Source organism: Lytechinus variegatus, chromosome 4 (assembly GCF_018143015.1).
Source record: "Lytechinus variegatus isolate NC3 chromosome 4, Lvar_3.0, whole genome shotgun sequence".
In the NCBI taxonomy this organism is placed as follows: Eukaryota; Metazoa; Echinodermata; class Echinoidea; order Temnopleuroida; family Toxopneustidae; genus Lytechinus; species Lytechinus variegatus.
This window is the reverse complement of record NC_054743.1, coordinates 9347866-9492044: the sequence shown is the minus strand read 5'-3', so window position 1 is coordinate 9492044 and position 144179 is coordinate 9347866. Positions and strand designations below refer to the sequence as shown.

Sequence of the window (144179 nt, the reverse complement as noted above, 5' to 3'; positions counted from 1 at the left end):
TCACCTATCCCATCATGCACTAATTGAGATAAGGTGGATCTGAGGGCAAGGGTCGGCTCACTGAACTCAAAGCTGTTATTCATCAGGGGGAGCTGTGAGGTCCATGTGTCAAAGATAGGCTTGCTCTCCATACTGCGTCTGCTGATGACAGTATCATGGCAATAAATTATAACTCTTGACTACTGAAATTTCAATTCCCATAGACAATACATGTAATTAGGTGATGGTTTAAATCTCAGGGATGCTGCAAGAAATTTTTTATCAACTGATTGCAATTTACTGAGACAAATGTACAACTTATATATCAATTGTAACTGAAGTCATGAAGAAAATTTATATTTACTGCTTGTTTCAAGGAGACCAGCGACCAAGTGCATATTTATCATTATTTGCCAGACTTATGACTGATTTATCACCTGAAATTTACTTGCAATTAATTGCTATTGAGTTTAAGTTTCTTGTAGCACCTGAATAGTCGGGTTTACTTCAATTGAACAATAAAATGCTGATTAATGGATATCATAGAATGTTGGCAAATTAAGATTACTTTGGGTAACTATTTAATACATTCTACTTGATTCCCATCTTATGAAGACAAGAATTTTAACTTTACCTTGCAGCAATTGCCCTTACCCCTCCCCCTTCTACTCTGGTTGAGTCAATACATCATTTCAATTCATCAGACCCTTCACAAGAGTTAACAATGCTGCCCAACTTTGGCAAAAGGAAGCAAGTGACACATCAGTCAAATTTGAGTTATTGTTCTTGCTGAAACACCCTTTGCATGTTGCATGTTCAGGCAAAATTTGGGGAAGAAATCATCGTTCTACGGAAAGATATTGAAGAAAATATGCTGTTAAATTGCATTGATGCCTATGTAAATGACGAACACACATTGCTCATTTTCAACAAATGATACTTTTGTTTTTGTATCTTGCTTCTTTTTGCCAAAGTACGGCAGAATAGTTCCAAGCTGTTTCTTTTAACCAAGAATTAAAATCTTTAAAGGACAAGTCCACCCCAACAAAAAGCTGCTTTGGATAGAAAGAGAAAAATCAGACAAGCATAATGCTGAAAATTTCATCAAAATCCAATTTAAAATAAGAAAGTAATGATATTTTTAAGTTTTGTTGAATTTCAGAAATACAGTCACTCACTCACTATTTCTTTTGTATTTTATTATGTGAAATATGAAATACTTTAATTTTCTCCTTATTGCCATGTGAAAAAAAATCATTCCTCCATGAACATGTGGGATTTCATTGTTTTAACATTTTGTGGTTTAAACAAGAGGGTCCTATTTGTCAAATTTGTAAAAATATTCTATAATTTAAACAATAAAAAAAAAAAAATAGTGACTCTCATTTTCATATCACTGAATTGTGCATATAACTGTTTTGTGAAAAATAAGCAAAACTTTAAAAATGTCATAACTTTCTTATTTTGCATCCGATTTTGATAAGTTTTCAGCATTATTCTTGTTTGATTTTTCTCTATTTATTCAAATAAACTTTTTCTAGAGTGGACTTGACCGTAAAACAAGATTCCTTAAATCTTACTTGAGTATGAATGGAGCTGCAACACTGATCTCCTGTAGTCCCCTGAGACTAGTCATGAGAGGGTATATTCTCTGAACACTCTCCAGACTGACATGGGCTAGAAGATGGGTCAATCCTGTCATGGCTCTCTCTATGGCTGACTGGTAGGAGGATTGGTCCTTAGACTTGAGACTACACAGTGCCCTGAACACATTCTCATGGTAGCCAAATGAACCTTTAACAGAGCTGTAAAAAAATTTAGGATTTGTATAAAACATTTGTGTAATAAAGGATGACTGCTCTGTGATGTTTAACTGCAATAAGTTATGATGACATCCAGGTGGGTGTTTCATAAAGCTATTCGTAAGTTACGAGCGAATTGTGACCATTTCTTCAAAACTAAATCAATGCCAAAGGAAATATGGTGTGTATCATTTACCACCAGAAAGGATCAGCACTCATTCGTAAAATCACTTTACAGCTATAATAAAGCTTCATGAAACGCTCAACTGGGGAGCATTTCATGAAAGGACTTGTCGGACGTTTTATCCGACAAGTCCAGTTTTATCCGACAGTTACCATAGTTACAGTGCTTCTCAGCCAATCAAAATCAAGGAAAGATGTGAGATCTGACATCTTGTCGGACAAAAATGTTGATGAAACGCCCCCCTGGAAGCCAAATAACACGTCTACACAGTTCCTCTGCACACACCAGGTACAGGATACTTGTACAAACCACACATTTGGTTGATGACAGATGATTAAGCACCAGCATTACATGTTCAATAACATAAAATCTGGTGCACTACACTTGATGATCTTTTGTGGATCTAGAACTACTGAAGTATACACCTTGGCTCTATAATGTTAGCATACATTACCATATATTCCCTTTATAATTCCTTTCCCATTCTCTCCCTCTCCCCCCCCTCCCATGGTCAAACATACCTCTCTTCTAGATCCAGGTCCCACAATCCATTCCTCCAAGCTGCTTCATACTGGTATTCCAGTAGACCCTGGTCACCCTCACACTGATGACCTTGGGCCTTCTGTCCAGCTAAGTAGGTCTGGAGGATTCCTGATAGACCAAAGTTCTGCATAGCCTGTTTTTAAAATACATGACAAAATAAATCAAATATTTTCTTGATCTTCCTCTGCACTTTGCCTATTTTCATTAACTCCCCAGCTGGTTTATTAATTTCTTATTATCTTCTGAAATTTTCTTAGTATTATTTTATTTATACTTTTATTTCATTTATTCATTTATTTGTATTATTTTGTTTTCGGAGGGGCTTTTATATTCCCCGTTCCCATTTCAGTTCCATTTTTTAGTATGTACACTGAGATTGACATTTTAAAAGTTTATCTTGATGGCATCTCTTTCTATATCTGAAACTATTCTTTGCTGATATTTCTAACTAGTCCTTATTCTCCCTCACAAAGTATATAGAATGATTGGTATATTTGTGGAAACATTTTCTCCATTAAGTACACTTTGAGAGACATAACATTTAAAACAACAACCATAAAATCAAATGGATATTTTAAATTTCTTTCAAAGATGTAATCAACCAATAAATTGATCTAGATGATATCTTTTAATGACAAGATTTCATCAAGATACCTGTAGAAGACCGAGTTGTGTTGCTCCAGATGTAGAGGACTGCATCTGAAGATCATAGGCAGCTAGAGCCTTACCCCATTCACCTTCATGCTCATATGTATGGATTCTGTCTCAAGAAACCAAAGTCCAAATATTTATCTTGGTTACCTTGGAAGAACACTGAAATCAAACATTCACACTGACCTTGAAATAAAAAATTGACAATCATTGATGTTTGATAAACAAAATGTAAAGCAACTGGCAGAAACATAAATAGATACATGCAAACTCTCGTCTAAACTACACACCAATGACCATCATCTGTTTATGAGCAAATTGTAATTACAAATGTTTTTTGTCTAAATCTGAAGGGTATCACAATAGATGGGCCTATGAATACAAAATTGCACACTTAACCTTTCGTGACTCAAACATTTTTAATTACAGGTACTACATTCCCTGAAAAGAGGAAAATAAGAAGAATCAAAGAGAATGAAACTGCTACCTTGCACTTGTATCCACCAGCCTGCCTGCTCCACACCCATACACACTATCAGGTTCTCCTATGCTTCCAAACGCATCCATTAGAAGAGATTGGAGGTTGATGCCAGTTTCCATGGAGATGGATGCTAGTGAGATGGATTCCTGGGAATCCTGGGTGAAGGTTTCTATAGGTCCTCCGCTCCGTGTCGGTGGATTGGCCATCCTATAACAAAAAACAAATATTAGAAATTCTATATATCTCAAAAATTGACAAGGCCATGTATAATAAGAAATACAGAAGACATGTTTCTCTATTAAACAAATGAAATATTAGAATTTCAATGGCTTATAACATCAACTTTAATGGCTTATAACATCAGCTTTAATGACTTATAACATCAGCTTTTTTAAACTTGGAATAAAATCTTATTCAGACCTGTCAGGACAAAATTCTGCAACATTTTTGCGCAAGATGACATTAAGCTGTTGTTCAATCAGATTCCCAATAACAGTAAGAAGAAAATAAACTTAATCAAAAGTATAATGAATTTGATGGCATCATAATTAGCTCCTCATAACCTCAAATAACATGACTTATCACTGATGTCATAAGTTTCTCTCCCCTATTTTTTTTTTTTTTTGGGGGGGGATTTCTAATGCACCGTGATTAGAATACATGAGGTAACTTAAACAGATTGTGTTCCTTGTATCATACCTCAATGGATTGTGTATTGAATCTTAAAATACTTGACTATTGTCTAGAGCGTACCTTTGATGATTGCACCATATCTCAGAGTAGAGCAAACATGTAAAGTGAGCTTCACACATCTGAGCAGCCTGAGCCATCTGAAGATAATCTACATCCAACCAGAAATTATTATCCCATGGAGTCAATCGAGATGTCCTATAATTCATTTATTTAAAAATCAAGATAACGATAATAATGGATATAAAATCAATAAATTTCTTTAACCGAGACAGATAGTCATAGCCTATTAGAGAAAGATAGAGAAGCAGTAATACAACATTAGATATTAATGTGAATGAGATAGTGGTACAATAATGTCATTCCTACCATACACTAAGTAAGAAGGGGGTGTTTCACAAAGATTTAAGTATGGCCTAGAGTCGCACTTAAACACCTAGTTATGTGCAGTATAATAGACATGACCACACTGGTCAGATCATGCAAATATAAGTAAGTAAAGAACTTTTAACTTCTGAAGGTTTCCATGGCAAAGAAGAATAGTGTAGTAGGTTTCACGGTACACCATGTATCTTTCTTGGGCAAATGACGACAAGAACACTCTTGTCGAAACATCAAAATTGGGTGGTCCTTTTCAGGACCAACATTTGCCCAAGAAAGATACATGGTGTACCGTGAAACCTACTACACTAAAGAACTTTTGATCTTACCTACTAGATCTTCCTTGTGTCCTAAGATAGTGGATTGTATCAAGGAGCGTCTTGATTGACCTTTGACCTAAACCTTGGTTTCTCTGATCTACAATAATGAAATAAAAATGCAATGACATTATCAACCTGAATTAAGTTAGAAATTAAAAATGACAGTAAATCATACACTTTCTTATTATCACAGAAGATTCAGGCAACAATGCAACTGAAGCAGATCTGGGTCCCATATGGTAACTTTGCCATTATGTCAACTACCATGGAAACATTGATTTTGATTAGCTGATGAGCCTGTTACAATGGTAGTTACCATAATGGCAAAGTTATCATAATTGCAAGGTTTTTGTAAGAAACATGCTGCCTCCTTAGAAGGAATTTGATGAATGCCCAAAGACCCCACAACAAAAAGTCACTGAAGCATTATCTCGGCTCAGAAGTCAAGCATCCACCTCATGAACGGGAGATTTGTGGTTCAATCCCAGGCCAAGCCATATCAAAGACCTATAAGCCTTCTTGGCACTAAGCATTTAGACTGGATAAGGGTAATGATAACATAGTATGGCATGCAGACAGAGAAGTTTCATAAATAACCGACCAATAACTATCCAATGTAAAATCAAAGTATAACAATTATCATTATCTTCATCAAATGAACAAGATAATCACCTAGTGATCCCGGCATAGGGGTAGGAGCACGACTGTTGATGACCGACTCTGTGAATGTATTAAACACTCCTTTGATCTGCTCCGAGAGTGTCTGTCTATAGAGGGTGTTATCAGCAGTCAGAATATCATGGATCAGGTAGGGGAATACCCTCTCAGCAAACTCAACCTGAACGAAAAGATGGAAATGATAAATGACTCATTCTCCAAAACTAAATCATCTAGAACATGAGATCTCTTTAAGGCTGTCCATTGTTGGGTCATATACTATTATATCAAAGTCTAAAACAGCTTGGAACAATGCTTGAATTTTTATGGTCTCATTAAATTTTGAACAAGACAATAGTAAAACACTTATGAATGAGAATTTATCCCATGTCATAAGTGTCATTAAATTCTTGCGCAGTTAAATTTTTATAATATAACTTGCAACAACTTGTGTTGGCTAGTTTTCAGGATGTTTTTCTATTCTTTTGTTGCAATCATGTATAAGTGTTTGCGGAACAAGCTTGCAGTCTGTGGCTATTGAATTAGAGACAATGGCCACAAGAAGGGTTAACCCATTGACCACAGCAATGTTTACATCCTACACTTAGTACAGGCATCATCAGGTTCTGGTTTCAATTGGTTAATCAAATCAAGTGTTGCCTTCAAATTTTACACATGATTACAACTTTCCATCTTACCTTAGCCAGACAAACTGGTTCTAGCAGCCTTAGGATCTCATCTCTCACTCCACCACTCTTGATCAAAGCCATCGTCAGGTCCTTCAACCATTTATCATGACTCCCTCTCACTGGTTGCCATAGCGACTCATCACCAACATGCCTTACGAAGGCTTCATCAGTGGTGTCAATAGCAGGTAGTTTTATCATCTAGTGATATTAACAAAATAAAAAGAAAAGTGGAATATGTTAATGATAACAGAGCTTTTCAGCAAATCCTGAAAGAAATATCTATGATGGAAGAAACAACAAACCAAATAAGGTACTTTTGAATCATGTATTCTTGTCAACAAGATTGTACATGTACATCTTTGAGTCTATTAAAGATTACTTGCCATCAAATGTACAGTAAATATCTCTCTTTAAGGTAACTTCACTTTACATGTCATCCAAGTTATCCTACTGGCGGAGATCATTTCCCCTTTTCCACAGCAAGCCGAGATTCTAGTTTCAATAAAACTATAGTGAATATATTCATTTCATCTTTAAGAGAGCTGAATCAACTAACTTTTGCAACAAACATCAGAATATATCTGAATACATACCTTATTCTTGGATGATTTGAATGGATACAGATAGGCCAGGAGTGTGTCAATGTTCTGAGCTTTGTACTCCTCATAGAATATCTGTCCACTCCTTGTACCTAGTAACATCTTCAGACACTTGGCAGAGGCTGCGACTACATCAACACTGTCAAAGATAAAGAATAAATAAACTTTTTTACATTACACAGAGTGCAATGAATAACAAGTGGAATGCCTCTGGCCGTCTCACCTGCATCATGCGGTTCAACATAGCAGCAGTGCTGACTTTGAAAACTACTCTAACTCGCACAAGATGTTCAGTGATACATGGTTACTCTTATGTCCACTTTTTATGAACTAGACCAATAAACTTACAGAGATATGATGGTTATTCAACATGGCCAAAGTTCATTGACCTTACATGACCTTTGACCTTGATCATGTGACCTGAAACTTGAACAGGATGTTCAGTGATACTTGATTACTCTTATGTACAAGTTTCATGAATCAGATCCATAAACTTTCAAAGTTATGATGGTAATTCAACAGATACACCCAATTCGGCCAAAGTTCATTGACCTTTGACCTTGGTCATGTGACCTGAAATGCGCACAGGATGTTCAGTGATACTTGATTACTCTAATGTCCAAGTTTAATGAACTAGACCAATAAACTTTCAAAGTTATAATGGTAATTCAACAGATACCCCCGATTCGGCCAAAGTTCATTGACCCTAAATGACCTTTGACCTTAATCATGAGACCTGAAACTTGCACAAAATTTTCAGTGATGCTTGATTACTATTATGTCCAAGTTTCATGAATCAGGTCCATAAACTTTCAAAGTTATGATGGGAATTCAACAGATATCCCCAATTCGGCCAAAGTTCATTGACCCTAAATGACCTTTGACCTTGGTCATGTGACATGAAACTCTAATAGGATGTTCAGTAATACTTGATTAACCTTATGGCCAAGTTTTATTAACTAGGTCCATATACTTTCTAAGTTATGACGTCATTTCAAAAACTTAACCTCAGGTTAAGATTTGATGTTGACGCCGCCGCCGTCGGAAAAGCGGCGCCTATAGTCTCACTCTGCTTCGCAGGTGAGACAAAAACAGTCCCACAATGAAGGTGGGAAAGAATAATGATTGATCTTTGATAATGAATAGGTTACTATATTAACTGTTGAACGTTTAGACCAGATGACATTTCTTAATGTTAAATTTAAATAACATCAAGCAGAAAATATTCTCCAACTTGACATATGGCTTGCTGAATAAATCGAATACCCCTTTCTTACTGACATTTGTAGTTTTCAACATTTTTCCAATTATACAAGGATTAGTTTCTTCCTCAAAATAGACAAGAACAGAATCAGGTAATGACTTTACCTACAGAAATCAATGAACTGTCAGATCATTAATATCACAATTTTCTAAGACAATTCTGACAAACCTTCTTTTAACATAAATGAATTTCATGAAGAAATACTATAATTTCAAATGCAAATATCAAGCATTTGTCTTTGATATAATAATAATAATATGGATCTTTCATGTAGTACAGTTACTAGATGCATATACCCTACTATGTTTGAAACTTGGTGTAATTACAATCATAATGATTTTAGTTTTTAAATTGTGTTTATGTAATATGCATCAGAGAGAACAATAATACTCAATAATTTAAGCAAATTACATTAAATTTAATCATACCAGGGATCAGTAAGGTACTCCTTGAGTAGATGAAGTATAACTGAATTCCTACAGCTGATAGGATCATTGTTGTCACTGAATCTCTTCACAGCCGTTGAGTAGCTGGCTCCATGATCTCCTCCACCCCATTTCTTGAGAGCGATAACAGAGAGATCAGGAGATCCAATCTCACCTAGGCATTGACCTAGTATGAAATGTAAGATCATACGGAAGAGTTATATTAAAGGTAAATGCTAGTTTTGGTAACGATATCAAAATGAGTTCGTACAGAATCCAATGAAATGACCATCAAAGTGTCTGTTTGTATAAATAAAATGCATGTGCCAAAGGATTCTGGAAGAAATTGTGTAATTGCTGAGAAATCAGCAAATAAGCACAGGATTCGGGTAGAGCGTCGGGCCCGACGCTCTAAGCAATAATTATACATTGTCCCATGTGTGCTTATATGTGTTGGGGATCTTCGGTGTGAACATATTTCAGCGTAGATTTCAAGATTTCACAAAGTTCAGTTAATTTAACTGTACCAGATCTAGATCCTGGATGATATACTGACAATTAATCCTTGTTTTACAGACTTTCTCATGAAATAAGTGTTTACTGCAATTACTGGAATTTCTCTTTAATGAGTGGAATGTCTCTGACAGTCTTGCCTGTATTAAAGGTAAGTGTCAGTTTTGGTAACGATATCAAAATGAGTTCGTACAGAATCCAATGAAATGACCACCAAAGTGTCTGTTTGTTTAAATAAGAAATATGTGCCAAAGGATTCTGGAAAAAATTGTGTAATTGCTGAGAAATTAGCAAATAAGCACAGGATTCAGGTCAAGCGTCGGGCACGACATTCAAAACAATAATAACAGACTGTCCCAAATGCGCTTATCTGTGTTGGTAATCTTCAGTGTGAACATCTTTCAGCGTAGATTTCAAGATTTCACACAGTTCAGTTTATGTAACTGTATCATATCTGGCTCCTCGATGATATACTGACAATTGGGCCTGGTTTTACAGACTTTCTCATGAATTCAGTGTTTACTGCAACTACTGGCATTTCTCTTAAAGTGATTCAATATAGCAAATTTTGAAAATAACAATTGAAAAATCATTCACAAAAAACACATTCATATGATGATAAAATACTATTTTCATTGACCCTTTTAAAAAGATTCATGAGCAAGTAATTGTTGGTAGACTGACGTTTAAAAGAACCAGAGTAATTGTTTGTTCCATTCTCAGAAGGTCATCACCCTCAATATCTGTGGTAAAAAAATTAATACCTCTATCTTTGCAGTGTACTGTAACTAAATTAGCAAGAGTCCATCTTAATGCTTAAATGCTATCAGTAAACAATTGAGTAAAAAAAATATTTTTCAGCTAAAACAAATTAACCTGGTGAGGTATGATTGCCCTGATTCCCTTACAGACTTAAAGCAACAAGGAGTTTACAATGTTTTGATGAAATCTTTATGAAATGATTTTCATTGTATCTCTGCATCTCTTTACCTGCTGCTTTCTGTAAAGCAGAAGCTTGGCCATCTTGGTTGCTATGGTTACTATCACACAATGATACCAACTCACAGATGAGTTGCGGAAGAACACTCTCTGCAGCATTTTCTATTTAAAAAAAGTAGAAAGAAAAAGTCTATGAACACCAAAGATTAATACAACAAAGAAGAATAAAAGAACCAAGTGTTCGGGAAAATAATTTCCAAAATGTACTGTTCTTCACCATTAATCTATAAATTTTCTGAAAAAAAAGTGATACCAAACTAACCCACACTGTATATTGTCTTTCACTGACTGTGTTGACATTATAAAAGCTAGTCCTGTAAATATGATTTGAGATTACTATAAACAATATAGTGTATACATATACTTCTGTATGACTAGACTATAATTATATTTACAGGGGAAAGTACTTATTTTGCTACTTTGTAACATTTCATAATGTGGTATGAATTAACCGAGGAGCGAATAAGTATGTTGTCATTTAACCGAGCATGTCATAAGACTACACTTCTCATAACGTTGCATTGTGGGTAAGGAACGGGGCCAGATTGAGAAGGTTACTACATGTACTTGAGGTGGTGCTATAGAAAGCTGTGGGTTTGTATTGGCTTTAAAATTGAAATGAAATGCAATCATGGAGCATAACTGACCTGCACACATAGAGACAAGCAAAGCGAGCTCGGCCTTCCTGGATGCAAGCTCATGATGCAAACTATTCAGCCCCTCCAAAGTATGATTCTTGCTATGCTGACCACCCCTCATTAGAAAATGGTTGATCTCCTGTAAATAATGGAAGCAATCGACATTGACAACATGATCAACAATTTGAAAGATTTGTATACCTTAGAAAGTATTAACTGGGAAGTCACAGAACTTGAAATCTTGCAATGGTCAAACAGGTAATGTGATTCCACTCAATTCAACTCATTACTCTTAAAGTCTTTGCTTCATGGACACTTCATGGACAACTTCTTTAAAACAACCCTCTGTGGTTCTATAACAATTTACCTACACAGATAAAACATTCTTAATCAATTAACAAAAATAGCATTTCTTCTATCATTTTAAAGAGCTAAATAGTTGCTCATTTTTCATCCATTTTCTAGCTCGATTGTATATTTCCCAATATATTAACTCCATAGTGTAGTAAATGACAGAAACAACAATTCTATGTCAAATTTATTCTTGCCAAAGCACACAGCCTGATGTGAGTAGCTTTTATCATCACTTTAAAACCTACATATTTTATGAAACAACACACTAATACTTACAGACAAAAGATTTTTATCTTCCTGTCTGCTTTTGATCTGTTCCAGGACCTTCCTAGCTTTCTTGAGTTCAGTCTTGTCTGGAAGAGGGTTGGTGTCCAGGAGTGCTGCCTCAAGCTTGTCATGGTTCTCAACCACCAGAAAGTCTACAAGAGATAATGCTTGCTTGCTGACATCACCAGGTCTTTTGCCAACTAAAGGGACGACTGCACCTAGGATCACCTCTATATGCTTGCTGAACTCCTAGATAAACAACAAAGAACAAATTATTGCAATGAACATAATAGTCATCTAGTGACACCAAAATCAATGCAGATAGACATGTATGTTATAACATAAAAATCATGCAAACATTGACCAAGTTTACAGTTGGTTCCTTAAAACTTGTGTTACATGTAGTTATTGCAAAAACAAGATATTTTCAGCTTTATGATGACCTGAGACCTTTGATAAAAAAATCCAAAATCTAATCAGATCGTCCCTTCAATATACATACATGAACCATATTTGAAATTGATCCGTGAAGTGGCTCTCCAGTTAACCCGATGATGACACATCTAATAAACTCCATGATCTTTGACAGTTGACACTGAAATCCTCCAAGCTAATCAGATCATCTGCACTCCTATATGCATACTTGGGACAAGTTTGAAGATGATCTGTGAAACAGTTCTGTAGTTTATACCCTGAGATCTAAACAAGGATGGACAAATGAATGACCCCCTGAAAATGCCAATGGAACCATCTACTGTATCATCATGGTCAAAGGCATCCCATGTCATGCATTCTTACCTCTGAACACTTATCCACAGCCTTCTCACTGATATGCCTCAACAGATCAAGACAAGGTAGAGCCAATGATGATGATCCCTCCATGACTGATGACCCGCCCTCCCCTGCCCGATGGATGGTATGGACCAGTGTATAGATCAAGTCCTGTAGGACGTGGACCCAGGATGCTCCTACCTTGGTATCGAGATCCTTGATCAAGAGAAGACCAAAGAGACGATACGCCAGCAGGAGACGGCGTCTCTCGTTGGGTTGCTGACATCGCCACATCCGCAGGTGAAGCTCGAGGAGAACTTTTTGGATACTATCCTAGAGACGGAGGAGAGTACGAGGTATAGTTTGAGGATGGGAGATGCACTGAATCATGCTAAAGCGGAGGGAGGGGTAATATTGCGTCGAATGTGAAAACCAGAGTGAAAACTGGATATAAAACTTCGGAATCTTGACTGATTAACTCTCACAATTATCACATTTTAGAGCTGAAAAAGGAATCAAAATCTTTTCTTTACATACAAATCACATATATTCTTGTATTGAGAACTAGATCCAAGAACATCTTTGTATAAATTCCAGTTGGGCTACACCCATTTCGTCTAATACCCATTTGGTTTTATACCACTAGGCGTATTAGATTACATGAAATGTTTATGAATGGAATAGTCATTTCCAAGAGTGCAAAATGACTATTACATGAGGTCTAAATTGGACAATCTGGGCATTAGACTAAATGAGAATATTGTCGCACGCACCACGAACCTTCCTCTCTGCGCACTTCGATGCGAAAGTTATTTTGGCAGAAAACGCGTTTAAAGAAAAACTTTTCTAAAACCAGCAATAAGTGCACCTACAAGAAGAGCAATTTACCGGCTTCCTCGTTCGATAGTTCAGATTCCAAAGTTTCATCCTGTATCTTTATATTTTCTTGATGTGAATTATTTACGTTACAGTGGGCATCGTAACAGAGCGGACGGTTCTTGGTGAAATCGCGAGGCACAATAGCACACTGTGTCTATCTCGCAGAGAGGACGGTTCGTGGTGCATGCGACGATAGGATTAAATGGGTAACTTAACTTCAACTCAGGTTTAAAGTTGTGGTGTAAGTATGGGAAGCCAAAGTATAAAAAAAAATTCAAGTTGTACATTTCTTATGTTTACTGTGCTCTTTTCCTGATTCATCGATGGTGAAGACAATAATCTATATATACTTCCTAGACAATTATGAATGATTTCAGAGCCAAATGAGCTGAAATATGATATCTCTACCATTGGTGATTGATGTAACAATTGGCTTCCCATACTTAAACCACAACTTTAAACCTGAGTTTAAGTTAAACCTGACTTCAGAATACAGGCCTATGGGTTTAGCTCACTTGGTATTAGACTATCTGAGAAACAGACCAATAGCTTGTAGACCAAAATGAATATAAACCTACTATTGACTATACTACTTACATGTGTCTTTGCCAGGACTGAGATGAGAGTGAGAGAACTACCCCCGGCATGACAGGTTGTCAGGTGATCTAAGGTGGCCTTGATCATGTATGATGTGAAGAAGGGTGGGTCAGGTTCAGGGTCACTTGGGGTCATGAACTTTGAACTCTGGCTAGTCTCTGTCCAAGGCTCATACAACATGGTGAGAAGCTCAACGACAATCAGGTCCAAATGGGACTGGATCCAGGCATTCAGGGTCTGATAAAGTAAAGAGTGAGAAAAATGGTAACTGTCTTGAAATGAAGAACTTCCACATACCTTACAAGTAATGTACATGAATTTCAAGGCATGTTGAAGACAAAATGAAAATGATTTAGTTGTAAAATAATAGAACAGATCAAAACAGTCAAATACATAGAGACAGACAGAAACTCTCACTTCCCGCTTGCTAACATGAATAATTACATTGACTGCAAATATTTATTTATTGTTATGGAATATAAAATCATTATTACAAATATAAACCCTCCTTCATATCTTAATATCCAGTCTTTCTGTTTTCCACTTTTTTCAACTATCACAATTTCTTACAAAACACAAATAAAACTTTTGGATGCAGTACAGGTACAGTGAAACCAGTGGCAAATAACTCAAGTACCTCACAAAACCAAAGTGAGTTAAATTGAATTTGCATGAAGTGTCGCCCTTCCCTTCTGCTGGGGTCCACAGCCAGGTTTCCAGCAATTGCTGGAGAAACGGCATCCCTGATGCAACACTTACCTCTTGTCCTATAGTCTTCTGTAGTTCCTCCAGACATTGTACCGCCCACGCTGCCCTCTCCTTCTCTTCTTCAGCCTTCTCACTATGCTCTGTAGACTGAGCCAGGAGAGGTAGAAGACTAGCTATGGTCCGAGGGAAGGAAGATTTCAAGAGTTCCTTCCAGTCTTGCTTCAGCTCTCCTGCGATTGATTTCACCATATCTATCTTCTTCAGTGTGACTAGGTGAGGTATGATGGTCGTATGGTGCTTGCTTCAAGAGATGGATTAATAACAAGCTAAATTAATTTAGCAATTCAAGAAAACATATTTTATTTTACATCATAAACTACCTCAGCCATGATGATTTGAGAGTATTACACATTAAGGAGGTCAGGGGCCCATTGCAGAAAGAGTTGCATTCAAACGCAACTCCAAAAATCTTGCGCAACTTGATTTTCAGCCAATGAAGCACCCGTATTCGGGACTTGCGCTTGATATTTTGACTTGCGTTTAAACGCAACTCTTTCTGCAACAGGCCCCAGATGTTGATATTTTATGGAATATAGCCCACGGACATGAAACTGCAATCATCAATTGTTATGTTGATGCAACATGCATCATCTTGGGTTCACATGAAGTACCATGGACATCGCTTATACTAGTAATATATGTAAAAACAAGCCAGAGCTAGTGCTAACACAGTTGCTCTATTTAAAAAAGACACATAGCAACTTGAGTTCTCTGCAGAGGCAATACGAGCATTTGATAAGCCGTTGAATTATATCTGATTGATATAGCTGTATAACATATATTTTTAAATACACACAAATGACCATGCCATACCTCAGGAACTCTTGAGAAGATGAGCATCCCAGAACCCCATAGGGGAATTCCCTAATGTCATAGCTCTCCTGAAGCCATTGATGAACCAAGAAACCAAGGTGTAATGCAGCTAGATCTTCTCCACTGCTACAGTGAGTGATACCCTCAGCGATGCAGCTCAATACCTACAACACAGGATACACAAGTCACAATTCTTTTGGCATTAGATTAGTGGATATGAGTAAATTAAGGTGAAAAATACAGCTAGATCTTGTCTACTACTACAGTGAGACATATCTCAGCTATACACCTCATCACCTGTAACAACACAGGATATGCTATGCAAAATATATTCTATTGTCATTAGATTTATGGATATTATTTAGGCAAAGGTGTCAAATTATCTGATGCAACTGTACCAATTCATTTCAGAACATGGAGATCATAAAAGCAATTAAGGATTTCTCATGATAGGCTATAGTAATTACAAAACTCAACAGTTGATCGTACATGTAGATGCAAAGTCAATCATAAAATCATTTATCTGATCCATCAATAAACATCACATTACAGGACATTTCCAACGCCAACTCAACTTTACTTGAAAGAAGTCTGACAAGAGATTGAAAATTATAATTTTCCCAGTCAATTTATCATACCATACAATTTAATAAATATGATGAATTTGTATAGCTATACACTACTAGTATATGGATATATACTACTGCGCTTTGGTACTCATATTTCTTATTCTAGACACTTCAAATTTAAAAATTTCCCTACACATACAGTTGTCCTCAAAATTATTCATAACCCTTGTGGAAAAACATTCTTTGGTACATTCTTTACATGTAAAAGCTATTATGATGTAACTTTCTTTGTATCTTTTGTCTGCTTGTTGCTATGCATGATTTGACATATGAGCTGGCAAGTCTTCATTAGCATAATAATAGATAGGGTCGAAAGTTATTTTTTGCACTTGTTCAGAATTATTCATACCCTTGCCAATACCTCAACAAAAATGTCCTTTTATGAAAATGCACATTATTTTCACTGTCTGGGAATGTGCTATTCTTTGTTCTATATTTATTTCAAGATGTTCCAATGAATTAAATACCCTCTTTGTTAAACAAGCCATTAAACAATGATGGAAAATAGCATCTTTCTAAAAGGGTATAAATAGAGGAAAGCATTCTGGTAATTCTCAGTCTCTGATAATCATGGCCAAGAAGAAGGAGCTCAGTGAGGACCTACGGCAACGTCTTGTGAATGCCCACATTGAGGGAAAAGGTTACAAGGCCATTTCAAAGCAGTATGACATCCCTGTGGCAACAGTCCAGAGCATAATCAAGAAGCACAAGAGGTACAACACTGTGAAGAACCTTAGTGGGCGTGGCAGGAGGTGCAAGGTGTCTCCTAAACTTGCCAGGAAAATCTGCAGAGAGGTCAACAACAACCCCCGGACCACAACCAAGGCCCTACTTGAAACGCTTGACCGGTCAGGGACAAAGGTGTCCCTGTCCACCATCGAGCGAGTCTTGCACAAAGGAGGTCTCCATGGACGCAGGCCTCGGAAGACACCGTTGCTCAGGAAGAAACACCTGAAGGCTCGACTGGCCTTTGCTAGAGGTCATCTGAAGCAAAATCCAAGCTTTTGGTCAACCATCCTGTGGTCTGATGAGACGAAGTTGGAGTTATTTGGCCATATGGATGTTGAATACGTCTGGAGGAAGAAAGGGGAAGCATACAATCCAAAGAACACTGTGCCAACCGTCAAGCATGGTGGTGGGCACATAATGCTATGGGGATGTTTCTCTTCCAGTGGCACAGGGAACCTCGTTAGAGTCAAAGGAATCATGAAAAAGGAGGATTACATCCAGATCCTTGATGAGAACTTGAAGGAATCTGCCGAAAACTCCAACTTGGCCCCAACTGGAAGTACCAACAAGACAATGACCCAAAGCATACCGCCAAGCTGGTGAAGAAATGGTTCAAGGACCATGATTTCAACGTCCTAGAATGGCCAAGTCAGAGTCCTGACCTGAATCCGATCGAGAACTTGTGGCGAGACCTGAAAGTCAGAGTGATGGCTAGGAACCCGACCAACCTGACCCAGCTTGAGGCCTACGCCAACGAAGAATGGGCTAACATCCCGCAGGAGACGTGCAGGAAGCTTGTGGACACTTACAGGAATCGTCTAGAAGCAGTCGTAAAGAACAAAGGCTATGCTATTGACTATTAATGAAAGACATTGGACTCAGAAAACCTAGGGTATGAATAATTTTGAACATGACATTGTTTGAATATCTATGAATAAAATACCCCTGAAAAGAGAAATTTCTTGAATTGTGCATTGTTGTTATTCTTTCACTAGTAGGTCACACATAGAGAAGCTTGATAAAATGCATTCATTTCATCACAAACATGAAAAATCACAAATATCAACAAGGGTATGAATAATTTTGAGGACGACTGTATGTGTATTCAATAAATAATAATGGATCCTATTCTCTGAAAAAAAAATGATTTAAATGCCAACAATCACAAATGAAATACTATAATCAAACCTTTTTCATAACCGATGATGGAATCTTGTTGATCTTTGCTGTGAGTAGTAAGGCAAAAATTGTCTTCTTTTCACAGACATAACTGCTGAGGGCGACATTTGCTAGGGTGAGCAGAAGACTGGCTGTCCGATTCCTGCTTTCCTCTTTCGACTCCGTCTCTCCAAAGTCGTCCTGATAAATCAAAATACAAGTAAATTAGCTCAAGCCAAAACTTTTGGAAGCAGAGAAAACTGACCAATTTGGGGAAAATATGGCTTGAAATTTGACTTTTGATGTAATTTGAAAAATGATAAACAAATTTAGGTAGGTTTGTTTAATTTAAAGAAGCAATATGAAACATGTTTACATAAATAAATGCCATAGGCCAATGATGAGTAATGTTAATATAAATAAATGGAGTTGCAATAAACACTAATTTTATGAGATATTATTTATACATAGTTACAAACAGGGTGATCATTTTATTGGATTCTGTATGATCTCATTTTTCCAAATCATTATGGGAACTGGCATATGATGATTTGGTTTTGACTTTCTGAGGTAAACGAACATCATTTGCCAAAGAAAGTCAAAACCAAATAAATGCAATGTTAATGTTAGAACATAAAAAGTACATTGGATAATGAATGGTTGACTTACTGATACTTGCATAGCCTCCTCAACAGTCTGATATACCAGATCAAAAGCTTGGTTCTGTGTCTCTGTCTTGTAAGGCTGGGCACCAGATGACTTGAATAAGCTGTAAACATGAATCATGGACATCAGTGGGTATTGTAGACAGTAATTAACAAGTGATAATAAAAAGGATGATCATAATAATGACAGAAATATGAACAATAATCATAACCCCCTCCTCCCAGGGTAGCCACTTCATAGTTTATTGTTTGTTCGTTAGAAGGAAGCTGTCACCTTATCACTGGGAACCAAAAAGGAATTCACAAATAAGTCTTTGTGGTCACAAAGATTACCAGTCATCAGAGCTACCTTATCTCTACATACAAAAAATAAAATATTTCAGAAGTTTCCAAATGCATAATGCACACTCCGAAGCTATACCAAAACTGAACTGTTAAACATGTATCACCAGAAAATATGGGGAAAAACAAAGAGGATACTCTTACCAGCCAACTGCTGTGGCCATATGCATCCTAATTTCATGGGCATTATCCTGAAGGAGATTGGGAAACAAGGTCACAACCTCTGGCCTATCGTTGGTATCACCATGACCTCTCTCACGACCTTTGGATTTGATCATTGTCCATTGGCTGTCTGGGTCAATTTTAATGAGAGATTCCATGCATAGCGCTATCTGGTGTCTGACAGGAGTAGAGTAGGTTGACTGCAGCTGCCTGCATAGTAAAGGTACAATAGGAAGTGTTTCTAAAATTTGAACAAGAGTAAGACCTTCTATTAGTGGAACAAAGTAAAAAAACACAGATAAATAGATATGAAATGAATGAGCATATTAAACACATATATCAAAGATACAAGTCACACATTAATCAAGAATTAACATCTTATCAATAATTGTAATTCTCTTCAGAAAATAAACTTGAAATGAATCAATGCAATGTTATCAATAAAGTCTAAACAATGAAAATTGATTGACTGGTGGTGATTTTTTACCTGATTGCTAAGAAAGCATGAATGATTGTAAGCAAGCAAACAGAGGACCAACGGATTAAAGTCCTCTCCGAAGGACCTGGTACTGAGGATTAATGCCTTACCAAAGGGCACTAGCGCACCAAGTGGGAATCGAACCCGGTTCATTGGAATACGAATCCCCCGCTCTACCGACTGAGCTATCGCGCCTCCTCAATAAATACATTAAAAATTGAACAAATTTTTGGTATTTGAATAATGAATTCTTAATGTTACCTACCAGAAAGCAGCGAGGAGTAGAAGAGCAACATCTCTGGATTCTTTGACATCAGATGATACCATCCCATCATCACTTTGTGTTGCTAGGTGAGGAGTTATAGTCCTCAGGAAAGTCAATGCTTCTACGCACACCTCTTGAACCTTACGATTCACTGACACCAGCTCTCTGTAAAACATATTTCATGAAAAATATAAACATTACTATGTTTTGCATGGTTGTACAGCAATGTATAGATTAAAGATAACCATGTGATTAGTCGCGAAAAGGACTGACAGGATGATGGAATGAACAGAAGTTTATGAGAAATTATAATCAAAGAGAATAGAGTGGGAATTGAAAAAATAAATACAGACATATGAGAGAGAAGAGGTTTCAATAATATCAACTTATCTTGTGAAAATTGGAAGGAAGGATAGGCAACAAAAAACTAGAATCATAATGCCTACGGCAACCACCTACAGTGGGAACAGGCCTAAATAAGAATAATTATACTAACCTCCAAACCAGTAGAATTGAATTGAGCTCATCATCTGGAATCTGACAAGATTTCTCTCTTAAGCTGAAAGCTACAGCAAAGAACTAAGGTAGTTATAAAGAAAAAATACAAAAGGGGAAAAAAGAAAATATTATGATGGGTATTACAGAAAGCAGGTACATCTGACCCTCTATATGCACGATCATCCTTAAATGATTCAACTCCTTATTGTGCTTGAAATGAACAGGTGTAATGCTTTGTAATTATTATTGCTTGACTAGTCCATAAAATGAAGTAAAAAGAAAAATTGGTTAGGTTCTGCAGATGATAGGAAGTAGCTAAACATGTTGACTACTGAATAGTGGAATACCCACAGGGTTTGTACAGGGATCAATACCAATCGATACCAATAACAAAAAGTTAACAAACTTACCAATTGTACATAATAAGGACTAGTCATATCCACATTCTGCAAGAATAGACAAGAAAGCATATAACCACATAAACAAATAAATTGTACATGATCAACACATAAAAGCATGAATACATATATAGTTTTGCATGTATATCAGATACCAAATTTCATCATAAAGAATTTTATTCAATTAAAAACAATAATTAATTTCAGCTAGACCATATACCCATAAGTGGATAGGACTTGTGTAGTGACCAGAGAATAGGAAGGAGTATAATATATGTTTTCACTAATAGAACCCAGACCGAGTTACCACAAGCGCAGGGTCCAAAAAGTTAATCTTACCTCTTCATCATCAAACAGCTTAAGCAATCTCTGTGTGACTGTATTCCTATTGACTCTGAGATCACCAGTCACCTGATCACTGGTGTCACATGACCAGCACCATGATGATAGGATCCTAGCACAGGAGATGGCTAGTTGTTCATCATGAGGAAGAGAGTCATTGGACAGCATGCTATGTGTTCCTGAAAGTTCAAAGTAAGAATTGATGGATAACCCTTGTTTAAAGGTCACCGCACACCTTACGACCCAACTGGTCGCCGACTGGCTTGAAACTGGGTGAGGGGAGAAGAGTCGCAAGGCAGTCATAAGCCTCGACACCGCACACCTTGCGACCCGATCTGCGACTCACGCATGCGCTTTTTGCTTTTTGGCATAGCATCTGAGAAATTGCGCTTACTACTGCGTATGCGCATTGTTTATCATAATACGCGTTATGCAACTCTGCTGTCTGATTGGCTGGAGGTTGGATTGAGCTTGCGATCCAGTCATAAGGATTCAACATGTCAAATCCTTCCGATTTTCCTTGCGACTTGTCTCTGACCGGTCTGCGACTCTGAAGCTGACAAGCGCTGTGACGTCACATCTCCCCTCACCCAGTCGCAAGCCAGTCGGCGACCGGTCGGGTTGTAAGGTGTGCGGTGGCCTTAAAGGAGAAATGTATTGATTATGAATGTGGTCTTATTATATATCAATGGAAAGGTAATGATGTGGGGATCATCAGTGTGTCATTCAAAAATACCGAAAATAATACAAAAGGTGAAAATCGCCGATTACAAAACGCTAAAATTCCTCTCCGAAATATGCCTCGCATCGGTCTCTGAATTGACTGGAATTTGATGACGTTACTGTCTGTACGAGAGGCGTGATTGGCTCTCCCACGTGAAGCTCCACTTGCATGCAAAACCTGTTGCGTGTGTACGTTTTCTCCACACTGTCACTGAATACTTCGATCACGAAATGAAAGAAAACCCAGAATTTTATCTAGATTTGGATTTTCAAATTGATGATTTTAAAGATGAAGAGAATGATGATGAAGTGAACAGCAAAGTGACGTAGTTGGAGGTAAATTGGGGGAACTACGCCGATGATGATGATGATGAAAATTCAACTTGCATGACGATCACAAGTCATGTACATGCGGATTCGCTACCAACTCATGCAGCTGCTGCTACAAGTGCTAGCTTCACCGCACGGGCCAAATTAAATCCATGAAAATGAATAACCACATCCAGACAGAGTCTATAAGAAGAAAAATAATATAACTGTACTTACAAACAAGTGAATAATCCGAACCTGAAGGCAAATCAACTCAACGAATAGCAGCAGACGATATGGCATATGCACCGACGATAAACTTCATGTGGCTGGGATATATTGTCACTTGTTCTGTTAGATGTAATTTTTATCTCATTAATTTGACAAAATTACGAAACTCGGGGAATTATTTATCTATATAAAAATATAGTAACATCTCTTATTATTTTTTGAATTACGAAAAAAACCTTTTTTAAGGAAAACGTTGAGGTAAACTAAAATTACATGTAAAAGATCATCCCCCAACATGCGTAGCTTGTATGTCATTGCAAACAAACCATCTCAAACATGCACGTACCGGTATTCCTTCCTTGCTCGCCTTGCTGACTGAGAGCTGTGCAACACGTGCATAGATCTATTCTCTCAGTCAAGGCGAGCAAACAATACGGCATGTGTTGTTGTGATGGTTTGTTTACGATCACATATGCTACGCATAATGGGGATGATCTTTTACATCTAATTTTAATTTACCTCAACGTTTTCCTTCAAAAAAGGTTTTATCGTAATTCAAAAAATGATAAGAGATGTTACTATATTTTTATATAGATAAATAATTCCTGAGTTTCGTAATTTTGTCAAATTAATGAGATAAAAGTTACATCTAACAGAACGAGTGACAATCTATCCCAGCCACATGAAGTTTATCGTCGGTGCATATGCCATATCGTCTGCTGTTATTCGTTGAGTTGATTTGCCTTCAGGTTCGGATTATTCACTTGTTTGTAAGTACAGTTATATCATTATTTTCCTTCTTATGATAGACTCTGTCTGGATGTGGTTATTCATTTTCATGAATTCAATTTGGCCCGCGCTGTGTAGCTAGCACTTCCAGCTGCATGAATTGGTAGCGAATCGGCATGTACATGAATTTTCATCATCATCATCGGCGTCATTCCCCCAATTTACCTCCAACTACGTCACTGTGTTGTTCACTTCATCATCATTCTCTTCATCTCAAAATCATCAGTTTGAAAATCCAAATCAAGATAAAATTCTGGGTTTTCTTTCATTTCGGGATCGAAGTATTCAGTGACAATGTGGAGAAAACGTACCCTCGGCTTGCATGTAAGTGGAGCTTCATGTGGGAGAGCCAATCACGCCTCTCGTACAGACAGTGACGTCATCAAAAATCCCCAATTTCGCGGACGTAATTCTGCGTGTTTGAAGCATTCAGAGAGAGAACTTTAAACTATCAATTAACTGAGTTTCATCGGTCTCCATGATAAATGATGTAAACCATCGTGTTCTCCTTATTTTCTCCTTTATTTTGATATATGATTCTCCATTTTTACGATTTTCAATATATTTCTACTTTAAGACAGAAACCCCTCATTTTAAGACTGAACCCTGGGGAGCATAAAGGACTTGTCAGACATTTTATCGGACAAGTCCTGTTTTGAATTGCCCAAATTCGTGCAATTCAAAATGTATTTCAGCCAGAAAAAACATTTATAGACGAGAGATAAAACGCAAAAGAGACATGGTCGTTTTTCTGACTGTGCGATGAGATGGTAAACAATGCCCTTTGTGGAACATGTTACTAAATGCCTTTGAAAATATGTTATGTTAATGGAATTCGTAACACGTTTCTAACTGAAAAGTTGGTGAACAACAGCCATAGTCTCACCTATCATGGAATCTTCTCTTGACTTGTGTCTCTTCTTCTCTGACCTGCTACTACTGCTAACATGAGATGAGATAGTAGTCACTTCACCAAAGTCATCATCTAGTTCACTCTGGGTCTGTGTGCTGGGGAACTCATCGTCAGACCCTAGCTCCATGAAATCACCAAAGGGGTCGTGACCGTTGACCTTTGATTCATGCTTCTGACTTGACCCCTTCGAGTGAAATAATGAGAAAACAAGGATTGAACATTATACCTGCAGACCTGCCTGGTTTTATGACCAGAGAAAGGGTCACATGAAGAAGAACTCAATGAAGTACTCATACATGTAAATCATTCACCAAGGAGATATGTTTAATTTCTTTATTTATTATAATAAACTTCAACTAGTAATTTCTAAATGTCACATTTTGATACATGCTGACCACCATTGCAACCAGAAAGCTTCAGGGTAACCATTCTGCAATGAAAATTATTTATTTGACCATACATTGTTTACATAACTATACTAACATGTTTGGGTTCAAATGATTAACTTGCTACTGGGATTTTAAAAACCCCACAAAAGTATTTATACACTCTATCTGAAATTGATGTTCGGAAATTGATGTAAGTGAAACTTGTTTTTGTTCCTGATAGTCTAACAGAACAGTACAATTCATAAAAGACATGAAAGGAAAGATATTTTACCCTTTTGTGAAGGATGTCCAAAAGGGTGTCAAGTAACTCAGGAGGTGTGCTTGATCTGACAAGGTTTGCCATGAATTGACCTGCCTCCCCCTGCTGTCCAGATGGGCTAGTATAGAGGGGTAACAGCACCGAGCAGAGAGACATGAGGGAGTGTGCTCTGCTGATAGAACTGTCTGGTGTGAGATCTGACTGGATGGCTAGCTCCTTGAACCCAGCTGTGAATCTCCTCAGAAGAATCTAGAATATATATTTAGTTTAAGACAAATATCTCATTTATTTAACAAAAAAATAAAGAAAGAACTCATAAAGCACTTTATGAAATTGGGACATCCTCGAAAAGCCATTTCAAAAGAGGAAAATATCATTATACAAAGTGTAATATGCAGATCTGCCAACAATTAGAAAAGAATATTCTTACTTCCAAATTAGGCATTTTTTCATCCAAATTTGCATTATATCAATTCTATATTTTTAAAAATCATAATTCATTTACATTTCTCATGCGACGCAAATGCACACCTGTTCTGGTGTACAAACTACAGTATGGTCTACTTCTATGACTATGCTAGATTCCACATAGTTTCAGTGCTTGTATGCATGTTAACATACAATATTATGTGAATTCATAAGATAGTAGCTCTTATTATTTTCCTCTTGTCAGCCCTAAATTTGTACTTTCATATTCCTGTCATATTTTTATAATAGTAATTTTCTTTTTTTCCACAAATGTTTAGCTCTATACGAGTAGCATTTTTAGAAGAATATAATAAATAATAATACATAAGATTTATATAGCGCACTTTCCATATTGATTAGATGCTTAAGGCAGTTCAGAGCAGAAAAACAAAAACTATTTACATATAATACATGTATGAACAATAAGTCAATGTCTATCAAAAAACACTTCTTAGGTTGAACTGTACCTTGATATGTTTCTTGATGGGTCCTTCCATTGCCTCTCTCACTGTTTTCTCACAGTATGCGATAGTTCTTTCCATGACTCTAGACAATGTACAAGCTAGCTGTCCTAACATCTCACAGTGATCCACCTAAACAACAAATAAAACAAAAGAACAGAAATCGCACCAATAGGGTTGATGACATAGTAGCAACTAATTTGCGAATGAATTTATGCGCATTGTTTCAATTAAACATTAGAAGGACTGATCAGCAGCAGCAGCATCAGCGTTTGGACTGTTTTACCACTTTGTCGGGTTGGACAGTTCATTACCTTGATGGCTCTCTTCCATACTGTCTTGCCATTTAGGTCCAAGTGGGTAGTGTATGACACTTATCTGTCATATTTGATACCCCCCTAGTTTGTGAGGTCTCCCACTGATGACCTGAACCATACTTTCAGGGAAATAACTGTTCAGGTAATATGAAATGTCAATATGTTTTTCTATTGCAAACCTGCAACCTCCAAGTTATCAGGCCATTGTCTCACAAATGCACCAACAGAGCATGTACCATTAAACTTGTAGAAAAATAGCATATATGTGTCTTGAATATCAATGAACTTTCATGTCATTCTTCATTTACATTAATACACTGTGAAAACAAAAATTTCTTCTCCATACCTCAGTCTATGATAAAAAAATAAGATCAAACCGCACTGTACTTTCTTCCTACTCACCTCCTTGCATTGTGAGTCAGTTGCGAGTTTCACCACATGTCCCAACCTCTCCAGAACACTCTGGACAACCATCATGATCACCACTCCCTCCGTTGGGGGCGCTCTTGATGTTTCGTGCCTGAGAGCATTTGCCTGACAGTCCTTTGTAAGTGGAATGTGGAAGGAAGCTCTGAGGTACAGTTCCTCTATGAAGGCCAATCGAGAGGTTCGGCTCGCAGTGCTTGGCGGAGCAGGAAGCAAAGTGTTACACTGCCCTCTGCAGTTCTTTGTGAATAAGACTGTCAGGAGACTGGCCAGTATGTCCCTTGGAACACTGTTCATGAAGGCAGATGAAAAAAATCCATATTTTATTGATTAAAATAGAAATCAGAAATAGAAATACTCTGAAAATTCATTTTGTGCAATTGATCATGGGCTTGGCAGCGCCAGATCAATGCTCTATCTACTTGTTAAACGCCAACAGGGTAGCAGCAACTCCTATCTTTTAATTCCTTTTGGTCTGACATGCCTGGGGCTTGAACTCCTGGCCTACCAATGGAACCAACACAGCGGTTTAGATATACTGGACAGTAATTACAAATAAACATTGCTAAATAATATGAATGTATCCCCTTGCACTGTCTGTCATCCCTCTCCCCCCTTCCAAATCACCCCTCCTACACCCCCTACCATTTCATCTTCTTCCTTCATCTTCTTCGTCATCACAGTCAACACTTGGAGCAAAGTCACTACACAATTCATGAAGTTGGGTTGTTGCTTGATTCATAAAGTTAAAATAATCAAATTCCGAATGACCTTGTACAAAATTGTTTGATGAAGCTGATTCTAGTCACCTACATATAAATTTTTAATCAATTTTTGATGACATAGAGTAACTAAATGCATTACCTTTTCAATATTTGTGGTGTGATGGCTAGTCTTTCTCCAGCATCTTCTACTTCTTCAGCAGGCAAGATCCAATTGAGTAGCTGGTGTCTGAGTGGATACTGACCCTTCTGAAAACCTGTCAAAGAGGCTAGCAAACCAACTTGGCAGACATGGTTCTCAGGAATAGGGTAAGATGTCATCAAGGTCAACAAGAAGGTTACGGAACACCTACAAAAAATAGATAGTCGAAACAAAGATTCTTTGAAGAATATCACTGGTAATCCAACAGAATTTGGCATTTATTTGATGTTACTAGTAATGGTTCTGGATCTTGGAAAAAATAATGTGGCAGAAGGTGTAGAAAATCTATTAAAAAATCGAACATAATATGCTCCATCACACAGAATATTGGGATAAACTGCTACATAGTGATTGGATCACCAATTAAAATCATTGTTGCATGCATTTTTTCATTACTGACCAGGGGGCCATTTCATAAAGCTGTTCGTAAGTTAGGAGCGACTTTAAGAACGACTGGTGATCCTTTCTTGTGGTAAATGGTGTATTCATTGGGGATGGTTTGGCACGTAAGAAAGGTTCACCATTCGTTCTTAAAGTCGCTCCTAACTTACGAACATCTTTATGAAACACCCACCAGGATTTGTTATTCATAGCCAACCTCATCATAACATAGTACTGACTGATATTGAGAGGGATCTATTTAGGTAAAATACAAAAACTATTATTGTGAAGACTTTTTTATAGAATGAAGCAAATTTTGACAATGATCGCAGGCTTACTCACTTTGAAGGCTGTATAACATCAGGTAGAAAGAGCTTCCATACTTCCTTATCTGGTTTCACAATCCCATGATGCACCAGACAGGTCAAAAGGTCAAATCCTTCATCCTCAGCAGAGTGCAGGCAAATAGTTCTATTAAATGAAAAAAAAAAATATATGTGTGCACTTCAGTGTACTCTGTTCGTATCTACACAACTCTTATACTATACTTTGAGATCAAACACAAACTTAGAAGTCAAATTTATTCTTAAACATGCAACTAATATGATAGGGTCTAATACGGGCCTTAAAATCAACAAATGGGAAAGTTCGGTAATCTAGTCTAATAACAGAGCCTTAACTCGTAAATGGTTGAGCAATTCCACAAAGTATGTATGTCCAACTGCCTATATGTGGGACCTCCTGAAATTATTTTTCTAGTTTACATGAAAGTTTGTCATCCTCTCAAATGGCTTGAGCAGTTCATGAAGTTTTGTAAGAATGAAGAATATGAGGTCAAAGAGGTTTTAATTTTATAGAATTGCCTGAGATGAATTATAACAGAGACTAAAAATACATGTTAAACTAATAACATAATACATACCTGATAGTTGCACTCCAAACTTTGCCCCATTCTCTGCTAAGCTGATCTTTGGTATGTTGTAGGAACTCTTGCCTTGGCACCTGACTAGCTGCTATACACTGAAGACATCTCAATACATGACTCTGTAACTGCATCCTAGCACACAAAAAATGAAGAAGAAAAAATCTGCAATCTTCAGAGAAAAAACAATATAAAATTTGATGTCAAAGACCGAGACCATTTTTTTTCTTCTTCTAGTGTGATGTACAAAATTTAAAATCAATTGTGAATATTAATTGTATCTTCTCATGTTACTTAGCCTACAGATAAATCTATCAATGAATGGTGATAACCCTTAGCTTGCTTGTCATTCTTTTCTTTTTTTCATTAAGGAAAATGCTGCATTAATTGAGAATAACCCCCAATTTTTATTTTTATTTTTATTTTTTTGGGGGGGGTAATTTTTTTACAGTTCCCCTCCCATTTCTTTGTAAATCCTGGATCCATCCTTGCGTTAGCTGTGAACAAACTTCTCAATTTGAGTAAGAAAATAATAACATTATTATACATACCTCTTGCTGTGAGCCTGGAGGTTGTGCAGGGTGGAGACATAGAGGGCATACTCTTCTTCAGGAAGATCTTTGGGATACTTTGTAAGTAAAGCTGCAAGTAACTGTAACCTGAAAAAGGATTCAAAATGACACTGTCAATTGTTTCGTTATAATAATAATATCCATAGCACCTTAAGAAGTTAGATGTAGATGATAATGAAATGTGTGCTATACAAGTGCAGGATGCTGTTGCCATCACCATCACCATAAACAGCACCACCATCACTATCATCACCATTACCATCATCACCATCATCATCATCAGTATCATCATCACCATCACCATCATCATCACCACCATCACCATCATCATCATCATCAGTATCATCATCACCATCACCATCATCATCACCACCATCATCATCAGTATCATCATCACCATCATCATCATCACCATCACCATCATCATCATCATCAGTATCATCATCACCATCACTATCATCACCACCATCATCATCATCAGTATCCTCATCACCATCACCATCATCACCACCATCATCATCATCATCACCACCACCACCACCATCATCATCATCATTATCATCACCACCACCACCACCATCATTATCATCATTATCATCATCACCACCACCACCACCACCACTATCATCATCATCATCATATCATCACCATCATCATCAATGTTGTGCTAATTACGGTTCAAGAGTGATTATTGAATGAGTGTTTACCATGGAATGATGGAAGCATGCTGAAGAGGTTGAGAGATGTACTCCCTGAGGAGTTCCCATCCAGACTCAAGTCGTCTTCTCTTGGATGGTGTAGTCACCTGACTGGTTAACCTACCAGTCACCTGACTGAGTCTGCTGGTAGAGGTCACCTGACTGCTCTGTAGGTTCACCTCATATGACACTGCACCTGCTTTGAATATCTGTTCAGGTGATGGAGGTGAATATGAATTAGTCACTGCCTAGTGGAACCGGGTTGCCCTTGTACTAAGCCGATGACGATTACAGATTTCAGTATTTAACACTTTACAATCCTATAACACGTAATTCATAATTATCTGATAATTCCCAAGGTCAACACAAATTGATCATTAAAAATATGAATGATGTTTTCAGAAAACATTATTCTACTGACAAAAGTGCAACACATTAACCAATTTGGTGGTAAACAATCATTTGTAAATTTCAGCTGGTATATTCATTCCTGGTATATCTCCTGGTGGGTGTTTCATAAAGCTGTTCGTAAGTTAAGAGCGACTTAAAGAATGACTGGTGATCCTTTCTTACGCACTCAATAATCACCAACATATAATGGTGAAAGTCATTTACCACACAAGAAAGGATCACCAGTCGTTCTTTAAGTCGCTCTTAACTTACGAACAGCATTATGAAACGGGCCCCTGTGCTTCTAGATAAGTCTGATAAATTGATACTATAATAATATTACCTATAAGCTAAGTTCAAAATAAAATAAACTGATATGTTCCCTATCAACCAATCAGAGACTGGTTGGCACTCATTTTCCCGAGACATCTGGGCCCCATTTTACATAGAGTTACGATTGATCCGATCAATCCCAAATCTATGGAAATCCATCAATGTCATAATTTTTTCTTTTGGAAATTTGCTCAATGTCTTTTAAAAACAAAGAGAAGCATAATGAATTGTCAAGAAAACAGTAAATGTATGAATACAAGACTCATTTCTAAAAAATATTTTGAACAAACATGTAATTTAGATGTTGACATTGCTGGCTTTCCATAGTTGCGATTGATCAGATCAATCACAACTCTTTGTAAGACGGGCCCCAGATATTATATATGCAGTCATCTAAACTAAACATACAACAATATGAATAAATATACGAAACATACGACAATGAATAAATAGTACTATGTAAGCTACTTTATGGAATATGACAATAATTACCTGATGACAAACATCAGCGGCAAGGTCAACCAGGTCCTGTTTGAAGCTAACATCTCGCTTTCTGTTAATAAATACACAAGAAACATGCCTTAGAATTGGTATTATAATCTGAATGACATTTAAAAATGTTAAGTTTGTCAACATTAAAGCTAAACAATGATTTCATGAGTCTTCATGCTTCAGGTCAAAGGTTACCATATCATCATGATAGGGTTCCCAGCTTTTAAAGAAAACAAAATTCCCTGATTTTTTCCCTGACAAAGTTTAAAATTTCCCTCTTAATTATTTAATCCCATTACAAGTTTTCCTTTTTTTCTAAGTTGTTGCAGTGAATTACATGTATTTTCAGCATAAAGACAATAATGTAAAACTAATAAGTACCACCATAACCAGTCATTCAATGGATGTTGTTTTGATATGCAACAAAATTTAAAAGAGTCTGACTGACTACCGTGCTTTAGACTTTTGAGCTGATCAAAATCCTCAGATTTTTCCCTCATTTGAGACATTTTTCTCTGATTTGAGGTATTTTTTATCAGATTCCCTGATTTTCCCTGACTGGAAAAAAGTAAAATAATTTTCCCTGATGGACAGGGAACCCTCTAGATCTATATCTGGCTCACATTTAGCTGATGAACAATGACACTGAAGATCACCAACACAGATAAGCACATGTGGGTCAAGGTATGTTACTGTTACATGACATTCCAGGCCCTCAAACTGGAATGTCATGCTTATTTTGTGGATTTCTAAGCAATTATACGTTATCTAACACAATCATTAGACACATATTTTTCATTTGTACATACAAACACTTTGGTGGTAGTATTATTGGATTTTGTTCCAACTCATTTTTGGAGTGTTACCACAAATTACATTATATTTAAATCCCTCTCAATATCATCCTCCATCTTTCTTTACAGGAAACCTTTAAAGGACAAGTCCACCCCAACAAAAACTTGATTTGAATAAAAGGAGAAAATTTCAACAAGCATATAACACTGAAAATTTCATCAAAATCGGATGTAAAATAAGAAAGTTATAGCATATTTAAGTTTCGCTTATCTTCAACAAAATAGTTATATGAACGAGCCAGTTACATCCAAATGAGAGAGTTGATGACATCACTCACTCACTATTTCTTTTGTATTTTATTATATGAAATATGAAATATTTTTATTTTCTCGTTGTCATGTGAAATGAAGTTTCATTCCTCCCCTGAACACGTGGAATTCCATTATTTTAACATTTTGTGCTTCAGGCAAGGAGGTCCTAATCGTGAAATTCGTAAAAATTGAAATATTGTATAATTCAAACAATAAAAAACAAAAGAAATAGTGAGTGAGTGACATCATCGACTCTCTCATTTGGATGTAACTGGCTCGTTCGTATAACTATTTTGTTGAAAATAAGCGAAACTTTGAAATGTCATAACTTTCTTATTTTACATCCGATTTTGATGAAATTTTCAGCATTGTGCTTGTCTGATTTTTCTCTATTGATTCAAATCAACATTTTTCTGAGGTGGACTTGACCTTTAAACATACAATGTATATATCATTCTAATTTCAATTTTATACATAGACTAGCAACTCTATCAACATATGGTAACATTTAACCAAAGTCCATCCAACCTACAGTAAAAGTTGTAGGAGCTGAGCATGACTTACCCTGCACCTTTGAGCTTGAGTTTAGAACCTTCTTGTTTCCATTCTCTAACCAGCTCTTCATATAGACTAATTAATTGACCCTTGTAAGAAACCTAACAGTGGGTGGTTTCAAACCGCCTCGATCACAAGAATCCCCGTTAAATTACGAGAACTTATTTAGGCTACAAAATACCGTTAATTATTCCTGCATTCACACCGCCCCGAAACACATCCTTCAGGATAAGTTCCCAAAGTTACGAGCATGCGCAGTATGGTCTGATAAGCAGGCAAGGCGCGAGATTCAAAATCACTAGCCCAGCAGCCACCCACGCCACCACGCCCAACGACACGCTGGGCTAAAACTTCCCGTAATTTGCTTTCACATCGCCAAAATACCTGCGACCTTGGAAAAATCCCCACGAAAGTTCTCGTAATTTCGCCAAGTACCTACTATTTTGCGGGTATTTTCTTTCGGGGAAATTACGCGTATTTTGCTTTCACATTACCAAAATACCTGGTATTTTCTGATCAGGGTAAATTTCCCGATCAGAGAATACCTGGAACTGGCGAACTTCAAGGCGGTCTGAAACCACCTAGTAAGAACAGAGTTAAATTGGTTCCCACAGTCACATGGAATCGAGCAAAAGCATATTAAACCTATGCAGAGAGGCAGTGATTGTATAGCAGCATGGACATCATTCAGTCACTAAAACATATGGAAAACCATCAAAGTAATGGTTTATGGAACAACCTCATTTAACTGTACCAGGGTAATTCAACAAAGTATACGTGTATGTCTTCCACACAATTCCCCTACATGTGTGGCCTTTTAAAATTCATACAAAAAACTGTAGTACACTTAATGATAATGACTTGAGCAGTTGTGAAGTCAAGTAAAAGTGAGGGGAATATTTGTTAAGGCCACCGCAAACCTTACGACTGTTTGCGATCCGATTTTTGGAACAAATTGCATTTTGCTCATTTCCTGAAAATGTGAATGGAACATATTATTTTATTTGAGGTTAAAATTAATTGAAAGTATACTAATATCACCATTTTGAAAGATTGCAAGCCTTTATTTTGGAGTAAAGGCCAAATTAGTTTAAATCGTAGCCAATCGTACAACTGCTATGACGTCATTACGACTAGATATTAAATTCGCATTCATTCTAAGAAGGATGATAGCATAGGCACAGATTTGAAGATGGGTATTCGTACGATGATTTAGAACATTACAAAGAGAGATATTCCAAGTGTCAATATTAGCATCAAATTCTACTACATTTTATTCTGAAATCGGGTCGCAGACAAGTCGTATGGTGTGCGGTCGCCTTTAGAAACATGCAAAAGGTCAGAGAACTCACTTTCCATTGGTCAAAGTCTGTAGCATAGGCTCCCTCTTCCTCCGTCATGACACCATGTGGATGATGGGCACTCATCTGAAGGCTTAGGAAGGTTACCAACTCATCCTGCAAGGAAGAAAATTATAGCCCTTTGACCACTCTACAGAATATACATGAACATTTTGTAAGCCGTTTTATTACCATTATTATCTAACCCATTGGAGAATAAGAACAACATCATCTGGGGCATTGGTTAAGAGAAAATCCATGCTCTTATAAAAAGTGTGTATTGAGCATCTTATATGTTGCATTATCATTACTATCTAACCTATTGGAGACTAAACTTGCGATCGATTGCAAGTCTATTTTTGGTCCCTACATCAATCATATGTCTTGCAATTAATTGCTAATTTTTGAATGATTGCTAATCTGCTCCTTGAAACAAGAATTTTAATCTGATTCACTATGACTAACGTTGATCTATCAATTGTAAAATTGCAACAGAATATTTACAATTGATCGCAAATATTTTCTTGCAACACCCCCTAAGAACGACATTATCCTGGGCGGTGGTCAATGGAAAATACATAATAAAATCAATCATTACCAATGGTTTAACAGATCAGTTTGATATACTTGTACTGATCTGCTTTGATAAGAAGAGGTAGGGAGAGCATTGTTGATTTTAGTTTACAAAGATGATGACTCATATAGGGAGCAACTTGGACAAGTATATGAAACTAGTTCTAATGATACTTTTCACACAAAATATTCTGATAAACTGGGTAAATGCAACAGCTGAAATGTTATCTCTGTCAACCAGTCAACTTCTGATACCATCTCTCCTTCACTAATTTAATGGGGGGCATCGTGGTCTAGTGGTTAAGACTTTTGTCTTTCAATCTGAAGGACGTGGGTTTGATTCCAAGCCATGGCATGTTTTCCTTCAGCAAGAAATTTACCCACGTTGTGCTGCACTCATCCTAGGTGAGGTAAATGGGTATTGGCAGGAAGTAATTCCTCAAAAAGCTGTGTGCACAGGAATCGGTACTCTAGCTTAGCCGGGGTAATATAGGAGTGCCTTGAGCGCCTAGCAAGGTAGATATGTGCGCCATACAAATCCTATATTATTTATTTATTATTGAAATAAGATTAACCTTCCAATGTTTTTACTTTTCGAAATTTTGCCTTTTGTGCCCCACTGAAAGTGCAGTCTACCCTGGGTGACATGCCCCCTATGTCTTCCAATGCCTTGCTGCCAATATGACCTACTTCTAGGAGTCCTATCCAAGCTTTTTCATGCGTGTAGATAATGCCCTACGGAGTAACCTGAATATATGGCACATTCTATAACACACCCTTATAGTCTGAGCCGAGTTGTTTCTCCATGCTGATATGAGGTACGTGAAGGAGTCTTCTCTTAGCTTGCATAGATAATGCCCTCTGGAGCAATCTAAAACCGAATCTGATCTATTCTATCACTCACCCTATAAGTCTGAGCAGAGTTGTTTCTCCATGCTGATATGAGGTACGTGAAGGAGTCTTCTCTTAGCTTGCATAGATAATGCCCTCTGGAGCAATCTAAAACCGAATCTGATCTATTCTATCACTCACCCTATAAGTCTGAGCAGAGTTGTTTCTCCATGCTGATATGAGGTACGTGAAGGAGTCTTCTCTTAGCTTGCATAGATAATGCCCTCTGGAGCAATCTAAAACCGAATCTGATCTATTCTATCACTCACCCTATAAGTCTGAGCAGAGTTGTTTTTCCATGCTGATATGAGGTACGTGAAGGAGTCTTCTCTTAGCTTGCATAGATAATGCCCTCTGGAGCAATCTAAAACCGAATCTGATCTATTCTATCACTCACCCTATAAGTCTGAGCAGAGTTGTTTTTCCATGCTGATATGAGGTACGTGAAGGAGTCTTCTCTTAGCTTGCATAGATAATGCCCTCTGGAGCAATCTAAAACCGAATCTGATCTATTCTATCACTCACCCTATAAGTCTGAGCAGAGTTGTTTCTCCATGCTGATATGAGGTACGTGAAGGAGTCTTCTCTTAGCTTGCATAGATAATGCCCTCTGGAGCAATCTAAAACCGAATCTGATCTATTCTATCACTCACCCTATAAGTCTGAGCAGAGTTGTTTTTCCATGCTGATATGAGGTACGTGAAGGAGTCTTCTCTTAGCTTGCATAGATAATGCCCTCTGGAGCAATCTAAAACCGAATCTGATCTATTCTATCACTCACCCTATAAGTCTGAGCAGAGTTGTTTTTCCATGCTGATATGAGGTACGTGAAGGAGTCTTCTCTTAGCTTGCATAGATAATGCCCTCTGGAGCAATCTAAAACCGAATCTGATCTATTCTATCACTCACCCTATAAGTCTGAGCAGAGTTGTTTCTCCATGCTGATATGAGGTAAGTGAAGGAGTCTTCTCCCAGCTTGCATAGATGATGTCTTCTGGAGCAACCTCTGTCTTCTGGAGCAACCAAAACTGAATATGTAACACACTATAACTCACCCTAATAGTCTGAGCAGAGTTGTTTTTCCATGTTGCTATGAGGTAAGTGAAGGAGTCTTCTCCCAGCTTATTTGTTTCTGGTAACTCCCGTAGGAACTCGGCAGGACAGCATTTTTTGCTGGTAAACGCCAAGCTGGTATATAACCAAATACCTTGGAAACATTTTACGTCTAGGTTAATCAGTCATAGTGGCTGACGTAATAGCATATATCACTCTTGGGCCTTTTTATCAAAGTGGAGACAATGGCAGAGTTGGGATTCAAACTCACAACCTTGCGATTATGAGTCCAATGCTCTAAACACTGGACCACACGACCCGTACATAGACAATGCCCTCTGGAGCAAGCTAAAACCATATATGATCTATTCTATAACTCACCCTAATAGTCTGAGCAGAGTTCTTTCTCCATGCTGATATGAGGTAAGTGAAGGAGTCTTCTCCCAGCTTGCATAGATGATGTCTTCTATCAGGAGCTACATGAAGACTGAAGGTGTTCAGGGCTGACAGGGTACAGGAGATCACTGTTGTACTCCTTTCAGTTCTAGATAGTAAAACAAAAATCATTGCACTGGCTTATATAGCACTTAACACTTACATGTACTTTATCAGAAGTCTCTAAGCGCTCTACAGTAATGCAGCATAATTACCCTGGCAGCTGTCACGCACACTACATTTCATGGAATAAATTGCAAAATTATAAAACAGCAAAATGTGAGGTACTGATCTAAAATCCCAGCTTCCAGTTTGACATAGCAGAGCAATCTATTTGTGTATCTTTGATAAATCATTTCAGTCTCAATATACAAAATTCCATAGAATAGAATAGAAAATTATAAATTTGATACAGAACAATGACATAAATGAAATTGATTCAAGAAAAATGGAATAAACTAGATGGATTCTCGATTGAACTCGGTTTGAATTTATGCCACAGCCATTGCCGGACTAAGAATATATCACACATCTCACTTCTAAAAACATTACAATAATGACCCCTGTGAACTTTGACCCCATGATCCCAAAATCTATTCAGATCATTGTCTCTCTAATATGTAGGGACAGTGATTTTCTGCGATCGCGGAAAACAGACGGAATTCACGGAAAAGGCCTTTTGAAACGGAAAGTGGCATTTCAAACGAAAAATCACGGAAAACGTATTTTCCCTCAAAATACACAGAATAGCAACAGAAATTACTCCAAAATAACAACGAAATGAGAATATTGAATGGCCACAAAACCCCAGAAAACACGATCTCACTTCGCTACAATCATGACAATTCACACATCGTGACTGCTCTTGACATCAGCACACTCGATAGTACCCCGCGCCCGTACCCGGCCGGCCGGGTTGAGCTTCACATCGCTTCATAATCGCTCAACTGCACGTGTGTTGCTGCCCTCTACGTTTGAAGATGTAACAGCACGATATCGTGGTCTTAAAATCCAAGATGGCGGATTGGCGAAAGTCGTTGACTGATGATAACGATGTCCAAAAAAACCCAAAATTATCGATGAAATTTGATTTCACCGTAAAATAATGCTAATAATGTGAAAGGTGAGGATGTATGCATGCTAAATGTCTTTGAAAAATTATTAAATGCACCTGCATAGATCCGATTAGAATGGATTCTATTGTGGTGTTGGTACAGAAGCAGATACAAATTTTGGCCAGTGCGAGTGTATGCGCTGTGATTTTGCTATTTAATGTGTAAACGGAATTGTCACTTTTCCGTGTGTACAAAGTCTATGGGGAAACGGAATTTCCGTTTTCTGACATGCTGAAACGGAATTTGAGATTTTCTGAAACGGAAAAGGCCATTTTTTGAAAAGGAAAATCACTGTCCCTAAATATGCACACATGAACTAAGTTTGAAGTTGAACCATCAAATGGTTCTTTTAGTTTCAAGAAAAAACAAAACAGGACAGACATACAACCAGACATACAAACGACCAGAAAACATAATTTCTTTGGCAACCATCAGAAACAAGCATCGTCGCTAAAATAGCTTATAACTTTATACTCTGTTGACCCCAAATTATAAACCTACATCAGGAAATTTACCTGATTCTTTTGAGCATGCTCCTAAAGAAACTAAATAGATGGCTTGCTGGAAGTGCTCCTTGAATGGTTGCCCCGGCAACCAGTGACTGAACAGCTCTGGCCTGTGGGTCAAGACTCACACCTTGGTCAGTCTTATGGAGTGCCATAGTGACCGTCTCAATCAGATCTGGAAGAATAATGAGTTTTAAAATGATTATAGTTTACATAAATTTTCACTAAAAATAACATGTGATTTTTTTTGAAATAGAGAGTGGAAGCTGGTTCTAAGGCAACCCTAAAGTGCCTATTCATGTCACTAATAATGATGGTGATGGTGATAATGATGATGATGGTGTGGTAATAATAATGATTATGATGATGGTGATGATGATGATGATGATGATGATGATGATGATAATGATGATAATGATGATGATGTAGTGATGATGATGATGATGATAATGATGATGATGATGTAGTGATGATGATGATGATGACGATGATGATGATGGTAATGACGATGGTGATGACGATGATGGTGATAATGATGGTGGTGGTGATGATGGTGATGATGATGGTGACAGTAACGGTGATGATGGTGACGAAGGTAATGATGATGATGATGATGAAAATGGTCCCAATAATGACAATGATGAAGACGGCAGGATGATCAGGATGTGAAATGAGAAATCATAGCTCCAATGAACATACTCTATCCTAAAAATTTGAGTGAATACTGACCAATCCAGGTGCGTTGATCCAATTCATGCCAATACTTCTGACATCCCAAGACATCCCTGGTTATGATGGAACAACAATCAGCACCAAACTCAGGACCGGTGAAATCATCCTTCAGCAAGGAAATCAGCTTTTTAACCAGCTTCACAACAGAGAGCTGTGGCCCACCTAGACAGGTGATAATGATTAGAACAATAATAATGAGATAATGTGATGTCTTATTTATTCATAATTCATGACAATAAAAAAATAATAACATAAGTAAAGACACATATATGTTTGAGACAAGACACTCAAGAGGCACTGTTTGTTTGTTTAAGGGGAGTTCACCCTGAAGAAAAGTTTGTTGTAAAAGTAGCAGAAAATATTGGTGAAGGTTTGAGGAAAATCCATGAAGAATTTAAAGAGTTATTAGAATTTTAAGTTTCGGATTTGTGACTCATAAATGAGCAGCTGCCCCATATGATATGTAATATAAAATGCATGAATTTCTTTTTTTTAATGTTCCACGACTTATTTTTGTTTTCGTTTTTAGGAACCGGTGTGAAATGATTTGTGTATTGATATCCTGAAGGTACAGTAAAAACCATTTTCAATTTTCTGAGAAAATGACATTTCATGTAGGAAAGTTGCTCGCATGTACAAATTTGAATAACTTTTGTATTTTTTATGGATTTTCTAAACCTTCAGCAATATTTCAAAATTTGCTATAGGGTCTAGTAAATACTGTCTCATGACGTAAAAACTACAAATTTAGGGAATCACATTTAAAATAAGACAGGGTCTCCAGTAATAATTAAAGTCATGCACAAAGTCATACGTAATTGACAGACCTTTTTTATGAAATGGCTCAAGGTTAATCAGCATGAAACAAATAATGAGTCTTTTAGCACAAGTTTTTTTTAAATTCAAATTGAATTTAGAATGGAGGTAAGAGAACTCTATCAATGCTTTACTAGATAAAGACGTCAGCTTTTCTAAACATAATAGAATCACTTGTTACTTACGTCCATTTGCTACGCCAACGATCCATCTCAATGTCGACCTCACTTCTCTCTTCCTCGTCAGATTTGTGGCGGTTGTACGAGAACCTGGAAAAAAAAATCCACAGGTGAAAAACATCACTTCTTGTACAACACCATTTGCACTGAGCTATATTTCTCAGAAAACTACACCAACAAAGGGAAGCATAATTATCTTAACAAAGGAATGTTTTGAGTGTTATGGCCTTATGGGAGCAACATGGGTCTACTGGTCTTGACTATCTCCTAGCACCATGGGTTGAAATCCAACAGCAATTTCCTTCAGCAATGAACTCATCCACATTGCGTTACACTCAACCCACGTGAGGCACCGGCAAGAAGAAATTTCTCAAAAAAAGCTGTGAGCACGAAATTTTATCTTAGCACGAAAAATTATCTTAGTTTGGCCGTTGTGATGGAGAATGACATAGAATGCCTAACATAGTGGATGTGTGCACAATATCTAATGGTTTTATATAACTGTTAGGATAGTTCTCATATAGTATTCTGGACGTCAGACAGAACTCGAACAAAAACACATCCTGTGAATGGAATAACTGAACAAATCCTTGAATTTCACTGACATTAACACACTTTTCATCAAACTATTTGTCTGAAACTTTCCTTGATTTTGATTGGCTGAGAAGCAACATATCTGTGGTATCTGCCAGATTAAAAAGAATTTGTTGGATAAAACTTCCAACAAGTCCTTTCACGAAATGCTTAGGTATCCCTGAGAAAAATTAGTGTATGGGAATAAGATAATTCAGTAGTTGATGGGTTCACGAAAAAGTGCTTTAAACAATATATATATATATATATATATATATATATATATATATATATATAAGCCTGGAACTGCCATTAAAAACCATCTTGAAATTATTAAGACATGACAAAGATTGATCTTTCGTGAATTTTCTTCTTTTTTTCAAATGATTGTAATAGTAGACCGGCCAAACCTCAAAAAGTGCTCTAGATAAGGATTCAACGGCAAAATTTGTTAATGCTTGGCATCCCAGCTAATAGTCTTGCAAAAATACCCAGGAATAGCGTACGGCCGGATGCCAAGCGCAATTTTGCGTGAAAGTGTCATTTTTAGCGTAAAATCTGAAAGACTGTCAAAAATCACGCATTTTGATATTTTGACGGATTATCATCATATTTTTGATTATCTTTGATATGAAATTATTTTTATTCAGAATTTCAAATTATAAGTCTACTAAATATGCATTTCAAATTTGAATATTACACATACATATATGGCACAGGGAAACATAAAACAGCGATTTCCTCGAAATAAAAGTTTGTGAAAACTATCAATAGTTTGAAGTTTTGTTACGCAACATAAATTCTTCGATTTAAATGCGTTTATCCATCGAATGTATAGTAAATGTCCTAGTGCCACAAATATTAAGGGCGATTCCACACTAGAACTTCAAAAATATCATAAATTTCAACATGCTTTCAATAAGTCATAAGTAGTGTAATATTTTACTATGATACCTAAATTTTATGAAAATTATGAGTTTTAACCAAAAGTGAAGACAAATATAGTTTTTTTGGGGGAGAACAATGGAATTTTAAATTTTCAATAATTTTGCTCATTTAATAGTCAAGTACAAATTCCACCTGAAACAATTATTTGCAAAGCAAGAGAAGATTGAAAATATTGCAGGTCAATAGAATAATATATCATTGATGGTTCCAAATAATATCTACAACATTTTCATGATCCATAATAGGGGCAGCCCTGATTTTTCCGAACCTATTTTTGGCAATGTCCCGTACGACACATGACAATGCAAAAGTTTTTCCTACAATTTTATTTTTGATGATGCAATTTCATAAAATGAGTTTCTCTTTGTTTGACCCATGGGTGATCGATTTATCCCATAAGGATCTAATTACTGCCCTTCATTTTTCAATTATTGTCCTATTAAAAAATGTCCCGTACGACACACGCTGTGTCGTACGGGACATGTCCCGTACGACACACAATATAATAATGCATCTAATTGCAGGATTTGGATTCAGAAACCATAAATAGTAGGCATATTTAAATTCATTTAATTGATTTAACATAAAGTGAACTGAAAAAGTACTTTGTTTATCTCCATAGAACATGAAATAGGTGATTCTAAACATTATAATTGATTTCATGTAGGCTTATTCTTTTGTGAATCCCTTCAGCTAAACTGGTGATTTTCACTGATCAGAGCAGGTTAATTTCTTTTCATTGAGCATGAAAAGAAAACCTTTATAATTATTTCAACCTAGCCTGGAAGATAACTTCCTCTTGCATTCTAATGTGGAATTATTATAAGATGTAAAAAAAATCATATCAATCATCATGATCATCTATTTGGACTTCCCTTGATGATCACTATTTTTATATACAATATTGAAACTCCTTACTTTTTTCAAGTTGTAAAAAAAATCTTGAAAATAAGACAAACCATATGGTTTCATGAAATGCAGATGGGTTTGAAAAAGTAGAACAGCATTTCTTTAGACAAAAAAATTGTGACCAAAAAAAGGGAAAAAAGTGACAGTTGTGACATATATCATGTAGATATACATTTTATATAAAAAATCATAACATCATGATCATTTTAGCCCCATAATTTACACAAAGTTTTATTCATTTATTGTTTAAATAGTGTTTGGAAATCATCAATTAGTTCCCTAAAATATAACTTCACACAAAACCTGAAGTTTTTCAGCTCGTAAAAATGCTGTGAACACTTGTACATTTCCCATCATGAAAAGAATTTTAACATATTGCTCCCAATTGTATATATTGAGGTTACTTAATTGTATTGTCCTGAATGACTGCTTATTAAAAGATTATTCATAAATAAGCAAGAATTTAGGGGCAATGCTCCTTCTGATTGATAAAAAGTTCATGTTTATTTATTCAGGCTGCCCAGTACAACACGCAGTGCCTGTACAACACACAAGTGTCCCGTACGACACACAAGTGTCCCGTACGACACACAAGTGTCCTGTACGACACACAATTGTCCCGTACGACACATTATTTTGTTTATGATATATTGACAGAAATATTCACCTAATAGCGGTTTCTAACCTAATGAATGTCTTAGTTTGATGGGATTATCATTATCATCAGCCAAATAATGTGATTGAAGAAGTCAAAGTGACATAAAGTAAGAAAGTTTGGCTTCAATTTAGAGATGTCCCGTACGACACATTTTGAATGTCCCGTACGCCACAATGTTCTCGAAAATTATAATTTGCTTTATTTATTCATGAATGTTTATTTTGCTTTCTTTTATAAATGTGTTTGTTCTTGGGTAATTGAGTGTCAATTTGAGTTCAGTTTCTATGAAATTTATCTGCTCAACTCACAGACTTTTGAGTACAAACTTGAGGTTTCTAAAAAAGCCACTTTTTCTGCGTCCGTACGACACATTACTATTTTTAATCTGTATTATACAGGATGTGAATTCAAGTCATGTTAAGTCTTGGTTTTTCTTACACTCTGGTAGTAGTTGATGACCACCTATAGTTACTGGAATATTTTTTGTTTTTTCTTGTCAAAAACTGTCAAATGTTCTCTAAATGTCCCGTACGATACGTATGGAATCACCCTTAAAAGAATTTTCAAGAAAGATGGTAGATATCTCATTTTATGTTATCCGAAAGGATATAATGTGCATTTTACCATGTGCGCATTTTGAAAAAAAAATTGAAAATACCGTACATTATGTACATAATTACATGTATAAGTACATACTAAAGCGAGTTTTTATTTACATGTAAAAGTCCATAATAAAGCGAGTTTTTAATTGGATAGCACAATTTGTCAATTCCTTGCTTCCCAGCTAAAAGTCTTGCGGAAATACTGAGGAATAGCGTACGGGCGGATGCCAAGTGCGCTTTTGCGTGAAAGTGTCATTTTTAGCGTAAAATCTGAAAGACTGTCGAAAATCACGCATTTTGATATTTTGACGGATTATCATCATATTTTTGATTATCTTTGATATGAAATCATTTTTATTCAGAATTTCAAATTATAAGTCTACTAAATATGCATTTCAAATTTGAATATTACACACACACATATGGCACAGGGATAAATAAAACAGCGATTTCCTCGAAATAAAAGTTTGTGAAAACTATAAATAGTTTGAAGTTTTTTTTACGCAACATAAATTCTTCGATTTAAATGCGTTTATCCATCGAATGTATAGTAAATGTCCTAGTGCCACAAATATTAAAAGAATTTTCAAGTAAGATGGTAAATATCTCATTTTATGTTATCCGAAAGGATACAATGTGCATTTTACCATGTGCGCATTTTGAAAGAAAAATGGAAAATACCGTACATTATGTACATAATTACATGTATAAGTACATACTAAAGCGAGTTTTTATTTACATGTAAAAGTCCATAATAAAGCGAGTTTTTAATTAGATAGCACAATTTGTCAATTCCTTGCATCCCAGCTAAAAGTCTTGCGGAAATACTGAGGAATAGCGTACGGGTGATGCCAAGTGCTCTTTTGCGTGAAAGTATCATTTTTAGCGTAAAATCTGAAAGACCGTCGAAAATCACGCATTTTACTATTTTGACTGATTATCATCATATTTTTGATTATCTTTGATATGGAATTGTTTTTATCAGAGTTTCAAATTATTAGTCTACTAAATATGCATTTCAATTTGGAATATTACACACAAATATATGGCAATATGACACAAAAAATCGTGATTTACTCGAAATAAATGTTTGTGAACACTATCAATAGCTCTTAGTTTTTTTACAACTCAAATTCTTCGATTTAAATTGGTTCATCTATTGAATATCGTTCGTTTCTAATGTCACAAATATCAAAATAATTTTTTTAAGTAAGGTGGAAGAGATATTTTCCGAAACGGGACATGCAAAATTTATCGGGGAGGGGGGGGGGCATTTTGAGTGTAAAATTGAAGATACTGTAAATTATAAACATAATTACATGAATAAGTACTTTAAAGGACAAGTCCACCCCAACAAAAACTTGATTTGAATAAAGAGAAAAATTCAACAAGCATAAAACTGAAAAAATCATCAAAATCGGATGTAAAATAAGAAAGTTATGACATTTTAAAGTTTCGCTTTATTTCACAAAACAGTTATATGCACATCTCGGTCATTATGCAAAAGAGGGAACTGATGACATCACTCACTCACTATTTCTTTTGTTTTTTATTTTATGAAATATTTTCATTTTCTCGTCATTGTCATGTGAAATGAAGTTTCATTCTTCCCTGAACCTGTGGAATTCCATTATCTTAACATTTTGTGGTTCAGGCAAGGAGGTCATAATCGTCAAAGTCGTAAAAATTGAAATATTGTATAATGTAAACAATAGAAAACAAAAGAAATAGTGAGTGAGTGACATCATCAACTCTCTCATTTGGATGTATCTGACTCGTTCATATAACTATTTTCTTAAAAATAAGCGAAACTTTGAAATGTCATAACTTTCTTATTTTACATCCGATTTTGATGAAATTTTCAGCATTGTGCTTGTCTGATTTTTCTCTATTGATTCAAATCAACAATTTTTTGAGGTGGACTTGACCTTTAAAAGGTCATTAAAATTAAAGTGTCATTAATTTTTTTCTATACGTTCAAAGTTATAATGAAATTTTGAAAAATGAACTTTGGTTAAGATTTCAAGGTTGATATGACGCTGTTAAATCAAAACTACCGTCACCTCCACCGGAGAAGTGGCTCCTTTAGTCCTGCTCTGCAATGCCGACGAGACAAAAAATAGGTACTGCCGTGCAACGGCCATTTTTTTAATATACTTTGATAATCAAATAACTGAAGTAAAATGTAGATTGACAGAGTGGTTTAAAAATGCTAATTCAATCGCTTTATTCATACATGTATGTTTTCTATGATTTTGGATATAGATATTCCTGTAAAATTAATGCTGCCATGGTAATGGCAAATTAAATATCAGACCTATTTCTGAATATCGCCACAGGTAGATTTAAGTTCAGCACCAATTCATTCGTGGAAATTGCAAGAAGATCGAACCCTACAAAAGCAAACATAATCCTATATAATATCATGACGAGTATCGCACTGATATAAGATATGTGCAATATCGATGTAATATTGTGCGCTGTTTATTTTTTTATCAGAAATGCGCATCTGATAAAATAATGTGCATCGTTATATTTCGCATATATAACATAAAATGATATATATCTTGCATCTTATTCAGTATTTGTTTTCACTATATGTGACATGACAACAATTATTAAGTATTTATTCGGTTAGCACTAAATCTTGACGAAATTGAGCTGCGGAACACAAACATTATACCATTAATAATTTTTACAAACCTCTATTTTGAGTAAATCGCGGTTTTATATTTCCCTGTGCCATATGTGTGTGTGTAATATTCAAATTTGAAATGCATATTTAGTAGACTTATAATTTGAAATTCTGAATAAAGATAATTTCATATCAAAGATAATCAAAAATATGATGATAATCCGTCAAAATATTAAAATGCGTGATTTTCGACAGTCTTTCAGATTTTACGCTAAAAATGATACTTTCACGCAAAAGTGCACTTGGCATCCGCCCGTACGCTATTCCTCAGTATTTCCGCAAGACTTTTAGCTGGGATGCAAGGAATTGACAAATTGTGCTATCCAATTAAAAACTCGCTTTATTATGGACTTATACATGTAAATAAAAACTCGCTTTAGTATGTACTTATACATGTAATTATGTACATAATGTACGGTATTTTCCATTTTTCTTTCAAAATGCGCACATGGTAAAATGCACATTGTATCCTTTCGGATAACATAAAATGAGATATCTACCATCTTTCTTGAAAATTCTTTTAATATTTGTGGCACTAGGACATTTACTATACATTCGATGGATAAACGCATTTAAATCGAAGAATTTATGTTGCGTAAAAAATCTTCATACTATTGATAGTTTTCACAAACTTTTATTTCGAGGAAATCGCTGTTTTATGTTTCCCTGTGCTATATGTGTGTGTGTAATATTCAAATTTGAAATGCATATTTAGTAGACTTATAATTTGAAATTCTGAATAAAAATAATTTCATATCAAAGATAATCAAAAATATGATGATAAGCCGTCAAAATATCAAAATGCGTGATTTTTGACAGTCTTTCAGATTTTACGCTAAAAATGACACTTTCACGCAAAATTGCGCTTGGCATCCGGCCGTACGCTATTCCTGGGCATGTTTGCAAAACTTTTAGCTGGGATGCCAAGCATTAGCAAGCATTAACAAATTTTGCCGTCCAAAGTATAAAAAATCGTTTTGGCCGGTCTACTATAAAGCATTAAGCAAAAGTGACCTTAATAAAAATCTACAAAAATGTACGTCTCGTATTAAAAAGCATCATGGACTTACTGCTAGCCCCTTTGCCTTTCAGTACTTCAATTTCTTTGACCAAGTAGGCCCAGACCGACTTAAAGACTTCTTGCCATGTGTAATTACTTCTCCCTTCACGGGTGTGTTTATCAAGCTGAAGTTGGACACTCTTCTTATTCACCTCCTTCTTCACAATATCTATTTGTTTCTGGTGAAATAGGAAGAAAAAAATAAACATACTTCTGAGTATGACACAAGAAAATGGATACTTTTGCCTTAGTACTTCGAATTCATCACACCTTGCTTGCAATGCATAAGATGACCCACCAACCAACATATCTATCATAAGAGCATCAGTAATTAAATATGATTGGTGTCAAGACACTGGAGACATTGTGAAGATTTTACCTCAGAAGTGCTTTCAGCACCTCAAATCTAAAAAATATCAGAACTCCTAAAATATTTTCAAAAATTTTGATAAACTGTCTAGAATTTTTTTTCAAAATGCACGGAAAATTTTATTATGCACTACTTCAATTAAAATTTTGATTTGAACTTAAATATTCAATTGAAAAAAAATGTCTGGAACAAAATGATAATTGAGCAAAGAAAATGACATACCGGTAATTTAAGATATCTGTGCAACTGAAAAAATGAGTTAAAAAAAATAAATGGGAAGCAGATCAACACTGAGATTAAGGATGCAGGGAAAGACAGAGTTAAATATTTTTTTCTAAAATAAATATAATCTTCAGTTCTTCACATATCATAAAGTCAACTTTCATGAGGTGATCTGACATTTGTTCTGAAATAATTGCTCTTGACTGAATTTCTTTGAAGATGAAGGATTACAGAGATTTGGTTCAAAACACTGTAAGGTTTAGAATTTTGGTGAGATTTAAGTTTGGCTTTATGCTCAATATTTCCAGGAGCAATGTCTTTTGCAGGTATTTTAGGTAAATTTATTTACTCATGAAATATAAATAAAACCCATCAAAACCTTACCTTTCTTTCATTGATCTTGTCTGAGCTCAGGTATCCAGAAGCAGTGCGAAGAGGTATAAGGATCTCGGCCATATCTCTTATAACCTCAAAGCTCCCCTGCTACCTGTTGATATAAATGATAAAACAACCATTATCTAAATTCTAAAAGGTCTTGTCTAATTCCACATTCTGACAATACAACATGACAACAACCTCCATCAAACAATATTTATCAGAGCTGACAGCTGTAAATTCAACTGCCCATATTTTGAACCGAAGTCGGGTTTACATGTAATCCAAACCATGATGTAAATCTGGTTGAACTACAAAAGCCAACGGACAAAAATATTGAACTGTAGATGTTTGATCAATTCATCAACTCAATGTCATGCACAATCTTATAAACTGTATCATGAACAAAACACATTGTGTCTCGCACAAGCATGCTCTTGCAACAACATCAACAATCTGGCCATATTCATATCTACCTATTGCATTGGATATACCGTTACTGGATGGCAATTTGTGTTTTTCTTGGAAAGGAACTTGAAATCATGGATTGATAGATTGGACCTTCTAGATAGTTGACTGAATAATTGAAAAGTAGGAACCTTTCTTTATTTGTATTTGTTTGATAATTTACAAAATACTCTCTCCAACAGTTATCCCTGCAATTCTTGACCTAATCCAGGCCCCTTACTTAAGCTCCTTGACAGTGAAGGTGCCACTCAGAAATAAAGAACTTCTCAAAGTCAAAGAACTGGACTTGTTTGTCCTCATCATTATTTTTATAATGACACTACTCAACTTTGCTAAAATGCCTCTCAAATGTTGCCAAATTCAAATATACATAATTGAGGTAAGTGCATTAATTTGTTTTTTCCCCTTTATTTGGGGTGCTATTACGACCCCAATCTACCCCATTTTGAAGAGTACGCGCCGCCTAATAATATACACGGACAAGTCCTGGGGCCTGTTGCATGAAATGGTCTTTCGTAGAACTGTTCTACATAAGAACGAGATATCGCTCAACTGTTTCACAAAGCCAATTTAGGCAATACAAAAAATGGTCCTTGGAAAGACACCTCCAGACATGTCCTACGTATGCATGATCTTCTTTGCACACCAACCACCACTGTTGGCATAGAGAGAATTTGCGTTTACGGCAAGTCACACTGACATATCACCTTTAAACATATTTTTTAGAGGGTTGATAATGCATTTCATCTGGGATGGCGCCAAGTTATTTTTTATGTGGGGGCTATTTGTCATCAATTTCAGGTCGACAAGACGACAAGGATGTCATTTTAACTTCTCTGGGGGTAATATAGGCCCAAAAAGTGTTTTCTTTTATTCTCCCTCCGTCCTATCCCCACCCCTTTTCCATTAAAAAAAATAAACTTGAACTATCAAAGTGGGCGGCACTATCTCTCTGACCCCTCATGCTTTCTCATTATAGATAATCAAACAACATGAAAAAAAAATTCTTTTAAAGAAATTATGTACGGAAAAAATGTTTTTATAACATTCAGCAAAAAACAAAAAAAAATACAAAACTAAGACGTTAAACATGCTAAATCATTTATTTATTTTTATTTCATTTTCATTATTATTTTTTTTAGATTAATTTTAATCAATAAGAATTAATTCTTGGATTTGGGATAACTTGAGATGTGAAACAGCTCTGAAACAAAACAAAACTCTACAGTAACAAAATAGCTAATTGCATTTAAGATACAGATTAGGCCTATAGCTTACGAATCCATCAAAATCATTACAAATGAAGATAAGTTCATCAAAGAAAAGATAAGTTCATCAAAGATACGAAGAGGCGCATTTTAAATTGTAGGGTAGGCCCCTTTTGGCTCCTATGTCATGTTAAAAGAATCACTCTACTCCTTAACTTTGAAATGTTGAACATATATATTTTGTTTATCTTAAAACTTATATTCTTATATAAACTTCCATAAATTAAGTGATCAACTTTAAATGTGACCAACGTTTATGATTGTTGTAATTTTTAGCATTGTTTCTGTTAATTAATGAACCAAGATAATGGATTTTCGGGTGTGCTTTTGTGTGTTATGATGACGATGTTCCTTGGTGGGTGTGTGAATGAGCATATTTCGCCCCCCCCCCCCTTCATCTGATGTGTACATAATTTATATTGATTGTATTCTTTGGAGGCTTCTTAGTTTCAAGTGTAAACTTTTTGTTGTCCTCCTTTTCTTGCAATGATATTTTTGTATATGAATGTACAGTTTGATGTTTTTATTATTATCAAGAATAAATTGAATTTGAATTGAATAATAGTATTTTTCAATTGCAAATTGCACAACTTTTTCTATGTTTTAATCATTATTGCAAAGCACTACTTTATTCACTTGGACATGTTTGCAGCAATGGTAATATTTTCCTTGTCTTCGGTTACTCATCATGCAACTTAGGTATGTTTATACTCTAAAACACTCACATTTGCATTTCTTTTGTTATACCTGACAAATAAAATAAATGAATTTTTCACACGCAGCCTCTATTCCATTCCATTCCATTCCTTGTTTTTATTTGGCAATAAGTCATAATTGACTATTTTTGCCACTCACTGTATAAAGAGTTGGGAAACAATTTAATTGAATAATATTATTTTCATTTTTTTCCTATTTTTTTTTCTTCCCTTTTTTCAATCATTCTCTCATATCTTCCTTTTTAGTCTCATACAATCAGACACTGTTGATTTTGTTTACTCTATTCAAACCCTATTTTTACCTCAACAAATAACTTAAGGCATAATAATTTGCAAAATTATCATTATATAGACTCTATAAGATACAGAATATTGAATTAGGAAATAATAAAATGTCGAAATTACTTAGGTAAATCAATTTTTACATCGGACAAGGGTCTCTTTCATTGTGTGTGTGTATTTGAGTTTTGTCAGACGTGTATCAATCAGATATGATTATTTACGTCTGGGACCGACCTTTAACGTCACCATCCGAAAGACGTGACCAGGGCTCGAACCTCTGCATCAATTTGTAACTTCCCCACAGCTTGGATTACAGGCGCACGCCACAACGCCCAGTTGAAATATCGATGAAAGGTGTTTCTAAAGACTAAAACAGTCTAAAGCCAAGGACACCATGTTCTAAATAAGGGAAATAATGAAAATTTCGATTTTATTCAGTTATGTTTGTGAATCTTCAAAGATTTTTTCTCTTTTTACCTCATAAAGTAAGCTCCATATCTCAATTCTACAATCAGTAATAAATAAAAAATCATTTGATCTCCTTTTATTGAAATAAAAGATTTTATGAAAAGTCGTCATTCCGAAAAGGTTCAGCACTTTCAGCAAAGACAAAATATTTTTCCGATACTAAAAAGTATCGATATCATTCAAACGATGTCGCAGACTTGGAAGACAAAATTGCCTTCGTGAAACAGAAAGCGCTGATTTGTCGCCAATCTTCCTATCTCGGAAGAATGGTCCGAGGACGTTCCTATCCTACGTATCGCTCATCTCGTCATGCAACAGGCCCCTGATCCTGGGCTCCGCCTCGCTTCGCGGGCCGGAGCTCCCTATGTTACCGGGCCGAGACGGTAGCCATAGCCGTGGCCAGACAGAAGCCCAAACGTCTGGCATGCCTGGCCAGAACGATGATAAACAGAGTGGCGGTAGTGTACCCAAGCTGAAAGATTAGACAATCGTTAATACATATGACTGCAAAATTTAAATATAACAAATTGTTTCTTGCACAATATAAACATTTCAATAACCCCACTTACGAACTTTGACTCAGTTTCTGTCAGACTTCGACTTTAAATTTCGTCGGACATGAGCAACGAAGGAGTAGTTGACTACGCAAATAGAATTGGAAAAAAAACCGAAGAGTAATAACATTTTTAATAATAAAATTAACCCACTGCGCGGCCCCCCGGCGCGGGCCTATTACGCCATTGACATATTCGCGGGCATATTCATTATAAAATGAACATACAGTCAGACTGTTATTAATGCACATGTGAATGTGATCATCTTTATTTGTTTTTCTTGCTTTAATGAAATAATCATTATAGCCACCCCATGGCTACGGGTGAGGAAAATCATGATTTATCGTGAAAAAAAATGTATTCATTCCTCTATTGATCATCTATATTTCCATTTTTTTCTTCGTACTGAGCATTGAAATTTTACATCAATTTATTCTATGATAATATTTCATCTAACATCATGCCCAATATTATACTTTGAAAGAAAACAAATAAAAACCAAACAGCCTAAATCTTGGTATAAGCAGTTTAGGGGACTAAATATAAGCCAAGGGAAATTATCATATCGAAATTTTCAAACACCATCTGTGCCAAACATTTGGAAGGGGAGAGGGGGGCGGTGCCTCAACCCCCGGCCCAAAAAATATTTCAGCGGGGCAATTTACAAGACCACCGAGAGTTGGTGAAGGAAGGAAGGAAGGAAGAAAGAAAGAAAGAAAGAAAGAAAGAAGCGGAATGGTAAATTAAAGGGGAGAAGAAAATAGGAAAATGGAAAGGATAAAAGGGAGAGGAAGATAAAAGGGAGAAAAGAAAAGGAAAGAAAAGGAGAGGAAAATAGAAAGAAAGAAGAGGAAGGGAAGTGAAAGAAACAAAAGAAAAGGAAGAGATATGGAACTCCAATTCTAAATGACACGGTAGAAAAAAAAGAGAAAGAAGAGAGGGGCAAGAAAACGAGAAGGTAGAAAATAAGAAAGAAGAGGATGATAATGAAAAGAGAGAAGGTTGTATAATATAGTTTAATAAGAAAAACAAAATAATTCCTTTGCTTTTAATAATTGTTCTCTCGCTAACTATTCCACTCTACTTCACTATGATATTCATAACAGAAAGACTTTCATCTTAGTCAATATGCGAAGAAGAGGGGAGTCCATTGATACATTTTTTTTTTCATTCTCAAAGTTTGCGTTTTATAGCACTTTGTTTGTGCCGGTGGTGATTTAAAGACAAATCCACCCCAATAAAAAGCTGAGTTGAATAAAAGGAGAAAAATCCAACATGCATAAACACCGAAATTCTTATCAATATCGTACGTATGGCAAAAATATGACATTTTGAAAATTTCTCTTAATTTCGCAAAACAATTATATGCACATCATGGTTGGTATGCTAATGACCAGACCGATGACGTCACCCACTCACTATCTCTTTTGTATTTTGTTACATGAAACATAAAAATTCTTATTTTCTCCTCATTGCATGTGAAACAAATTCTATTCCTCCCTGACCATTATTTCAACAGTTTCTGATTAAGTCAAGTTGGTCCTTAGTTGTTGGCAAATCTGTAAAAATTGAAATATTGTATGTCAAACAATAAAAACAAAAGAAATAGTGAGTGAGGGACATCACCGACTTTCTCATGTGCATATCACTGAGTTGTGCATATAACTATTTCATGAAAAATAAGCGAAACTTAAAAATATAATAACTTTCTTATTTTACATCTGATTTTGATAAAATTTTAAGCATTATGCTTATTTGATTTTTCTCTATCATTTCCAATCAACAGTTTTCTTGGGTGGACTTGACCTTTAATGGTGTCCTGGGGAAAAGATTTACCCCCTCTCCCTCAGAATTCCGTTCCAGGCTCATACGTTAATGGATAATTATTGTCCAGTGCCCTGTTTCATAACATTGGGTAACGGCCCCGCCCCCCTATGTGTTATTTAGGGTACGCCTATGCTCGTTCCCTCCCTTTGAAAACACCTCCTATCGAAGGTCTGCCAAAATTTCTGACCCCCTCCCTTTCGAGGGCTTTTCGCGGGCTTTTTTCTGCCTTGGAGACCCCCCTAAACCCGGAACACTGCTCAATGTACCCCTTATCTCAGGTGAGCTCTCATTCCAACAAAAGGTCCGTACTTTACTTTTCAAAATGATTATTCAGGCTCATTCGAATGAGTTTTCAAAGCTTTGATTTGATAAGTTTTTCTATGTTATTCAAAATATTTGATAACCCCCTTTTCAAATTTCTCAGGAGTCCAAAGAGAGAGATAAAAACACCCCCTTTTTAAAGAAATCTCCAGGTGAAAATACAAATATACCCCCCTTTTTTACATTTCGCGGGCCGGACTTGTCCCGCGAAAAAGTACCCCTTTACCGGACATTTTGGGAACACACATGCGGTCCTCCCGATCCCGGAGTGGGGGCGGGGTCACGGCATGGGACCCATTGGGGGACCTGGTGGGTGTTTCATAAAGCTGTTTGTAAGTTAAGATCGACTTAATAAGAACGATTGGTTATCCTTTCCAGTGGCAAATTGCATATTCATTGGCGATGGTTTAATCAGGAAATTCAGACCTGAAGAGGAGCATTTTAAGGCTTGTTTGTAGGAATTCACACGAAGACCATGCGTATTTCACTAACCAAATTATGCGAGCGCAAGCTGAATTTTTTTAATATTCATCAGATCAGAAAAAGGACATTTCAAGGACTGATTTTAGTATTTGATGAAGAGCAGACATATCTCACTAATCCACTAATTACGTAAGCACGGACAGGAAATGTTTTATATTAAGACCTTATAATGGGGCAATCACTTTAAGAAGTCATGAAAAAGAAGCATTTGTCACTACATAAAACAATATAATTCGAAGTGCAGGAAATATATTTGATGTATACTGACTTGAAAAAGGGAGGTTTTAGTATAACAGGATCGTATATCTCGTTTAACAGACAATGCGAGCAACAGGAACAATGAAGACATAAGCCCTGAGCAAATTATGTTTCACAAAGTATAGGATTAAAAAAATATATGTAATATAACATAACATAATTATAAGATAATATAACGAACAATAATTTCTTCTTTCCCACCACGTTTCTCTCCCTTTCTCCCTCTTTTTATCATTTTCCCCGTTTTGGCCAGCCGATGGGGGGGGGGGAGGGGGGACGTGCCCCCCATGCCCCCCCCCGTAGTTACGCCACTGGTATGTAACACGTGTGCAAAGGGTACACAACGGATAAATAATTCCAGCGAATAGCAAGATTCTTTTGCGTTACATCCTCTCTGCATCCGTTAGCCAAGCCTTTGTGTGAGCGCCAAGCGCGTGCTGATTTATTTGTATTATTATTAGAATTACACCTAAACACATTTGTAGTAATTGTAATTTATTAGCAAAACCGTACGTTTCTTACTAATCAAGGCGAGCGCGAAGCTTTTGATATTCATAACTGATTTAGAGGGCATTCTAAGGCAAGAATTCATTAAGGACTATATACGTATTTCACTAACCAAATGATGCGAAGCGCGAGTTGAAAATGTTTGAAATTAAGACCAGAAAAAGAGACATTTTGAGGATTGTTTTTTAGGAATTCATGGAAACATCATCTCACCAATCCACTTCATGCGAACGTAAGCACGGAGTGTACATGGTGGTGTATATTGACTTGAAAACGGGAAATGTTTTAGTGAACAGGATCAATATCAACGGGAGTGACGAATACCCATATTAATATGTTTCATAAAGTTATGGAAAATATTTAATGTTATATAAAATGATAAAGTAATGTCTTCTTCCCCCGCTATGTTTGTCTTTCTTTCTCCCTCTTTTTCTCCTTACCCCGTTTTGTGTGTGTGTTTTGACCAACCGATGCGGGGGAGGGGCGTGCTCCACTTGCCCCCCCCCCCCTTATAGCTACCTCACGTGCTGCCATACAGTAATGGTAACTTTGCCATTATAACCTTGACTTTTATATTGTCTGCAGATTGACTTCCCTGTTAGCAAGAAATGAAGTCAACTATCACTACAAAATTACAGGAATCATGGTCATGGGCCCGGATCTTCGATATGGATCCTTGATTATCAACCAATGCTTCTAATAAAAGGTCAAGTCCACCACTGAAAATGTTTAATTTGAATAATGATAAAAAAATCAAACAAGCAAACTCAGATATGAACGACTTTACTAAACCACAAAATTGTAAAACAATAGAAATTCCTCATGTTCAGGTAGGAATAAAACTTTGTTTCACATATGAGGAAAACTTTAAAACATTTCATATTTCACCAAAAAGTGAGTGGTTGATGTTATCATTTCCCTTGCATACCGACCAGAATTATAACTGTTTTGTGAAATACTAAGCGAAACTTTGAAATGTCATAACTTTATCATTTTCCACCCGATTTTCATGAAATTTTCAGTGCTATATGCTTGTTGGATTTTTAGAAATCTTATTATTCAAATCAACTTTTTGTTGGGGTGGAACCGTCCTTTAACCATGAGAGATTGACTTGCTTTTTGAAGATCTAGAAGTACCATCCCAACGAATTGTTCTAAGGGACAATTCGTTGGGATGGTACTTCTAGATCTTCAAAAAGCATTTGATACAATTAATCACGGCATCTTATTGAAAAAATTACAAATAATGGGTTTTAACCAGGCTACTGTAGCAGGTTCAAATCCTACTTGTCGAATCGACATCAAGTAGTGGCTATTCGCGATATTCGTTCCAAAATTATGCCTATAACGTGTGGAGTTCCACAGGGAAGTATTTTAGGCCCAATCCTATTTTCAACTTATATCAATGACATGTCTATTTGTATAAAAGCTGGCTGTAAACTATTATTGTATGCAGATGATAGCGTACTACTTTGTTCAAATTCCAACCCAAAATTTGTTGAGGAAAAACTTAGCGAACAGCTGTCTACATGTGTCGATTGGATGACTGATAATAGATTATCGTTACACTTAGGCAAAACCGAAAGCATTCTGTTTTGTTTTAAAGTAATCATAAAACTTCATTTGAATTTGAAGTATCGTGCAATAATAAAATAATTCAGAGGAAAGAATCTGTAAAGTATTTAGGCATTAAGTTGGCTAGCTCCCTTTCATTTTCATCTTTAGTAGAATCAATCGTAAAAAAGGCGACTGCCCGTTTGAAATTTTTGTACAGGTATCAAAGTTGTATGGATCAAAAAGCAAGGCGTATTCTCTGTTTTGCACTTATTCAGAGTTTATATGACTATGCTAACCCTGCTTGGTTTAGTGGCATAAGCGAACTCGATAAAAAGAAGTTGAAAATTAGAATAAAATGGTTAGATTCATTAACTGTTCTGGTCCCAGAACCCATGTTGGCTATACCGAACTCTCTGGAGCAGGTTTTCATGAAGTCAAAAGATCAAAGCAGCTTATTTTGCACCACGTGCATAAAATCTATCACAATAGATCGAATCATTACATTGGATCAAACTTTAATCTCGTTACCGAAATACATAACTATAATACAAGAAACAGCCATTTCAACTTTTGCTTATATACCAGAAAGGATAGGGAGTATTGGTAACTCCTTTTATTACGATGCTATAAAACATTGGAATTCCCTTCTCAATTATATAAAGGAAATAGGAAACTTTTTGCATTTTAAGAGGAAATTGAAAGAATATATCTTTCACTTGAGAGTCAAAAAGAAGATGCAAATGATATGTTATACGGTTGATTTAGCCTGAATACTGACCTAGGTCTTTTCTCTTCTCTACCAGGTATTATTATGTACATAGTGTGGTTGAAGCTTCGATATGTCCTTTCTTCTATTCTTTCTATTTCTTTTATCTCTTCCTATTCTCCTCTTCGTGTTGTTATTGTCGTCACCGTTTTTGCTGTTGTTCTCCTTATTTATTTTCCTTCGTTATCAGTTTCTTCCGTCTCCTTCTACTCCTCGTCCCCACTATTCTTCTGTTGCTCCTCTTCCTTCTCCTTCTTTTCTTCTTCGTTATATTCTTGTATATATCTTATTTATTGTCTATATATCTTATTTATTGGTAATACTAAATTCTGATTTTTTTTCTTCATTTTTAATATGTAAATAGTATAATCGTACCATTTTATTATATTAATTCAGGACCCCACTGTACATAAGCTTTCGAGCTTTCGTGTGTCATCCTGTGCAAGCCTGTTGTTTAAATGCTACTGTATAATATGTTATGGTGACTTGCCAAATAAATAAATCAATCAATTGATCACGCTTTGCCTATATATTGGCTTCAAATTAAAGCAAGTTGAATATTAATCGCATGATTATGTATATTCGGCGGTGGATGTATAAGATCAATTGGTTCAATAAACTATTATTTATTGATTTGCAAAGCGCATTTCTTTATTTCTTTTTCCACTTCTTTTCTTTTCCTTCTCTTTCTCTCCCTTAATGAGTCCTCGTTTCTCTACTCCCCTTTCTTCATCTCTTTCTCTCGATCTCCTCCACTACCTCTCTTTCCAATCGCACATGTGGTCATTATGAAAAATACGAGACATTTGGCTTCCTCCTGCTCGTACGCACGGGCGTCCGTCGATATAACACACTATATTTTTATGAAAATATGCACCCTTTTTCTTAAAAGTTGATGGAGAGGGGGAAAAATTAATCGTCTCAAGTCGGGGTATTCAGTAATGAGTACAGGAGAAACTATATTTCACTGATTTTCATGATTCATTCCATTTGATTAACTCATCTATTCGTGTTTTGGGGCTAATCTTTCCCTTACGCATTGCTTTTTGGCAGAAGTTCTATGGAAAATGCACCTTTTTTCACACAAACTTTGAGACACTCTGTATTCATTCCCCCATTGCTCGAGAATGAACGGGCAGTTAACGACGGGGTGAAAGATTTATTGAAGAATGGAGTGTATATTTCACGAAAATGAAAGCCATTACCCCATTGGATGTTAGATCAATACGTGTTTTTTAGATGAAGTTAGTTGTCGAATAGGCTCTCCTGGCATTTGAGGTCTCTATCGGTGACGTCACTCAGGATTGTCATGCCTGAACCATCGGCCGGGCAGGGGTCGCAATGGTAGTATGATTTATGCATAATGCACTCGATATATACAATAATCTTGTCCTCCCGTTTAAATGAATGTGAAACTCATATAATTTTCATCAGAGCATTCAACAGGAGTACTGTAGTACACATTTCTTTGTTATAAGTGAATTAAAGTCCCTCCAGTGAGTTTGATCACCCCTATTTAGAAAATGTATCACCCCTAAGTTCTAACAGTCAGCTGTTTGCACTCAGGGTCACTCCGTGACCTGTGTGTGCGTTCAAGAGTTGTACACGATTTTCTGTCTCATTTAGGCAGAAATCTTTCATAATGCATTTTGTCCTTCCACTCTCTTCCCCCTTCATATATTTCATCTCGCTCTCCATTTTGACCCGTTCAAAATCAAAACCTCATTTTTTTATGGTTTATAGAACTTTTCAAGTTGGGGTGGGGTGGGGAATGCTCTACAAGCACGAGTCATGTGAGTGTATTGCACTGGAGCTAGGGTGTCTGTATACTATCTAAGTGTGCGAGAAGAAAACAAAACAGAAAATGAGATAATCGGTTTACAGGACTAGCCTATATGTTTATCTAAGAATATTTCATTAAAAAAATATTTTTTCCACTTTGAAATAGGGGGGGGGGGGGGGGGCTGATTGTACAACCCTCCGGCCCATCCGAACTCCAGAAAGCTATAATGGATTGATGCAGGGGCAGACCCAGGATTTTCCAAAGGGGGGGGGGATTTTCCCGAGGAAAATTTTGACAAGCAAAAGAAAGAAAAAAAAAAGGTCTTCAGTCTTCACTTTCAAGGGGGGGGGGCACACTTCTGTTTTAACTGCACTTTCACATTACAAATTTTAATTGTACGTGCCTCTCAAGGGGGGATGGGCCACCCCCCCCCCCCTCCTGAGATGGATGGATGTATGCATGCACACATCCCTCCTTCCCATCCCCCCCCCCCCCCGGCCGGCTCTCGAGCTCCCTGATATTACGCAATTCAACCCCAAATTCAACCAGCTGATCCGTAAAAGCGCGTATATCCGGTTTTGTTACTGAGAAATAAAATACCGGTAACAGATTCGGAGAGTGAGAAAATTAGAACCCGTGACAAAAATATTGGGAGATCGTCTGGAGTGCAGTGTCAAGCTTCATTTTATGAGTTATTTTGAAGATAACACTTGATCGATTTCGCCATGTCTACTGAACCTGGAGTAGAAAGTACGTATCATTTGGGACACATTCGGTAACAATTTGTTTTTGTATGCGAACACTTGTTCACGGCCGGAGCTCCCGCTGACTTCGTCGGCGCCGGCGGGAGCGCCGTGCATCCTGGCCTGGGTCTGGGCGCGGCCGAGCTAGGTTTCGTTGACGTTGTGAATGTGAGTTGTCGTGTGCAGCTGGTACTACTTAGTAGATCTATACCTTCTTGTTGTGATTGAAAGCTTTGGTGTGAAGGATCTAAGAATTAATGAATAATGGAGTGTGAATTATTAGGGAGTGTGGTCATTTTATTCAATGTTAAGAATAAGATGGCGGTACCTCGAGGCTCGAGCAAAGTTCGTGCAGGCTCCACTCCACTTTACTACTGCTAGTGCTAGTGCTACAAATAGTATGGCAGTGTATCCTATTACCGGACACCTTTATTTCAGTGCTTTAAAAATGACAATTCGAGGAAATACAATGAAGAAAAATTATACCTTGCTATTCCAAATATTCTGAAAACTATGAATATGATGAAATTATTTTATATTTTCCAACCGTTTTCTTTGCACCACACTTGCCGCATACCCCTCCGCGAAAAACAATTATTTTCGTGCGTGACAAGTTACATCATAATTCCGGACACGCGATGGACGGGTAAAAATATTCTTGATTATAATGATGTAAGAAAGAGTTGGTGTGACTTTTTCATGATATATCATCTCATGAGTAAATTCTAAGTTTTTGTTTGCTTTCTTATATCGATTTTGAGCAGATCTTTGTAATAAATAGGGGTTTGCTAACTAATTTAATTTTTAGAATTTTTTTTGATTGCATGTTCGATATGGCACTTTCCAGTATTAATGCTCATTCATATCATGACCCTCAGTCAGGTTCTGTCGATGCGCAGACGATCCTTGACGGCTCTCTATCTACCTCGCGCGCACTGACGGCCGGGGTACATACCTTGAGAACTAGCCGTCAACGATCTGGGGCCTGTTGCATGAAATGGTCTTTCGTAGAACCATTCTACGTAAGAACGAGATATCGCTCAACTGTTTCACAAAGCCGATTTGGGCGATACGAAGAATGGTCCTTGGAAAGACACCTCCAGACATGTCCTACGTAGGCATGATCTTCTTTGCACACCGCCCGCCACCGTCGGCATTGAGAGAAAATGCGTTTACGGCAAGCCACACTGACATAATCACCTTTAAACATATATTTTAGGGGGTTGATGATGCATTTTATCTGGGATGGCGCCAAGTTATTCTTTGTGTGCAGGGGCTAGTTGTCATCAATTTCAGGTCGACAAGACGACCAAAAACGGATGTCATTTTAACTTCTCCGGGGGTAATGTAGGCCCAATTTTTTTTAAATATGTTTTCTTTTATTCTCCCTCCGTCCTATCCCCACCCCTATTCCATTAAAAAAGAAAATAAACTTGAACTATCGAAATGGGCAGCACTGCACTATCTCTCTGACCGCTCATGCTTTCTCATTGTAGACAATTAAACAACATGAAAAAAAGGAAAAAAAAAGTATTTATTACGTTCAGCTAAAAAAAGGAATAATACAAAACTAAGATGTTAAACATGCTAAATTTATTTTTATTTCATTTCCATTATGATTATTATTTTTTGATGAGATTAATTTTAATCAATGAAAATTAATTCTTGGATATGGGATACAGTGAAACAAACAATGCAGTAACAAAATAGCTAATTGAATTTAAGATACAGATTAGACCTATAGCTTACGAATCCATCACAATAATTACAAATGAAGATAAGTTCATCAAATAAAATATTATGGAAAGACCATGCGAATAGGCACATTTCAAATCATAGGGTAGGCCCCTTTCGGCTCCTATATATTATGTCATGTTAAAAGAATTGAAACGTTGAACATATTTTGTATATTCAAGTATATTATTATAATTATAAGCTTCCATAAATTAAGTGATCAACTTTAAATATTACCAACGTTTATGATCGTTGTAATTTTTAGCATTATTTCTGTTAATAGCATTTTTTCCATTGCGGATTGCACAACTTTTTCTATGTTTTAATTATTATTGCAAAGCACGACTTTATTCACTGGAACATGTTTGCAGCAATGTTCATGTTTCTTGTCTTCGGTTACTTTTCATGCAACTGAGGTATGTTTATACTCTAAACACTCACATTTGTATTTCTTGCGTTATATCTAACAAATAAAATAAATAAATTTGATTTTTCACACGCAGCCTCTCATATTTTCCTTTTTAGTCTCATACAATCAGACACTGTTGATTTTGTTTACCCCATTCAAACCCTATTTTTACCTCTACAAATAACATATTAACACATAATTTGCAAAATTATCACTATATATAAGTATTCTTTAAAAATACAGAATATTGAACAAGTAAAATGTCGAAATTACTTAGTTAAATCAATTTTTATATCGGACAAGGGTCTCTTTCGTTGAAATATCAATGAAAGGTGTCTCTAAACGGACACCGTGTTATAAATAAGGCAAATAATGACAATTTCGATTTTATTCAGTTATGTTTGTGAATCTTCATTTTTTTTCTCTTTTTACCTCATGAAGTAAGCTCCATACATCAATTCAACGATCATTAATAATTAAAACATCATTTGATCTCCTTTTATTGAAATAAATGATTTTATGAAAAGTCGTCATTCCAAAATAAAAGGTTCAGGTGACGATGAAGACTAAATATTTTTCCGATACTATCGATATAAAACGATGTCGCGGACTTGGAAGACAAAATTACCTTCGTGAAACGGAAAGCGCTGATTTGTCGCCAATCTTCCTATCTCGGAAGAATGGTCCTAGGACGTTCCTACGTATCGCTCATCTCGTCATGCAACAGGCCCCTGATCGATTGAGCGGATGAGATTGAAATTCGGCGAATCAGGCCCGAAATTAGGTCCGTACTGCCATCAGAAAATAGATCAATTGGGATCAATTGTTAATGCAAAACTATGTTATATGATATTTTAAGCATTTTCTGTCATTTTAGAGAAAAATAAGGTAAAAGTTGGATTTTTTCGCCTTGTTCTTGCAAACTTGTTCTTTGAATTGATCTGTGAAATTGAACTGCGGAAGTCTTACGGTACGAAATTGATTTCGTACGCAGTAATATGCGCGTCCGGAAATATGATAGTGTCCGGTGATACAATACGTGACTATACAATACACTCCACCTACCCGAACTTCAGGACAGTTAACTTGATTGGATATTCCGAGTCACAAAGGTGGGATGAAAATGTTATTTATTGTAAAAATTATAGGAAAAAAATATAAGGAGATAGAAATATAGCTTAATTTCTTATTCTTCACCCGTATCACTCCGTGTCCATCCTCCGGTTATCCTTAAAATTGGTGATTTTTTTTGGCCAGTATCTATTTCCTCACACCTATTAATTATTCACGGCCGATTTCAAAACATCGCATGCGATCAGTCGCAGGTCAAACAGCATAAATATTTATATTATATTGGATGGCTCAGAAAATACCAAAAATACTCTAAGAGTTTAGGAAAATATTCCACTGACTTACCTATGTCAATATATGAGAAGCTTTCCTGCATCTTTTTTTTTTAGGGGAGGTAAGGAAGGGTCTCTTCTACTCATGCAGTTATTGTGTACTTTAATTGGATAAAATAAGATGAGATTGATTTTATTTATACACGGTTAAAAAGCCCAAACAGTTCAAAGATTGAACTTTACCAAAAGTTAAAGGAAAATAAAACCTTTGGAACGAGATAGCTTAAGTGTGAAAACAGAAAAATCAAAGAAACAGATTGATCAACAAAAGTTTGAGAAAAATTGGACAAATAATGAGAAAGTTATGAGCATTTGAATATTGCTATCACTAATGCTATGGAGATCCTAACATTGGCAATATGACAAAGATGTGTGATGTCACTTGTGAACAACTCTCCCTATTACTTTACTATATACATTTGTACTTCACTTAAACTGCCTCTTTTATCACATCTATCAGTAGATCATGTGTTCTCTCTATAGGAGGGCATATAATACAGATTAAAAAAAAATACATCATGGATGAAGTGTTTGTACCACCTTAAGAAAAAGCAAAAAGAGACATTTTGGTGTATTGTAGAGTCCATCAAAGGGAAAGTTGTTCACATGTGACATCACACATCCTTGTCGCATTGCCAATAGGAGGATCTCCACACCATTAGTGATTGCAATATTCAAATGCTCATAACTTTCTCATTATTTTTCCAATTTTTCTCAAACTTTCTTTGTTCTTGTTCTTTAATTTTTCTGTTTCGACACAAGCCTATTTGTTCCAAAGGTTTCATTCCCATTTAACATTGAATATACAATTGAAATAAGAAACATTACAAATGGTCTTTAAGAAACAATATAAACAACAATTATGTTAACTAAATGAACAGAAGCATCAATAAAATATTACAAAGGGATCATAGAATGATGAGGAGGAGGAGGCAGAGAGGAAGAGAATAAAAAATGAATAGGAAGAAGAAGAAGGGGGAAAAGAAGAATTGACAATGAATGTAGCTGAAGCATCTCTATAAAGGACAATTGGTCATTTCTTTGGGGTTCCAATCATTCTTTAATTATCTCAAATGATCCATATACTCCGTATGCTCCGTAAAAACTGTATACAAATGAAACAAATCGAACGAATAATAAATCAATCAGTCAAGATTTCTGACCATTTGCATTCTTTGTATCTCAACTCTGTTCATAATGATAACATGTCTTAAACCTGTATAACTCTTCATTCCTAACTATACTTCTATCAGAATGAATCAACCTTTCACTGTATCAAACTTGCATTAACCTTCTCAATTTCTCCATGTCATGCACTTAATTTACTCATAATAGTACATCAACCTAACAGTGGCCAACGTTTGTTTACATTCTTTCATTCATGTGCATTTCGTTCTCGTGCCGTAATCTACATTACATAATGACAATTGGAATTTGCGAATCAACATTGGGTCGGCCGCCGGAAAGTAATGTACTGTACATCGGCCTAATGTAATGTACACACATTGAGTTATCTATCATGAATCTGTGCTTATTGAATGCACTTATACATAGATAATCTTATCATTGAACTTTAATTATTCTTAATAATCACTACCTTAGAGCGTTACATACCTCCTTTCTGCCTTCTTATGTGTATATTTTCATAATACACGTCGATGTCTCCAAATTAGACAGATTTCATCAACTGGAATTCGAAAATGGTGCCATTTCCTTATAGCAAAATTAGTAGCCTGAAGATGGCGCTACATAATTAAATTTAAACCAATCCAAATAATCGTCAAAAAAGATCAATCACTGAAACAATGAATATTTAAACCTTTTTCCATTTTGTTTTTAAAATTCAATTGAAATCTATACTGTATACAGTATGAAATTGTTTCCCAAATGAACTTTAATGCATTTGTACATGTATTGACTTTGTCTTGGTGTACTAGTATGCCAAGTACAAGTTGATATTTTTCATGAAATTTTAAAATCTTATCAAAGATAATGCATATATTAATGATACAAAGGTCAAAAGGTTTATGAATATAGAACAATAAATGGAGTAATATTTGTTATCAACTTGAGATATAGATCTTGTATATTCTAGTGAATTTATCAAACTACTATTTACATTCATAGTCTGCTCATGTTGTCTTCTACAAGTTGTACATGTAGAGTAAAGCGCTTAGAGATCATGATATTAAGCGCTCTATAAATGCAATATTGTTATTATTACTGATGCCCTAGAGAATCATCTAGATATCGATGTTTGTGTACTGGAGAGTATACTAACAGGCATCAGCTTACTCATATATGTGTGTATTGTGTGTTTGATAATCAGACATGCACATGCCCAGTAGTATCAATTTTACCTGCAGGAAATGAAAGGTCATGTTACCAAATAATCTGTGGTAATGTGTGTATTGTTCATTAGATAGCTTGATTGTACATTGTTTAAGTGTCCTTTGAGTCAAAGATATGGAATTTTAATGAAAAAAAATGTAGGCTTGCTTTCAGGTTCTAATAATTTTTTGCTGCTCCATTCTTCAAGCATATGTGCAGATATCATTAGATTTTAGTCATCTACTTTATGAAACTAGAACTATCAACATTATTTTAATGTTGTACCTTGTAATGTATGATACAGAGTTAATTTTATATTTTCACACTTTCAAGTCTGATGTCTTACTGTTTTCACCAGTAAATCATTTATTATTATTTTTTTTGTTTTGAGTCCTCTCACCAAACATTGAGTGTATACAGTTTACAGCCTCTTCCAGTCCATTGAATTTTTCCTTCAATCTCTTTTTCCTTTATAAGCTTAAATATTTTTAAAGGGTACCAGGTATTTCAAAATGTTTAAATGTATTCTTGATGAAGCTCAAAGTGGGAAAAAGTAACATTTTAACTATATTGTCATTATGTTTGTCCTTTAGAGGTGCTGGTGACTGGTGCGTCTGGCTACATAGCTACACACATTGTAAAGCAACTCCAGGAAGCTGGCTACAAGGTCAGAGGAACAGTCAGGAGTCTCACCAACCCCAAGAAAGTAGGACCCCTCAAGGAACTCTGTCAGAATCCTGCCCATGAACTGGAACTCGTAGAAGCCGACCTCACAAATGATGAATGCTGGAAAGAGTAAGCTTACATGTAGTTTTTTCAGGTCAATTTGATTTGATTGAAAGGCAGTTAAGTTTGTCCAGGATTCAAAATTGATATCTCATTGATAGTGTTGATACAGAGTATTTTGTTCAAGACAGTTGTTAATTGTAAACTCATTTTTCTGATAAATATGTTATCTGTACATTACATGTTTTTAGGCAAACAGGATTTCATAAGTTACACAGAAAATCCTATAGCATTACTTTTTCAGAGTGATGTCATCAGTCTTGTTATTATGATGTCATGACTTCATTATGAGATTGTGAATCATTTTCAGTGTTGTGAGCTTGCCTATGGAAATGTGGACCAGATATTCAAGGATTAGTGCAGTTTTTGTCACCTTGCAACACAGCATAAATCCATGATGTCATACTATTTATGTTGGGGGACACTAGCGTACCTATGGGGGGCAGTCTGTCCCCCCTGACGAGCCACAACCCATGCAAAGTACGTATCCCTGCCATCCCCTGACGAGTTTGAAAGACCTTTTTGCCCCCCCCCCCCCGACGAGCTTGAAGACCTTTATTGCCCCCCTGACGAGCTTGAAAACCTTTTTTTTTTTTTTTTTGCTTGTCCAATTTTTGGCGGACGTTTTTGCCCCCCTGTTGAAAATCCTAGGTACGTCACTGTTGGGGGAGAGCACAATAGTTCAATCCTCCCTCTTTGAACAATTGGCTTGCTGCTTGAATTTATGCCAGCTTCTTGCAACAAATAAAAAAAATATATTGTGCTATAATTTGCATAATTGTTTTAATCCTTCTATCTCATTGATTTTGTAGGCAATACATTGAGAACTATGTAGTTGTTTGAATGAAGCTTTACCTTTTCTCTCTTTGGCAGTGCTGTCCAGGGATGTAGCCATGTTATCCACACTGCCAGCCCTTTCCCAGACAAGAGTCCTAAGGATGAGAGTGTTATTATCAAGCCTGCTGTAGAAGGTACAACCAGGGTCCTGCAAGCATGTGTAGATGTGGGCGGAGTCAAGAGGGTCGTACTCACCAGCTCTATACTTGCCATCAGTGGTATGTAATGTTTTTTGTTCAGGTAATACTAATGTGTATTTACAATGTTTATCATTGATATCAGCATTATTGCAACACCAGCAACTTCATCATCATCATCACCACTAAATTCATCATCATCATCAGTAGCATTATCTTCATCATTATGGTGGTTGATCACTGCCAACACAGATATCAGATATACATCATCACCCTCATCATCATCATCATCATTGTCATCATTATCATCATTATCATCATCATCATCATTATCATCATCATCATTGTAATTATTATCATCATCATCATCACCATCATTGTCATCATTATCATCATTATCATTATCATCATCATTATCATCATCATCATTGTAATTATTATCATCATCATCATTACCATCATTATCATCTCCGTCATCATCTTTACTATTATTGTTATCATCACCACTATTGTCATCAGTATGATCATCATCTTTATCACTGCAACCACAGATCATGAGCATCAGGAGTACCATTGTCATTGGTAACAACATCAAAACCTGCAGTATATTTGCCACGATTAATCATATTCTAAAACATTGAAAGTTAGTTTTTAGATAAATGATAGACTTCAACTCTCTATTAGACATTATTTAAACCTTTTTAAAAGTATAATGAAAGCTATTTTTGCTTCATTCCTTCATTCTAGATTTGACTGAGACTAATGAAGAACCCATCACAGAGGAAAGCTGGAGGAATATGAACAGTCCTATGGAGGATGCCTACGGGAAGAGCAAGGCGTTAGCAGAGAAAGCTGCTTGGGATTTTGTAGAGAAACTACCAGGTACATGTTTCTGCAGCCATGTAGACAGGTGCTCCAGCGCCTACCCTCTGTGCATAGCTGCCCTTGCAAAGAACATGTCCCACTGGGAATTGTTTTCTGGTAGTTTTCTGTCTGTTTGAGCTCTGGGATGTGAAATATGCTGATCTTTGAACCATTCAGAGCTCTTGTATATAAGATCTTCCTAGTATTTTTTTCCTTATGCAATTACTTTGATTTTTTTAGTAAATCATCTTTTGTCATTTTTTTCAAGCAATCTGCTTATAATGACAATCCTCCTCTTGCAAACTGTAAATGTTTAAATTATTTGGTAGAAGATCATATTTGTTTAGAATGACTTTTTATAAAGTCATTTTTTTCCTTCATGATTCATGCCAAATAACAATAACTAATATGCAACAGTATGTTTGTTATGTAATGACAAATGTATTATATTATGAAAACAATAAATCAAATAAAAAATAAAATCAAATCTTATTTTCAAACAGAAAGGTTGAGAATTCTGAGTCTGTCATGCCAGAATATACTGTTATCAGTGGTAAAGTATTTTCTCATTCTGGTGTTCTGACTAAACGGGTGGCGGCACCACAATTCATGCCAATAATTCTGATAATAAACCGCTTAATATTCTTTATTTTAGATTTCTCAGAATATTGGCATTCAAATTAAAAATCATATGAATGAAATTTTTCTATGCAAGTGTAATTGGCATTCTGAATTTCTTTATTTTGTTGTAGGGGCTTGTGTCTGTGATGTCTTCTGTGAATAGTGGTCAGCAGAGATTATTTCATCATGATTTTTATCTGAATCTGAATAGTTGGTTCAGCAAAATGTAGTTGAGAGACACACCCACATTAACTTAGTGAAGAGAGCAGCGCAGCGTGTGTGGAATGACCTTTATTGAAGTTGATTCAGTTTAGGTTTAAATGACTCCAGGGAGGGGCTATTTACAATCGAGGAGGGGAGGTAATTCCATTCCTTTATTGTGCGTGCTTACAAAGAAGGAATCTTGAAAAACACTGGCCTTATGATGAACCTGGAGGAATTTTTGGTTATTCTCCCTTGTATGTCTTGTGTTCGGTGGAACAAACTCATTTATCTTGATATTGAGGAGACCGGTGTTCGTTTTGTATAGCATACAAAGTATAGGTTTCTTCTTCTTGTCTATGACTATATTCTGCGGTAGTACATGACCTTTGTATTCTTAGACTTTACCAGACACCATCTTTGCAAAGATAGCATTATTAATTAAATCCATTTCTCTTGTACCCCTTTAGCTGAGTCTAAATTTGAGTTTACCGTCATCAACCCAGCAATGGTCCTTGGTCCTGTCATCTGCGGAGTTCCAGGAACCAGCGTGGAAGTGATCCGTCGTATCCTCGAACGAGACCCACCTGCTATTCCCAAGCTCAATTTCTCCGTATGTGATGTCAGGGATGTTGCTAAGGCTCACGTCATTGCCATGACGCACCCGGAGGCACCAGGTTTGTAAGAAGAATAACCCATTTAACCAGGACCGATGTAAATAGATTTTGAGTTGAGGCCAAATTAAAGGATAGAATTGACAAGCACCCTATTATTGTGTTAAGATTACAGGAATTGGCATTCCTTCACAGGAGATTGACCATGAAATATTCAACATTTGACCTGTACTACCTTTTTAATTCTTTTATTCTGTTTATTGTTTCTATTTATTTGTTTTTATCTTCTTTTTCTTCCTTATTTTTGTTTTCATTATCGCAACAATGCAGCTTAAAATGTAATTGCCACAACTGAACAACTGACCTCCATATTTTATGTTCAATGTTCTCTTGAAAAATAATATATGTCATTGTGAAAGTTCTAGAACTGCAGTTGTTGAACAAAAGTTTGTGTTAAATTCCTGGCAGGAATTTATTCCTTGAAATGCGTGTGCGCTGTAATCATAGTAATTACGGCAGCCAAGCTACAGCTGGGGTAATAATATCCAAGTCCTTTGAAAGCGCATAGAGACATTATTCATAATTGTGATATGCGCTACACAAGAACTGTTTATTATTATTATTAAGAATTTTTAAGAATGTTTGATTCATCCCTGTAAGTGTTCTGTCGAATATGTGTACAATATGTATGGGCAAGCAAAATTTTGATGACCATTGTTAATAAGAGCTTGAAGATGTCATTCAGATGTATAAATTAGGAATAATATTGTTTCGATGTTGTGATGATTCTCACAGGTCATCGTCATATCGTCGCTCCTCACAGTTTGTGGTTTCGAGAAATGGTAGATATCCTCAAGGAAGAGTTTGTAAATAAAGGTAAGACTCTTCGTGCCACTTTGTAATTATAACTTGATGTTGTGGGTGGTGTTTTGAGTATATTTTATCCTTTACTTTACTTAAATCCAACGATGTTTGTAGGACTATACCTGTTCACCGTGACTATCGTAAACCTTTATTCTAAAAACTGATATGATTTGATTCTGTCATGTTTTGTTTCATTTCACTTTCCCTTGCATTAATCTGGACCATCAGAAGACTAATTACATAGTAAAATCTGGTTCATGTTTCTGGACAAGTTTTGTTGCCACATTGGTGCTATGAAATTGAAATGATATTGGGAATACGGTTTATTTGTTGAAACAAGAGTATGACATATAGTTTGGTGCGTGATAGTTTAATCTTCACAGAGATATATATGGAAATAAACAAATATATGGGTATTGGAAACCTACCACATCGATTCACTTGAATTTCAGTTACATTTTGTAATTTTCATTGTTTTGTTTTGATTTTTATTTTGTACTTAACCATATCTTGTGTCTAATTTTCAAATGATCAATACTTGTGAAAATTTGTTGGCTCTGCCAATTATTTGTGTAATTCCTTATTGGAGGCAGCCCCCATGCCATCCACTTATTTTTCTATTTATCTTATAATGCCTCTTAATTATATATCTATTATTGCAAAGTGAGGTAAATGTGAATTTGAAACATCCTCATGTAGGTTACAAGCCGCCAAGTCTGATGGCCCCACCCGTTCTTCTAAAGGTAGTAAGCTGGTTTGATTCATCTGTCAAGTACATTCTACCACTACAGGGGCACAAGGCTACATTTTCAAACCATAGGGTAAGTAGAGTTCTAGGTTCCCAGCCCATCGGGGAATCAGGGAAAATTATTTTACTTTTTTTCCAGTCAGAGAAATATCAGGGAATTTGATTGAAAAAAATACCTGAAATGAGGGAAAAATCAGGAAATTTTGATCGGCCCAAAAGTCGAAAGCACGGTAGTCAGTCACTCTTATATTTTTTTTCATATCAAAACAACATTCATTGAATGACTGGTTATGGTCAAGCCTTGAAATAAGCACCTGTGAGCCGGGGGCAATTTTTTTTTTAATTGCCCCCGCTCACGGGCTTTTTACAGGAACCGGGGGCAATTTTGAAAAATATATATATAACGGTGAACCACACCACAAATTTGTTTATCGTAAGCAATTTTTTAATTAGTACATGAATAGCATATGCTAAGTATTTGGCTTATTCAAACATTTAAGAAATCAGATCTAAATGTTTAAGTGTTTTGACACCCTCACTCCACATCCCCTTTACAACCACACAGACATGGGCTTATTTATTTTTCGTCTTTAATGAACCATGATCAATGAACCCCCCCCAAAAAAAAAATCTAAATAAATGAATAAAATAAAAATTTAAAAAAGAGAGAGAGATGGAGAAAGATAGAATTCAGATCAAATAATAAATTTAGGAAAAAAAAATAATTTTTAAGGTTTTTTTTTATGGTTTGAATCACGGGAGTGGGTGAGTGTTTGTGTGTGATTGTGGCTGTGAGGTGCACTTGGATTGCATATAAATTATGTTAAAGAAATTAAGAAACGAAATCAATAAATAACTCAGTCTATTCAAATTCCAGCACATAGCCACAGGCTATGTACATGTATTGTAGGTTCACGTACCTTAAGTTTTTCACAAGTTATTTGAAAACGCAGATCTCCACAGAAAATGCCTTTCATTCTGGGAGAGTCTGAATTCGGTGAAAATGTATTCATTAATAACTTAAATATTCATCACAATGAAGAAATCATAAAGTTTTTTGACAGTTTTCAAAAATTAACATGAAATCTAAACTCTATCTCAAACGGAAAATCACCATCACTTAGGCCATTACTGATAGAATTCTCACCCAGAGCTCTGGCAGACAACATGAGCTCAAAACTGGCTTGCTAACACCACACTCAAGTGCACGCGGCATCCTCCTATTTTTTTTAGATGGAGCCTTGTTTGATTATTCATTCATATTTACCCCTCTCCAGGAAAGAAATTAAAAAGCTACAATTCACAACTATAAGCTAAGTTATTTTGGATTATTAAGGCTCCGTTTTGACAAGCAAGGTCGGCGACTGTGAGGATAAGACTTACACATCGTATGTGCTGTGAACAGGGATTTATCTCCTGTGCAATTCGAATTACTATATCACAGAATTGTGACATCCCAACTGGAAATGTGTGCATTAGAAATTGCACATGGTGAAGTATGGAAAAACCGCTACTGGAAGAATGCGCGCACATGTATTACAGGAAAAAAAAAAGACGGACGTAGCTCACTTTTTATGGTGCAGAAAAAAGACGCACTTGGCAATTTTAAACTGTGTTTATCGTAAATTGAAAGTTATTTGATTTTGGCTTTACAGATATTTAAATTACATGTATGATATGGCTTCACTGCTCACTCACGGCGGGCGCAATTACCTGGAAAATATTTGCGCCCGGTTGTCAAAATTTTGATGATTTGGGGGCTTCATGGGCGCAATTGATGGCGTTATGAGCGCGAATTTGCGCTCAGCGCCCGCTTATTTCAAGGCTAGGTTATGGTGGTTTTTTAGTGTGTTTTTTTTACATGTAATTCACTGCAACAACTTAGAAAACATGTGAAACTGGGAATGGGTTTGAATAATTATCTGGGAATTTTCAAACTTCATCAGTGAAAAATCAGGGAAATTTTTTTTCTTGAAAAGCTGAAAATTGAAAACCCTGGGGTATTTGTCTCGCCTGAATGAAGTTCGGGAGTGACATAATAATCAAATTTCCTGTTAGTCTGTTGGTCTGTCAGTTTGTTTGTCTGCTAGTCTGCTAAATGTTTAAGTTTTTGTTCAACTTGCTCTCATTTCTCTGTTTCTGCATCAATTATGTTCATACGATCCATGGGTAATACCACATGTGAGCTCATGAGGAAGACAAGGTCAAAGGTCGTCTAGGAGTCAAAAGATCGTTTAAAGTATTGCATAGTTGGGTATTTGGTTTGTGCATGTGTGGGGGGGAAGGGAGGGTGGGGAAAACACTTATTCATCCCTGAAAATAATATCATTATTAACATTATAATGAAAATAAATTCATGACTGCTAGTTAACATGGTTATCTGGTTTGATAACTGCGTAGTGGTACATTCAAGTACACCAGGGTAATAAGGCTAGACCATAAAATCACAGGAAGAATAACATTTTGTGCAAAAAAAAATACTTCTGGGGCTTTTCTTGGAGGGATGGGGGATATGACAATGATATCCACATATGGTTTCTTTTCTATATCCTATTAGACAGTAGGCCTACTTAAGCTTGTTTGACAATCACTGAATTTCATTAAACCTTTTCAGCGTCACAAGACTGCATCATAGGGTATAAATATCTAGAGACATTTAATTTCTACTTTTACCTCTACTCTTCAAAATATGACCAAATTCTTGGAAAGCACTAGTTCTTATCTACCAGATGTTTTTTGTTTGTTTAATAGAACTAATTGGGGCAGTGCCTGGGTATTTTGATTGGGAAGGGCCAAAGGTGACTTTTTTTCAATTGAATAATGAAAGTTACAAAGCAGTTCCACGTGTACCTCTCTTTCTCTTTGATGGGCGTCTTTCTTTCTGTTCCTCACCTTTGTCTTTTACTTTTATTTTTCCCTTTAATTACCTGAAAAAGATCATCATGGAGTGCTGCGCAATATTCCCAGTGATTCACTTAAATAGCATTATCAGTTTGATTATTATGTTGTTGAATTTTTTTGGGGGAAAAATTATAAGTTTTCCATGATCATTTCATCTTCATGCAGTGAAGTCAATAGTGTTATTTGTAATATGCTATAATTGTGTATAATTCGTAGTATAAAGTGAAATCTGTACTTTGAAATGCATGTTCTTCTTTTCATCAGTTTACTGAAGTACTTGGAGTCAAACCATATGATGCTAAGGATTCATTGATAGACATGGCTTACACCTGCATAGATAAAGGATTCATAGTAAAGAAGAAGCAATATTTCAATCCAAAGGATCAACAGACAGCAGAAGGCGCTAGTGCATCGTCATCATCGTAGAAATATCAATGGACCTTCAGTGCATTTAAATCATACAGCTTGTAAGCATTCTTTTTCCTATCAATAATAAGTATTTGTTTAGAATTAAAAAAAACTTATTTTCAAATTCTTGTACATGAGTGCCAAAGATTTACACCTCAATATAAACATTAAACACATGTATTTACATGCTATTTGTGAAGAAAAAATACCAGCCACCTTGCATTATTTGAAATAATGTCTGGCAATCAATATAACTTTTGTGTACAGTTACATGTAGTATTGGTTTCTCTTATTTGAATAGTCCAGACCTTCCAAGAACATGTAGTATGGATTTCCTGTCTTTTTATTACTGAAACTTGTGAATAATACTGATGGTTTCATGCAAAATACTGATTTCTTAAGTTTCAAATTCATGTGTTCTATGGTATTTCTCTGAAAATACTGATTTCCTTTCCAGGATACTGATTTTCAGGTTGTATAAAACTGAATTGTTCTTGTTCTGGTTGGCAACTCTGTAATTCACATTGACAGAACACCTCTAATCTACCTGTCTGTTCAGTCAAATTTCCTCCCTTTAGAGCCATTTGTATATTGAACACTTGTATATTTTAACACTATTTAGTGCACTATTACTCATTGCCAGTACTGTACATGTAGATTTATTATAACTATTAACTGAAATATACCATTCCTTTGTTAAGAGATGGAGATCATCAATGACAGCAATTTACTCAATTTTGGTGTCATATTCAGTTTGTCATTCTACTTAGATATATTAGATTGCTCAGAATAGAATATCACAAATTATTGAATTTTGCACAAATTGAAGATGAGTGCAATCCTAGTATTGGACCTCAGAAGTTGAATAAAAGCTGTCCAATATAATTAATATCATATTTTGTGATTATTATTCATTAGACGATGCAGTAAGTCCAATATACAAATAGCGAATAGGCATGAGTGCGATGGTGCGAGATTTCGCATGAGGTGAAAGAAAGATGCTCTATTCAACGAGGCGTTAGCCGAGTTGAATAGAGCGTTTGTTTCTTTCACCGAATGCGAAATCTCGAACCATTGCACGAATAAGAATATTCGCTATTTGTGTTGTACAACGCCTCGGAATCTAGCGAAAATATGAAAAAAACAAGAGTTTTTCCCTCCAGTAATCTATGAAAAGGGAGCAAAAATATTGAAAGCGAAAAGCAAAATCCCACAAGCCGGGCCCAGTACAAGCGCACATGATCTTGGACAGCATTGCGCATTTAGCCAGCGGGCTGTACGCGCATTGTCATCTTATTCAATGAAATCGCATTGTGACGTCACCTCCTAAAGCCGTGCAATGGTACATTTTGGATGGTACGTCTTGTGTGCAACGGTACGAATGTGTGACATTCAGCCTCCCATTTGATCGCGTACAACAAGCTAAGTAGGCGTTGTACAATATTGCACAGCTGGTTTTGCGTGTAAGCCTGTTTGTTAGATATCAGTGCATCCAGCAATACTCTCTGATATAGCACAGGCAAACCATGCTGAGCAACATGTGCATATCTTTTTGCATCATAAAAAGCCTTAAATAGATATTAATTATTCTGTAGGGGGTTTTATTAGTTGTTATTCAATCAGAAATCGTATTAAAAAGAAACTGAAACTAGCTTTTATTTGTTTTGTCTTGTTTTCTCTTCTACTCCTACTGATAACTATCAACTTCACTACAGTGTCATAACTTCAGATAACGGAGGCTTCACACTGATATACATTTGGGTTCAACCATTTATCTGGATTCCATCTTTAGCACTCCCCTTTACCGAACACCTGTATGTCGTCAGCCACACATCTGACACCTTCAAGACCTTCCAGCACCAGGTTCAGTTGCCTCTGGAACTCTTCAGGACCGGTGGACAGACCAAAAGGCATACTCTTCCATCGATACCGGCCATAGGGAGTGTTGAATGTTGTCAGCTCCGAACTAGCCTCGTCTAATTGGACATGCCAGAATCCGTTCTTCGCATCAAAGGTGCTAAACACCTTCGCATTAGTCAAGTCCGATAGGATATCTTCTATTGTTGCCATGGGATAGTGGTTTCGTTTCAATCCCTTATTCAGATCTCTTGGGTCTAAGCACACTCTTAGCTTTCCATTGGGCTTCTCCACACAGACAAGGCTTGGTACCCAAGGTGTGTGTGTCTCTATCCTTGCAATTATATTGCCTTCTTCAAGCCTGTCTAATTCTTCCTTTAGTTTGGTCTGCAAAGCCACTGGTACTCGTCTTGGTGGGTGGATCACCGGTGTAACTTCTTCGTCCACACTCATATGATACTCTCCCTCAAGTTTTCCTGTCCCCTCAAAGAGTACTCTCACAATCTGTGTCAGCCTTCAGCAACATTATGTTTTCCTCACAGACCTTGATCAATCCCATCTGCTGGGCTGCACTGCTTCCAAGTATTGGCATGCTCTCTCTGTCTATAATGATGCAATCCACTTGTATTTCCTTCCATTCTTGGGATTAATCATTTTCACTTGGGTCTTGCCAAGGGGAACTTGATTAAAGACAGTAAGTACAAGGTGCTTGCACTTGATGACTTCTTTTGCCAGCACCTTACGGATCACATTACATGTTGCTCTGTAGTCTACCGGGAACTTCACATCCTTCCCATCCAGCGTCATCAGCATGAAGATTTTCTTTTTGAATTTTACCCTGTCTACCCTGTACTCTGCATGCTCTTCTTCCAGCTCAACTATTTGAACTTCCTTAGATTCTTCATCTGAAGTTTCTGCTTCAACTACATGGACTGGTATTTTCTTTGGCTTCTTCTGATCTCCTCTGATCTTTACCTTGGTCTTTCTTGGCTTTGTTCCTGCACACACTAGAGAAATGATTTTTCCCACTGCGTGAGAAGTATTCTTTCCCGATTGCTGGACATTTCTCTTTTTAACTTTCATGACAACATCCACAGAATTTACACTGCACTGCCTGCAATTTCTTGGGTTTTCTTTATTGCTCACTGCACGAACCTCTTGTCGCTGATCACCGACAAGAACATCCACTCTGGCCTTGGAGAGCACAGACAGTTGACAAGCTTTGACACACTTGTCCAAATCAAGTGAAGAGTCTCGTAGAAGTCTCTCCCTCAGCATGCCATCTCTGATCCCGCATACGATCCTATCACGAATCAGAGACTCCTTAAACTCTCCAAAGTTACAGTGAGCCACCAACAGTTTTGAGTTCAGTTAAGAACGAATCAACTGATTCTTCGAGTAAAAAACCGTCCATAGTCTCATTCCTTTCTGGTTGACAATGCTTTTCAAAAACATCTAGAGCCTGGGCCAAAGTGACGTCTTGCACTGTTCCATTTGGTATTCTTGTTCCTTCAGGTTTTATTGTCTCGTAGAGCTCCCTTCCCTGTGGACCAACAAGGTAATTAGACAAGCTTCCTATGTAAAATGCGCAAACCTTGTAGCAATATTAAACAACACTATAATTTGGACTACATGGCTTGTCAACAAAATATATCAAAGTCCCAATCTGAACTGTATACACTAAAAAACATTTTATTGAGTTCACTTTCCAAATAAAACAAATCCCTTTACCTTCTGCAATAATTCATGCACATGAATTAAATTGAAAGTAGCCTATTGTAAGGCAATCTTTTTTTCTTTTCTTTTTTTAAAATCAATCTTTCTATGAATAATCCAAAGGCAGCATTTGTGAATCCGACATGATTAGGAAAAAAAATTCTGGGAATAACAAATTTGGTCAAATACTCCATATCTCATCAGCATCTCGGCTAAACCTGCTGTGAAAGTGATTTCAGACAAACATGGTCACCTATTTTCAATGGGTGTCAGATCTCTGGCTCCTCGGTTGTAGTAGCATGCTTGCCTTTCCTTGGCTGCTTTCATCTCCTCTCCAACCTTCTTTTGTATCTTTAGTTTGAGCAGCCTCTTGGTAGATGGTAGCACTGTCCCAGTTCTCCTGTTCATTATCCTCTGTATTGGACTGCTTTCTATACCTGGTGGGTGTTTCATAAAGCTGTTTGTAAGTTAAGAACGACTTTAAGAACGACTGGTGATCCTTTCTTTTGGTAAATGGTATATGCCATAGGCGATGGTTTAGCGCGTAAGAAAGGATCACCAGTCGTTCTTAAAGTCGCTCTGAACTTACGAACAGCTTTATGAAACGGCCACCAGGTGTTGGTGTGTTACGAAATGCTGGAAGGCTGAGGTATGGATCACTTCCTGCTGTCTTAGCATTCTTCAGCAGAGATTTCGCAACTTTTACACTGCTTTCTGCCTTCCCATTTCTTTGAGGGTAATGGGGAGACGATGTTGTATGTTCAAACTGCCACTTCCTTGCAAACCTCTTGAACTCGTCTGCAGTAAACCGTGGTCCATTGTCTGTGATAAGTTGATCCGTAATCCCGAATCGTGCCAACTGGCCCTTGAGTTTACTAATGACATTGGTGGAGGGTGTCTTCTCCAGATAGTCGACTTCCCAATAGCCTGAGTGCAATCAGACCACAAACCACTTGAGATCATCACTACAAAACCACTTCATCTAGCACCAAAGAGAGTGCTAAAGATGAAATCCAGATAAATGGCTGAACCCAAATGTATATCAGTTTGAAGCCTCTGTTATTTGAAGTTATGATACTGTAGTGCAGTTGATAGTTACAGTAGAAGAGACAACAAGACAAAACATTATTGACATATAATCCGAATAGAATCTTGATGTCAGGGTATGCTTAGATCTATATTTTATGTGCAATGTTTGATGCAGTGCTGCTGATTATTAGAAAATAATGCACAGAATCTCAGGAATTTTATTCTTTTTATCAGATTTTTACTCCTTAATTAATGAGGTGAATTTGTTTGTGCATAAATCTATTGTTTGTGGCCTGGTAATACTTGTTTTGAGTATTTGCTTTTGAAATACAAGTGTGTTAAAGGCACTTTTTCAGAAACAATCAAGTGTTGATGTTTTGTGATCATTGGAGTATTTTCATGTTGTGTACACCTGTCATTTATAAGTTGGTACCTGCTGCAAATAGGAACTATCAACTGCTGTCTTTTTGTGAAATATATAAAGATCTTCATTCTGAATGTCTTAGGCAGATCCCTTTTTATCCAAACATATATGTTTAAACTTGTGTTTTATTGTTTAATCAGATTAAACAAGACAATGATCAATACCGGGGAGGGGAGCCACTTACATTGACGAGTTGATACCATGCGCGACCCAAAAAACACATAAAAAGGATGTCTTTTTCAAGATAGGGCATGTTATGTACGTAACGTAATAAGGGTGTCAAAAACACTAAAATAATGAAAAAAGGATATCTATTTTGCTAGGAAAGCTGTGTTTATGGTCAAATTTGCAAGGGTAAAAAGACCAAACTATTAAAGGATGTACTTTTTGCCCCAACAGTCAACACTATGTGTTTAGAGTCCTATTTACCCGAGGTGTGGGAGGTGGGGCCGTAATAAGGCCAATGATGTAGGTATAGGTAAAACCGACGTCCGTGACATTAAATATCGCTGTACTTGTTTAGGGGTTCAATTCAGGGAATACTTGCCAAGGGTATTGTTTTGTTTACAATACTTGTTAAGGGGTGCATTTTCAGAATATGTAAAATACGTGTTTAGGGTGCTTTTCGGGACCCCATGGTCGCGCATGGTATCCACTCGTCAATGGAAGTGCCCCCCCCCCCCCCCGGATCAATACCATTTCAAGCTTGTATTGAGATGTTGGTCATTTTTATGTTTCTTATTATAAAATGGAAGCACGTTTATCTGTACTATGAATTATCTATAGGTGTCATGTTGTATTTGAATTCCTCTGTCACAATGTTAAGAAAAGTAAACTCATGATTGTTATCATATTTCATTATTTTGGAGAGAGTTAATATATTTCTAATGATGTATCAGATTTTAACATTGTGTATCTGTATTAGGAAATATTACTTATAGTTGTCTTGAGATTTGATCGATATTTATGATGAATTATTATTTATGTTCATGGTTAATTCTGTTAAAACTGATCAATATTTTGATATAATATTCTTTCTGGAGCCTGAAACGAGGGGCTTAGGAACTATGTTTGGAAACACTTGATTAGTTATTATACAATGCACAACTTTTTATTCTGTTTTTAACTAAATATGATTTGATTTGTGAATTTGTATATAACACCAAAAATTATCAATCAATGTACAGTGCAAACTTTTACTGCTCGATACTAATGAGACAATGAATATAACGTTTAGTAAATTAATGCAATACACTGGTTAGATGATAGAAGGCAGTGAGGACCTGTTACATTCCTATAAAGCATCAGAAATGTGTGCACCGTCTCTGCAATTTCGCCTTATGTTTTTTATACAGTATATATCAAAACATGGCCTTATTGGTTTAGATAATAGTAATAATAATAATAGGCATTTATATAGCGCCATCTATCTAGAAATATTCTATTCCGAGGCGCACAAAAAAAAAGATAACGGGCTGGGAAACGGTTTTCAAAGTGGGGGGGGGGGGGGCTGACCATGCAAAAATCACAATCATATGGTAATTTTTTTTACGTTGTGGTCACATTTTTGGAAAAAAGAGGACCGACTTGACTGAATCATATAGCATTAATCAATGCTTATTCCACATGTTCAGGGAGGAATTAATCACTGTTTCACTTGAAAATTATTTCCTATTTCATATGATAAAATACAAAAGAAATAGTGAGTGGATGACGTCATCAGTCTCTTCATTTGCATGCCAACCCGGATGTGCATTTTGTGAAATTAAACGAAACTTTAAAATGTCATAACTTTCTTATTTTACATCCGATTTTGATGAAATTTTCAGTGCTGTGCTTGTTGGATTTTTCTCTTTTTATTCAAATCAATTTTCTGTTGGTGTGGACTTGTCGTCTAAATGATCTTGATCAGGTTGGCATGTCTGCTAATGTATGCATGTGATCACATTTGTATGTGTTATACAGGGTAAATTGTAATAATAATCTTGAATACTAGCATATTACTAGTTTTCATTAGTTTTGCAATCAAAGATGGATTTGTCTATAAATCATTACATACAGTATGTTGGAAAATGATTGTCTGTTGATTTTCCTACCATGGTACATGTATTATTTACAGTACAGTGGAAGCGTCGTGGTGTAGTGGTTCTGACTGTAGTCTTTTGATTTATAGAGGATCTCGGGTTCATATCAGAGCTACCAAGTCTCACGCATTATGTGTGAGACTCAAGCATTTTGGACTCTTGTTCATCCCCTCAAATCTCTGTCTCACGCAACTATCACAGCCTATCTCCATATACATTGTACACAATGTCTGTGATCTCACTCAGATTCTCAGAAAATCTCACGCATAGCTGGTCTTTGAACTTGGCATCTCTGTCATATCATACTCCAGGAATTAATTTTCTTCAGCAAGAAATTCTTCCACAATGGCTGCCCTTGCCCCAGGTGAGCTAGGTGAATGGGTACCCGATAGGATTTATTCCTTGAAAGCTTTAGCATCTTTATGACCGTGGTAATAAAATGATAACAAGTATTAAGTGCAGTAATTAGTATGTAGCTGCACTATAATAAATGATAGTAAATGAAGTTATCAACTAAATTGCAATGAATGATAAAGTTTATGCTACCATTGATGTTTTACTGAATCTTTCATTTAGGAAGAAAAGTTGATTTTAAGTCACACTTAATTAAAGGAAACCAAAACCCAAGAAGAGAAGAATCTTATTGGAAAGAGTAAAATGAGAGGAACAATTTAATAAAAGTTTCATCAAAATCGGTTATGAAAGAAGCAAGTTATGGGAGTTTGAAAACTCTTGTATGATGGTGGGCCCCAAGTCTGCGCACCTAACAATTTCAGTTAAGATTTATCATGAATTTCTTCTTATTTCACAAAATCTTTTGGTTAATAGTGTTCCTTATATTATTAAGAGTAAGTGTACCAAATTTCTCATTAAAAAATGAAAGAAAATATAAGATTTTCTTGAAAAAACGTCGGGCAGTCATTTTCAGATTGAAAAAAAAATGGTACCCCATGTCTGCGCACTCATTCACTTTGCACACGATTCGGGGATTTTGAAGAGAAAGGCTGCATTTTGATGCCATCACATGAAATACCCTGAATTTATTATTTTTCCACCATTTTGAGTCGGATTTTTTTATGAATACCTGTCTATGTATTGCATGTGTAAAGGTCGTGCTCGTTGCGTATCTTCATTTACTAGAATCACGCAGATACGCAGGTGCTCAGACTTGGGAGACCGCGCAGACATGGGGGACTGACCATACTGTCTATGGCCTATGGGCATCCTCAAATTGGCAAACGTGCTTCAAACTAAATGGCTGATTTTGTGGACAACTCTCCATTGTTTTGTACACAAATTTTCAGATTTTCCTCATTTTCTGTCAAATTGCATCTTGCCTCCTTCTGAGCACAACATATGTCATGGGAAAATATAATCCACACCATATATGCTGTCAAGGGAGAAGATAATGTGAAATATGTAAAATAAAGGGGAAAATCTGAAAATATTTGTACCAAAAAAATGGAGAGTTGTCCACAAAATCAGCCATTTTGAAGCACGTTTGCCAATTTGAGGATCCACTTAGTTAGTACAACAAGACTTTTTAATTGTCCATAACTTGCTTATTTCATACCCGATTTTGATTAAACTTTTTTTTTTTAATTGTTCCTCTCATTTTACTCTTTCCAATAAGATTGCTTCTAGCTCTTCTTGGATTTTGGTTTCCTTTATTAAGTCTATGAAATAGCCCCAAGATTTCTGCAATTGGTTGATTGTCAAGAGTAGAATTTTTATATTTTTGTAATATTGATGAATTTCTATATATTGAGAATAAAAAATGTAATCATTTAATCTATGTGTAGAATGCTATTTTAATATGAAATACTATCGGGGGGGGGGGGGGGGACGTGGGAGAGAGAGGGGGAATAAAGAGACTGGATGAAACATGTAAGATAGGGGGAAAATTCCGCGCGAAGTTTAGATGAATGCTGCGATCCAGTGATAATAACTTTTTATTAGAAAAAAAGTCTTCAGGCTGCGGCATATCATATGATCAAAATTTCGGATGCGATTGCAAATTTGCTATAAATAGACCTTGACGAGACGGCGCCACCGTCGCCTGTACTGTAAATGTACGAACTTAATTGTACTATACGGTACTACGGCCGTATATGGCCTTTAGTTTGCGCTTTTGCTGGTGATTATTGATTGTAAGAGTTCGAGTAAAAATGGACAAGTTGAAGAAAGTATTACGAGGAGAAGAAGAGGAGCAAGATGAACAAAGCATAATAACAGACGTGAGTATATGCCGCAGTATAAGCTACACCTGTCATTTTATGTAGAAAAAAAATGTGATATAATGATTGGCACGGACTGGACCTCTACGTGGTCGTGGAAATGTTGGCTGGCTGTAGTCCCATGCACTTCGATTCCTGAAAGGAAACCACCCTTTGCAGCAACTTAACTGCACTCTAATTAAAAACATCCTTAAATTTTAAAGTATCATTTTTGCAACAAAGTTCACCAACATATTTTAATTATAATCAGTCTATAATTTTATAACATTGGGTGGTCTTTTCTTCTTTTTCACAAGATTTAAAAAATTGTATTTTTGCCTTGGCTTTGTTATGATTTTTTTTTCTATTTTTTTAACCGTGATCGTGAAACAATATTCTAAGTTAAACTGTCTGTCTGCCGCTGTGAGACCCTATCAGTATTGCCTTTTGCATGAGTAGATCTAACATTAGATCTACCCTCTTTAAAAACTTGGCGAACCAGATCAGAGAGAATATAATGTGATGAACTGATTCAATAGCTTTTTTTTCTAATGGGGAAGTTCACCTTGAGGCTGAGGAATAGTTTGTTGCAAATAGACCAGAAAAATATTTTTAAAAAGATCGGTGAAAGTTTGAGGAATATCCATCAAAGATTAAGAAAGTTATCAGAATAATAAGTCTGTGGTTTATGATGATACAAGCAGCTGCCCATTTGTTATGTAATGTGAAATGCACAAATTTCAGTTTTATAATGATTCATGATGATTGAGTTTTTCTTTCAGCAGTGAGTGTGAAATTAATTTTCTGTTAAAGGACAAGTCCACCCCAACAAAGAGTTGATTTGGATAAAAAGATAATCTATCAAGCACAACACTGAAAATTTAATAAAAATTGGATGTAAAAAAAAGACATGTTTTAGGTTTCGCTTAATTTCACAAAACAAGTTTATGCACATCCTTGGCGGTATGCAAATGAGAGGACTGATGCTATGACCCAGTCATTGTTTCTATGTATTTTATTATATGAAATATTCTAATTTTCACATGAAAAAAGTTTTATTCCTCCCGAACATGTGGTTTTAGCATTGTTTTAACACTTAAATACAGTCCGTATTGTCCACAAAAAATGAAATATCGTACAATTCAAACATTGGAAAACACAAGAAATAATGAGTGGTGGACATTGTAGTTCTCTCTAATTTGCGTATCACTGATTTACAAATGCATATAAGTGTTATTGCAAAATAAGCAAAATTTAATATGTCATAACTTTCTTATTTTATATCTGATTTTGACGAAATTTTCAGCATTATGCTTGTTTGATTTGTCTCTTTTTGATAAAAATCAACATTTTTCTGGGCTGGACTTTGAATTTAACAAACTGAAGGTACATTGAAATAACATTTTAAATTTTTTTTATGAGAAAATGCCATTTTATTGTTTTTTACATGATGTAGATCTATGGGGAAACTGCTTGCATAATCAAAAAATTAAAACTATAATAACTGTTTAATCTTTGTGGATTTTCCTCAAAACTTCTCCAACATTTCTTATACTTCCAGCCATTTTTGTCTCACCTGCATAGCAGACTGAGAATATAGGTGCCGCTTTTCCGACGGCGGCGTCAACACCAAATCTTAACCTGAGGTTAAGTTTTTGAAATGAAAGCATAACTTAGAAAGTATATGGACCTAGTTCATGAAACTTGGCCATAAGGTTAATCAAGTATTACTGAACATCCTGCCTGAGTTTCATGTCACATGACCAAGGTCAAAGGTCATTTAGGGTCAATGAACTCGGACCATGTTGGGGGAATCAACATCAAAATCTTAACCTAAGGTTAAGTTTTTGAAATGTCATAACATAATATATGGACCTAGTTCATGAAACTTGTCTTATACATAAGTTGCATAAAACTTTTTACCTGAGAAAACTCAGGTTGTTTTGACCAGTTTTTGCCCTGTGTTAAAGTCAATGGCAGCAATCAGACTAACCTTAGTTTTCAGTTTTTACCAGAGTTTTCTCAGGTAAAAAGTTTTATGCAACAGGCCCAAGGTTAATCAAGTATCACTGAATATCTTGCATGAGTTTCACGTCACATGACCAAGGTCAAAGGTCATTTAGGGTCAATGAACTTTGGCCAAATTGGGGTATTTGTTGAATTACCATCATAACTTTGAAAGTTTATGGATCTGACTCGTGAAACTTAGACATAAGAGTAATCAAGTATCACTGAACATCCTGTGCACATTTTAGGTCACATGACTGAGGTCAAAGGTCAATGAACTTTGGCCATAATGGGGGTATCTTTTGAATTACCATCATAACTTTGAAATTTTATGGATCTGACTCGTGAAACTTGGACATAAGAGTAATCAAGTATCGCTGAACATCCTTTGCGAGTTTCAGGTCACATGACTGAGGTCAAAGGTCAATGAACTTTGGCCATAATGGGGGTATCTTTTGAATTACCATCATAACTTTGAAAGTTTATGGATCTGACTCGTGAAACTTGGACATAAGAGTAATCAAGTATCACTGAACATCCTGTGCGAGTTTCAGGTCACATGATCAAGGTCAAAGGTCATGTAAGGTCAATGAACTTTGGCCACATTGGGGGTATTTGTTGAATTACCATCATATCTCTGTAAGTGTATTGGTCTAGTTCATAAAACGTGGAAATAAGAGTAACCAAGTATCACTGAACATCTTGTGCGAGTTATAGTAGTTTTCATAATCAGCACTGCTGCTATATTGAATCGTGTGATGCAGGTGAGACCGCCAGAGGCATTCCACTTGTTACAATAAACTTTTTGTCAGGGTAAATTTCCCCTGTAATACAAATATTTCAAGGAGATTTCTTTTTAAATGAATGCTCTCCATTCAATTATTCTCTTTTAAATAATTTTTTTTTCCAGGTATACAATGCATCTTCATTAAGCTGGTCAACCCGCATTAAGGGATTCATTGCCTGTTTTGTCATAGGCTGTGCACTCTCCATATTGGTAAGATTTATCATTTTTATTTATCATTATGATCTCATGTCATTTTCTATCTTACAGTGTACATTAAATAAAGTAAGAAACAACAGATGCTCACGTGATGTGATTTTTTTCTTATTATTTTATACAAGACAGTGTAAGCACTGTAAGCAAATGTGAAGTTATAATAAAAGCAATTTGGAGTAGTTAGTATTATCAACCAGTTAGAAACAACCCCACTATCTCAGCTACAATTTGAATATCAACTAATATAAAATAATTCAGTATTGTATCCAGTTATATAGGGTATATATGAAGAGCTCAATTGCAAAAGGGGTTAGATCCATTTTCATAAACAAAATTCCCATTAAAACGTGAATAAAAATGACTTTTTCATTCAAAAGGGGTTGATCAAAGTCTGTATGATTTGTTTTCTTCTTTATTCTATACAGGGTTCCTTCCTTCTCTTCATTCCTTCAAGTCACAATCTTCGTTCCTTTGCCATTCTTTATTGCTTCGGCACTGTAATAGCTCTTTCTGGGTAAGTGGTAGAAAATTCAGTCAAGTAATTATATGTTCTTGTAGAAAGTCCACAATGAATTGAATATTGAAGATAAATTCCAGTTCTGGTAACGATCTCAAAATGGCTTTTTACAGAATCTAATATAATGACCACCCAAGTGTCTGTATGAATAAAAAATATGTGCCAAAGGATTCTGGAAGAAATTGTGTAATTGCTGAGAAATAAGCAAAATAAGCGCGGATTCGGTCACTTCCGTCGGGTCTTTATTCCAGCAATGATACACTGTCCCACGTGTGCCTATCTGAGTTGGTGATCTTCAGTGTGAACATTTTTCAGCGTAGGTATCAAGATTTCACAATTGAAAGTTCAGTTTATGTAACTGCACCAGATCTAGATCCTCGATATACTGACAATTAAGCCTGGTTTTACAGACTTTTTCATGGAATCAGTGTTTACTGCAACTACTGGCATTTCTCTTTAAGATTAAAAAGTTTGAATCCTCTGCCTGTATTATTTCAAGAGGTGCTATCAATTGGCATTATGCATGATTTAATGAATGGGGTAGTGGAGAGGGTTACACTCTTAATTCGGTTCGTAATCCCAAAACACGTAAATTGCCTATACCTCAATGTTCGTTAATCCGAAAACGTAAAAGGGTTCGTAAATCCGAACATTTGTGGCGTTATTCCGAAGGTTCGATAATCCGAAAACGAAATAAGGTTTTTTAGTCCGAAAACGAAATAAGGTTCGTTAATCATTACGTTTTCTGACTAACGAACCTTCGGAATTACGAACCTCATTTCATTTTCGGATTAGCGAACTTTCGGAATTACGAACCTCATTTCGTTTTCAGACTTACGAACCTTCAGAATTACGAACCTTCGGAATAACAAACCTTAGGAATATCCGAACCTTGAATTACGAAGCTTTGAGATTACGAATGTATGCGAGTGGAGAGCATGCCGTGTTATAGACTGTATAGAGTGCTTCAGAGTGGCGTAGAATGGCCTGATCATGTTAGCAAGTGAACATTGCGTTGTTGTGTTCTTGTTTGTTGCTAGAGAAGAATGGTTTTGTCTTCCTGTCTTAATAGTGATGCTTACAATCATAGGAGTTCATCATTTTGGCAAGTTTTTGTCTCACCTGCGAAGCAAAGTGAGACTATAGGCGCCGCTTTTCCGACGGCGGCGGCGGCGGCGGCGACGGCGGCGGCGGCGTCAACATCAAATCTTAACCTGAGGTTAAGTTTTTGAAATGACATCATAACTTAGAAAGTATATGGACCTAGTTCATGAAACTTGGCCATAAGGTTAATCAAGTATTACTGAACATCCTATTAGAGTTTCATGTCACATGACCAAGGTCAAAGGTCATTTAGGGTCAATGAACTTAGACCATGTTGGAGGAATCAACATCGAAATCTTAACCTGTGGTTAAGTTTTTGAAATGTCATCATAACTTAGAAAATATATGGACCTAGTTCATGAAACTTGGACATAAGGTTAATCAAGTATCACTGAACATCCTGCATGAGTTTCACGTCACATGACCAAGGTCAAAGGTCATTTAGGGTCAATGAACTTTGGCCGAATTGGGGATATCTGTTGAATTCCCATCATAACTTTGAAAGTTTATGGATCTGATTCATGAAACTTGGACATAATAGTAATCAAGCATCACTGAAAATTTTGTGCAAGTTTCAGGTCTCATGATTAAGGTCAAAGGTCATTAGGGTCAATGAACTTTGGCCGAATCGGGGGTATCTGTTGAATTACCATCATAACTTTGGAAGTTTATTGGGCTAGTTCATTAAACTTGGACATTAGAGTAATCAAGTATCACTGAACATCCTGTGCACGTTTCAGGTCACATGACCAAGGTCAAAGGTCAATGAACTTTGGCCGAATTGGGTGTATCTGTTGAATTACCATCATAACTTTGAAAGTTTATGGATCTGATTCATGAACTTGTACATAAGAGTAATCAAGTATCACTGAATATCCTGTTTGAGTTTCAGGTCACATGATCATGGTCAAAGGTCATGTAAGGTCAATGAACTTTGGCCATGTTGGGGTTTTTTGGTGAATAACCATCATATCTCTGTAAGTTTATTGGTCTAGTTCATAAAAAGTGGACATAAGAGTAACCATGTATCACTGAACATCTTGTGCGAGTTAGAGTAGTATTCAAAGTCAGCACTGCTGCTATATTGAACCGCGTGATGCAGGTGAGACGGCCAGAGGCATTCCACTTGTTTTAACTTACAATAGTAATTTGACTCTTTCTACATAATATGTTTGAGTGATAAATTGAAGAAAACATTAAATCTGCCATGGGACAGAGACTTCATTTAAAGATGCTCCATGGTTAATCACATTATATTGTTTTTTTATGTTCTTTCTACAGGACCCTGTTTCTAATGGGACCCATTAACCAGCTCAAGAATATGTTCAAGGAGAAGAGGATCATAGCAACATTGATAATGCTCCTAATGATTGCATTGACACTCATGGCTGCATGTTGGGTTAGTAAAATGTAATGAGTGATGATGATGAGGAGGAGGATTATAGGAAGTAGTAAAATTGATAATAATGGTGATGATGATGATGGTGGTGATGATGATGATGGTGGTGATGATGATGATGATTATGATGAAGATGATGATAGTGTTGATGATGATGATGAGGATAGTGATGATGATGATGGTGGTGACGATGATGATGGTGGTGATGATGATGATGATGGTGGTGATGATGATGGTTATCATGTTGCTAGTGATGATGGGTTCTTATATAGCGCCGGCATCTGCCTTTGCTGGGCGCTCATGGCGCTTGCTCAAAAATAGGAAATGTCGCACAAGTGTCAAATGTCTTCAAACAGTGCTTAGAATCATGATGATGAAGATAATTATGAAAATGATGATCAGATACTGGTGGTGGTGGTGATGGTGGTGATGATGATGATGTTTTGTACAATTAGTGGTGATGGTCAACGATGTTAATAGTTGATGATTCTGGTGAGTGGTGATCATGATGGACATTATTATTTATGTGGCTGTTCATCTTGGTATATAATACATGTTAATGCATCAGAGCTCTTTCCCCCACTACATCTAATCAAAAATGGCTAAATTAATATTTAGAGGAAGAGCAAATTGCCAATTAGACTATTACCTGTAAAGAATTACAAACAGTAGTTTTCATTATTTATCTCTGAGAAAAAAAAGATGGTTGGAAGATTCACATGCCGTCATAATGCAGCTATGTGATGAATAGTAGACATTGATAAGTACTAATTTTAAAAGGACACTGAAAGTTGACAAGTGTTTTAAATATTAGGAAACGATTAATTATAGTGTGTAGTTTGATAATAAATCCACAATCTCTTGTCTTTCTCTTTTGCAGTGGCAAATCACCATTCTGGCAATCCTCTTCTGCTTTTTACAATTTCTTGCATCATTATGGTACGTATTAAGAAGTACTGTAATCAACCTATTTTACACACCACAATATATTTGTTAGAACTCATAAAATGGTATTCATTTTTCACTTTGGTTGTCCTCTTGGTTTTATCCATTCACCTTTAACATCTCCTTTCCATTCGATAGAAAAGTTTGTAAAGATATGTTAATAAACCTAGCCATATTGCCATCTTTAGTTCACTACCCACTATCCTTTACTAATTGGATTTATTTTCATGTGCACTCATGTTAACCAAATATAGTGAAGCGCCAGCTAATGTATTTAACATAACACTGCATGGGCATGTACATGTAGTAGTCAATATTTAAATTATATTATGGCTGAAATATCTTAGAAGGTATAATTAATCAAACATAATTTTTCCAGTACTTAGATTAAATTGTACAATGAACTGGTTTATAGGAGAGTATGAAAGTAGCAGAACCTTTCACTCAAGGAAAGCGGTCTTAATATGCAGCCCAAATCCCCTGACTGAGACCTTTGCATAGAAGGTTTCCCTGTTTGAAATTTAAACATGTTGTATTTGCTCTTTCTTTGTCTCAAGACCCAGTCATCGATCAAAGATTTAATCAGAGTCTTTGCCTGCCAACTACTATACATGTAGTATAACAGAGAGTGTGGTTAATAGCTGAATAACTTGCTTTTAATAGGGGTAATTAATAAAGAATAAGGTTGATACTAAAAAAAATAGTGTATTCTAAAGAAAAAAAACAAAAAGGCTAAGTTTGAAATATGTGTATTTCATAATACCAAATACTTGCACTGAGCTCAAAGGTTATCAGAACGTGATTTAACAAACTTATTTTGTCCCATTTAATTTTTTCCTGTGGTTATTTGAATGGAATGATGATCTATCAAGTTTGTGTGAAAGAATAGATAAATTTGCCCTGAAATAGTATTTTGTAGGATATCCACATAAAAAAGAGTGTCTCCTGCGTATGTACATGTGCACAGTGTAAAGTCTATTTTATTCGTAGTGATGCAAAGCCTTTTAGCATTTTTTTATTTGCATGTATATTCTGTTTCTGCAATCATGTTTTTATACAATTTTTTATTGGCATTCGTTCAGTATGAAAATCAGAGCTGCCAAGTAGTACTGATTTTCAGTATTTAGTACTGAAAAATGAGAAGAATATTAATAGTTTCATGTAAATACTAATTTCTAAAGTTTCAGCTTTACATGTGGTCCTATGGTATTCTTTGAAAATACTGATTTCCTCACCAAAATACTGATTTTCAGCTTTGAAAATACTGAAATGTTCTTTTTCTGGTTGGCAGCTCTGTATGATGCAGAACATGGATGTTTATAATTCTTACTCCCGATGCCCAACCATTGCGGGCGCGTCGTGGTCTAGTGGTTCTGACTCTCGCCTTTCAAACAGAGGGTCGTGGGTTCGAATCCTAACCATGGCGTGTTTTCCTTCAGCAAGAAATTTATCCGCAGTGTGCTGCACTCGACCCAGGTGAGGTGAATGGGTACCCGGCAGGATTAATTCTTTGCATGCACTGAGCGCCGGTGATGGCAGCTCGAGCTAAAGCCGGGGTAATAATAGCAGCGCTTTGTATCCTCAGGCAAAAGGCGCTTTATAAATACCGCTATTATTATTATTTTTGTTCATTGTTATTTACCACACAGGTACTCCATATCATACATCCCATATGCAAGAGATGCGGTGAAGAAATGCTGTGAGGGATGCTTTGCATAGGTCCAACACACAATCGGTATAAGCCACAGTGAACACATGTCAGGAACCTGCAATATGTTTTCTTTCCTGCTTTCATCTTTATAAAGAGTATGTTTTCTGCATTTTTTTCTTCTATCACACCACAAATGCAAGATTAAAAAAGGGCAAGAAAAGGATGTCCAAGGTGAATGAGAGGGCCATCCAAAGCCGTGGCCTTAGAGGGCCTTGGATTGATATGTGCCCAGGGGGCCGTTTCATAAAGCTGTTTGTAAGTTCAGAGTGAATTTAAGAAAGACTGGGGATCCTTTTTTGTTGGAAATGATATTCACCATTAAATGTTCATTGATGATTATTTAGCGCATGAGAACAGTTCACCAGTCATTCTTAAAGTCGCCCTTATCTTACGAACAGCTTTATGAAACACCCACCTGGAGTAATTGTGGCTTGTATTATCATACACTTAGTTTAAAAGAGATTTATATCAACCTTGCCACCTTCTGCATATATTTCTTTTCATGAAAGATACCAGTTAGGTTTTTGGCAGACCATGTACAGTTGTACCTATCATATCTTTATATTTCTTTACACCCTGTGGTATCATGAAAATAAATTTGGGGGTGTTTCACAAAGATTTCAGTATGCCTTAGAGTCGGTCGCACTTATATGCCTAGTTGCGGTGCGGTTTAAAATCATTACTGCATTGGTCAGATCATGCCAAGAGGCCACGCACTACTGTGTAATCAATAAGATAGTGCATTACATATCATGTATGCGTTGGCATTAATGTGCGACTCTTCAGTCATACTTAAATCTTTGTGAAACACCCCCCCCCTGATCTTTAGAGGGACCTTGTGATTACCTTTGACACATACGACCCTGCTTTTAGGGAGGCGAGATTGAATAAGGCATGGTTGACTACAAATGTGAATTTGTTTTGTCAGATCACAGTATTACTAATAGAACATCCTCATAGTTTCCTCAAAGATCTGATCAAGTGTAACCCTTTCATACATGAAATATAATTCTAATTTATTCTGTGTACATGAGTAGCTGCATGAAGCAGTCGATGTAATGGCTAATTTGATTTTCTATATGAGATGAGTCATGCCTTGTTGCCTCTGCCTTTCATTCACAAGCATTAGCCTTCATTTGTCCAAATGCTATTTATACATGTATATTATTGTACAGAAATGCACTATTTAGAATAGAGATCTATTACATTGAATAACCTTTTCTAGCATATCTTACGATATAATTTTTTTCTTTTCATATGTTTGTGTGTCAGAGGAATTATATCACAACATTTTACTTTTTATTCATTTTAGATTTGTTTTCACTTTGATTTACACCTGTTTTAAATCTTGGTAAATAATGATGATTTATTTCTTTTTAATTTGTTGCCAAATAGAACAAAATGAAATATCATAAAACATATATGAAAAATTTAATGTAAAATCTGATACTTGTGGTTAAAAATTTTATGTAAAAAAAAATGGGTGCCCAGCAACAATTATGCTTAAAAAGCACAACTTCTTTTTTGGCATCAAATATCTTGTATGGAAGCATGAAAAGGCAAGACTGTGAGAGACGATCTGGCTATGCAGCTTTCTGAAACGCATTCTGTAACATTTGGAAGATATATCTAAGTGCTCGAAGGACCTTTATTTGGAAAGATAAACACATTACCTTGAGCAAGCGCTAAACATGATAGCTAAAAATGTTAAATTTTCATCTAGCATCAGGGAATGAAAAGTTATATGATGTTCACTATTTCACTATTTTTTTTATGATTGGAATTTAGGATTATAGCCCAATATTGGTTACATAATTGAACCTGTACCAAAATTTTTTTCAGGCCTTGATACTATTTTCTCTTACTTTTTGTATAAAAATTAGTGCCTTTATGCATTTAATGGATTAAAAAATCTAATGGTAGCAGTTGTACTAAATGTATATTTGATGTTGATTTCCTTACTTGCACACTAATAATAAAATTATGATAGTATTGGACAGGATATAAACAGTAAATGCACCTTTTGCACAAATGTAATTTTTATTTCTGTAATTGCACCAAAACCCATTGCCCCATATTTGAAGTCCAGTTTAAATAAGACCATTGTAAAATTCTAAAAGGATATGGGGAGAGAAAAATGTGAAATTTTGTTAGCATTGTATATTATGTTCTATGCTCTTTCCTACTGTTTCTATGATGAAGAATTAACCTTTAATCCCAGACAGTAAAGAATTACTTTAATGTAAAATGAGGTGAGAAATTGAACCTATAACTGTCAGAGATTTGTGCCACAATTAGCTATCCATAGTTAAACCACAACTTTAGACTAGAGTTTGAATTAAACCCGAGTCAAGAATGATGGCCAAAGACTTTATGAGGGAGTTCATGAAAGAGATAATTTTTCACATTTCAAAATCTAGGGTCTTCGCTCTTCATGCTTGTCAGAATTACCAGGCTTAATACCTTTTTTTCCAAAATACCTCTTGGATTGTGAACAATTTGGATCAGCAAAAAAAAACTAATTTCCTATCTTTTGGAGCGACTTTTCACAGCCTAGTGCCTAAATCTGCAACATGTGTGAACAGAGATTTTCTGGTGGTCTTTTCTATTCTCCGGGCTAGTTTGAGGGCAAAATAGCCCCAGGCCAGCATGTCATTTTCCCCTGGAATTAAGTGTACCTAGGATTACTGTTGATATTCAGTCATGTCTTGCAAAACTTTGTGGAAGTTTTGTTATGTTGTGAAGGTCATTTATTTAGAATAAGATATTTTGCAATATGAATTTCGAATACCATGCTTGCTAATTGATAAATAGTCTTATCACGTCCACTTTTTTCTGATGTCAGTCATGTAGTTTTGAGATGCAACCCAACTTAAAAATGTCCAACAGATAAAGGAACTTTGCTTATTGTGCCTTGACATATGAGAAGCCTTTCCCAAATTCACTTGATTAATTGAATGTGACTGATACCCCTTTCATAAACCCAATTACTATGAATTAGGCGGCTAATAGCAGCATAATTTGGTCGTAAAATTGGAGGAGGACAAGAGTTATCCGCATTACTCTGATGCTGCTATTATCCGCATAATAGCAGCATCGGGATAAGATTTTGAGTTTATGAACGCATTTCCAAATAATGCGGATAATTGCCATGGTGCGGTCACAAGGTCACCCTCTTCCAACACAACCGCATCGGAGGGGGCGTGTCCAGTTGTCATAGCGATTATCCGCCTTTTTCAGGACGGGCGCTCGTAAAAATAATGCGGCTTATTTTCGGAGTTTATGAACGCAATTTTTATTGAATTATCCGCATTACTCTTAGGCGGCTAATTGGAGGATAGGTTTATGAAAAGGGTAAATGAGTAAATTTTTTATTTTTTTTGGTTTATTCAAGCTGCATGTAAAAGAAAAAGAAGTGTCTCTTGCAAAATAACTTTGAATTAGAAATTAATGGAAGTCAAAATTTTGCTTCAGCCTCTGTAGTGTCAAGATGTACTACATGGTTATTCGCTTATTGATTAATGAAATTGAGGATTGACATTGTTACAATGTGGATTTGTTGTTGAAAGGAAGTGCAATTTGGTTTTGAGTACCCATTTATCTTATTTCTGTTTCATTGTAAGTACTGTGGAGTTTGTCGCACAAGAAAAATTAGTTGATCTGCAGATGAGTGTAATATAGATCACTGCATATTTTCACCATGATTCTTCTAGAATCTTTTGGCAATCATTTATGTTTGAGAAAAGAAAGTGAATCCTTTGTTCACTCCTTAATTTTTTATTCTCAAGGATGTCAGTTTCCAAGAAATTGACATGAGTTGAGATGCTATCAATCAGTTTTGAAGCCATAGTTTGACATTTTGTTTCAGTGAGACCACTGTTAATTTCCATTTCCTGTGCAGGGCCCTCTTGTAAAATAGTTTGACTGAAGACACTACCCTGGGTAAAAAAAAATAATGAAAGAAACAAATTTTTGCAGGTATTCTAGAACTCTGTTATTCTTTTTGCTTCCTATGCATCATCAAAGCAAGACTTTTTGTGAAATTTGCTCCTGTCTGATATGATTGCACTATTTCTTTCAGCGATGGTGGTTTGATTGCATTTGGTAACAATTTATGCATATGTATATTTTGTAGTGTTGGATTAAGATTTTTGATGCGCTTTGTCTGAACGGGTCTCTCAAAAGGTTCACTTCCTTTTTTTTTTTCTTTCTATCTGACCTTGACCTCATCAACTTAGTTGAGATGGGGTCAGCAATAGGATAGGTAATTTTTTGGATCTCTTGGATCCTGTTTTTTTTTTTTAATAAAAATGAAAATGTTTTATCTATCATTATGAATAGTAGAGCATTTGAACTTAATTTGTATAGCAACTAAAACAAGAGTACACATGACTTTGGTCTTTGTATTCTAGAGTACATTCTCTTTGTTTTGATTCCTGTTTGGCTTTACCGTGGGAAAGATTTCAACCAATTAATAAAATCATCATTCTATACTCTGCAGTACTTAGTTTCATGTTTGTAGAGGCTGAAGCATGAATTTCAACCCCAGCAATCAGTGTAGCCCTCACGGTACTGAGGCACCCCCAACACTTCAAGGGTTATGTATGCAATGTACAAAGTAATCAATGCGTATCTTGTTGTGGATATGCAGCCCCCAAGTTATAAAGATTGAATTGTAAATTCCATGCTCATTATGAAGAAAGTAATGTCCCTAGTTAATTTCTTTGAGAAAATACATAATAAAGTATTTAAAACAGAATGATGTACATAATAAGGAACAAAAAAAAGTAAAATATTTATTTTCAAAATTATATCTGATCTGAATCATATATAGATACATATATATATATATATGAATCACAAAAACTGCCAACATGGCAGTTTTTTTGCTTCTTTCGAGCATAATTCTAATTTTATGCATGAAGTAGATGCCCAGTACATATATAGGTACAGTTGTCTGACTGTAGATATAGAAAAAAAATAGATAAATAGGATTTCTAAAAAACAATTGTGAAGTGAAATAACATGAAATCTGTTTCATTGAATGTATAATTAATTGTTGAATCTGTCAAAAGTAAGTTATATAATGTTTGAACATTGTAATGTGTACATGTTTGTCAGTTTTGCCATGTGTTGAATGATCTTCCAAAAAAGTGTCTTTTAAAACAACCTTGAAAAGACTTTTCCATAGTACTGATTCAAATTCTGTGTTGATAACTTCAAAATCTGCCTTTATGAAACAATTGTGGTATTTGATTTCAATTGATCTGCAGATACATTTATCTCTAAAGTGCCAATCACAATGATATGTGAAATTACATTTTATTTTATTATATAGCTTTAACTAAATGTTGTAAGATCGGTTGTTCGGTATATTTTGTGTTACTTTGTGAACTTTTCTTTCTCCTGCAAGCATTGTTATTTTTTAATGTAATGCTATAAAATTATGTTTGTCAAATTAGTTTGTCTTTGTTTTACTTTTTTATACAAATGTTTGTAGAACTTCTGTGCATTATTTCAAATAAACACAGGAAATTTCGTATGGAATATATATTTTGCCAGATACAATGATTTACCTTTATGAAGTGGATTCATATTAATTTATTATCAAACCAGGTTGTTCTGAAGATAAATCTTATGTCAGATTTGCAGATTGCCCCTGAAACAAAATAGTAGGTAAAGAAACTTGACCACTATTTGTCATGAGAATTTTGTAGTTTTAAGTGGTATAAGTCAAGTGATACTAAATTTTCTTGTAAATAAACATCTATTGGATAGAGAAATCAGCATTAAGACATGTGTTGTTGTTTTTTATGTAGCTGTTAAATGTGTTTTGGTAGATAGGCCTCATTATGTGTAAAGTACTTTCTCTTCATGATAAATCGAGATGAAGTTTCATACTCGCTATTTATGTTCTGTTATTCTTTCGTTCTTTAATGCGCTTTGTATCTGATGAAAAGGCGCTATGTAAATGAAGCGTATTATTATTATTAAGTGTACTCCAACAAAACATTGATGCAACGGAGAGAGAAATATCAAAGAACCATAACACTAGATCTTCTGTGAAATCAGATGTAAAATACAAAACATTCTGGATCCTGTTTCATAATAATTTATGATTACAAATGCTCAATTTCTATAACAAATTTACTATCAGATTGGAGGATTTCAGTAGCCTATATGTATCTCATCAAATATACAATGCGAACATGAAGCGCAAGAGAAAAGTTTACATAGTGACATGAAAGATTTTTCAAAATTATTTTCCAAGTCCCCTCACCTTATTTTTTTCACGCATCTCCCTTTTTTCTGCTCTTCTCTTCCCTTCCTTTTCCTTTCCCCTTCCTTTCCCCTTTTTTTTGCTCCTCCAATGGGGGGGGGGGGGGGGCTCGGCTCCCTTGGACCGCCTTTTTTGATATTGTAGGGTAGGCATTTCTCCTTTTCTTTTTTTTCCTTTTATAATGTCTCGGGACCAATTTGTTCTCCATTTTCTTGTGAAAACCTTTTTTTTTGGGGGGGGGGGGGCTTTTCAAATTTACATCAGCATCCCCAGGCAAAAAAATCGTTCCTAGGGCCCTGGTTGGAATTCACCCTGATTGCTTCCTTACATACGCATATCTGGTATCCGGTTAACCTGAACTTTGATCTCAATCGGAAGATCATTTTACGTAGGCCTATGAGCCTATATATCGCGATACCTTCTATTTTATTCAAAGTTCTTGATCTAGAAGGTACCAATAACTGCTTGATAAACCAGCCCTGCGGTTAAGAAGACTAGCACCAACCATGGCATTTTGGAATGTTGGTCCAGCGGCAGTTCTGCTATTAACAGTGATCATCATTTCGTTAGGATACAAATGTCTTCACTGGATGATGGCAATATGGGGAGAACTGAAGAGGATTATGCATATTCGACGTACTCTTCCAGGCCCCAAACCTCACTGGTTGTTCGGCAATGTCTTACAAGAACCTGGACCGCTAACCCCTGGGTTTGAGTGGCATCGTAACATGGCTAAGACTTATCCCAAACTCCACGTCTTCTGGGCTGCTTGGAAACCTATGGTAATACCTACTCACCCAGACTCGGTGAGGAATATATTCAATGATAAAGTTGGCACGGTCAAGGTAAGTCAGTTTTCTACTGTAATGCTTCTGCCAGGTCTTTAATTATAAGCAAGAAACTTGATTGGTAAAAGGTTTTCCCCTACTAGGGGTCAGTGGCGCCGAGGGGGAAGGGGCGACCACCTGCTTAGTAGTTCAAGTGGCAAAAAAAGATGAGAGGAAGAAAAAGAAGAAGAAAAAACATGAAAAGCAGTGGTAGGATTCGCCTCTACCTGTAATTCAACTGAAGAAAAAAAATCAGGTCGTCTTCACCCTATTTTAAAATACATTGCCGCCACGTACTAGACATATCCTTGACACACTTGAGCAATATGGCTCAGTTGACCTGTGCCAACAATTTATGTTTGCATTACAGAGTCCTATGTATGGTCTATTTGAAGAATGGTTGGGTAATCCTATGGCTACTTTAGATGGTGACCTGTGGAAGAGACACCGAAGGCTCATAACAAGCACTTTCCATTTTAACGCTCTTAAGAACTACATCCCCAAGATAAATAAGGTGAGTAGTATACAGTTGGTCATGATCCGTAGGGACCACCACGCCCCACCATGGGGCCGTGGCAGTCAAATATATTGCTGTACACACGCGTGACCGTTTAAAGTTTGTTTTTTTCAGTTTTGGACGCGGTCCGCGCGTGGACTCGTTAGGGTATCAAAAACACTGATTTTCAGGAAAAGGGATGGTTTTGAAAGACTGGTCAATGGTCAGTCGCGGGGTGAAACGTATTTAGGGTATGTTATTTTCCCCAAAGCTTTTTTTAGACTAGCCAAACTTGTTTAGGGTATATATTTTTTCCCCCCAAGCTTTTTCCCACCAGGTCATATTTTGTCGACGTCTTGTTTAGGGGCCAAAATGTGTAAATAAAGCCCGCGAAAAACTTGTTTGGGTTCACTTTGCAAACAGAGAAAAACTCGTTTAGGGGTTGTTTGAAAATTTCTTGGTCACGCGTGAGTACAGCAATACGTTTGACTGCCCGCCCCCCCCCCCCCCGTAGGAGCCATGACTCAAACAAGCACTTCTACGGGATTGCATACCCCGGGTCACTGTATAACCCACATCCCTTTGTGAAGTCATTCGAACCTTGGCGCCATATTATATCTTCATTAGAAAGCGTTGACATGTTGATGAGGGGGCAGTGGGTATATTATTTGCACATTTCCCATTTCAAATGTATGTAAATTTATTGAAGAAAATATGAAGAATTGTATTTAGTAGTACTAGCACATAGATTTGGGACATTCATCTGAATCACTATAGTTTCTCAATTTCTGTTAGCAATTATTTATTTGGTATAACGTGTCCTTGGCTTTCTCTTGTCTTAATACGCCTGATCATTCAAGCATGATATTTTTTGGGGTTATTAGACATTCTCTAGATTTCATGAAGTCAGTATTCTATACGACGGGTAGATTTTCATGAAAGGACTTGTTGGAATGTTATCTGACAAGGGGCCCGTTGCTGAAAGAGTTGCCATCAATCGCAACTCTAAAAATCATGCGCAACTTGATTTTCAACCATTAACAGCTCACATTTGGGACTTCCGATTGATTTTTTTGACTTGCGTTTAAACGCAACTCTTTCTGCAATAGGCCCAAGTCCTGTTTAATTCGACAGTTACCATAGTAACTCCGACAGATATGTTGATGAAACGCTCCGGCCTTGACAAACAACACATTTGCAATTTTTCGTCAGCCCCGAAACTAAGAACAAATAGATCTTTAATTCCTTGGATGAAACTTGTATCGTTCAATGTGAAATGAAAATCATTCTGTATTATACAGGTTGCAGACACCTTGATTTCCGTTATTTCACAACGGAGCGAGAAGGATGAGTCTCTTGAACTTCACAAAACTACGAGTGCCTTTGCCAGCGATGTCATCCTACAATGTGCCTTTTCCTACGAATCTGATTGTCAGGAACGTGAGTCTGAATACGCAGAAGCGGTTGCTGCTCTATCAGATGTTGTCACGAAGAGGTATAAACGCCAAAGACATATTTAATTTCTTTTAAATTTACATTATCATAGTGTCTTGACAGACAAACATGAATATGCGATTAAAGTGTAAACATGGTAAACGAAGATGAGTCATACTTCTCGAGTTAATGGCATGCATTTGGAAGACACGTTTTCCAAATTTAAGCGCTATCTACCACAATTCATTTGTCTGTTTGAAATATGTTCTTTACTGGAAAATTTAATCTTTGGTCGTCGGTCCAAATTGAAAGAGGAAAGGGGGAATAGCTGAGCATTCATTACGATCTGAGATCAAGGGATGATTACTTCTTCAGTGTCCGTTTTTTAAAGTCTATATACGATCATAGTGCCAACCTAGTTGGTTTGTTTTCTTCTCGCAGGACAATGAATCCTCTTCTTCTCTTCGAGTTTTTCTTCCGACGGTCTTCAATATACAAGGTTTGGAGAGAGAAGATCAACATCATTCACACACTCCAGGATAAACTCATATCAGCTCGCAAGGAGCAACACCGAAATAGTGGGTGTAAGGTAAGAACTCCATAAATGAAGAATACACTTTACGTCGCTCCACCGATATGTATTCTCCTTCTCTTAGAGAATATTATAGGAATCTTATTTTTTCAACATTGAAAGCTCGAAGAATGTAGCCTAACTTTATGTTGAATAGCAGATAAGTAAACACTTGAAGAGGATTTTCACGATTTTGAAATATGATGTAGATTTACCTCGATATATTATATTGCCCATAGGAATTTCACAAAGGAATGGACTTCTTGGACACTCTCCTGTTAGCAAGCGATGCACGCGGTGGACTCACTGAAAAAGAAATGAGAGATGAGGTATGTAATACAGGCTGTTTTACTATTCTTGAGGTATGCACGACACTCTCAGGTCTATTTTGTGAACATGATTATGGAAAAGGACACCACGTAGACAACCAAACTGGTATTAGCACGACAAAAGTCGGTCAATGACATAATAATGGAGAGATTTTTCTGAAGGACGCACTTAGTATTCAAGAACAGAGTAAATGAATTGTTCAATGCCAGTCATGACAAAAACACCCCAGAAGTCCTTGGTCAAAGGAAATAGTGAATCAAAACAAGGGTTTGATCCTTGATTTTGGACAAACGACATCTTGTGCAGTTTTCGTCAGCTCCGAAACTTTGGACGATATTGCTGTTCCAATTCACCAATTTCGACAAAGATCTCCCAGCTTTTAAAATCTTCGTCATTTGACAAACATTTTCTGTACATTTACTCTGTTCTTCAATCCTCTGTACGTCGCTAAGCGGAACTCCCTTATGACAGAAGTCACACTCAAGGGTCACATCAAAGAAATCACTCCTTTAACCGCCCGAATGTATGACGTTGGTGATGACATGATAGGTAGTTTTCGCCTTTACTATGGAGACATGCACTCTCTTCAACTCATCGAGATCTTTGAAAATATTATTAAAATCGCAATGGAGAGCCGAGACGAGCTTTTGTCGAAAGTTGGTCGACTGGGACAGCAGATCATCCGAAGATTTGAACCGGATGAGCAATTGGAATTATGTCGTTGTCCAGAGTCAAGAGATTCCATTGCTGTCCCGGTTCATGCAACTTTCGACAAAAGCCTCTCAGCTCTCATTTGTGATTTGACCTGCATTTTCAAAGGAATTGGCGCGTTGTAGAGAGTTTCCCCGTAGTAAATGCGAAAAGTCCGAAACAGCTTTGTCGACCTGAATTCGGTTTTACCGGTATGTCTGCAGCACGATGATTAACAATCTATAAACTTTCACTCGACATTTTCTTTTTATTATACCCTTGAAAAGATTAATAGTTTCATCTTTGGTGGGGTTGATACGACGTCTAGCGCCCTCACTTGGCTGATATACTTGTTGGCTACTCATCCAGAATACCAGACCATGGTTCAGGAGGAAGTTGATGAACTTTTCAAGGATCGTGAGATTCTTGAAGTTCGCAGGTATAAATCAATATTAGATCATTCATTATTGGCCAAAACGACACATAGGCCTACTGATCATAATTGATTCGAAATCAAATATAGGTTCGCAATAGTATAGAATGAAACCTAGTTGAAAGGTTGATAGATCCGTTACCATAGGTAGACTTGCACATGCGCTATGTATAGCGGTTCACTATTAACTCTAGAACCTTTGTATACTACGATAGCAGGATATTATGGCATAGGGGAAGGCGGGGTAAGTTGAGCATAGGGGCAAGTTGAGCCACCAACCCAAGGCCAATAATGAATGAGTCAGACATTGTGGTGGTGTCATGTATAGATGACCCATAGCATAACCCCTAACCCCACCACATTGTTTTCAACTTTGAAACAAAAAGTAGTTTTTAGAGGGAAAAATATGAATTTCAGCCAAAAAAGTAAAAAAGAGTGTGAAATAGATAAGTGCTTTATAAACACACACGTCTTTAAATATAATAAAGACATGATAACAACATTATTAGTCCAGGTATGGATCTTCATTCTTGTCATAGTCTTTTATATGATGGATGCATAATAAATGTGTGGATACAAAATTATCGCACTAAGTTCGGACTGGGGTAAGTTGAGCCAAACAGCATGGGGCAAGTTGAGCCATGGTAATTCCTATGGTAATGTATCTTAAAAAAAACCCATAAAAATCTATTGAAATGCTGGCTGAAAGGAGCAAATTTACATGACTGCTCTTTTCCTTTTAAAGGATGTTATTATTTACAGAGAATTAGCAAGTGAAAAAAACTTTAAACAAAAAATTGACATGCTGGTTCTCCCCTCATACATTTTGTACATAGTTTTTTTTTTCAAAGGTCACGATGACTTTCAGTGTGGGGATAGAAAGTTATATATAGGTGGAAAATATTTCAGAAGAATTAAATTTCAAAGCAAGGTACTTATTTCGACAAGATTATTAATCATATCAATTCTAACATGCAAAAAGCAAAAACTGTCACAACTTACCCCGCCTTCCCCTACTTACGTAGCTTTCAACTCAGAGGGTAGCCTCTTGTCGAGGCCCTGGTGACTGCTTCCCGAGCGAAGCGAGGGATTTCCTAATTCGCGAATTAGACCTGTCTCGCGGCGCTATGCTTCGCTTTATACCTTGCTTCGCCACGTGATGTTCGCTCAGAAAGCAGCCGACAGGGCCTCGACAAGAGGCTACTCCGAGGGGGGCTTTAGGGCATTCTGTAATGAAATTCTACAGATTGAATGAGTATGCGACTAGGCCTATATATACACTCAATTTGAAAATACTTGGATGGATATGAAAGGATATATGTTACCATTTTAGCAGATTGACAATGTCATTATTTGTGTAATTTCCTTGAACACTTTGGAGCGATTCAATTTACAACTGTTTTACTTTTGAATTATTAAATATGTCTCTTCATTAAATTTGCAGTGAAGACCTCCATGATACTCCGTTTCTGATGAAATGCATCAAGGAAAGTCAGCGTATGTACTCGTTTGTATCGCCAGGCCGCCTCCTAACCGAACCATTGGTTGTCGATGGTCTAACCGTTCCAGCAGGAACCGAGATTACAATCTATGCGTACCAACTCCATCACAATCCTGAAGTTTGGGGAGACGATCACATGACATTCAAACCAAGCCGCTTCGATCGCGAGAACGTTGAAGGTCGAGATCCCTTCGCTTTCATTCCCTTCTCCGCTGGAGCGCGCAACTGCATTGCGCAGCAGTTCGCGCTTCAGGAGATTCAAATAGCCGCGATTCGAATTTTCAACAGGTTTGGATTTTCTTTGGTACGAGACTCCAAACCAGTCTACAGAGTAGTCAGTGTGCCACAGGATGAAATACTTCTTGGTATTCATCCGCGGAATAAAGACTAAAGTTGGCTATGAATCCATCCATCTCCAATTAAGTTTTATCTTTTATCTCGATATATAATATGGTCCAACAAATTGCGTTTGATCAAAGGACTTACGCTGTAGTTGGAAATTAACTAAATTTCTCCCAACCTACTAATAGGCCCGTAGCTATGTTTCATATAAATTTTACCCCATATAATCATTTATCTTTATAGCTGGCCATTTTAAAACATGGAGCGGCCGCTCATTTCCATATGTTGACGTTTGCCCACCTGCCTTCAGAAACATGTAGAACCAAAACTTAGGTATCACATTTTTATGAAACCCATTGACTTAGGCATGTTAGGCGGAGTTCATTCCAATACGTTATTCTTTAATTGGAGTTTGTAAAAATCAAAGCAAGGCAATAGGCCATTAGGCCTACCGAAATGAATAAAACTGATCACATACTTTTCTCTGCCTATATAAAGCTACTGGATGCAAGTAAGAAATGTCTTTGTATGTTTAGCATAATATAAAAAAAATGCAGTCTTGTTAACAAGCATAGTTTTGTCATTGTTTTGTACTCAGGCAAAATGATAGCAATAGTATAAAATTGTAACATACTACTTGTTTATTGTTATCTCATGGTTATAATCCCATGTTCAATTGATTTTAACTCTATACCCTTATCAGATATTAGTATTTACTACCTATATGTATATGTGAGGTCGGTCTTCAAGTACTGCATACATTCGTAATTCCGAAGCTTCGTTATTCCGAAGGTTCGGATATTCCGAAGGTTCGTTATTCTGAAGGTTCGTATTTCCCAAGGTTCGTATTTCCCAAGGTTCGTAATTTCGAAGGTTCGTAAGTCCGAAAACGAAGTGAGGTTCGTAATCCGGAGGTTCGTTAATCCGAAAAAGAAACGAGGTTCGTAATTCCGAAGGTTCGTTAGTCCGAAAACTAAATGATTAACTAACCTTATTTCGTTTTCGGACTAACGAACCTTCGGAACATCGAACCTTATTTCGTTTTCGGATTATCGAACCTTCGGAATATTAACGCCACAAATGTTTGGATTAACGATCCCTTTTACGTTACCGGATTAACGAATATCGAGGTATAGGCAATTTACGTGTTTCGGAATAACGAACCTTCGGAATCAAGAACCTACGGAATTACGAACCTTCGGAATTAGGAAGTGTAACCTTCAAGTACTATGTAAGGCTGATATGTTATCATTGTTGAAAATTGTAGGAAAAATGAATAAAATTCTTTGATATATAAAGCCAACAGTTAGATACCGATCCGAATTATATATACGGCCTATTTATTGTCTAGATATCCAATCAAACTTTCAAAGAACGAATCTTTCGAGTGATGAGTGAATGCTAGACATAAATTATGCAATATTTTAGTGGGTTTTTTTTAGGTTTGGGTAAATGATCAACTATGTACGCATTTGAAAAGTGCGACTTTTATAGAACACTGATTTTTTTCTTTACCAAAACTTAAGCACATGACAAAATTGATGTCTTACATTGAATATTTTATATGGATTTCAATTCAAGTCTTCTTTATGCATATAAAAATGCACATTCAAAGATTTAAAAAAAAATTCCTGTTTACAAAACAAGCATAAAATATGCTGCATACAACAGTTTACAAAATGATTTATCTTATACATTCATATGTTCTTATGAAAATGCTGTCCCATAAATAACAATAAACTGAATGATAAATTTTCCACGAAATACCAGCAAACAATGATCGCAGAAACATATATTTGAAATTTCATAATTCGAATTAGCATCATTAGATCATTCTTTCCACACCGCTCATTGCTACTGTTTGTGAAACTGCAAATTTCATTTATTCCACTTTAAAAACATCGAAATCACTAAAAGGCAATATTGTTCATTGTATGAAAACTGTTGATAATACAACTTAAATCAAACAGGTACATGAAAAATAGGAAAAGAATCTTGGAAATATCACAGCTTTACATTCGATCTCGACACTGTCTTTCAAATCAAAATACTGTTTAGATGGACTTTAGCTTCCTCATTTGTCGTGGTTCTGAATATTATCGGACATTATTCCTTTTATTCCGTCCATAGGTCTAAGTTTTATTTGAAGAGATGTCACACTTGTACGATTTAGCTAAATTATGCCGAGCAGCCGAGGTATAACAAGCAAGGTAACAATCCTCCTTCTTGTAATCAAGAATTCAATTCTTGATGCCTAAAAATCGAATTATTGATCTCAGGAATTCATTCGTGTTATATAAAGAGATAAATTTGAATGAACAACAAATCTCGATGTATAGAAATAGGATTAACGAAAAAACGCCTCGTCACATGGACGTATGATTGCATATGCAGGGTCAATCAAGTGTGACCTCCCCCTTGATAAAAGCAAATACTGTTATCTAACGTTTATTGACTTGCTCAATGAACTACTTCGATCGCCACAGACACTCCAAATGGTTCCTTAAATGAAGGTTTCACGATACAGCAAACTCATTTTACTTTAGTATTTATGTACATTGGAATTTTGTAACCCGCTTGAAAAATAAATTGGAGAGGTAAAACAGGAGGTAAAATGGAATCTTTGGGATTTAGTCCTGCAACCTTGGTACTCTTCACGGTATTTGTAAGCATTGTAAGCTATCGATGTCTAGTCTGCCTGGTCGCAGTATGGCGTGAAGTCCAGAGAATCATGCACATTCGACGCACTCTTCCAGGTCCCAAACCTCACTGGTTGTTCGGCAATGTCCTACAAGAACCGGGACCACTGACCCCTGGGTTTGAGTGGTATCGTAACATGGCTAAGACCTATCCAAAACTCCACGTCTTCTGGGCTGCTTGGAAACCGGTTGTTACCCTAAATCATCCAGACTCCGTGAGAAATGTCCTTAATGGCAGCGTAGGATCTGTGAAAGTAAGTCTTGTATACAATAGACCCCGAATTGACCGATTACGATCCCCAACAGTTTAATATGATGTATAATTTACCTAAATATATATATGTATATAAACATACTTAAAACAATACTCTTCTTCAAAGTATGTCTATTTGCAGCTAATACCATCCAGGGGCAAATCCAGCTGTGTCCAATAGGACAAGATCTAGTTTACCAAGGGGGGGGGGGGGGTGGGGACCGGGGCGAAAAAATGTTTTACCCGTATTTCCCCGACCGGCCGCTCAGAGTGGATTTTTATTTGTTTCTTTGAAGGGGTAGTCCTAACAGTATTTCTTAGCTTCATGCACAAAACATAAATAATGATATCATATAAGCCCTAATGGAATAGTACGAGTGCGAAGCACGAGCTGTTTTTGAAAGGATATTTCCTGTATTTTGTCCTGAAAATTGAACATTTTGAGCAATGATTGTGATCGTGAACAAGATGTATGTAACTAAATAATTACTACGAGCGCGAATCGCGAGCAGAAATTTTTAATATACGTTCTGGCCTGATCGAAAAGGGACCCGTTTACTGTTTTCAGTTACCCATAAAAACGATACATATTTCAACAATCAAATAATGCGAGGGCGAAGCGCGAGCTGAAAATTTTTGACATTCTGACCTAATAATTGGACATTCTAAGCACTTTTTGTAATCATGAACAGGAGAGGTAACTAAACAATTCTTGCGAGCGCGAAGCGCGAACGAAAAAAGAGAAAAAGACCTATAAACGGGACACACTCTTCATGTTCTGTAAATCATGAAATGGGTGACTAATTGTGTATCTTTTATAATGCGAGCGTGAAGCGCGAGAGGATAATTTTTGATATTCTGATATAAAACTTGCTAATTTAAGCACGTTTTGAATATAGAACAAACAGCTCTCAATAAACATGTGTGCGTGTGGTTTTGAGATTTAGACCTATAGAATCTGGGCATTCTATAATACATTTCTTTTATTATGAAAATAAATAATGCGCGAGCGCATTTTAGCATGATTTCAAGCGTCGTAGGAAAAGGGTTGTGAAGTGGATATGGATCGTATGATGCGAGCGCAAAGCGCGAACCGATTTTTAATTATTATTTATATCTAGCACCGGGGCACTGTACGGACATCTTGTTATCATATGAAAATAATGATTATCTTCGACTTCCTATTTATATTTCCTGAATTATATTTCCGAGAAAGAATTTGTTTCATCTGCTGATCGGGCCAGGGGTGATTATTTGCATTAGAATATATCGATTAAACAAATCGATTAAACTAGAAAGAAAGGGATACATTTTACTTTAAAAGACATCTAATCTAAAATAAGATGGGGGCAGAGCCGAGGAGCCAAGAAGCAAAACAGTTTAATCTCTAGTAAGAATTTCATTTTCATCAATATTTTTGTCTTTTGAGATGTCATCTGACAACGTTCCTTGAATTTGATGGACTGAGAAGGACGGTTACCAAGTCAAATGTCGGATAAAACAGTTCCTTTCATTAAATGCTACCATGTAAGGGTTTACTTCCAATTCGTCTAATGCCAATTCGTCCAACTGCCAACTCGTCTACTATCATTCGGTCTACCATCAGTTCGTCCAATATCAATATGGTCTAACTGCCAATTATTCCACTCACCATTTCGTCTAATAACCAGTTGGTCCAATAGCCCTTTAGTCCATATACCGTTTGGTCTAATTGGGCTAAGTGCACTGTTAATGTAATTAGACCAACTGGTTATGAGACGAAATGGTCATGTACGAAAAAAAAATTGACGAAGTGGTGATTGGACCAAATGGTTGTTAGACGAAATGTTGATAGACGGAATGGCATTAGACTAAATGAAAGTAGACCATGTGGTGAGTGGACGAGCTGGCAGTAGACGAATTGGCAATTTACCCCCTATAAGTACGCGGGCCTTGGAAGTTTGGTTTCTCTCTATCTCTCTCAACCCACATACACACCCACCCCAAAACTCCATCCACACACATACCCTCACGCTCCCACAGCCTTGTTTTCTCTATCTCAAAGGTCAAGTCCACCTCAGAAAAATGTTGATTTGAATCAATAGAGAAAAATCAGACAAGCATAATGCTCAAAATTTCATCAAAATCGGATGTAAAATAAGAAAGTTGTGACATTTTAAAGTTTCGTTTATTTTTCACAAAATAGTTATATGAACGAGTCAGTTACATGCAAATGAGAGAGTCGATGATGTCACTCACTCACTATTTCTTTTGTTTTTTATTGTTTGGATTATACATGTACAATTTTTCAATTTTTACAGATTTGACAATAAGGATGTTCAGGGAGAAATAAAACTGTTTCACAAGACAATGTGGAGAAAATTAGAATATTTCATATTTCATATAATAAAATACAAAAGAAATAGTGAGTGAGTTATGTCATCAGTTCCCTCATTTGCATACCAACTGAGATGTGCATATAACTGTATTGTGAAATGAAGCAGAACTTTGAAATGTCATAACTTTTTTATTTTAAATCCAATTTTGATGAAACTGTCAGCGTTATGCTTGTTGGATTTTTCTCTTTTTATTCAAATCAAGTTTTTGTTTGGGTGGACTTGTCCTTTAAACAAACACACAAACGCCCACACATGCGTCTATCAATCGATGATTCATTATAATCAGGGACATATGATGCAAAAATTTTCAGTTTTATTTTTAGGTGTTTTTATCGCATACATTCGTAATTCCGAAGCTTCGTTATGCCGAAGGGTCGTATTTCCGAAGATTTGTAATTCCGAATGTTCGTCCCAAAACAAAATGAGGTTCGTAATTCCGAAGGTTCGTTAGTCCGAAAACTAAATGATTATTTCGTTTTCGGACTAACGAACCTTCGGAACAACGAACCTTATTTCGTTTTCGGATTAACGAACCTTCGGAACATCGAACCTTATTTCGTTTTCGGATTATCGAACCTTCGGAATAACGCCACAAATGTTCGGAGTAACGAACCGTTTTACGTTTTCGGATTAACGAACATCGAGGTATAGGCAATTTACGTGTTTCGGAATTACGAACCTTCGGAATTACAAAGTGTAACCGTTTTTATGGGGTTTTTATGCAGAGTTCACTTTATGGTCTGTTTGAAGAATGGCTAGGTCAAAACATGGTTACCACAGATGGAAAGGTGTGGAAGAGACACCGAAAACTAATTACAAACACTTTCCATTTCAACGCTCTTAAGAACTACATCCCCAAGATAAACCAGGTACGTATTCCTAAAATATTTTTCCAAAAATTCATCCACGAAATATGACACCAAGGTATAACTAAATTAATTGCACGCTAATTGGAAATAATCGAAATATTAGGAACAATGTATTTTCATTAAAGATAAAACACAGTTACCCACGATACAACTTCATTTGGAGAATTAACTTGTAAAGGTGAAAGCCATTTAGTTTTAACGTAGTACGGAGTCCATTTAAAATATGCCTTCCCACAAATTAAGACATGCGTTTTCAACATGCATATGGTATCCCATATCTTTCGTAACAAATGTATTAGAAAATGCCACAGTACTGCAAGTCATGTTGAAGCCCCTTATCCAGAATCCTCCTGATGATCATTAAGTCAAACTGCATTATATATGTACACTGAACAATCGCGTTTACAATTTAGATATAATGGATTATAAGCAAATATAAGCTGGGTAGAGTACAATATGATAAACAAAACTGCCCAATTTAACTGTCAAATCATGTTCTTGTCCAGGTAGCAGAGACCTTGGTTTCTGTAATCACGCAGAGATGTGAAGTAGGAAAGCCCCTAGAACTCTACAAATCAATGGGTTCATTTTCCAGTGACGCCATCCTCCAGTGTGCATTTTCCTACAAGTCTGATTGTCAAAAGGTGGAGTCACAATTCGTACAGCATGCTCACAATTTGATGGATATCGTCACGAAGAGGTACAGTACATTAGTTCTGATAGTGGCACAGAAAGCTCTACAATATGAAGTTTTCTTACTCTGTTAATTGAATAAGTATGGTAACATCACGTCAAATAGTGCGTTAATTCTATGCATTATTGTGTGAAAATTTACCTCTGGAAGCGCATTTTTATTCCCAGTAAAATGAATTACTGTCAATGACCCATTTTTACCAACCATTTGGTACAGTCTTACTCAACCGTGACGGACCTTTTCAATGTATACAATAACATAGGCCTACTTCCGGTTGCAAGACGTCTGTGACATCATTCTAAAAGCTATATTATTATGATTATTCGACGATATTATTTGGGAGTATTGAGAACTGGTGTTATGCAAATCACTCCCGTCTAAGTTTATGAGCTCGCCATTCTCGCCTGCCTTCAAAAAAGTAATTGATGGTATCTTTTGGGAAAGAAATGACACAGATCCTGCAATGAAAGTCCCTTCTGTATGCTGAATGAATGTGGTACATGGTTCTGGTGGAATGGAGCAAACCAAACGGGATTGCATCATCTGATCAGGGAGTGGATCTGATCCTCCGAGCATGATCACAAAGAGCATCTACACCAACATTGTTTTTCAATATCTACATCCTACATGAGGGTTTTGCATCGTCCTGTCCCGTACAGGCAATTCAGACACAACCAGGTATAGGCTAGGTCTGTGTGAGACCTCGTGCGGCCCTGTTGTATAAAGTTACGATTGATCCGATCAATTGTAACTCTATTAAAATTCATCAGTGTCACAATTTTTCTACGAAAAAATTGCATAATGTCCTCCTTTTTATGCAAAGAGAAGCGCAGTGAATTTTTAAGAAAACAATGAATGCATGAATATACATCACAGCTAGGAAATATTTTGAACAAACATGTATAATAGATGTTGACGATGCTGGCCGTACATAGTTGGGATTGATCGGATCAATCGTAACTCTTTGTACAACAGGGCCCTGGATTAAATGTGGTTAGAACATGTTATAGGGTGATCTTTCGACCGGAATGGAGCCACTTATTTGGATTCGTAGAGAACTAGCAGTAGATCAGTATATTTCTCCTCATGTACCCCTGTTCACTTCACTTCAACATACCTGCAGGTCGCAAATGACTTGAGTGTGATCGTGTTGAAGAGTGTAAATGAGTAAACCTCTCATATAAATTTAATATATTTATTATACAGATCCTTTAGCCCGTTCTTACCGTTTAAATTCATCTTCCGGAGATCTTCCCTCTACAAACCATGGAGAAGGGGGATTGATGTTCTTCATACACTTATAGAGAATATCATTTCAGAACGAAGAGAGGAGCACAAAACAAAGGGATCTAACTTGGTAAGTCGATCGCCTGAGCTGGAAATTAAAATTTCTCGTGTGATCACATTGACACTAGTTAGAATAGTTTCATTTGCATATGCATTTCAGTATGATTTCTGAAAGATGACAAGAACAAAATCTATTCAAAATGCGAAATGAATTATTTATCGTTCTCATCTTTCAGCTAGAGTTATGTTGGAAAGCAAAGGCTTACAAGCTAGTAACATCCTTCTCTTTTTTTCAATATGAATAAACGAGATGAATACTTTTGCTCTTTTAGGAATACTTCAAAGGGATGGACTTTCTTGACACTATCATGCTAGCCAAAGACTCCGATGGCGGACTAACAGATGAAGAGATAAGGGACGAGGTATTGCCTGACAGTAGTTACTATTAAAAACATAGAATACAGTCAATTCGTACCTCATAATCCCTTTTAAGGTGATTTGGATCCATGTGAAGAATTAAAAATGATGTACAACATCTTCGCCTAAACGTGCACCTTTCAGCCAATCAGATTCAAGGAAAGGTGTCGCACGAAAATGTTGATGAAACGTTCCCCCGGTCTTGACACACTTCGATCAGAACAGTTCATGTTCTAACCTTAGTTGATTTTTTTTTAATTTCGACTCAAGAAAGGGTTGTACCTTTTCACCTGTATTGCCAAGTACAAAATTACCAATTGTTGCTCATTATTGCTCGTTGAACGATTCAATAAGGTAAACTTGACTGTATGAAATAAAAACGAGCCAGAAGACTGACATTAACTCAGCTGGTGCTTCCAATGTTAGTGAAAATATTTTTATGATAATGAACAGGAAATGAATATAGAATGGTGAAGTATAAGCAATTTTTTTTTCCTTTGTTTTACAATTAGGCAAATACCTTCTTGGTTGGAGGAATCGATACGACGTCTAGCGCCCTCACCTGGTTGATATACTTGTTGGCTACTCATCCAGAATACCAGACCAAGGTACAGGAAGAAGTTGATGAACTCTTTAAGGATCGTGAGAATCGAGAGATTTACAGGTAAATTAAGGTTCTAGACGGAAATCTTAAGATGGGAATTACATACTAAGATATTGATGAGGTCTGGTGACTGGGACATCTGAAATCCTGAGAGGAACTTACTACCAGGGTGTCCCTGATAGAATGTTAAAGACCTACATTCTTGGGGTTTTCCGGGGGGGGGGGGCTTTGGGCTTCTCCTGAAGAATTTTATCAGCAGGTAAACACTGCTTGTAGGCTGTCAGATATTTAAAGGCAGGGGTATTCAGGTAGATCTATAATATATCTATAATTATAATCCTAAACAGAAAATATTGACCACATCTTGATTCTTTTAGATTTTATGCCATTTATCCCTATTAAATAGGATGCCAGATGTTGTGTAGTTAGAACTTGTCCCAAGAGCTTGTAACCAAGTAAAACTAAAAATGTGAAATTTGTTCATTTTACAGCGAAGACCTCCATGATACTCCGTTTCTGATGAAATGCATCAAAGAAAGTCAGCGTATGTACTCGTTTGTATCGCCAGGCCGCCTCCTAACCGAGCCATTGGTTGTTGATGGTCTAACTATTCCGGCTGGGACCGAGATTACCATCTTCGTCTACCAACTCCATCACAATCCTGATGTATGGGGAGGTGATCACATGACATTCAAACCAAGCCGCTTTGATCGCAAGAACGTCGAGAGTCGAGATTCATTCACTTTCATTCCCTTCTCCGCTGGTGCGCGTAACTGCATCGGCCAACAGTTCGCGCTTCAGGAGATGCAAATAGCAGCGATTCGAATGTTTGACAAGTTTAGCTTTACGTTGCTCCAAGATTCCCTTCCAGTCTTTAAAGTAATTAGCGCGCCACAAGATGAAATACTACTTGGTATTCATCCACGGAATGAAAAATAACACTATTCTATAAATAAATTTCATCGCCCATTTACATATATCAATAAGTGAGCGAAAGATTTGTTAGACAAGCTTTGAGGACGATAAGTTGTAAGAACAACCGAAAATGCACATCCTAGCCTATTCTAACAACGATCCATTGTGAGGTTCTTTGCGTACGAGGTGGGCCTATAGTCCACGCATAGGTCCACGCAAGCGCAGACTGAGCAACCCAGTTAAATCGCATTATTCTCCGAGCTTCTGTCTCCAAGGGTTGCTGGCAAATCGCAATAATTGACGACTCCATATAATTGCCCATGGTTTATGTAATTCACTTCTGTGTATATTCATTTATTTTCATAAAGTTAGGATGGTAGAACGTTTTAAGTTAAAATATAAATAATAGGAGGTTTAACCTTCAGTAGGTTGGTGATTTTGATTATTTGCAAAAGTTAAATCTATCTTTTTTCTAATAAAAAAAATCCAGTAAGAATTTGTCAGAAATGAACTACGCATTGTTCTAGCAGAAAGGCTGTATATATGGACAGACTACATCCTATAAGTTTATATGACGTTTGAAGGTTTGTACGGAGGAGGTATTAACAAGCACAGAAATGGTGTACGGTATACCATGATGTGCAAAGTCCTGGACAGGGCTAAGAGAAAGTGGATATCGGTAGAAGTGAGGTAAGAGCAGAGAGGCAAGAAAGTGGAGTTTGGAGAGTCGAGAATCTTTCCTCTCGTCTTGCCTACTAATCAAACTCTTCTAATCTTTCTGGTACTCAGTCCTTTTAAGGACTACTCTCATTTCCGAAGATACTCCAACCAATCGGTCAATCTAACAGTTAAATACTTTTGCCGCTTGTTGGTTTTCAAAATCTTCGATATAATTGCCCAAGCTATATTTTGAAATCAATAAGTATTTATCCCTCAGATTGCGAATTGTACCCACTGGACCGAATTTATAAAGGTGGATTCTGTAGAATCTGAGGATTTTCCAGAATCCCTGGACTAAAAAATCCGCGGATTCTAAAATATGTAGATTTTGCAGAATCCACCTTTGTGAATTCGGGCCATTATCTCTTCTCGATATCTCATTCCCCCAAATTGAATCATCCTCGTATGAAGTAAGCAAAACTCTTTATCATTTTAAGCGTGGTTGCTTAATGACGAAACATTTCATTCTTGCCGCTACTTTTAATCACGTGTTTTACAGGGTGAACTAGAACAAAGAAGACCCAACTTTAAAGTATTTTCCTGGTAAAAATGTAAAATCAGTACATCTCATATAGGCATTCAAATGTTACCTCGATCATTTTTAGAAAAAAATAATAAAAATTCACTTGGTTCATTTGTATGTATACCGCTGCATAATGGACATAGTCTGATAGTGAACGATGAAAAACGAAAAGGAACTAGCACTTATGTTTCATCATGTCTCGTAATCTGTTTTTTTTTTTATTTTTATTCAAGAACATTCTGCTGGGAAAATATTGAAATAACTGAAATTCAAACATTATGAAAAGAACTTTAGTTGAGTAACATTTAAAGAGTAAACGTATGATTCCAATCTGTATGTATACCGCATAGTGGACATAGTCTGATAGTGAACGATGAAAAACGAAAAGGAATAGAACTTTACGAATTATGCTTCATCATGTCTCGTAAACTGTTTTTTTTTTATTTAAGAACATTCTGCTGGGAAAATATTGAAATAAATGAAATTCAAACATTATGAAAATAGATTTAGTTGAGTAATATTTACAGAGTAAACGTATGATTTCAATCTGTTTGCCTACAGTGAAAGAGAACCACATGCTATTGTCCACCACTTCATAATAACACTGATTGTGTTCAGTGATGCTCGGTCATAGAAAAACAATTCAGATATCTTTCGAATGCTAATTACTTTACTTAAGCTTTGAAAAAATAATTTTAATAATTGTTAATGTAACAATTATTTCACAAACACCAACAAAACGTGTTATCTTTTTATTGATACAGCCAGTAAAATCAAGTTTAATATGAGTTTATTTGCTTCGAATTTTCTTTGTCGTATAATATTTGACACCCTTTGATGACTACTTGTAAAGCAGTTTTTATTTTAATATAATTGTCCTCTTTTTCATATAATAAATACTACAGAATTTGAAATTTTCATATTTAATGTAATGTTAAAAAATAGTGTTTGATTTCATTTACTCTCTCATCTGCAATATTAAAGCAAAACTTCATTAGTTTCTTCTGTTGCAACCGATTTTGATGTTTTTATGATAAATTTGTTTGTTTCATCTTAACGTTTATTGGCATTGATTGGATGGTGTAGACTTGCCATTAGTTTAGCGTGTACATTGAGAATTAATCGATGCACGCTCAATATAGTAAAATAATTTTTTTTCCGGAGCGCAGAAAAATAACATCGCAAAATGTCATGACTCTTTTCTGTTCGAAGTCTTGCGCAACTTTTGAAATTAGATTTACAACATACGTATATAGCATTGCGACGCCCTATGACTTTTTACGGGACATTGTCTAATAACAAATACAACTTGAACTTCTTGTACAAAAAAAAACTATGGAAAATGAAATTCATAAATTGGTGAGTTATCTTTCATTCTAATTGGTCCTAATGTAATAAGGGTTATTTATCTACATGAGGCCCGGTCAAGGGAAAAACTTGGATGTTGAACCCACCTAAAACCCACCATTATCAATCGTATCACCAGAAAGATTCATGCATTCAGGGCAGACTTCGGACCCTAGAACTTCAAGGTCATGTCTAACATGACTTGGCAAATTGAGAAATTCATAAAAAGCAAGCATGATATATCTCGGGGGTGTTTATCTTGCTGACTCGTATGCAAGGCCCCTGTGAAAAATATCAGTCAGCTGACATGAGCCTCGACGAGCAGTTTATCATCCGATTTCGTTACTAATTAGAAAAGAATGGATATTGGCGGCATTAGTCCAGTAGCAACGGTGCTTTTGTCCTGCTTGGTAAGCTTTTTAGGATATAGATTCTTCCTCTGGATGGTGGCAGTATGGAGAGAAGTCAAGAGAATCCTTCATATTCGACGCACTCTTCCAGGCCCCAAACCTCACTGGTTGTTCGGCAATGTCCTTCAACAACCTGGACCACTAACCCCTGGGTTAGAGTGGCATCGTAACATGGCCAAGGCCTATCCAAGACTTCATGTCTTCTGGGCTGGTTGGAAACCGGTTGTAGGGCTGAATCATCCAGACTCGATTCGGAAAATTCTCACCGACAGTGTCGGAACAGTGAAAGTGAGTCATAACCCTGATCCTGACTATTCTATCGCTTGACCAGTCATTATTTAAGCGAATAAAATTTGCAAATGAATGGTAAATCTTATCATTCTAGATTTATATGAATAATTAGTTCTGATTCATTTACCGTCAAATAGGGAATGGGCACGAAATCCTCTTAATATACTTGTCTTTATTTCCCCCCATTATCTATTTCTCTTTCTACACCCCCTTAATGTCTGTATACTCCTCATTTATTTCCTCCTATTTTTCGTTAATTTACGTCCCGTTAAAGTGCCACCTGGGGTGCGCTCCCCCTTCCACTTATACGATAAGGGATAATTAACATGAATTTACATAAATTCTACCCAATATTGAGTCAGACCACGCCTCATCCCTCATGAATATCAATAGAACAGAATATGAAGTAATTTCGAACGCAGCTCGACTGGTGTGGCACGATATATATAATATAGATAATATTGAGAGATTACTGCAGAGTCAAGATCATTGACTCTGGCTGGAAAACTAGCCTTGAACAATCTTTCAAAGTGCTAGTTTTTATCAAAAATTGAGGCGAGACTCTGTAAATATTTGATTTAACATGTTTAAAGACTGATTGAAAGGCTCCAAAACAGAGATAGACCTCATCGTAAGGGGGGGGGGGGTATGCACCCGGAGCACTTGCCCACCCCTGCCCCTATGCGCACCACTTCTGGTATATAGGCATTGGTATATAGACATTTTGGTATAACTGAGATTCAATATTATTCTTATCGATATAACTGATCATATTCTTGCCTTTTTCTCCTTGCAGAGTTCACTTTATGGTTTGTTTGAAGAATGGCTCGGTCGAAGCATGGCTCTAACAGATGGTGACCTGTGGAAAAGACACAGGAAACTCATTACAGGCACTTTCCACTTCAACGTTCTCAAGAATAACATTCCCAAGATAAACCAGGTATTCAAATTATGCAAAGGAAAATAATTTTACTTCACGAAAATGGCTTTCAAGTCGGTGACACGACATTAATTTCGCTCCTTCGATAATTGCTCGGGGCTTAATTTCGTCTTAGATGTAAGGTTAGGGTTGCAATGGGGTTTTATGTTAGGTTTATGGTAGGATAGAGTGAAACCTGAACTTTAACTTAAGCATGCTGATTGAAAAAGCATATGACCTATCCTGAATCAGGATATCAATCCAACACAAACCAAGACCAGGAAAAACTGTTCCTTTGTAAATGTTCCTTGGTAGTCGCTGTTGTCAAAACACCTGTATGTTTTATCAAAGATGCATATGCATAATCAGGTGACGGCGACTATCATTGTATCAAACATGTCAAAGGGAGACCCGCGTTTATCGTCCATCTCTTTACAGCTCCAAATAACAAAACTGACCAGTTCAATCCATCGTGTCCTTTTCAGGTAGCAGAGACCTTGGTTTCCGTGATCGCGCAGAGATGTGAAGAAGGAAAGCCCCTAGAACTCTACAAATCAATGAGTTTATTTTCCAGTGACGTCATTCTTCAGTGTGCATTTTCCTACAAGTCTGATTGTCAAAAGGTCGAATCACAATTCGTACAGTCATCCCACAACTTGATGGATATCGTTGCGAAACGGTAGAGTATGATACTCCTGAAAAGGACGCAGTAAACTCTAAGGCCCGTACACTGAACTTGGGTTTAACTTAGAACATGATCTAACTCGGTGCTAAAATTATGTGGGAAGCTTAATATATCACAATTTATTATATTGTATAATCCTTATGCCTACTGTGATCTTTGCTAATCATTCAGTAGTAAAGACAACTATCTTACTTACCTTCCAGGAAAATTAAGAATTACTTGAGAGTCAAATGAGCTAACATTAAACATGTTGAACCTCTTATTTGAAAGATTGATGTCACCATTTGCTATCCATCGTTAAACCACAACTTTAAACCAGAGTTTACATAAACAGGTCCAGACAAGTCCACCCCAACGAAATCTTGATTTGGATAAAAAGAGAAAAATTCAACAAGCATGACACTGAAAATTTCATCAAAATCGGATGTAAAATAAGAAAGTTATGGCATTTTAAACTTTCGCTCCATTAAAAAAAACAGTTATATGCACATCTCGGTCGGTATGCAAATGAGGAACTGATGACATCATTCACCTTTTTTCAAATCAATTTTTTGTTGGGGTGGACTTGTCCTTTAATAACTGGCAATAACCCTTCTGTCTCTCTGTATGATCATGAACATGAATACCTCTTACAAGAACTTATGTCGATTGTACAGATCCTTTAGCCCGGTCTTACCGTTTAAATTCATCTTCCGGAGATCTTCCCTCTACAAACCATGGAGAAAGGGGATTGATGTCCTTCATGAATGTATCGAAAAAATAATTTCGGAACGAAGAGAGGAACACAAAACGAGGGGATCTAACTTAGTAAGTATTGTGAGCAGAAAAAAAAATTATATTTGTCTTGTAAACACATTTATATTTTCAAAGTTAGATTTCACATGCAATCCGGTATATGTTTCTAACAGATAATTGATACTTTAAATAAAGCATATTCAATATGACTAAATCATTTTTAACGTTTCCATCTCTCAGCTAGATTCTGATTAGTTCCGAAAGCAAATGGCACATTGTCCCTTTTGTCCAAATTAATTAACCGTAGGATTTTTTCGTTGAATATTAATCCAGGAATACTTTAAAGGGATGGATTTCCTTGACACAGTAATGTTAGCCAAAGACTCTGAAGGAGGACTAACGGATGAAGAGATCAGAGACGAGGTAATTCAATGACTGTAATTAGCCATTAACTTCAGAACAAAGGACAAACAGGTAATTTGTCCCTACAAGCTCCACACTGTTTTATGGAGTCCCGCAAGGCTACATCATCTGACCGTTGATGTACACTTTGTCCACCGGTCCTTTTAGAAAGTAATATCACCCTTCATTTAGCAACAAAACGTCTACGCACATTTAACACTTCTCAAGATTTTTGTCTTAATTCAATCGACACACAGAAATGACAAAAAATTGACATGGGCGAAAAGTGCATTTTCAACAGATAAAGCGAATCTGTCACTCTTGGACCCCTTTCGGGATTGTTTTGTAGGCTTACTTGTCTTAATAATCTTTCTTGATTAATGGTTGTGCACTCGGAAATCTATTAGTAATTGTACGTTGAATAGATTGTCAGATGTTCTTTCATTTTCTAAAAAAAGGCAAATACCTTCTTGGTTGCCGGAATTGATACGACATCTAGCGCCCTCACTTGGCTGTTGTATTTGTTGGCAACCCATCCAGAATACCAGACCAAGGTACAGGAAGAGGTTGATGAACTCTTCAAAGATCGTACAAATCGAGAGATATACAGGTAAATTAAGGTTCTAGACGGCAATCTGAAGATAGGATTACATTACAGTTACTGTAGATTAATGGTGATATTGATGAGGTCTGTAGTATCGTCTGTTGTCTGGGACAAATTAATCATCTAATTTCCTGGTATTAAAGCCTTCCGACATTGTTTTATTACAGTAGTGTTTAGATAGGCCTATACCTGACATGTTTTTCTTTTGCCTAAGGGTGCTTATGTTTATGCCGCATGATCACATAAACTCGATGCTAGATGCTGTGTTTTGAGAACTTAACCCAACATGTCGAATTAAAATCATTTAAAACATTTCATACGTATATATATATATATACTGTTCATTTGCAGTGATGATCTTCGCAATACTCCATTTCTGTTGAAATGCATCAAGGAAAGTCAGCGTATTTACTCGACAATAGCACCAGGCCGCCTCTTAACCGAACCATTGGTTGTCGATGGTCTAATCGTCCCAGCAGGAACCGAGATTACCATCTTCGTCTACCAACTCCATCACAATCCTGATGTGTGGGGAGATGATCTTATGGCATTCAAACCAAGCCGCTTTGATCGCGAGAACGTCGAGAGTCGAGATGCATTCGCTTTCATTCCTTTCTCGGCTGGTGCGCGTAACTGCATCGGCCAACATTTCGCGCTTCAGGAGATGCAAATAGCAGCGATTCGAATGTTCGACAAGTTTGGCTTTACTTTGCTCCAGGATTCCATTCCAGTCTTCAGATTAGTTAGCGCACCACAGGATGAAATATTACTTGGCATTCATCCAAGGAATGAAGAGTAATATTCTAAAAGTCAATTTAATCGTACAGGTCTGCCCCCGTGTAATACTCTCTATGTTCAAGGAACTAAGGGTGGCGCTAAGGTATTCATTAGGGCAGGACGACCTAAGGTGTACGTCAATGGAGTAAATATGAATATTGTAAGATTATGGCAAAAATAAGAAAATACATAAAGTAATGAATGGGATGTGAGGGAGTAGCACAGGGGCGGAGGGAGCGAAGTTGAAAGGGGCACAGACATAAAAAGGGCACTTTTTCTTTAAAAAAGGACACTATTTCAAACATGGCCGTATGCAGAAATTTTTCGCATGGGGGCAGCACGCGTGAACTTTTTGGTAGAAAACTCAAAAGCGAGGGAGCGAAGCGACCAAGCTTATCTTTGATGCGCTTTAGCATTTTTTAAAGTGAAATTGATGGATTTTGTGCATACTTTTGGTGAATTTTGTGACAAATCTGCAGTAAAAAAAAATCGGGAGGGGGGAGCAACTGCCCCCTGCCCCATGCGTACGGCCATGATCTTAAAACAAAGAAAAAAAATACTTATTTTCCCAACTCACATGACTCATGAAACTTAAGGCACGTAGGATTATTTTTCATTATGCACTTGCAGGAAGAACAGAACGGCGCTACATAAAGAAACCGGGCGCTCATCGGGCATGGAAAGATTTTTTTTTTCTGGACAACTTATCTGATATGAAGAGCAGGCACCTATAAAAAGGCAAAGATACACTCGTTAACACATAAAACAGGTCCTTCTCGGGTGAAAGGGGCACAGGACACGTTCGTGAGGACACTTTTCTTGGGTATAAGGGGTCACTGATACGAGAAAGGGCACCTATAAGATGGCAAAAGGGTACTTGCTAACGGCATAAGACGGATCCTTCTCAGATGAAGGGGCACAGGACGTGTTCGTGAGGGGATGGGGGGGGGGGTATTTGGCACTGATACCAAGGAATTGCACTTGCTAAGTCCTTCTCAGGTCAAAAATTCAAATTCAAATTCAATTCGGTTTTATTAAACGATACTCATCAAAAAGTCCGAGGACTAACAATGTGAGTTTACATTTTAAAAATACATAACAAAGATATAAATAAATACAAAACACGTCCGTCAGGGGTATTTTTTTTTGGGGGGGGTGGAACTTATCCGAGAACTTGGTAACACCTAAAACGGGTCCTCTTCCAATGAAAGGGGCACAGCACACATTCGTGAGGGAGCATTTTTCTTGCGTAAAAATAGGGCACTTTTTCAGTACCGTGTGAAAGGGTGGTATGATAGGAAGATTTCAAGGTAAGATATGCAAGCATGCCTTACATAGCAGGATGCAGACACTATAGACCAGATGTCTACCCGCCCTTTCACACGGTACAACATCGTAATTCGAATAATGGTTCCAGTGGAAAATAAGGCTAGTGACTACTTTTCAGCACGCGCGAAACCAAACTATAATCACGAACGTTAATCACAATCACGAATTCAAATTCTACTCCGGAGGTGAATTCCAGTTAAGTTCACTCAAATTACGGTACGAATTTTCCGTGTGAAAGGTCCGATGGTTCTAAAGACGAATTGCAGTCATCATTACAACGATTCAAAATTCACGCGTGAATAGGCCCTTGAATAGCACACCAATGAACGCTCTATGAAAGCATTTGTTGCGTTTTTACTTTGAATGCATTGCTATATAACATTAGTTGGCCAACTGTGAAATACCATTCGCTAGTGGGCGCACTGTTGTTTTTGTGTGGATCTAATGAAAAACAAATTCAAAACAATATAGGAATAATCAAGACATCAAATTTGGTGTTTATCCCATTATATTAAACCACCATGTCACTTTTACCGCCCTTTCACACGGTCAAGAAATCGTAATTTGAATGATGATTCCAGTGAAAAATAAATGACGAATATTTAGCACGTGTGAAACCAAACTAGAACATGATTAGATTCACGAACGCTAATCACAGTCAGTTTACAACAGCAATCATTATTATAATGATGATTTAAGATTCATGAGAAAAAAGGCCCTTAGTCAGATTTACCTTCTTCTAATCATGCGCAGAATAGAACTATAAACAGTACGTCAGTGTTCGAGTTTGAAAATCGTCTATTTCATTCTCCGCTTTTTGGTACATTGATTATTACTTGGATGTAATTTTTATAAGAAATATATGAACATAATGAATAATCATCAAATCACGAATGCATATATGTCAGTACAGTGGAATGGTTTTCAACATTGTCACTTACTGGGCTAGAGCAAAATTACAAACTGCAGAACAATAATAATAATTATAATAACTAGAATTTAATTCGTCATGCGGACGAATTAGGTGGTCTGTCATGATTTGTCATTCAGTGTCGGCTGATGTATGAAATAAATCATTTAGATATCATTGATAATCTTGATCGTAGACATCCTAAGAATAAGTTTTGACCATTACTAAATGTGATTATTGATGTGGTGATGACAATCGTCAGACATACATCTTCAAACAGATACATACAAGATAGATGATTATACCTCACGGATCAACACGGCAATGCCGGCATGATCCGGGGAGGTCCGGGATAGTTTTGCCCCAGATGACTGTGAACACGGCATCAACACGGCAGTTTCACACGGATCTACACGGATCATGCCGGCAGAGCACGTCGTCAACACGGACCAATACGTCAGCAACACGGACCTACACGTCAGCTACACGGACCACCACGTCAGCAACACGGACCTACACGTCAGCAATACGGACGAACACGTCAAATGCGTTATCCATTAAGCTAGCATATTCCCCATAGAGATTACACGTAAGCAAATTTGAGAATTACAATTCCAATTTTGCAAGCGAAATACGGGCATGATCCCGGCATCTGATAAAAAAATGGAGGGCATATTTTCGAAAGCTTAGAATCTCGGCTACAACATACTAAAAGCTCAGGGAAAACTGACAAGAAACAATGGAGATATAGCTCACGAAATAGAGGAATGTCGAATCTAGTTTTGAGAAAAGGTCATGTCCCATAGAGATTACACGCAAAATACATGTGATATGAAAAAAGTAATTATAATCTGTTTTATCTTGCTAAATTTAAACTTTTATACCTTTAAATTATCATAAAGGATCATGTAAGAAGCGGCAAAAAGAAAAAAAAGTGAAAAAAAAATCATCTTGTTCACCCCAGGACTCGAACCCGCGCCCTTTAGAAAGCAGTCAAAGCCACGATATTCCCCATAGAGAATACACGTAAGCAATTTTGAGAATTACAAGTCCAATTTTGCAAGCGAAATACAGGCATGATCCTGGCATCTGATCAAAAAATGGTGGGCACATTAGCGAAAGCTTAGAATCTCAGCTACAACATACTCAAAGCTCAGGGAAAACTGACAAGAAAAAATGGAGATATGGCTCACGAAATAGAGGAATGTCGAATCTAGTTTTGAGAAAAGGTCATGTCCCATAGAGATTACACGCAAAATACATGTGATATGAAAAAAAGTAATTATAATCTGTTTTATCTTGCTAAATTTAAACTTTTATACCTTTAAATTATCATAAAGGATCATGTAAGAAGTGGCAAAAAGAAAAAAAAGTGAAAAAAAATTCATCTTGTTCACCCCAGGACTCGAACCCGCGCCCTTTAAGAAGCAGTCAAAGCCACGATATTCCCCATAGAGAATACACGTAAGCAATTTTGAGAATTACAAGTCCAATTTTGCAAGTGAAATACGGGCATGATCCCGGCATCTGATCAAAAAATGAAGGGCACATTTGCGAAAGCTTAGAATCTCAGCTACAACATACTAAAAGCTTAAAGAAAACTGACAAGAAAAAATGGAGATATGGCTCACGAAATAGAGGAATGTCGAATCTGGTTTTGAGAAAAAGTCATGTCCCATAGAGATTACACGCAAAATGAGGAAAAATGACATGCCTCTTTTCATCGCTGTTTTACGCAATGATGCGTTTCTCAAAACGAAAATTCATGTTAACTAAGGAGAAAGAGTACATTCTAAACTACAACATATCGAAATCTGGGCGTAAAACGATCTATATTCAAGAAGTTACAACCAAATTTGCATAAATTTGATGACGTCATTTTTGAAAAAATGAAATTTTTAGTTTAGGCGCCATTTTGATGACGTCACGATATAATTTAGGGACAATGGTGACATGAAATCAAATGTACAACTCATACTCTATCGATATATAAAAAAAAATTGGGGGTCAATGGACTATTTAAAGAGCTACAGTGAATTTTCAATAGGCATGTTTTCGCCCATATATGGCCTATAGTGAGAGCTCGCGCGCACACGTGCTGCAAACTTTAACGGGTGTTAATTTCGTTATTAGTGGTCGTAGAAGGTTGATCAAGGTATCAAATTGTTCAGAATTTTATTATCAATGCAAAGATGTAAAAAAAACGGTGTTTCTGCGTTGCGTTAAGGCGTTACGCGAGGAAGCGCGCGCGCATCCGTGCGCGCGCGCAAAATTTTGAAATGCTTAGAATGACCTAAAACATACTCTCGTTTGGTCAAAAAGTGATTTTGAGCATTTTGAAATTTTGACGCACGCGTACGCGCGCGTCGTGACCTTCAGGTGACCTTTGATGACATGATTTGATGACCCTTGACCTGAACTTAGTGTGATGTTAATTTGATTGATTTTTGATAATTGATAATGGAGATATGATTGATAATGTGATTTTACAAAATGGCGCCTAGATGACGTCATCATGACCTGATGACCTTGAAAAGCTTCACTGCACGTGTCCATGACAGATCCTATAGATGACATGAAATTCAATGAAATTGACCAAGTCCATTTTGAGATAACTTGGCGACAAGAAAATCCGTAAGAATAAAGAAAGAAAGAAATAAAAAGAAAATTCTGACGAAATTAAGAGGTGATCTGTCATAAATGACAGACCACCTAATAATAGTAATAATAATAATAATTATAATGATAATAATATTAATATTGATAAACATAAAATATAGACATACAAGTTGCTTTTTTTATACCAATAAAGGCAAGTTGCGTTGCCGATGGCTTTAAAACACGATATTTTTTTATTCAGTGTCGAAATAAGGAGAAGGGATTGGGTAAATTCGGAGGGCTCCCGTGGGCATAGGCTTAAATAAACAAAAAACCTTTCTTCAGGAAACATGATGACTGGTGTCTCATATATCTGTCTTTTCCAAGTCGATAATACAAGTCAAACTGGTTATGTAAAGTAGCGGGAATGCCGGGGGAATCCAGTTGTGCCACATCGGGGTCTCCAAAAGATATATATTTTAATACAGATAAAATATGGATTGAGGTGAGGTACATTCATCAAGATTCATGTGTCAGAGCTTCATTAAAGCAGTAACCTGCAAAGCAATGTCTCCTATTAATTTTAAGGGAAACAAATTAGAAACAAATACATGTAAATTAAATGGTGTTTTACCGATACCGAAATGCATTTTGCCCGTATATACCATAGATTACGGTGTGGCAGACACACCAACAAAAGCGATACGAGAAGCCGATGGAAGCTATTGTGTTGGGATTGTGTTATCTCGAATGACATACCATTGATCGCTTTACTGTCGGATTCGTGAGTGTGACTGTGACATAGAGGTTGTTTTGGTCTCGTTTTTATTTTAATAGCGCAATATCACGTCATACATTATGACATATTTGCCCTCTTTTTAAGCAAATTAAGACACCAATACTGTCATGAAGCATATCGATGTTTTCACTAATATATTCTCTTTCATGGAGAATGTTGACATTGTGTATTAATTGCTGTTATTTATAAAACAGTTGAGGATTCATGAAAAAATACTCTGTTTTGAATTATAATTTGCATAATTTATGCAAATTAGGTAATAATAAACAAGGATATCCCAATAATTTTATGACAATTTTCTTCCCTTTCTAACCCTAAGTCTTTATTTCCAATTTTAGGGCAGTTCTTGTTAAATATATAATCTTAAATACTTGTTTTCACTGTATAGACAAAATATGCAAATTTATACATATTACTTGCTTATTTGCATAGATACAGCGTGTCTCTTTGGATGAATCTTTTTCTTTTGACTCAAGGAGCATTTGTGCCCAAGTGGGACATTTGTACTAAAAAATGCAGCGTTTTTGCAGTTAACAAGTCTACTAAATATTTACAGAGTGAACGTATGATTTCAAACTGTTTGTATACCGCATAATGGACATAGTCTGATAGCGAACGATGAAAAACGAAAAGGAATAGAACTTTACGAATTGTGCTTCATCATGTCTCGTAAACTGTTTTTTTTTATTTAAGAACATTCCACTGGGAAAATATTGAAATAAATGAAATTCAAACATTATGAAAATAGATTTAGTTGAGTAATATTTACAGAGTAAACGTATGATTCTAATCTGTTTGCCTACAGTGAAAGAGAACCACTTGCTATTGTCCACCACTTCATAATAACACTGATTGTGTTCAGTGATGCTCGGTCATAGAAAAAACAATTCAGATATCTTTCGAATGCTAATTACTTTACTGAAGCTTTGAAAAAAAATGATTTTGATAATTGTTAATGTAACAATTCTTTCACAAACACCAACAAAACGTGTTATCTTTTTATTGTAAAAATCAAGTTTAAGTACGAAATATTAATTTCTTTGCTTCGAGTTTTCTTGTCGTATAATATTTTGTATACCACACCCTTGAAAACAACTTGTAAAAAAGTTTTTATTTTAATAGAATTGTCCACTTCATGATACTAAAGCTACAAAATTTGAAATGTTTCATATTTAATGTAATATAAAGAAATAGTGTTTGATTTCATTTACTCTCTCATCTGCAATATTAAAGTGAAACTTCATTAGTTTATTCTCAAATTTGTCTGTTTCATCTTAATATAGTTTATTTACATCAATTTGATGGGGGTAGACTTGCCATTAGTTAAGCGTGTACATTGAGAATTAATCGATGCACGCTCAATAGTAAAAGGAATGGGGGGGGGGGGTCATGGACCCCTTTTCAACGTTCCACGCATTTTTTTTTCCGGAGCGCAGAAATATAACATCGTAAAATGTCTCGACTCTTTTCTGTTCGAAGTCTTGAGCAACCTTTAGATAAGGTTTACGACATGCTTGTATAGCATTGCGACGCCCTATGACTTTTTACGGGACACTGTCTTATGAAAAATTTATAAAAAAAACGACAATGGAAAATAAAATTCATAAATGAGTGATTTATCTTTCATTCTAATTGGTCCTGATGTAATTAGAGTTATTTATCTACATGATGCATTATCCCGGTCAAGGACAAAACTGAACCCACCTAAAACTCCACCCATCTTAACTCAAGAGGTACTTATTAATCAAAACAATTTAAACATATCATGCGGCAGCTACGTTCAGTTCATTATTAATCGTATCACCAGGGCATGCAGACTTCGATCCCTACAACTTCAAGGTCATGTCTTGGCAAATTGAGAAATTCATGACTTGGCATGAAATACATGAAGACATGAAGACATGACTACATACAGAAATACATGACTTGGCAAATTGAGAAATTCATAAAAAGTAAACATGATATATCTCGGGATATCTCGGGGTTGTTTATCTTGCTGACTCGTATGCAAGGCCCCTGTGAAAAATATCAGTCAGCCGACATTGAACAGCCTCGACGAGCAGTTTATCATCCGATTTCGTTACTAATTAGAAAAGGATGGATATTGGCGGCATTAGTCCAGTAGCCACTGTTCTTTTGTCATGCTTGGTAAGCTTTTTGGGGTATCGATGTCTGATCTGCGTTTTCACAGCATGGAGGGAAGTCAAGAGAATCCTTCATATTCGACGCACCCTTCCAGGCCCCAAACCTCACTGGTTGTTCGGCAATGTCCTTCAACAACCTGGACCACTAACCCCTGGGTTAGAGTGGCATCGTAACATGGCCAAGACCTATCCAAGACTTCATGTCTTCTGGGCTGGTTGGAAACCGGTTGTAGGGCTGAATCATCCAGACTCGATTCGGAAAATTCTCACCGACAGTGTCGGAACAGTGAAAGTGAGTCATAACCCTGATCCTGACTATTCTATCGCTGGACCAGTCATTATTTAAAGCGAATAAAATTCGCAAATGAATGGTACCAATTTTATCATTGTATTCTAGATTCATATGAATAATTAGTTCTGATTCATTCACCATCAAATAGGGAATGGGCACGAAATCCTCTTAATATATTTGTCTTTATTCCCCCCCCCCAATTATCTATTTCTCTTTCTACACCCCCTTAATGTCTGTATACTCCTCATTTATTACCTCCTATTTTTCGTTAATTTACGTCCCGTTAAAGTGCCACCTGGGGTGCGCTCCCCCTCCACTTATACGATAAGGGATAATTAACATGAATTTACATAAATTCTACCCAATATTTAGTCAGACCACGCCTCAGCCCTCATGAATATTAATAGAACGGAATATGAAGTAATTTCGAACGCACCTCGACTGGTGTGGCACGCTATATATAATATAGATAATATTGAGAGATTACTGCAGACAAGATCATTGATTCTGGCTGGAAAACTAGCCTTGAGCAATTTTTCGAAGTTCTAGTTTTATCAAAAATTGAGGCGAGACTGTAAATATTTGATTTAACATGTTTAAAGACTGATTGAAAGACTCCAAAACAGAGACCTCATCGGGAGGGGGGGGGGGGGTATGCACCCGGAGCACTTGCCCGTCCCCTGCCCCTATGCACGCAACTTCTGGTATATAGGCAATGGTATAATATTCTTATATCGATATAACTGATCATATTCTTGCCTTTTTATCCTTGCAGAGTTCACTTTATGGTTTGTTTGAAGAATGGCTCGGTCGAAGCATGCCTCTAACAGATGGTTACCTGTGGAAAAGACACAGGAAACTCATTACAGGCACTTTCCACTTCAACGCTCTCAAAAATAACATTCCCAAGATAAACCAGGTATTCAAATTTAATATGCAAAGAAAAATAATCATACTTTACGAAAAATGGCTCTCACGTCGGTGGCATGACATTAATTTTGCTCCTTCGATAATTGCTCGGGGCTTAATTTCGTCTTAGATGTAAAGTTATGATTGCAATAGGGTTTTATGTTAGGTTTTTGGTAGGATAGAGTGAAACCTTAACTTTAACTTAAGCATGCTGATTGAAAAAGCATATGACCTATCCTGAATCAGGATATCAATCCAACACAAACCAAGACCAGGAAAACTGTTCCTTTGTAAATGTTCCTTGGTAGTCGCTGTTGTCAAAACACCTTTATGTTTTAGATGCATATGCATAATCAGATGACGGCGACTATCATTGTATCAAACATGTCAAAGGGAGACCCGCGTTTATCGTCCATCTCTTTATAGCTCCAAATAGCAAAACTGACCAGTTCAATTCATCGTGTCCTTCTCAGGTAGCAGAGACCTTGGTTTCCGTGATCGCGCAGAGATGTGAAGAAGGAAAGCCCCTAGAAGTCTACAAATCAATGAGTTCATTTTCCAGTGACGTCATTCTTCAATGTGCATTTTCCTACAAGTCTGATTGTCAAAAGGTCGAATCACAATTCGTACAGTCATCCCACAGCTTGACGGATATCATTGCGAAACGGTACAGTATGATATTCAATGGCGTAGCTACGGGGGGGGGCACGCGCCCCCCCCCCCTGAGATTTGGCGTGCCCCCTGGTGCCCCCCAGAAAAAATTGGCAGAGCAAAAAAAATTAAAGAAAAAAAAGGAGAAAGAAAAAGGAAAAGAAGAAGAAAGACAGAAGAAAAAAGAAGAGGAAAATAAGAGGAGGAAGACGACTGAATGAAATAATGTGAGGGGAAGACTTACAATTCAAAAAAAAATCTTTTCATGTTTTCATCTTTTCATTACTATATAAAATTTTTGCTGGCGCTTCGCGCCATAATTGCCTGTTCGATGGGATTCATATCTTGCTCAATAGGCTGATGTGGAGCAAGTTTTAAAGTCAATATGCAAAACATATTTCAGCTCGCACATCGAGCTTTCATTATTTATTTTTTTTTCATTTACAAATTTAAGTTCTCTGTAAAATGTCCGTTTTATGGTCTACATATCAGCAAGTTAAGCTCACGCTGCGTGGTCACATTGTTTGGTTTGCCAAGTTCATATTGTCTACGTGTATTCCATAATGATCCATTAAACAAATGTATTCAGAATGCCCAGATTTTAGGTCTAAATATTTAACATGCGCGATAGCGTGCATGTTCTTTATTTAAAATGTACTTAAATTATCCAGTTTTACATCAGAATATCAATAATTGTCTGCTCACGCTTCACGATCGCATTATTAATGATACCCAATTGACTATATCATATTTATGACTTACAAAATATGAATAGAGTGTCCCGCTTTTAGGTCTAAAATCTAAATTTTCTTCCTCTCGCGCTTCGCGCTCGCATCAATTGTTTAGTTACATACCTATAACATTGATTAATACAAAAAGTGCTTAGAATGACCATTTTTTTTAAAGGTCGGAATGTCAAAAAATTTGCTCGCGCTTCGCGCTCGCATTATTGAAATATATACCGTCTTCGTGGGTAACTGTAAGCAGTCCTTAACAGGTCCCTTTTCGATAATGCTAGAACAGTTGATAAACATTTCTGTTCGCGATTGGGGGTACATACGAATCTTGTTCAGGATCACACATAACATTGCCCAGAAAATTAAATTTCAGGAAAAAATACATTAAAGTAAAAAAAAAAATCGCTCGAGCTTCGCGCTCGCACTTTTTATAAGGCTTATGAGATTATTTTATGTTTATGTTGTTTTATAAGAATAAAACTAACAAGTGACTGATATAGGTGAAGATATAATTTCGGGCCCCGTCCCTTATTGGCGAAAGTCGGATCCGCCCTTGTGGACACATACACACACACCGGAAAAATGGCCGGTGCCCCCCCCCCCCTGAAAAAGCAAGGACCCCCCAGTGCCCCCCGGGAAAAAAATCCTAGCTACGCCACTGATGATATTTCTGAAAAGGTCGCAGTAAACTCTAAGACCCATACACTGAACTTGGGTTTAACTTAGAAGATGATCTAACTTGGTGCTAAAATTATGTGGGAAGCTAAAAATATCACAATTTTATTACATTGTATAATTCTTATGCCTACTGTGATCTTTGCTAATCCTTCAGCAGTAAAGACAACTATTTTACTTACCTTCCAGGAAAATTAAGAATGACTTGAGAGTCAAATGAGCTAACATTAAACATGTTGAACCTCTTATTTTAAAGATTGATGTCACCATTTGCTATCCATAGTTAAACCACAACTTTAAACCAGAGTTTAAATAAAACCTGAGTTCAGAATAGTTAATCGTCTTGGCGTAAACATCAAGAGGGGGACGTGTGTTAAGGCCCTAAACCGCAAATTGCACCTAAACCGCAAATTGCCGCCTAAGCAGGTAGAATATTAACAAGGACCGTGCGCGCGTAAGAGGCGTGAACACAGAGGGCGGCAAACATAAATCGCAGAAGGATAGAGGTTGAAGAGTGAGGAATTAGAACTAGGGCGCTGATCTCATTTTTATGAGAAATGTTGTTGTTGATACACGTATTTATTTATCTATTTATTTGTTTATTTATTTATTTTACCAGGGTGCTCATTCAACATAAAGTTGGTCTCCCATGGGGCCCTAAAAGGCTATCATTATTGTTCTTCTTGTTTGTTGGTTTTGGACTTTTGTTATGGCGGGAGTTGGGCAACTTGGGCTGTACATAGTGCCGTTTTTTGTGTGTTTTTTTTTGTGTTTTTTTGTGTATCCCTAATTCTCCCCTAGTATAATCTAATGCCTGTAGGTTTAAGCAAAGGAAAAGGGAAGAAATGAAAGGGGGAAAATAAAGAAAGAATCGCTATAAATAATTGTTTAAATATTTATTATAATCTTTTTAAAACTTTAATACAAAATGTTACGAGGGTAATGAAGCCATGTACTCATATTATTATAGTCATAATCAGTACGAAATAGTAGTAGTAGTAGTAATAGTAGTAGTAGTAGTAGTAGTATAGGAGTAGGAGTAGTAGTAGTAGTAGTAGTAGTAGTAGTAGTAGTATAGGAGTAGGAGTAGTAGTAGTAGTGGTAGTAGTAGTGGTAGTAGTAGTAGTAATAGTAGCTTATTTTCAAAAATTTTCAAACCTTAATACTAAATGTTTCCAGGGGAGTGAAACCACTCATCCAAGGTCCTTCGTTATCATTGGTATAATCATTATCATTATAATCACAATAATTATCATTATTGGCAGCAAGAGTAGTAGTAGCAGTAGTAGTATAGTTCTAGTAGTAGTAGTAGTACTACTACTACTACACTACTACTACTACTACTACTACTAGTAGTAGTAGTAGTAGTAGTAGTAGTAGGCCCTGGGCCTGGAGAAGTTGGATGACTCTCGGCCGGACGAATCAACACCAAACACCAAAATAACAAAGTTATGATTTTCCAATTCATTATGAAAATTTGATGAAGGTTCTCGCGAAATTTTAGGCCAGCAGACTTAGCAGAATCAAATAACTTTCGCGAATTGCATGAAGTGTTTACGTACATGTATACATGTATGCACAGCTAGCTGGCTCAATTTCTCGCGCGAACGTGTGCACGCACAAAGAGTGCATTGCTATTGAGTAAACAAGACTAAACTTTTTTCTACAAGCTTAGGCGGCGATTTGCGGTTTAGGTGCAATTTGCGGTTTAGGGCCTTAACAGACGTGTATGCTTCAGTGGTAATTTTTCGAAGGCACATTGAGTAAATTCTTAACCGGCCCCCTTATATATTAATTTTGATCTATTTCTTGGACACCTTTCTAGCTTTTTTCGTATTTTGCCACGGTTCGAACTAGCCACAAGGGAAACGTATAGGCCTATTTTTTAAACTATATCTGAATTTTTATAGTATATTTCAGTACACGTGAACACGCACAATGCCAAAAGGCGAGGCCAGGCTTAAGGTGAAGCTCGAAAAGTCCGAGGCCAAGAATAGGAATAAGTGTGCAACCCAACTGTATTTTTTTCTCGAATAAATAGTAGGCTTGTCTCAATATTTCCAGCATGTCAGGGGGGGGGGGCGACTTTCATATTTTGGTTGGCAAGATGACCACTGTCAATGGGAGATTCTGTGACGTCATATTAAATGTTACCTTTATTCAGAAGAAGGAGTTAGTATTATTTACTCAGTAAATGAAGATAATAACAACTGGAGTGCCGGGGCAAAATAAGTTAACTTAATAACTGCCAATAATCCTTTTGTCTCTCTGTATGATCATATACAGTATATATATCGGTTTATTTCATTGAACATGAAAACCTCTTATAAGAACTTATGTTTATTATGCAGATCCTTTAGCCCGGTGGCGCGTTTCCGTTTTACACCCTGGCGAAGGCATTTTCCGGAAAAGTAGCCAAAAAGCGACTAGTGAAGAGTCTACGTCTACGTCTGTTTACATTATCAGCTGGGCGCGCGATCCAAAGTCCGCACCGAAGTTATGATACCGTACTTGTGAAGCTGAGCTTATACTTTCCAGGTTCAATACCTTTTCAATACGAATATTTGCCTTGATTATTTGCCTTGCCGATTTGCTGATGTCTGTCTTTCTCTCTATCTGTCTATATATCTATCTCTGAAATTCTATCACTATCTATCTATCTATGTAACTGCAGTATCTATCTACCTAATAATCTTCTCTGTCTCTCTCATTCTTTATCTAACATCTATCTATCTCAAATTCTCTATCTCTCTCTGATCTATCTATCCAACTGTGACGGTCTTTCTCTTATTCTCACTATTTATCTATCTATTTTTTTAACTTATCTATCTGTTAATTTGTTAATATTCTTTGTCTCTCTCCCTCTTTATTTATCTAACATCTATCCGGCTCTCATCTATCTATCTCATCCATCTGTCTGTCTTTCTCTATTTTCTCTATCTATCTTTCTATCTATCTGTTAATTTGTCTATCTTCTCTGTCTCTCTCATTCTTTATCTTTCTATCTATCTAACATCTATCTATCTGTCTCTCAAATTCTCTATCTCTCTCCTTCTCTAGCATCTGTCTGTCTTTTTCTCTTTGTCCGTCCATATTTCTATCTACAACATCTCTCTCTCTCCCTCTATCTATCTATCTATCCTTCTCTCTCTCTCTCCCCCCTCCCTCTATATATCGACCTCTCTGTCTCTCTCTCTCTATTTATCTATCTATCCATCCATCTCTCCCTCTTTCTCTCTCTTTCTATCTATCTATCCACCTCTCTCTCTCTCTCTCTCTATTTCTATCTATCTATCTATCTATCTATCTGTCTAACTTGTCTCTATCTATTTATCAGTCTTCTATATCTATCTTTCGGCAGCTTCTAAGTGTATCAATCCATCAAACTTCAATTTGTCTTTCTATTATAAGTATCTGTTTATTTTGATTTTGTCTGTCATTCTATTCATTTAGTTAATAATTTACTTTTAGAAAAAAACAACTATCATAAACAACGCGACTGTAAAAGCATGTTCGGATTTCGCTCCTGACTGCCGCTCTCTCTGTACATGAAGTGCCGAGGAACTCTGTGCTCTGATCAGTAACTGTGCAAATTGCATGCGGTGGTGGACTCGCCTGTGTCGCACGCTGCATGCAACTAGCGTAGACTTTTCACTAGTCGCTTTTTGGCTACTTTTCCGGAAAATGCCTTCGCCAGGGTGTAAAACGGAAACGCGCAGCCCGGTCTTACCGTTTGAATTCATCTTCCGGAGATCTTCCCTCTACAAACCATGGAGAAAGGGGATTAATGTCCTTCATGAATATATCGAAAAAATAATTTCGGAACGAAGAGAGGAACACAAAACGAGGGGATCTAACTTAGTAAGTATTGTGAGCAGAAAAATAATGTCTGTCTTGTAAACACATTTATACTTTTAAAGTTAGATTTCACAAGCAATCCGGTATATGTTTCTAGCAGATGATTGATACTTTAAATAAAGCATATTCAATATGACTAAATCACTTTTGACGTTTCCATCTCTCATCTAGATTCTGATTAATTCCGAAAGTAAATGGCACATTGTCCCTTTTGCCCAAATTAATCAACCGTAAGATTTTTTTTCTGTATATCAATCCAGGAATACTTTAAAGGAATGGATCTCCTTGACACAGTAATGTTATCCAAAGACTCTGAAGGAGGACTAACGGATGAAGAGATCAGAGACGAGGTAATTCAATGACAGTAATTAGCCATTAACTTCAGAACAAAAGACAAACAGGCAATTGGTCCCTACAAGTTTCACGCTGTTTTATGGAGTCCCGCAAGACTCCATCATCTGACCGTTGATGTACACTTTGTCCACCGGTCCTTTTAGAAAGTAATATCACCTTTCATTTAGCAACCAAACGTCTCCGCACATTTAACACTTGTCAAGATTTTTGTCTTAATACACTCGACACACAGAAACGACAAAAAATTGACATGGGCGAAAAGTGCATTTTCAACAGATAAAGCGAATCTGTCACTCTTGGACCCCTTTCGGGATTGTTTTGTAGGCTTGCTTGTCTTAAAATGGTTCATTCATTTTTATAATCTTCTTGGTTAATGGTTGTGCACTCAGAAACCTACCTATTAAGCAGAATGTAAACGTTATCTATTAATATGATAATAATTGTACGTTGAATAGACTGTCAGATGTTCTTTCATTTTCTAAAAAAGGCAAATACTTTCTTGCTTGCCGGAATTGATACGACATCTAGCGCCCTCACTTGGCTGTTGTATTTGTTGGCAACCCATCCAGAATACCAGACCAAGGTACAGGAAGAGGTTGATGAACTCTTCAAAGATCGTACAAATCGAGAGATATACAGGTAAATTAAGGTTCTAGACGGCAATCTGAAGATAGGTTTACATTACAGTTACTGTAGATTAATGGTGATATTGATGAGGTCTTTACCGTCTGTTGTCTTGGACAAATTAATCGTCTATTTTTTTTAAACAAGTGCTTTTCATGTATAGCCAGGCGCCTTAGACCACTCGGCCACGGTACTATTTATCGTCTAATTTAGTAAGATTTCCTGGCATTAAAGCCTTCCGACATTGTTTTATTACAGTAGTGTTTAGATAGGCCTATACCTAACACGTTTTTCTTTTGCTTATGTTTATGCCGCATGATCACATAAACTCGATGCTAGATGCTGTGTTTTGAGAACTTAACCCAACATGTCGAATTAAAATCATTTAAAACATTTCATATATATATATTATATATATATATATATATATATATATATATATATATATATATATATATATATATATATATATATATATATATATATATATATGTATATATATATTGTTCATTTGCAGTGATGATCTTCGCAATACTCCATTTCTGTTGAAATGCATCAAGGAAAGTCAGCGTATTTACTCGACAATCGCACCAGGCCGCCTCCTAACCGAACCATTGGTTGTCGATGGTCTAACCGTGCCAGCAGGAACCGAGATTACAATCTACACGTACCAACTCCATCACAATCCTGATGTGTGGGGAGATGATCTTATGGAATTCAAACCAAGCCGCTTTGATCGCGAGAACGTCGAGAGTCGAGATGCATTCGCTTTCATTCCTTTCTCGGCTGGTGCGCGTAACTGCATCGGCCAACATTTCGCGCTTCAGGAGATGCAAATAGCAGCGATTCGAATGTTCGACAAGTTTGGCTTTACTTTGCTCCAAGATTCCATTCCAGTCTTCAGATTAGTTAGCACACCACAGGATGAAATATTACTTGGCATTCATCCAAGGAATGAAGAGTAATGTTCTAAAAGTCAATTTAAAGGACAAGTCCACCCCAAGAAGAACTTGATTTGAATAAAAAGAGAAAAATTCAACAAGCATAACACTGAAAATTTCATCAAAAATCGGATGTAAAATAAGAAAGTTATGACATTTCAAAATTTCGCTTCATTTCACAAAAACAGTTATATGAACGAGCCAGCTACATCAAAATGAGAGAGTCGATGATGTCATTCACTCACTATTTCTTTTGTTTTTTATTGTTTGAAATATGAAATATTTTGATTTTCTCGTCATTGTCATGTGAAATGAAGTTTCATTCCTCCCTGGACACGTGGAATTCCATTACTTTAACATTTTGTGCTTCAGGCAAGGAAGTCCTAATCGTCAAATTCGTAAAAATTGAAATATTGTATAATTCAAACAATAAAAAACAAAAGAAATAATGAGTGGGTGACATCATCAACTCTCTCATTTGGATGTAACTGGCTCGTTCATATAACTATTTTGTTAAAAATAACCGAAACTTTGAAATGTCATAACTTTCTTATTTTACATCCGATTTTGATGAAATCTTCAGCATTGTGCTTGTTTGATTTTTCTCTATTGATTCAAATCAACATTTTTCTGAGGTGGACTTGACCTTTAATCGTAAAGGTCTGCCCCCGTGTAATACTCTCTGTGTTCAAGGAACTCTTGGACTTGTTGGATATGCTACATTAAGGGTGGCGCCAAGGTTTTCATTAGGGGCAGGACGAACTAAGGTTTACGTCAATGTTTTTTTTTCAATTGACTTGCTGGAATATTCAAATTCATTTATTTCCCATCTCTAAAAACAGACAAGTTACAGTACATCGAAATTTAATCAAATTAATAAAAATGACTCCATAGTAATGGAGTAAATGTGAATATTGAAAAATTATGGCAAAAATAAGAAAATACATAAAGTAATGAATGGGATGTGAGGGAGTAGCACAGGGGTGGAGGGAGCGAAGTTGAAAGGGGCACAGACATAAAAAGGGCACATTTTCTTTAAAAAAGGACACTAATTCAAACATGGCCGTATTCAGAAATTGTTCGCATGGGGGCAGCACGCGTGAACTTTTTGGTAGAAAACTCAAAAGCGAGGGAGCGAAGCGACCAAGCTTATCTTTGATGCACTTTTGCATTTTTTAAAGTGAAATTGATGGATTTTGTGCATACTTTTGGTGAATTTTGTGACAAATCTGCAGTAAAAAAAATCGGGAGGGGGGAGCAACTGCCCCATGCGTACGGCCATGATCTTAAAACAAAGAAAAAAAATACTTATTTTCCCAACTCACATGACTCATGAAACTTAAGGCACGTAGGATTATTTTTCATTATGCACTTGCAGGAGGAACAGAACGGCGCTACATAAAGAAACCGGGCGCTCATCGGGCATGGAAAGATTTGTTTTTCTGGACAACTTATCTGATATGAAGAGCAGGCACCTATAAAAAGGCAAAGATACACTCGTTAACACATAAAACAGGTCCTTCTCGGGTGAAAGGGGCACAGGACACGTTCGTGGGGGCACTTTTCTTGGGTATAAGTGGTCACTGATACGAGAAAGCGCACCTATAAGATGGCAAAAGGTACTTGCTAACGGCATAAGACGTGTCCTCAGATGAAAGGGGCACAGGACATGTTCGTGAGGGGATTTTTTTTTTTGGGGGGGGGGAATTTGGGAACTGATACCAAGGAATTGCACTTGCTTAGTCCTTCTCAGTTGAAAAGGGCACAAAACACGTCCGTGAGAGGTTACTTTTTTGGGGAAAAATTGGAACTTATACGAGAAAGGGCACTTGTTAAAACCTTAAACGGGTCCTCTTCCGATGAAAGGGGCACAGTACACATTCGTGAGGGAGCATTTTTCTTGCGTAAAAAGGGCACTTTTTAAGTACCGTGTGAAAGGTTGGTATGATAGGCAGATTTCAAGGTAAGATATGCAAGCATGCCTTACATAGCAGGATGCAGAAATGACTAACCGCCCTTTCACAAGGTAAAAAATCGTAATTTGAATAATGGTTCCAGTGGAAAATAAGGCTAGTGACTACTTTTCAGCACGTGCGAAACCAAACTATAATCACGAACGTTAATCACAATCACGGATTCAAATTCTACTCCGGAGGTTGAATTCCAGTTAAGTTTCACTCAAATTTCGGTACGAATTTTCCGTGTGAAAGGTCCGATGGCTCTAAAGACGAATTGCAGTCATTATAACAACGATTCAAGATTCACGTGTGAAAAGGCCCTTGGATAGCACGCCAATGAACGCTCTATGAAACTATTTGTTTTTACTTTGAATGCATTAACAAGTTGCTATATAACAATAGTTGACCAACTGTGAAATACCACAAGCTAGTGAGCGCACTGTTGTTTTTGTGTGGATCTAATGAAAAACAAATTCAAACAATATAGGAATAATCAAGACATCAGATTTGGTGTTAATCTCGTTATATTAAACCATCATGTCACTTTTACCGCCCTTTCACACGGTCAAGAAATCGTAATTTGAATGATGATTCCAGTGAAAAATAAATGACGAATATTTAGCACGTGTGAAACCAAACTAGAACATGATTAGATTCACGAACGCTAATCACAGTCAGTTTACAACAGCAATCATTATTATAATGATGATTTAAGATTCATGAGAAAAAAGGCCCTTACTCAGATTTACCTTCTTCTGATCATGCGCAGAATAGAACTATAAACAGTACGTCAGTGTTCGAGTTTGAAAATCGTCTATTTCATTCTCCGCTTTTTGGTACATTGATTATTACTTGGATGTAATTTTTATAAGAAATATATGAACATAATGAATAATCATCAAATCACGAATGCATATATGTCAGTACAGTGGAATGGTTTTCAACATTGTCACTTACTGGGCTAGAGCAAAATTACAAACTGCAGAACAATAATTATAATAATAATAATAATAGTAATAATAATAATAATAATTATAATGATAATAATATTAATATTGATAAATATAAAATATAGACATACAAATTGCTTTTTTTATACCAATAAACGCAAGTTGCGTTGCGGATGGCTTTAAAACACGATATTTTTTTATTCAGTGTCGAAATAAGGAGAAGGGATTGGGTAAATTCGGAGGGCTCCCGTGGGCATAGGCTTAAATAAACAAAAAAACTTTCTTCAGGAAACATGATGACTGGTGTCTCATATATCTGTCTTTTCCAAGTCGATAATACAAGTCAAACTGGTTATGTAAAGTAGCGGGAATGCCGGGGGAATCCAGTTGTGCCACATCGGGGTCTCCAAAAGATATATATTTTAATACAGATAAAATATGGATTGAGGTGAGGTACATTCATCAAGATTCATGTGTCAGAGCTTCATTAAAGCAGTAACCTGCAAAGC

The 144179-nt window shown here is 36.5% G+C and overlaps 7 protein-coding genes across 7 annotated transcripts in view; 6 read left to right on the top strand and 1 right to left on the bottom strand.

Moving 5' to 3' along the window:
• LOC121413326 (serine-protein kinase ATM-like) overlaps nucleotides 1-52484 on the bottom strand; it is a 65701-nt gene extending 13217 nt beyond the window's left edge. Inside the window, exons 1-44 of the mRNA XM_041606110.1 lie at nucleotides 52412-52484; nucleotides 48650-48752; nucleotides 47684-47852; nucleotides 40235-40318; nucleotides 39231-39395; nucleotides 38511-38676; nucleotides 36827-36989; nucleotides 33941-34045; nucleotides 32598-32677; nucleotides 30928-30988; nucleotides 29722-29921; nucleotides 28994-29101; nucleotides 28443-28577; nucleotides 27863-27991; nucleotides 27080-27286; nucleotides 26192-26504; nucleotides 25479-25604; nucleotides 24556-24792; nucleotides 23869-24079; nucleotides 20928-21109; nucleotides 20601-20636; nucleotides 20189-20271; nucleotides 19693-19857; nucleotides 18932-19159; nucleotides 18450-18549; nucleotides 17811-17981; nucleotides 15265-15428; nucleotides 14443-14692; nucleotides 13684-13920; nucleotides 12235-12540; nucleotides 11446-11685; nucleotides 10825-10954; nucleotides 10169-10279; nucleotides 8669-8852; nucleotides 6971-7115; nucleotides 6387-6575; nucleotides 5704-5869; nucleotides 5041-5128; nucleotides 4394-4528; nucleotides 3647-3847; nucleotides 3163-3268; nucleotides 2487-2641; nucleotides 1560-1784; nucleotides 1-138 (exon numbers count right to left, since the gene is read on the bottom strand). The exon at nucleotides 1-138 is cut by the window's left edge and continues 85 nt beyond it. Coding sequence (XP_041462044.1) covers nucleotides 1-138; nucleotides 1560-1784; nucleotides 2487-2641; nucleotides 3163-3268; nucleotides 3647-3847; nucleotides 4394-4528; nucleotides 5041-5128; nucleotides 5704-5869; nucleotides 6387-6575; nucleotides 6971-7115; nucleotides 8669-8852; nucleotides 10169-10279; nucleotides 10825-10954; nucleotides 11446-11685; nucleotides 12235-12540; nucleotides 13684-13920; nucleotides 14443-14692; nucleotides 15265-15428; nucleotides 17811-17981; nucleotides 18450-18549; nucleotides 18932-19159; nucleotides 19693-19857; nucleotides 20189-20271; nucleotides 20601-20636; nucleotides 20928-21109; nucleotides 23869-24079; nucleotides 24556-24792; nucleotides 25479-25604; nucleotides 26192-26504; nucleotides 27080-27286; nucleotides 27863-27991; nucleotides 28443-28577; nucleotides 28994-29101; nucleotides 29722-29921; nucleotides 30928-30988; nucleotides 32598-32677; nucleotides 33941-34045; nucleotides 36827-36989; nucleotides 38511-38676; nucleotides 39231-39395; nucleotides 40235-40318; nucleotides 47684-47852; nucleotides 48650-48721 — 6866 coding nt within the window. The 5' untranslated portion in view covers nucleotides 48722-48752; nucleotides 52412-52484. The remainder of the gene's footprint in view (nucleotides 139-1559; nucleotides 1785-2486; nucleotides 2642-3162; nucleotides 3269-3646; nucleotides 3848-4393; nucleotides 4529-5040; nucleotides 5129-5703; nucleotides 5870-6386; nucleotides 6576-6970; nucleotides 7116-8668; nucleotides 8853-10168; nucleotides 10280-10824; nucleotides 10955-11445; nucleotides 11686-12234; nucleotides 12541-13683; nucleotides 13921-14442; nucleotides 14693-15264; nucleotides 15429-17810; nucleotides 17982-18449; nucleotides 18550-18931; nucleotides 19160-19692; nucleotides 19858-20188; nucleotides 20272-20600; nucleotides 20637-20927; nucleotides 21110-23868; nucleotides 24080-24555; nucleotides 24793-25478; nucleotides 25605-26191; nucleotides 26505-27079; nucleotides 27287-27862; nucleotides 27992-28442; nucleotides 28578-28993; nucleotides 29102-29721; nucleotides 29922-30927; nucleotides 30989-32597; nucleotides 32678-33940; nucleotides 34046-36826; nucleotides 36990-38510; nucleotides 38677-39230; nucleotides 39396-40234; nucleotides 40319-47683; nucleotides 47853-48649; nucleotides 48753-52411) is intronic.
• Nucleotides 52485-60507: 8023 nt separating this feature from the next.
• LOC121413327 (phenylacetaldehyde reductase-like) lies at nucleotides 60508-78747 on the top strand. The gene is made up of 9 exons (XM_041606111.1): nucleotides 60508-60648; nucleotides 67112-67313; nucleotides 68178-68359; nucleotides 69026-69160; nucleotides 70435-70641; nucleotides 71374-71454; nucleotides 72142-72263; nucleotides 75356-75558; nucleotides 77215-78747. Exons 1-8 carry the CDS (start codon nucleotides 60624-60626, stop codon nucleotides 75515-75517), a joined length of 1116 nt encoding a protein of 371 aa, XP_041462045.1. The 5' UTR covers nucleotides 60508-60623; the 3' UTR covers nucleotides 75518-75558; nucleotides 77215-78747.
• Nucleotides 78748-84769: 6022 nt separating this feature from the next.
• On the top strand, nucleotides 84770-94044 carry LOC121413325 (vesicle transport protein SFT2B-like). The gene is made up of 6 exons (XM_041606109.1): nucleotides 84770-84846; nucleotides 87743-87829; nucleotides 88258-88346; nucleotides 90735-90852; nucleotides 91733-91791; nucleotides 93447-94044. The coding sequence occupies exons 1-6, from the start codon at nucleotides 84778-84780 to the stop codon at nucleotides 93514-93516; spliced, it is 492 nt and encodes a 163-aa protein (XP_041462043.1). The 5' UTR covers nucleotides 84770-84777; the 3' UTR covers nucleotides 93517-94044.
• Nucleotides 94045-100249: 6205 nt separating this feature from the next.
• On the top strand, nucleotides 100250-106461 carry LOC121412472 (cytochrome P450 4F12-like). The gene is made up of 7 exons (XM_041605285.1): nucleotides 100250-100633; nucleotides 100986-101129; nucleotides 102413-102606; nucleotides 102987-103134; nucleotides 103356-103445; nucleotides 104424-104575; nucleotides 106014-106461. The coding sequence occupies exons 1-7, from the start codon at nucleotides 100295-100297 to the stop codon at nucleotides 106459-106461; spliced, it is 1515 nt and encodes a 504-aa protein (XP_041461219.1). The 5' UTR covers nucleotides 100250-100294.
• A 2316-nt stretch (nucleotides 106462-108777) lies between these two features.
• LOC121412538 (cytochrome P450 4F6-like) lies at nucleotides 108778-117412 on the top strand. Its single transcript, XM_041605330.1, has 7 exons — nucleotides 108778-109365; nucleotides 112468-112611; nucleotides 113118-113311; nucleotides 114512-114662; nucleotides 114925-115014; nucleotides 115522-115673; nucleotides 116105-117412. Exons 1-7 carry the CDS (start codon nucleotides 109027-109029, stop codon nucleotides 116550-116552), a joined length of 1518 nt encoding a protein of 505 aa, XP_041461264.1. The 5' UTR covers nucleotides 108778-109026; the 3' UTR covers nucleotides 116553-117412.
• A 576-nt stretch (nucleotides 117413-117988) lies between these two features.
• Nucleotides 117989-123984, top strand: LOC121412536 (cytochrome P450 4F12-like). The gene is made up of 7 exons (XM_041605329.1): nucleotides 117989-119816; nucleotides 120616-120759; nucleotides 121224-121417; nucleotides 122080-122230; nucleotides 122492-122581; nucleotides 123019-123170; nucleotides 123516-123984. Exons 1-7 carry the CDS (start codon nucleotides 119478-119480, stop codon nucleotides 123961-123963), a joined length of 1518 nt encoding a protein of 505 aa, XP_041461263.1. The 5' UTR covers nucleotides 117989-119477; the 3' UTR covers nucleotides 123964-123984.
• Nucleotides 123985-131674: 7690 nt separating this feature from the next.
• On the top strand, nucleotides 131675-140842 carry LOC121412535 (leukotriene-B4 omega-hydroxylase 3-like). Its single transcript, XM_041605328.1, has 7 exons — nucleotides 131675-132013; nucleotides 132789-132932; nucleotides 133396-133594; nucleotides 138683-138846; nucleotides 139104-139193; nucleotides 139685-139836; nucleotides 140339-140842. The coding sequence occupies exons 1-7, from the start codon at nucleotides 131675-131677 to the stop codon at nucleotides 140784-140786; spliced, it is 1536 nt and encodes a 511-aa protein (XP_041461262.1). The 3' UTR covers nucleotides 140787-140842.
• Nucleotides 140843-144179: the final 3337 nt, after the last annotated feature.

What these genes read in the sequence shown, in the direction of transcription:
- LOC121412535 (XM_041605328.1), top strand. Translation starts at nt 131,675, where the DNA reads ATGGATATTGGCGGCATTAGTCCAGTAGCCACTGTTCTTTTGTCATGC. An exon ending in ACATTCCCAAGATAAACCAG is followed by an intron (nt 132,933 to 133,395) that starts GTATTCAAATTT and finishes TGTCCTTCTCAG; the next exon opens with GTAGCAGAGACCTTGGTTTC. An exon ending in TATCATTGCGAAACGGTACA is followed by an intron (nt 133,595 to 138,682) that starts GTATGATATTCA and finishes TGCCTTCGCCAG; the next exon opens with GGTGTAAAACGGAAACGCGC.
- LOC121412536 (XM_041605329.1), top strand. Translation starts at nt 119,478, where the DNA reads ATGGATATTGGCGGCATTAGTCCAGTAGCAACGGTGCTTTTGTCCTGC. An exon ending in ACAGTGTCGGAACAGTGAAA is followed by an intron (nt 119,817 to 120,615) that starts GTGAGTCATAAC and finishes TTCTCCTTGCAG; the next exon opens with AGTTCACTTTATGGTTTGTT. An exon ending in ACATTCCCAAGATAAACCAG is followed by an intron (nt 120,760 to 121,223) that starts GTATTCAAATTA and finishes TGTCCTTTTCAG; the next exon opens with GTAGCAGAGACCTTGGTTTC.
- LOC121413327 (XM_041606111.1), top strand. Translation starts at nt 60,624, where the DNA reads ATGTCTACTGAACCTGGAGTAGAAA. An exon ending in AATGATGAATGCTGGAAAGA is followed by an intron (nt 67,314 to 68,177) that starts GTAAGCTTACAT and finishes TCTCTTTGGCAG; the next exon opens with TGCTGTCCAGGGATGTAGCC. An exon ending in CTACATTTTCAAACCATAGG is followed by an intron (nt 72,264 to 75,355) that starts GTAAGTAGAGTT and finishes TCTTTTCATCAG; the next exon opens with TTTACTGAAGTACTTGGAGT.
- LOC121413325 (XM_041606109.1), top strand. Translation starts at nt 84,778, where the DNA reads ATGGACAAGTTGAAGAAAGTATTACGAGGAGAAGAAGAGGAGCAAGAT. An exon ending in AACAAAGCATAATAACAGAC is followed by an intron (nt 84,847 to 87,742) that starts GTGAGTATATGC and finishes TTTTTTTTCCAG; the next exon opens with GTATACAATGCATCTTCATT. An exon ending in ACTGTAATAGCTCTTTCTGG is followed by an intron (nt 88,347 to 90,734) that starts GTAAGTGGTAGA and finishes TTCTTTCTACAG; the next exon opens with GACCCTGTTTCTAATGGGAC.
- LOC121412538 (XM_041605330.1), top strand. Translation starts at nt 109,027, where the DNA reads ATGGAATCTTTGGGATTTAGTCCTGCAACCTTGGTACTCTTCACGGTA. An exon ending in ACATCCCCAAGATAAACCAG is followed by an intron (nt 112,612 to 113,117) that starts GTACGTATTCCT and finishes GTTCTTGTCCAG; the next exon opens with GTAGCAGAGACCTTGGTTTC. An exon ending in GAGAATCGAGAGATTTACAG is followed by an intron (nt 115,674 to 116,104) that starts GTAAATTAAGGT and finishes TTCATTTTACAG; the next exon opens with CGAAGACCTCCATGATACTC.
- LOC121412472 (XM_041605285.1), top strand. Translation starts at nt 100,295, where the DNA reads ATGGCATTTTGGAATGTTGGTCCAGCGGCAGTTCTGCTATTAACAGTG. An exon ending in ACCGAAATAGTGGGTGTAAG is followed by an intron (nt 103,135 to 103,355) that starts GTAAGAACTCCA and finishes TATTGCCCATAG; the next exon opens with GAATTTCACAAAGGAATGGA. An exon ending in AAAAAGAAATGAGAGATGAG is followed by an intron (nt 103,446 to 104,423) that starts GTATGTAATACA and finishes ACCCTTGAAAAG; the next exon opens with ATTAATAGTTTCATCTTTGG.